General features: G+C 37.9%; 2 protein-coding genes across 2 annotated transcripts; one reads left to right on the top strand and one right to left on the bottom strand.

Annotated features, from left to right (window-relative positions):
- Positions 1 to 33,055: 33,055 nt before the first annotated feature.
- Positions 33,056 to 79,764, bottom strand: SPMIP7 (sperm microtubule inner protein 7). Its single transcript, XM_026678364.2, has 10 exons — positions 79,655 to 79,764; positions 69,263 to 69,874; positions 63,144 to 63,241; positions 54,585 to 54,658; positions 52,948 to 53,074; positions 51,475 to 51,542; positions 49,677 to 49,718; positions 48,692 to 48,799; positions 35,744 to 35,851; positions 33,056 to 34,052 (listed from the first exon to the last, which is right to left on the bottom strand). The coding sequence occupies exons 2-10, from the start codon at positions 69,762 to 69,764 to the stop codon at positions 33,923 to 33,925; spliced, it is 1,257 nt and encodes a 418-aa protein (XP_026534149.1). The 5' UTR covers positions 69,765 to 69,874; positions 79,655 to 79,764; the 3' UTR covers positions 33,056 to 33,922.
- Positions 79,667 to 132,540, top strand: ZPBP (zona pellucida binding protein). The gene is made up of 8 exons (XM_087947075.1): positions 79,667 to 79,794; positions 88,759 to 88,821; positions 92,926 to 93,051; positions 107,506 to 107,655; positions 116,053 to 116,271; positions 117,634 to 117,710; positions 125,891 to 126,068; positions 132,389 to 132,540. The coding sequence occupies exons 1-8, from the start codon at positions 79,686 to 79,688 to the stop codon at positions 132,481 to 132,483; spliced, it is 1,017 nt and encodes a 338-aa protein (XP_087803201.1). The 5' UTR covers positions 79,667 to 79,685; the 3' UTR covers positions 132,484 to 132,540.
- Positions 132,541 to 144,179: the final 11,639 nt, after the last annotated feature.

Below are 144,179 nucleotides of genomic sequence, written 5' to 3'. Positions count from 1 at the left end.
GCATACATTTTAGCAACAATTCCAATTAGGCTTATTGGTCTGTAATTATTTGGATTGCCTCTATCTCCTTTTTTATGTAAGGGAACAATAATGGCCACTTCCCAACCCACAGGTATGCGGCCAGTATTGTTTATAAGGGTAAATAGCCCTGCTAACAAAGGCGCCCACCAGTCCATATAAGTCTTAAATAATTCCGGGGGCAAAAAATCTTCACCAGGTGCCTTATTAGCTTTTAATGATCAAATAATGGATTTAATTTCTGAAACAGAAATGAGGGGCCAGATAAGGAGATTTTCTAAAGTTAATAAATCATTGCTTTGGGTATGCATAGAGTCCTGATTGGGTTTAAAAAGAAGATTAGAATAAAAATTATCCCAGGTTGAAGCAGGAATGGGGATATCAAAATAAAATTTACATTCCTTCAATATACCTGAGACAGCATTCCAAAAGAAAGCTGAATTTGACCCTTTTGCCCAAATTTCCAAGTCCGACCATAATTTAGTTCTAAAGGAAGCCTTTTTGATGCTATCAATTTCTTATAATCACGCCTAATTTTCAACATGTTGTTATAGTTTTTTGAGGTGGGACATCGCTGAACCCTACGCATTGCAGCTCTCAAATTTTTTCTACTGTGCAAACAGTCAGAATCAAACCAGCTAACTCCAACTTGTTGGCGGTTTCTTATCGGAAGTTTGACAGTAAGAAATTTCTTCAATGAATGACATAGATCGTCATAATGGGCCATAATATTATCTGAGCCTGAAGATGAATGAGAAATTAAGCTTCTCCAGATCTGAGGTTGTGCAGAATCCAAAAAAATAGATAATGCCGCAGTATCAACTTTGGCCCATTTGAGTTTTCTATCCTGTCTCACTTCCAGGTTTGCAAAAAACCTTTTGTCACAAGATGAGTTTCTCCATATATCTGAACTGCCTTGAAATAAAACTGAAATTGGTTGGTGATCACTACCTTCCCTCACGTGGACTTGTATATCTGCGAACCTCTCAAGCTTATCCCTTGAAACACATATATAATCTAGAACACTACTGGAGTTACTTGAGTGATAAGTAAAAGGGTATATAAAACCATAGTCCTTACCTCCTATAATATCGAGATTACAGTTATAAATCATAGAAACCAATTGTGTACCTGCAATATTTCTTTTGTAATCACTGGAATGCCAGGGAGGAATAGATAGTAAATAATCCTCAGGAATAACACCAGAATAAACAAAGTTATGTAAAGATGCCCCTACCCTGGCATTAAAATCTCCTGCCAAAACTATAGTAACATTAGGATATTGGACATTTAATTTTATAACTGTCTCTTCCAAATTTGCCCAGATATTAGGTGTATAATAAGGGGAGGAGATATTCAGCAATATCAATCCAAAAGAACCATAGAAGAAGTTGACAATTAAATGAGAAGCAGAGCATCACCAAAACCGAGCTTCTGGGCTTCCAGACCAATTCTGCTTTGGCTAAAATTGACAAGCCTCCAGAGGCCCTTCCTTTAGTCTTAGATTTAACTGCAGGAATAGACCACGAATCAAAGCCAGGCAGATGGGTCTGTTCTTCATCCGTGGTCAGCCAGGTCTCCTGAAGGACTATAAGATCATAGTTTATCAGGAAATCCTCCAAGTCACCATCCATGGCTCTGGCTTTCCAGCCAGCAATATTCCAGGACAATAGGTGACAATAGGTGAAAATAATCTACTTGCTTGTCATTTGTCATTATAGGGAGGGAATTAATGTGAGCATTGGGAGGGACACTAACATTTTCCAGTCATTCCACAGGAGTAATATTATCCAAGATTCCCTCAGAGTCAAAAACGATGCACTGGTTTGTTAGGTGTTTGCCTTCACTACTGCCAAATCGGTAAACAGACTCCAAATGCTTCTGAGGGCCAACAACCTGTTGCAAAGGTATCATTGTAGGTTGGCCCAGTGGGACAGTGTCCAAGACCAAAGGGAGTAGCAACGAGCAGGTGGGGACCTCCTTATGATGCAGTTCAACACCTACTCCAAGGTCATCTTCTATTTGTTGTTCTAGTTGTTGTTCCACAGTAATTGAGCAACCACTCCTTTCTTCTCGCCTCTATACCTCTTTTACAGAGTTATTATTTGCAGCATCTATATGAAGAGGAATTTCATCAGAATTCTCAAGAGCATTAATAACATCTGCAACCGGGATAGCAAATTCTATGGAAGGTTTTTCAGCTTTACGTGTGACTTCTAAAAGATCCTTCAGGTCGTCTAATCTTTTAATGATGCCCGCTTGTTCTAGCTCTGGCAAAGTACAAAAAGAATTAATCAGGCTTGACTCCAGTATCTCAGTACACTGCCGGATAGGAGGTTGATTTTTCAAGTTGCCACTTCTCAAGGGTGCGGGAGAGATAACATCCTTAGAGTTAACAGCTTTAAAATCGTTGCAATTAGGCTTGCGGAAAGCAGTGCTCTTCTTGCCAATATGAGTTATTAAAGGACTAATACCCTTCTTAGTAAACACGCGAATAGGAAAAATTCCAAATTCACTAAGGAAGGAATTCATTTTAAACAGCATACTGGCTATAGTGGGTTGTTTAATAGTCAACAAAGTACGTTTAAAAGCCCCTATGGAGGGAAGCCATTCCACCCTCTGCAAATCCATCAGCTGCCTTTCACAGCGAAGAAGCTGGCTAAGGGAAAGAATAAGCGCATTTCTAAATCCCCACTTCCCTTTATTCGTTTGGTTATTTAAAATTTGTAAGGTAATCTGATGCCGCTGTAGATAACAGTTAAAACTTGTGTGTTTTTTATCCAAGACTTCTTGGGAGAGAGAACCTTGCTTAGCATGCACCTCTAGGTGAGGGAGTAGATCACATGGCAAGTTTTTTGTACTTTTAGTGAAACCCAAGTTAGTGTCCATCTTTGGATCAGCAACTTAACAATTGACTCTTTTAATGAGTCAATTAAAAGAGATATAAAACCAAAAAAGTTTTTATTTTGTAATTCCCCATACTCTTGTTGCAACAAACCCTCAGCGGCAACCCTGACAGCTGATGTTTGAAAGCGGGAAGACTCCCCTGATAAAGAAGCAGAAATGTCTGGAAGCTGTGAGCTCTCTACCTCAGCTTGTAAGTCCCATTCCAGTGGATCGTATCTGTTAGAAAGGCTAATAAGTGAGGATGATAATTTATTACTTACGACCGTTGACTGACTATCATTTTAAAAGTCATCCATTTTAAGTTGTTTGGTAGGGTTGCATACGGACTATGTAGCTGAAAGAGGACGCTCCCTCTTCTTCCATTTCCCATTACTCATGGTAGAGAAAGATGCAAATTTATGGTTGTAGTTCGAACTGCTTTTCTCCTTGCCAAGTATCACCTCTCTGAAGGCTCTCGGCTCCTCCGGGGACTCCTCGCCATGGCGGCTCCCAATCAACCAATCCTAATTCCAGAGGAGATATCACCATTTTACAACTTTCTAGTTAGCAATTTAATCCAAATAGTGTCTTTGAAGTTAATTTCCAACAGTCAGCTTTTATTTTCTTCCTCTCGAGTTTTGGTCCTCAGCTAATCCAATGTCAAATCCATGCCAGAATCAACAATTAATCCAAGGGCAGAATCTTCCTGTTTCTTTCTTTGTTTCAATTTTTCAATTTTTCAAAGTTCTTGTTTTATTATATCAATTTTCTTTACAGTTTTTAAGAAACAGAGTCTTTTAAAAGAAGAAGTTAGATTTAAATTAGGTGGCACTCTTTGTTATAACAGATCTTCACCCCCTCTTTTTTTTCAATTATTCAGAGCTTTTTGAACCACAGTCTTCCAAACAGATCAAATCCAATTGGTATTAAAGTTTCTCTTTAACAATCTATAGTTCAGCTTTATTAGTGCCTATATAGAATCAGAATATACTTATCCAAATTGATTAGATAATTCCTTCTTCCAGCTTCTACCTTTCTCGGTTCAAAGCCCCACCGCTATCAAAAGCAATTCACACCTTTTTCTCTCTCTTTCTCTTCGCCGCTTTAAATCCTTTCTTTAAAATTATTTGAAATGTTAATCTTGGGGGTACCTTCCATTTAATTATATTGTCCTGTTCCTCTTGCTGTTCGCGTCTTTCTCTCTCCTGCGCAATCTTATTCCAGCTTAATCTTCCCCTTCAGGGTGGCCATTTTAGACCACTGCTTCAGGCATCTTCGGGAGGGAGCAATTGCCAAGCCAGGGAGGGGATTTACAACTCCCCTCTACCTGGCTGACGGTCTCCCCTTCCTCTGCCCCTACAAAGCGGCTTCTGCCCCAAATCTGATCGATCAGGGCTCTCTGACGCCAAAGCACGGACCAAGCCGCGCACAGTTGCAGTCAGTGGTCCATCTTTGGGGAAGTTCAAAACCAGAAGCCAACAGGGGTGATTGTTCAGAACCATCCCTACCACCTGGTGCAAGGTAGTCAAATTTCACCACTGCTTTGGAGGCTTCAAATGAGGGAAGAGAAGGAGGGGGGAGACTTATAATCATGGTTTTGATTATAAGTCTCCCCAATCCCCTCATTTGAATGCTGCCCCATGCCATCTGGGAACCAAATTGGAGGCCAGTGAGCCCTGCTCTCCCAGCCTTTGAAATCCTCTCCCAGCCTTCAAAAATTGGTTTCAAAGGCAGCGAGGAAGCTGCAGTGGGCCACATTTGAATGTTGCTCCTTTAACTTGGAGATTGGAGAACAAATGCTACTCACATTTGTATGGCCTTAATGAAGGGGTGGAGATAAGGGGAAAGGTTCCTCTGAATTGGTGTCACCTCCTGCCTCTTGCCTCCACACATCGAGGAGGTTGAGTGGCTGCCAGAGATGCCCTCAAGGGAAGATGTTGCAAGGGGAAGGCTCAACCTCCCCCCAGAAGCTTCTCTTCCTCCTCCTTGACAGAAGTGTTCATGCACAAAGTGCTCACCACCCCTCTGGCCCCCAACAAGCCACCTCCTTCCCACTGAGTGTGTGACCCCTTCTGGCAAGGAGGAAGAGAAGCTCCTGAGGGCAGAAGCGTGGGAGATTGCGGCATCGGAGCTCTTCCAAAGTGTTTTCTGGACTGTGAGGGGAGGGCATGATCTCCTGTGGCCCCCCCCCAGCAGCTTCTCTTCCTGCTCACCAGAAGCGCTCACATGCAAAGTGCTCACTGTCTTTCTGGCCCCCGACAAGCTGCCTCCTTCCCGCTGAGCGTGTGAGCGCTTCTGGTGAGGAGGAAGAGGGGATGGAGCCTCCCCCTTGCAACATCTTCACCTGAGGGAAGTTGTTTCCTGCAGCTTAGGAGATCTGTGCTCTTCCCGCTGCTGCTCAGCCTCCTCGATGCGCTGAGGCAGGAGGCAGCAGCCACGACAAGGGAGACTACAGGATTGCCCTGCCTCCCCACCTCAGCATGCTGTAGCCCACCAAAATTTTTGCACAGCCCACCAGTGGGCCACGGCCCACCAGTTGGCAACCACTGCACTATACGATTGAAATCTTGTCGGGGGCCAAATTACCCAAGCCAAAGATGTGTTCTATGATGCCAAGGGAGATGGAAGAACTTTGTGGTTTTATAGACAAGAACTTAGCTAGGAGATTAATCCAGCCAGCAAAGTCAAGGATGGTTGCCCTTGTACTTTTCAAAGAGAAGAAAATTGTCCTCTTAGACTATGTGTAGGTTACTGTGGACTGAATTGTATCTCTGTGGAGAATATTTACCCCCTCCCTCTCACAAGGTACATGTTGGGTTACCTATCAAAAGGGAAGGTTTTCACTAAAATGGACTTGAGGGAAGCCTATTACCAAGTAAAGTTTAAAGAGGGGGATGAATGGAAAAGTGCATTAAAGTGCCCTCTGGGTTGCTACCAATTTCGGGTAGAAGATAGAAGGCAAGTGATTTTGATCTACAATACTGAGATAGTCTATGATCAGTTATATTTTTAAAAAATGGAAGGAAGAGATGCCCCATCTTCACTCCAACAAGGTTCAACCTGAAGAGTTCTCTTGGGTTTTACCAATGTTCAAATCACCTGATGAATCTTTTTTAAAAAATTTATAATCTATATATGTGAGCTGCTTACAAGGCTAACAGAAAGCTTTTAAAATCTATCAGCATTCTAGTACTAAGGGGCAGTGTTCACTTTGCTCTAGTACTACGGTAGATAAAAAGATTCCTAATTCTATAGCAAATACTTGTAATACTTGTTCCTCCAGACAACTGGAATCTTTATCAAAGTTTATGCCTTGGATGACCCTCCTGAAACAATATTGACATTCTTTCCTAGCATTCTTTTATCAATTCCCCCACAACCCCTCCAAATAGGCAGCATTGCAAGAACTGGGGTGAAGAGATTTACCCTATGTTATTCTCTGAATCTCACCATAGAGGAACAGAACCACTGCACAATACCCCTAACACCAAACCACAGAGTCAATACAGAAGGATACTGTGATGAAATCAACAACAAAATCAACAAGATCATATCAATTTTTCTCTCTGGAAAAGTCATTTGTTACAGCAACAAAGGTTGAACCAGTCCCATAACTGAAACTGGATGATTCATGTTTCCCCAACTGCTTTTGTTTATGCTCTGAGAAGTAATCATTGGTAGCTCTAGAAAATGGAAGCATTTTTGATCTTCCTCCTGTAACTGATTGTTATTGTGCTTCTGAGGTTTCTAATATATTTACTAAATTACAATTCTTCAAAAATCAACTTCATCCTCATCTCTAGTGGAAGAGATATAATTTTGTGCGGGAGTAAATGTCACTGATTAGTAGAAGACAATTTTTCCAGTAAGCATACATGTAAATCAAGGGTCTTCAAACTTGGCAAGTTTGAGACTTGAGGACTTCAACTCCCAGAATTCCTGAGCTAACATGACTGGAGGAGGAATTCTGGGAGTTGGAGTCCACAAGTGTTAAAGCTGTCAAGTTTGAAGACCCGTGATGTAAATCCATGCACATAACCCTTAAAACATTATTTGATTCATAGCTGACAATTTCACACATTACAGTTCTTTGATGCATAATTTTTTGTTCTAGATTTAGAAAAAAGTCTTAAAATTTAAATCAGAGTCTAACTATATATGATGCGGGAGTACCTTTATCAATTTCTTATGAATTAGGAGATAGTTTATCTAAGAATAAATCACATGTTATTTTCACTTGTAGAGTGTTGGAGAACAAGGTCACATTAATGTAATATATGTTTTAAATTGTTCCTCTGCATGCTTTGCAAAAGGTTGAGGTAATCCATTGAGGTAAACCATTAATGATGGATTCTCAGAGGTTTCTCAGCAGAGACATTGATGTAGAAAGTGTTCCCTGGAGGTTGAATATTTCAGAAACATTGCTTTAAGTAAGATTCACTGGAAATGAACTAATGATGTTGCTGGGCACTTGAAGCCATCCCTAACGGATGTTTATCCTGTACTTTCATGAAACCTCCAAAGAAGGAGATTCTGCAATTTCCTTAGGCAATTTGCTATATTGCTCAACTTCTCTTACAAGTAGGAAATTTTTCCTAATCTTTCTCTTGAATCTCTGCAAATAGAATTCACTTCCTCTTGTCCTAATGCAAGAGGCAAAAGAAGAACTATGTTGTGGTCTACCTCTTTGAGAGACAATTGTTTTTATCATATCTTTCTCCCTAGCAAATTATATTCTTGTAGCTTCTTATAACAGATAACAGATAATCAGAGATGGAAGGGACCTTGTAGGTCATCTAATCAAACCCCCTGCCCAAGCAGGAGACCCTGCACCATTTCTGACAGATGGGAGTCCAATCTCTTTTTGAAAGTCTCAAGTGATGGCACTCCCACAACTTCCAAGGTTAAGCTGTTCCACTGGTTGATTGTTTTCACTGTCAGAAAGTTTCTTCTTATTTCCAGGTTAAATCTCTGCTTGTTCAGTTTCCCTCCATTATTCCTTGTCTGGCCTTTTGGGTGCTTTAGAAAATAGATTGACCCCTTCCTCTCTGTGGCAGCCCCTCAAATATTGGAGGCTGCTATCATGTCTCCCCTGGTCATTCTCTTCACTAGACTAGCCATGCCATGTTCCTGAAACTGTTCTTCATTTAGTCCCCAGTACCTTAATCATCCTGGTTGCTCTTCTTTGTACTTTTTCTAGAGTCTCAACATCTTTTTTATAGTCTGGTGACCAAAAATGGATGCAGTGCTCTAGATATGGTCTTATTAAGGCTTTATAGAGTGGTATTAGTACCTCCCTTGATCTTGATTGTACCCCTCTGTTAATGCAATTTAGGATTGCATTGGCTTTTTTGGCTGCTGCTACACACTGCTGACTCATATTTAGCTGGTTGTCCACTAAGACTTCAAGATCCCTCCCCCAGTTAGTGCTATTGAGCCTGGTTTCACCCAGTCCATATGTGTACTTTTGGTTTTTCTTGCCTAAGTGTGGGACTTTACTTTTCTCTACATTGAATTTCATTTTGTTAAATATGGCCCAGTGTTCTAGTCTGTCAAGATCCATCTGGATCTTGAGCCTATCTTCTAGCATGTTAGCTATTCCTGCCAGCTTAATATAATCGGCAAATTTGGTAAATTCCCCTTCTATTCCCCCATCTATGTTGCTAATGAAGATATTGAAGAGTACTAGGCCTAAGACCCCACTGCTTACGTACCTTCATGTAGACTTAGACCCATTAAGGACTACTCATTGGTACAGTTTGTCAGCCAGTTGTAAATCCATCTGGTGGTGGTACTATCTATCCCACTTTTTTCTAGCTTACCATAAAGTAGGTTGTGGTCTACTTTGTCAAATGCCTTTCTGAAATCTATGTATGTTATGTCCACAGTATTTCGCTGGTCAACTAATTTAGTCACTATGTTAAAGAATGAAATAAGATTGGTTTGGCATGATCTGTTTTTAACAAACCCGTGCTGACCGCTAGTTATTACTTTACTTGTATCTTGATGTTGGCAAATCTGTTTTTTTATTATCTTTTCCAGTATCTTCCCGGGTATTGATGTTAGGCTGATTGGTCTGTAGTTTCCTGGGTCTGTTTTTTTTCCTTTTTTTGAAGATGGGGAACCACATCAGCTCTTTTCCAGTCCTCTGGTCCAGGATTTTTGAAAGATATGGAGCAGTGGTTCTGAGATGACCTCTGCCAGCTCCTTTAAAACTCTGGGATGTAATCCATCAGGCCTTGGTGATTTGTGTTCATCGAGATCACACAGGTGTTCTGTTACTATTTTTTTGCTTATTTTAACTTTTATTTCTGGTCTGTCTATTACAGTTATATTTTTGGTGAGTAGATTGTTTTTGCGTAAAGACGGATGCAAAGGATGAGTTAAGCAGCACTGCTTTCTCTCTGTTGCCTGTTAATTCCTTGCCGTCTTCTCTCCTTAGTGGACCGACTGCTTCCTTGATTTTTTTTTCTTGTTATTTACATGTTGGAATAAACTTTTTTTAATTATCTTTGACTTTTGTTGCAAGTCTTTGCTCATTCTGAGCCTTTGCTTTCCTGACTTTGTCTTTGCAGATTCTGGCTATCTGCTGATATTCTGTCTTAGTTGTATGTCCCTCTTTCCATTTTTTTTACTTGTCTTTTTCCCCCCAATTTGCCAGAGAGATCTTTGTGCAGCCATGCTGATTTCTTGGATTCAGGGGTGGGATTCTACCGGTTCTGACCGGTTCTATAGAAAGAATCCCTTGTTAACTTTCTAAGCAGTTTGGACAACTGGTAGTTAAAAGAAATCTCCTTTTGTTTTTTTCTACCCTTATTACATTCTTGGCAATATGCCTAGACTTACTGTCTCCAAAGGAGGTTTTTTTCTTTCTTTCTTGATACTTTCTTAAAGGGGAAGGGTTGTTTTAAGCTTTTTACACTGCTGTTAGGAGGAAATACTCCCCTGGAAATACTTCCAGCTGGCATGCAATGATCAGCACTTTGACAAAATAATTGAATAACAAAGCAGAGCTGTGGAAAGAAGCTTTTTAATGATAAGGAATCAAGATGAGTGACATTCAGCAAGGCTTCTTAAGTAACTAGAAAAATTGACATTCAAACGTGAGTTTACATACCCTTTCTGAGTTTTGGTCTAAAACTGGTTTTTGGTGAAGGTTAAATCTGTGCTTGGTGACATTTAATCCTGTGTTTATTGATGGGATAATTTTCCCTATTCAGCTTTGTTTGGAAAGAAAAAGATTAATCTCTGTTCCTGAAAAGAAACTGGGTTGAGAAATCTGGCTCATTCCTATGTCTATTTGTTCTGGTAATTGGTTTAACAAGCAACAGCTACTGTTGTGATTTAATTATTGTATTGTGTTTGAATTTTTTCCTGCCTCATGGTTTCTTTTTCTATCTAGGGAGGGGGTCTTCCTTCACTACTTTAGTGATATCTGCTACTTCCTTTTGGGGCGTACTTCCAAGAAGCAGGATGCAAGCTTGGCACTGATTATTTTTACTGCCTTTCTGGGGGGCATGTAATCTTTCTTTAAATCTGGATGATTTTCTTAGGATATTTTATGAGGTGAGTGAGACCAGCTGGTATCTTTAAGTGGTGCAAATGGATCTAAGGATTGCTTTTCCTGGGTGTGCTCTTTCTAGAGAGCTGAAATGACTGCTAAAGGGTTTCAGTTTATAAGCAAGAGTTGGCTGCTGATAGTTATCATTGCATTTTAACTATTTTAATTCCTCAAGGTGGTCTGGCACCCTGCCTGATTTGTAACTCTGGCTTGCAGGTATTTTTAACCTAATGATTGGTATTTAGGGCAGCTTTTTGCAAGGAAAGAAGCTTTTTGTATTTTTGTACAGGTAATCCTTGACGTACAACATTTCATTTAGTGACCATTTAAAGTGACAATGGTACTGAAAAAAGTGACTTATGACCATTTTTCATACTTACAACCATTGCAGCATCCCCACTGTCATGCCAGGCCAGGCAAAGGGAAGCACCCCTTAATGTGAGTGATGTTGAGTTGGCCATGTCCACCCAGTCACATGACCACCAAGCCACACCCACCAACTAAGCCACACCCACAGAACTGGTTGTTAAAAAATTTGAATCTCACCCCTGCTTGGACTTCTTATTCTTCTTTCTCAGTGGTATTGTGCTGGTCTGGGCTTCTATGATTGTACTTTTCAGTTTCCCAAGATTCTTAAGTTGTTTTTCACTTTAGGATTTTCATCCATGGAATCTTTCCCAAGTTATCTCTGTGTTTATTAAAATCAGCTCTTTTAAGATGTTTCACTCTGGTGTCATTATGTTCCATTGCTTGTCCTTGTGTTATATTGAATTCTAGTATGACATGGTCACTCTCACCCAAGGTTCCTGCAATTTCAACTCCCTCTATCACTTCTTCTCTGTTTGTAAGAATTAAATCCAATATGGCTGTCCCTCTAGTTTTATCCTCTACATTTTGGACAACAAAGTTGTCAGCTAGGTTGGTGAGGAACTTATTTGCTTTCTCACTTGGTGCAGACTTAGTTTTCCAATTGATACCCATTACTATTGTATATTCCTGCTGATGTTTGTTAGTTGATTGGCAAAAAGGTCATCTATTTTTTTCTGCTTGGTTGGATGGCCTATAATATACACCTATGGCGATGCCATTTTTTTTTCTTTTATATTGACCAATATGCATTCTAGGAGGTTTTCATCTTTAGTTTCTTGATATACATTAAGTGCTCTTGTTTGGCTAGCAAGTTATAGCATTCCTGCTTTGTGTATATATATTACTACACCAGCTACAATAAAGTGTGGATTTATAGTACTTCATTTGGCAGTTTTATACTTTGATGAGCAGTATTAGTTATGATGCACCTGGGAATAGAGTGGAAATAAGAAAATAAATGATTGGGATAAGCTGTATCAGTCTAATTAGATGCATTTTTGCATACTATTAGAGAATAACAACAAAAACAACAATAATAAATAAAGGATGCAGGTTAAAAATATCTAGGCATATTGGAAGCAGATAACATCTTGAATGGAAAAGTCCAAGAGTCAACACAAAAGGAATACATCAAGAGGGTCCGCAAAATATTAGAACCAAAACTGAATGCTGGAAACATAATTAAAGCCATTAATACACGGGCTGTTCCAGTGATATACTACCCAGCTGGAATCATCAACTGGATTGTGGCTGAACTGGAAAACTTGGACTAGAAAACACGTAAACTATTGAATATGTATCATGCTTTACATCCACAAAGTGACATTGACAGGTTATATCTGCCAAGAAGAATAGGGGGCAGAGAGCTATTGCAAATCCATCAAACTGTAGAAGAAGAAAAATGAAGTTTGAATGATTATGTGAACCAAACTACAGAAAAATTGCTGCAGGCTGTGAAAACGGAGAACATTATGAAGCAACAGAAACAAAGGTAGAATATAAGGAAAAACAGCTGGATGACAGATTAAATAGATGGAAAACCAAAGCTTTGCATGGACAGCACTTAAAAAATATTAAAGGAAAATGTGATAACAACTTGACATGGGCATGGCTGCTGACTTTGTAGCGACAACGTTGAAACTGTTTCACATTTAATATGTGAGTGCAGCAAAATTGCACAAACTGATTACAAAGTTAGACATGACCAAGTTGCTAAATTAATCCACTGGTCATTATATATAAAAAATATGACTTATCTGTAGCCGAAAAATCATGAGAACATAAAGTAGAAAAAGTTGTCAAAAATAAGAAGGTGAAGATCTTATGGGACTTTTGAATACTGATGGATCATCATTTGGAACACAACACACCAGATATCACAGTTGTCGAAAACTGAAAAGTACAATTTATTGATATCGCTGTACCAGGAGACGCCAGAGTCAAAGAAAAAGAACTGGAAAAAAATGAAATATCACTAATGCAATGTGTGGTAAAAAGGGGGAAACGAGTTAAAAGTTTGAGATTAAAGAGAACAGCAAAAAAGAAAAATAGTCTGAAAAAAAAGCATAACAGTAAGGAGAAGTAGAAAAGAAAATTACAGAAGGGAAAATTAGAGAGAGAAGGATATTAAAAAGGGGATGAGAAAAAGGGGGGGAAGATAGAAAGGGAAAGATCTTATGAGGGACAAAAGCAGGAAATAAAGAAAAAGGGGAAACATACTAGGATTAAAGGTATTAGCTCATCGAGAAAACACAGAGGTAATGGTTAAACTAAGTTAAAAGTGAGAATTCTGCAAAGGTACAAAAGATAGTGTTGTGACAGTAGAATATAGTAACGAGTTAGAAATGAAATAAGTAAATAATCTATGAGATAAAATTGTATTGTTATGTAATGGTAAGCTTATTTATAATTAATGCAATAATAAAGAAGGGAGGGAAACATTGTAATTGTTTCTAAAGATTGATAAAATATTGAAAAGAAATGTGAAAGATTTATGAGGGAATTTATACCAGTTATTAGAATGAATTTGAATAATTATTTTGCTTATTAATAGTAAATAATTTATAAGATAAAACTGTATAATTATATAATAGTATGCTTATTAAGAAATAATGCAATAATGAAGAAGGGAGGGAAACATTTCAATTGTTTTCAAAGATTGATAAATATTGAAAAGAAATGTGAAAGATCTACAAGGTTCCAGTACTAGAATGAATTTGAATAACTATCTTGCTTATTAATTTATATATATATATATATTGTTTTGCTATTTTCTTAGAATTTTTCTTTGTGTATTTTCAAGGGGAAGTACCAAGCAGAGTCTGAATGATGAGAGTTACATGATATAAAATAGATATTAGAAATTTAAATGTTATAATTTTGGAATGCACAAATTTAATGTTTAATGAGATTTCATATGAAAATAATTATAAGATGCAAAGGTGTTGCACTCCGATTGGCAATCATAGGGGGAATTTTGCTTTTTAATAATTTTGGAAGAGAATATATGAAATTGTAAACAAGACAGATGAAAGTATAAATATAATGAATAGAAAGATATAGAAATTTAGGCAAAATAAATGCAATTGAATAAGAAGAAAATTAGATAACTATAAAAGAAAATTAAGAGAAGTAAAGGGAGAAATAGTGAGAAGAGTGATAAGGTATGAAGTTGAATACATAAAATGAATATGCATATGAAATTGTGTCCGTATGGAAATGTGATAACCCGGAATCATGCTGTATTCAAATAAGATGTTTTATTTGTCATGTTTTTGTTAAAACCCAATAAAACTTTATTTTTTAAAAAATGAAATATTGCAACTTGGCCATCAAAATTATGTGATTATGGATGAAACATGTAACAGTGATACCCCTTGTCATCAGGGCACTTGATACCATGTCCAAGAATTTTGGAAAATATATCAAGAAGTTGCAGCTTCCTGCTGTAATGCCAGCAGACCTGCAAAAGATTGCGCTACTTGGAACAACATACATTTTAAGAAGATACTTGGTTGATACCTAGGATGCTGGCAGCAACCCATACCAACCATCAGAGCCAGTCAATGATATTTGTGATACATTTTTAAATGTTCAGTTGACTAATTTTCATGTTTGATGAAGATGATTATGATAATGATGCTAATAATAATACTTAGGATGCTGGCAGCAACCCATATCAACCATTAGCACCAGTCAATTGTATTTGTGATGTATTTTTGAATGTTCACTTGACTGAGTTTCATGTTTAATGAATAACGTACATAATAATATTAATATTAAAAATGCCCTTCATCCTCACAGAGACATTGACAGACTGTACTTACCAAGGCAAATAGGTGGGCGTGGAATGTTGCAAGTAAATCAGATAGTTGAAGAAGAAAAAAGGACTTTGGAAGAATATCTGAAGGACAATGAAGAAGATGCACTGAAGTTAATATGCCAGGAAGGCTTGCTGACTACCAGAGAGACCAAAGGAAGAACAGAATGGAGGCATGGAAAGACAAAGCACTACATGGCCAGTACATTAAAAAAATAGCAGGAAAAGCAGATAATAACAAGACTTGGCAATGGCTAAGAGCAGGAAGTTAAAGAAAGAAAACAAGGAATTAATTCTGGCTGTACAAGACCAAGCCTTAAGGACAAATGTATACAAAGCCAGAATTGAGAAGACAGGAACAGTTTCTTTGCCACCTATGCAAAGAAACTGAAGAAATAGTGGACCACCTGGTAAGCTGCTGCAAGAAGATTGCACAAACAGACTACAAACAGCGGCATGACAAAGTAGCAAGAAATATTATTTTTCTGGCTGCTCAAGAACAAGCCTTAGCCACAAATTGCAGGAAGGCAAAGATTCAGCATGTCACCTCCAACAGCAAATGCCACCTCTGAAATGAGAAAGATGAAACAGTTGACCATTTAATCAGTGGATGCAGCAAAATTTCACAAACTGACTACTTAGAATGCCATAACCGAGTTGCTAAAATCATTCACTGGAAACTATGCCAAAAGTTTGGATTTGAGTATAGTAACAATTACTGGGAACATCAAGTGAAGAAGATTCTGAAAAATGAAAAAGTCAAGATCTTGTGGAACTTCAGTATTCAGATGGACAGGCATTTGGCCCACAACACGCCTGACATAACAATAGTTGAGAAGAAAAGGGTTTGGTTCATTGACATTGCAATACCTGGTGATGCACTAATTGTAGACACACAGCAAGAAAAAAATCACAAGTATTGGGACTTACAAATTGAAGTTGAGTGACTTTGGAAAAAGACATTGTGTGTTATCCCAATTGTAATTGGAGCCCTTGGAGCAATACCTAAAGGGCTGAATTTATCAGACTTGATTACCCTGATTCTGCAAAAAAACATCCTACTTGGAACAGCTTATATCCTCTGACGCTATCTGAACAGTTCCTAGGTCCTTGGTCAGGACTCAAGCTGCTGAGCTACCAACCAGCCTCAAAGGCTGTGAATCTCACTAAAGAAATAATAATAATAATAATAATAATAATAATAATAATAATAATAATAATAATAATAATAATAATAATAATGGCCCCAGGTGAGGTACTACCTTGATGTGGTTGTGGGGCTTATGTGCTCTGAAGCAGATGAGAGCAGCTATGCCAGCAGTTCAACAATATTGGACAGTCTCATCAGAGGAGTCAGACAAAGATAATGAAAGATCCAGAAAAAAGGGAAGCACCAGGCGATTTACTTGCTTATCAACAACTTTCAAATTGCTAACTGGTGTTATTGCTACCAGCTGATGTAGTCCAATAGCATCTAATTAAAAACAACCTCTTTCCACCAGGGCATAAAGGAAACCGCCCCAAAAGCAGAGGAACAAAAGATCAATTCCTAACTGACAAAATGATTTTGAAAAGCTGCAAAAGAAGGAAGATCAACCTGAATATAGCATGGATTGATTACAAAAAGGCCACATGACTCTCTGCCACATGACTGGATAATCAAGTGCCTAGAAATAAAGGATTCAGTAGAAACATCAGAAACTTTGTGCAGAGATCAATGGCACAATGAAAGACATAGTTACAGGTCAATGGTGAGAGACTGGGATAGGTTAATATCAGGAGAGGAATATTTCAAGGAGATTCACTATCACCACTACTATCTGTCATTGTACTGTTTCCACCCTCATCAATACTGAATGACTCAGGCTGTGGTCATCAAATATCAAAAACATTTGCCAGATTATCCCACCTACTTTACTTGAATGATCTGAAGCCCTATGGAAAAACACCATCTGAAATAAAATCATTGCTCAACACTGTCCATATATATAGTAAAGATATTGCAATCAAGTTTGGGTTGGACAAAATAGTGAAAACTGAAGGAATCAAAATGTCCCACCATTAAGGCAATCAACACCTGCTCAATTCCAGTCATTAAATACACAGTGGGCTGGATTCAAGCAGAGTTAAAAGCAATGGATAGATAGACCAGAAAAATAATGACAATGAATCATGCCCTTCATCCACCCACTGACATTATCAGGCTCTATGTACCAAGGCAAATAGGTGGGAATGGAATATTGTTAAGTACATCTGATGGCTGAAGAAGAAGAAATTGCTTTGGAAGAATATCTGAAGAACAATGATGAAGATGCACTGAAGTTAGTATATCAGGAAGGCTTTCTGACTACTGAAGAGATCAAAGTCTCTCACAATAAAGACTAAATGAAGAATAGAATGGAGGCGTGGGAAGACAAGGCATTACATGGCCAGTACATTAAATAAAAATAGCAGGGAAAGCAGTTAATAACAAGACCTGGCAATGGTTAAGAGCAGGAAAGTTAAAGGAAGAGACCAAGGTTCTAATTCTGGCTTCATAAGATTAAGCCTTAAGGACAAATTCATACAAAGCCAGAATTGAGAAAATAGCAACAGACAGTAAGTGCTGTCTATGCAAAGAAGCTGAAGAAACAGTAGACCACCTGGTGAGCTGCTGCAAGAAGATTGCATGGACTGACTACAAGCATGACAAAGTAGCAACAATGGTGCATTGGAAGATCTGCAAGAAATACCATTTGCCTGCAAGCAAAAACTGAAATAGAAAAAGTCACAGAAAATGAAAAAGTTAAATTGCTCTGGGACTTCAGAATCCAGACCAGCCACATAACACCCCGGACCTAACAGTTGTGAATCAGAAGGACCAAATAGTCTGGATAGTGGATGTGGCAGTGCCTGGAGACAGCAGAATAGAAGAGAAAGAACTGGAGAAGATAATAAAATACAAAGACCTACAAACAGAAATAGAACAACTGTGGCAAAGGCGAGCAAGGGTAGTATCATAGTAATAGATGCCTCAGGTGCAATCCCAAAACAACTGGAGCACTACTTGAACACTATTGGCATTGATAGTCAATTGCAAAAGACTACTTTAATGGGGACAGCTTCTATCTTGGGATGATATCTGTAACACCTTCAAACATCCAAGACCTACCCCAGGACCTTGATCAGGACTGGATAGACAAAAATGCCAAATTGAGTCTGAACATCTGGCTGATGGTGCGATGATTAGTAACAACAATAATAATATACAGTAGATACCACTAAACATTTACATTGTGCTTTATGTTTAAGGTATTAGTGCTAAAGCTGTATGATCATTTCTATATATGATCTCCAAATGAATTTATGATGACATCAGATGTAAACTATGCACTTAGTGACTCATAAATTATACTGAAGTATCAGCAACACTTTATACAACAATCAATGAAGGCATTTACTGATAAATTCTATATAGACTTCTTATCAACCTAAAACATAATTTTACAACCTATTACAATTTAGATGTGAGATAGAAAATCTCATATCCTTCCACTCTGTTGAGAGAGGGCTGTTCAATTTTGACATATATGGCCTCTTTGATCCCTTTTTCAAACCAGCCTTTCTGGCCAAACTGTGGACTTTGCTGTCTTCAAAAGAGTGGCTTTTGACTTTTAAATGCAGATGGGCTGCTGAATCTTGTCCTGATAGGTTTGTTGTGCCATACATTTATGAAGTGGTTGTTTTGTTTCCCCAAAGTACTGATCTGCACATGTCTCACTGCATTGTACATACACCACTTTGCTCAGTTTGTGTCTGGCTGTTTTATATTTGGGGTGGACAAGTTTCTCCCTTAGTGTACCCTTGGGTTTAAAGTGTGCATAAATGTTGTGTTAGCTGAAGATCCTCCTGAGTTATTCAGCCAACTCAACTGTGCTTAGCTGAATGATAGAAATGTATATAGGATTCTAAATATAAATATTGACATAATAATATGTGCATCTTTTCCCCTTCTGCCGTTCAGAAAATACATAGAGAACTGGACAAACTGGAAATGTCTTTCTAGTCTCTGGAACACTTTTATACTCTTATAAGATTACTATTATGCATAGAGTTTTTCCCTCTTCAGTTCAAAGTGGTTTTCTGTTTTTGAGAAACAGTCTGCATTTATAGGTTTTCCCAGCCCATCCAGTGCAGTTGACTTTGGAACCAAGAAATAGTAAGTGATCTATTAAAACATCAATGCAAAGAAAGAATGCATCATCACTGAACCTTTGCATGTTTCTCTAGCCACTGTGTGAAGTTCATAATGGAAAGACAGAAGAGAAAATAGAGCATCTCCATTTTTTATTTTATGCGTTTTTAACTCTTTCTTAATGAAAGCTTTGAGATTTTAGACTAAAATAAAGTTTACTTATAATTACTGAGCCAGTAATGATATCAAACAGTTAAGAAAAAGTGAGTTAATAGTGTTCAACACAAGTAATCATGTTAAATACTAAAATTATATTTTTTTTAAAAAAACTTGAATCCTCATATCTCTTGGAATGTATTGTATTGCAAGATGTTAGAGTAAATTAAATTCTCCCCTGCACTCTAAAGCATCAATTTCCTTATGGTAATTATCTGCTAGATTGGATCTGTCAGTAGCAGGGAAGCATGCCTGACATTATACCCTCTTTACAAAAATGATTACAAAAAATTAAGACGAATGAGTAAAATTAAGGTTGGGACTGGTAAGCCAATATAAAGCTCTCATGGATCACTTTACCCAAGGTAGCATTGTACTGGAGGCCTCAGCTTTTAATGACTAGCCATATAATGATGGGAAGTCCATTAAAATGCTGCAAAGGTAACTGATCAGAGAGATAAGGGCTCAACAATGAGTTTTCAGCCAACTAGAAGCAATTTATTATACACAAAAAAATGACCTCTAAGTGAAATGCCTGGATGGATGAGGATTACAGTGACAGGAAGAGTTTCCTTACTTCAGTTTAGCTCTCAATACTAACCTGCACCCAAGTTGGGCCTCAGTTACAAGTGCTGAAATAAATACACTCATTAATCAGTTAAAACCTGGTAAAGCTACACACAGTGATTTTATCATGCCTGAAATACTATGAAATAATCTGGAACAATGGACCCCCTTCTTGTTTCCTTCTTCACTTGTATTGATCATACTTCACAAAGACTTGGAGAGGCCTAGACATTATTGTGTCTATTTACAAAAAGGGCACCCAAGATCTGCCCACTAACTATTGGCCTATCAACCCCTAAGTATAATAAATAAACTCTAGATTAAATGTTTGTACAACAAGTTAGTCAATTGGAAAGCGTACAGCATATTCTGCAAGATGAACAAGCATTAGTTTTATTTATGCACTTAATTTCTTAACACCTGACCAAAAAGTACATGTCCAAATAGATTTCAGGTCTGCATTTGATTTAGTTTCCAAAGAAAGGCTCTGGTCTAAGGTTCTGCAAACAACTGTTGACAGATTTCTACTATTGCTTATGCACAATCTTGGTAAGAACTCCAAAATCAAAATCTGATGCAACATACAAGGCTACTACACTAATGAGATTCTAAGCTACAGAGGAGTAAGTTAAGGATGCATTCTAGCTGCTCTACTGTTTAATCTATATATAATTTGTGGCCTTAATTGAACTCAAACTAATTAGGACACCATCCTCCAAAATTAGACATATTGCTTCCTTGTTATATGAGATGCTATAGTACTTTTATCACTAATGCAAATTGGACTTAGGTGAGCCTTAAATGCTATGGTTGGTTACTGCTCTGATGAGGTTTTTAAAATCAATTATAGTAAAACTAAGAACATGATCTTTGCAAAAAGACCTAAATTGCACACCTGGAAGATAAATGGCCAGAACATCGAGCAAGTCAAATCTTTTAAATAGTTGGGCATGGTTTTCCATAGCTCCAGGAACACACGGTGCACATCAAAACTATGTTATGCAAAATGCCAAAAAAACAGTAGTAGCAATTCATATTTTTTTTCCAGAGAAGCACAGTATATTCCAGAAGCACTGACGTTATATTCAGCTAAGGCTGAATATAACTTCAATGTACAACTACTCTTTGAGCTCAGCTGGGACCTTATTCCACTTTTGCTCCTCTGGAAATGTGCAATCCAAATTTCTAAGATCTACATTTCAGGTAACTGTAGTAATAAGGAGGGAAACAAACTAGCCAAAGTCAGACAAGTGCATGGATTTACATTGTGCATTGTGCATGGTAAGAGCCATGGTGGCACAGTGGTTAGAAAGCAGTACTGCAGGCTACTTCTGCTGACTGCCGGCTACCAGCAGTTCAGCAGTCCTTGAGCAGTGGCTCAAGGTTGACTCAGCCTTCCATCCATCCTTCCGAGGTCAGTAAAATGAGGACCCATATTGTTGGAGGCAATATGCTGACTCTGTAAACTGCAAAATGTAATCACTGAATCAGTAGTAAGACCGGTTGAATCCCACCCCTGCCCATATCTCTTAAAATTATTGAGGTTAGGAAACACTGTTCTAGAGACAAGCTTAGCAGCTCATTGGAGTTTCCCATGGGTTTGCAAAATTCTTCCAAAACTTCTCTTTTCTCCCAATCTGCCAAGGTATGGAAACAACCTTTACTGTGAATAAATATTATTTGGAAATCTGTTTTCCAAATGAGGGGGCATCTTTGAGGACAGTTGGTTGACAATGAGGAAAAAGATAATTTGCTGCTCTTCAATGCTACAAACTCCTATAGGGATTAAACAGGGAAAGGAGCATTAAGAAAGGCTTTTTTTAAAAAAGATTTGCTTGTTGTTCATGTATATATGTATACAACGTGTTGATGCTTTAATTATGTATATTATATGTTCAGGAAGACCATCCATAAGAAGGATGGGTAGTGGTAGTTGCTTTCCTAGAATAGGAAGGTGAGAGAGCAGAAAAATTGTCCAGTAGGAGGTCTTGATAGCCTGTTTGAAATGATAACTTACTAACTCTCCCTGAAGTGTATCAGTGTAGAGAAGATTTCTTAAACTGTTTTACAGCAGTATTTCTCAATCTCAGAAATTCTAAAGTTATGGATTACTACTCCCAGAATTATTCAGCCAGTATGCTGACTGGAGAATTATGGAAGTTAAAATTTAAACATCTTAAGCTTGCTGAGATTAAGAAACCCTGACAAACCAGCATGAGTGCAGAACAGAAATTGCTTAAATGTAAGTGTGGATTTGCCCAAAATTATCTATTGTATCTTGAATGACATATGAGAATCAATACAAAATAAAAATAATATTGATATTGATAAAACCCAATACATTTTATCAAGGGCAAAGAGAGAATCAAAAGAAGCTATGTGAGCATAAAACCCATTATAGAAAAAATATAGAAGATCACTGTGTTTCTAGAAGAAGGTGTGTGAAGGAGATGAAAAGTAGCTTCAAAATGCCAAAAGAATTTTGCCAGAAGTGGCACAGGCTTATTTCAAATACTTCCTTGGTAGTCTTAGATCTTTAAGTCTTATCAAAAACTAAAGCAAGTTATTGAACTGAAATAATAATTCAGCACAAATATTTGAAATATATTATTTTAATCTACTGTTCACCAGTTAACACAACTTCATTACCACAAAATTTATCAAGAAAAGGGAACTACTGTTAATAAGAAAATGCAGCTGGATGAAAATGTTCAGGAAAGGAAAGCAAAAGATAGATGGTTACCTTACATAACATGATAGGCTGGCTATAAGAGTAGTCAAATAACAAATTAAACTGACATAACTTTTAATTAGTATGTTACAAACAGATAATAAAAGTAAAATCTACTTTGATTGTTCTCTTGGGTTGATTTGACTAGGATAATTCAATATTTTGAACATTCATCTGAACAGAATTCTAGTTAATGGAGAGGTAATTCTTTTCACTCAAATAGTGAAGGCAGGGGAAGAAAGTACACAAGGCAGGATTTTCATCAAATTCTTTAAGGCTGTATTGTCTATAATTCTCATATCTGAGAGCCTGTAACATATGGGATGATCAGTTAAGACTACAATATCATTGTCCAGGATGGAGATAACCAAGATCAAATTGGGAGACTATGTGGTGAAGGAGGGATTCCAGAAAGACGTGTACTAGTAGAGAAGCCAGAAAGACGAGTACTACCGAGAGAAGTTACAAGACAGAGGGAGACAATCTATTGGTGTCAGAGGCTTTGCTTTGTGGCACCAAATGCATTGCTGACCAGAGTGCTTGGACAAGGCCAGCCTTAGAGAGTCTGTAATGAAAAGAAGGTTGGACTTTCTCTCTGTCAGCATAAAGACTACATTAGGTTTCAAATGTGAAGTTTTCTTCTTCTTCCTTTGCTGATACTAGTGGTGAGTCTGTTTCTATAGAGTATGTCCTTGTTAGAGAAGCCACTCTTCCCATCTGTAAGCTGTAAGCCACAGGAATCTTCTCCATTCCTGCTTACCAAGCTGAATCAATTTCTTCTAGCAGTTGGTACTTCACTTACTGCTCTGAACTTATTGCAAGATGGATACTCCATCTCCTGATCTCTTTTGACTTGCTTCTGCTTCTGATAATTTCTTTTCTGGAGAAAGAACTATCCAGATTCAAGAGAAATAGATTTAAACTTACATTCATGCATTTCTGTCCCCTTTAAGCATATTATTTTCTTCCGATTCATTTTATAACACAAGAATGAGGAATACCAGCTCCTCTTTACACTATCTCATTTTAGTCATCCATTTGCTTCTGTGTATTGTTTATCCATGAGACATTTTTCTTTCAGTTGGTATATTCATTATGAAATCATTCTCTGAGAAGATACAGGCCACTGCTTTTTTGCAATTTTCATGAACACTAGTTATGTTGAAAGCTAAGCTTTTTGGTCCTCTTACATCAGAATTGCATTAATATTTGTGTGACCTTTACTGGGTAGCAGATGAGAAGCATTAAGAATAAAATGACAAACTTGCAGAGATAGCGTGCTTGAAAATGGTGGATTTCATTGGCCATTTTGAGCCAAACAGGAACAGGAAAAAAGATATAACCTATCACCAAGGTGTAAAAAAGCAGGTAAAACTTATGATAGGTCTACCATCATAAATCTGAATCAGTTGCCAAGAGTCTGATTTTGATCATGTGACCATGGAGATGCTGCAATGGTCAGAAGTGTGAAAAATGGTCATAAGTCACATTTTTCAGTGCTAAGAGTTCGTTGTAATTTCTAACAGTCACTAAATGAACTGTTATAAGTTGAGGGTTACCTGTAATTCTACTATAACTGGGATACTGTGAGCTCTAGACCCATTTTAGGTAGAAGGCCACCTGATGATCTTGTACTACTCCCTCCTTCTCAATCCTAGGAAGAGGCAATGGCAAAATATTTCCATTGATAGTTTATACTATGTTTCTTTCTTTCTTCTTTCATTACTGAATTTAGGCAACATTCAAGAGTACCGATTGCTTCGGTAAGTAAGGAACATTAAATCATACAATCAAATAATCATAGGACTGGAATGGACCTTGGAGATCTTCTAGTTCAGGGGTGTCAAACTCAAGGCCCGGGGCCTGGATCCAGCCCATGGGGTGCTTAAATCTGCATCCCCTCTCGGGGTCACACTGGAAACAGCAAAGGACCAGCTGCAGTGCCTCTGCCAGTGAAAATAAAGCTTGGAATAATAAAATAAAGCTTGGAAAGGCCACGCACAGCGCTCCCAGGCCCCATTTTCAGTTTTGATGACCTGCTGCAGCCCTCTGCCAGCAAAAATGGAGCTCGAGGTGCCCATGTGTGGCTCTCCTGGACTCCATTTTTGCTGGCAGAGGGCTATCAAAGCAAACTAAAAACAAAACAAAAGGAGAAATGTCTCCCCTTTTGCAAGGAACAGAAAAGGAGAAAGGGAAAGACAAAGAAGGAAAGATGGTAAAAGAGCAAGGAAGGAAAAATAAGGAAAGAGGGGAAGGAAGAAGAAAGGAGAAGGAAGAGAGAAGAAAAAAGAAGAAAAGGAAGGAAGGAAGGAAGGAAGGAAGGAAGGAAGGAAGGAAGGAAGGAAGGAAGGAAGGAAGATTATAATGAGAGAGCGAGGATCTGAGGGAAGTCCTGCCTTAGCACTTGGCCACAGGTGCCCCCGACACAAATGATGTCAAGCTGACCTCCATGGCCTTCCCTCCCCTCCTCCAATTAAGGTCAAATACAACCCTGATGCAGCCCTCAATGAAATAGAACTTGACAACCATGTTTTAATTCGAATCCCTGCTCAGTAGTAGTAGATCATGCATCACTACAGTAAAATGGTTGTCCAGTCTACTCTTGAAAACCTACAGCATTGGAGCATTCATAACTTTGTGAGGCAAGCTCTTCTATTGATTAATCATGCTCATAGTCAGGAAATTTCTCCTTGGTTCTAGGTCGGATCACTCTTTAGTTTCCATTTATCAATTCTTGTCCTGCCCTCAGGGACTTTGGAGAAGAATTTTACCCCTCTTCTTTATGATAGGCCATCAAATGTTAAAAGACAGCCATCATGTCACCTGTAATCCTTCTGTTTGATAGGCTAGATATATATTGTCCAGCATACGATTTAACCTGCAAACCCCTTTATCATCTTTGTTGCTGTTCTATGCACTATACATTTTCTAGGTTCTCAACATCTTTTTTTGTATCATAATAACCAGAACCAGATACAATATTACAAGTGTGACCTCACTAAAGCAGTATAAAGTAGTGATCGCCTGATCTTGATGCTATTCGGGTTTTTTTGTTTTTTTTTGGCAGCCAGGTTTCATCAGCAAATTGATAATATCCCACTCCATAACTTTGAATGACTTTCCTTAGTAATTTGAATGACTTTCTCTAGTAATGTAAGTATTAAGAAGCATGAGGGACAAGATGAACCATAGGTCAGTGATATCAATATGTTAAACATTAATATCATAGCACCATCTTCTGGACCTACTCAACAGAAAGCACCATAATTATTGTGAAACAAAGCTCCTTAAGGCCTAATGCTACCAGGCAGTTCAAAACCCTGTTGATAGAATCAAAAACTACTGAGGAAACTAGGTGAAAGCTGCACTTTACCTTTCTAATTTCCATCACATGTCATGCAACAAGTTGATAAAAAAAAAGAAATTTGAGCAATGTATATTGAAAGACCAACTGAAATAGATCCAAAAAAATCAGTATCATTAAAATATGTCTGGTGATGTGGGCTACCACTCCTTGATTGCTTTTTCCAACAATGCAACATAATGATAGAGATGTCCCAGATCAAGTGATTTTTTTTCCACCAAAAATTTTACAACTGTCACCATAAGGCTAGATCTAACCTGCCCAATTACATGTAATACTTGGATTTCAGTAAGGTATTTGACAAAGTAGACCACAACATACTTCTTGGTAAGTTAGAAAAGTGTGGGATAGACAATGGTTGACAAACTGCACTCCTTAAAGGAACTATATCTACATGGAAGGAAGGAAGCAGTGGGGAATCCCAAGAGTCTGTTTTAGGCCTAGTTCTTTTCATAAATGATTTAGATGAGGGAAAAGATTTAGAAACAATTTAGATGAGGGAATAGAAGGGAAATAATAGAAGGGAAGCAGACAATGCTGCTGTCCTTCAAAGTGACCTTGATTATGTGTCTGAATGGTCAAACAATTGGCAACTCCAAATCTCAACCAACAAATGCTATGTCCTACACATTGTTAAAAAAAATCAGTACACCAAATACAAACTAGGCGGATATGACTTCGTTGTCGAGCCTCACTCTGTCAAGGACCTTGGAGTACTCATATCAAGCAATGGTGGGATTCAAAAAATTTTTTTTACTGGTTCTGTGGGCATGGCTTGGTGGGCATGGCAGGGGAAGGATACTGTTAGATCTCCAGTCAGAGGTGGTGTTTTCTGGTTCTCCGAACTACTCAAAATTTCCACTACCGGTTCTCCAGAACTGGTCAGAACTTGCTGAATACCACGTCTGATATCAAGTGACCTAAGTGCCAGAGCTCACTGTAACAGCATTGCCAAAAAAGCATTAGGAAATGTAAATCTAATGTTATGAAGCTTCTCCTCCGGAAATATTGAATTGCTAACTAGAGCATACAAAACTTTTGCTAGACCAATACTCGAATACAGCTCATCAGTCTGGAATCTGCACTGTATATTGGACATTAGTACAATTGAGCGAGTCCAGAAGTATTTCATGAGAAGAGTAGTACACTCCTCTGCTTGCAACAGAATATCCTATATCACCAGGTTTGAAATTTTGGCCTTGGACAACCTTGAACTACGCCACCTAAGATTGGACTTAAGTGTAGCACACAAAATTATCTGCTACAATGTCCTACCAGTCAATGATTACTTCAGCTTCAACCGCAACAATACAAGAGCACACAACAGATACAAACTCAATGTAAACCGCTCCAAATGTGACCTCAGCAACAGAGTGGTTAATGCCTGGAATGCACTATCTGACTCTGTTGTTACATCCTCTAACTCTCTAACCCTTTTAACCTCAAACTATACACTATTGACCTCACCCCATTCCTAAGAGGTCTGTAAGGAGCGTGCATAAGTGCACAATTGTGCCTACCGCCCCTGTCCTATTGTCCCCAATTATACATACCTATTTCCTGTATTCTTACTCATGTTTATACTTATACCTATTATTTTGTAAGCGATTGACAAATCGAATAAATAAATAAAAAATATGGCACATAGATATTTCCCAAGACATTACGTAAGGAACGCATTGTTATCAGTGTGGGATAAAATTAAACAACAAAACTATAGGAAAATACCAGTCTTGCTCTCCACTTTAGAAGCATTGATACATCCAAATGTTATAACTGTTATAAATATTTAAAAAATTGTTTCTTATAAAGATAAATGAGAATGGTGAATTGAAAACTAGATTGGAACTAAAAAATCAAGGGGTGGAATTAGACTGGTGGTTGTATTTGCAGATAGATTCGTGTTATGTGAAAGATGTGAAAACATTGGGTTTTTATAGAGAACTAACAACATTGGATAAGATATTAGTGAGGACAGATGATAAATTGATAAAGATATTATACAATTACTTATTAAATTATAAAATAGAAGAACAAGTTAAAGAGATGATGATAGCATGCACCAAAAATTTTGAATATAATATAGATTTGGATAAATGGCAAAAGCTTTGGGATAGAAACTGGAAATTGACAATGGCCACATCATATAAGGAAAATCTCTATAAAATGTTCTACAGGTGGCATCTGCCCCTGGCAAGATTAGCTAAAATGTTTAACAATATGTCCCCAAACTGTTGGAAATGCAAACAAACACCCAGCACATATTACCACATGTGGTAGACCTGTATAAAGTCAAGGAAATTTTGGACACCAATACACACATGGTTAGAAAAAATGATCAAACAACATATAATTTTTAAGCCAGAACTGTTTTTATTAAGTATTGTATCAGATGGCTTTGCTAAAGGGACAATATATCTAATATTACATGTTTTGACCGCAGCAAGAATTGTATACACGCAGCAGTGGAAGAATGAAAACACCACGTCAGAGGATGAGTTGGTAAGGAAGATACTAGAATGTGAGGAAATGGACAGGCTAACGCTAGAAACAAAAGATAAAGGAGATACAGAATACTATTCAAAATGGAATAGGTTCTATCAATGTTTAGAAACACGAGGTAGAAGTTGGAATGCGAAAGAATCAGGTGGACATAGAAAGAGATATTATTTTTAATATCGATCTAGGAATGTAAGTATTGGAATGATAGATTAGTTGACATATTAGAATATGATGTACAACACTAGCACTTTTTTTAAAAACAAATTTTTATTAATTTTTACAAAACAATACACAAACAAACAAAGCATAATAACATAAAAGATCTTTTCTGAAAAAACCAATAGAACATCTTATTTAAAGACAGAATAATTCCAAATTATCACATTTCCATACAGGCACAATTTAATATATATATTTACGTTATCTGTTCAACTTCGTATCTTATCCCAGCTTCTCTTTATTTCTCTCTTTCATTCTATTATTCAAATTATATTTCCTGTTAATAAGAATTTTATTGATTTTCAAGGACAATACACAAACAAACAAAACATAAAACATAAAAACATAAAACATCTTTTCTGAAAGTTGCTTGGCCCCGGGTTAGAACTCTTCATACAGACACAAATTCAAAAATCATATTCATTTTATATACCATTCCATATCTTATTACCATTTTCAATTTTCTATATAGCTTCTCCCCTCTTTTAACTTTTAGTTTTATTTTATTTATCTCATCTCAGTTCAAATCATAATACTTATCATTCTTTGTCTGTTCTATTTCCAGCTATCCATTCATCTTTTCTCTTTAAACGAAACTTCTCCTGTACACTGATTGGAGTATGACACCTTTAACTCTTTCCCCTAAATTTATAATACTTAATATAACACATAACTTGTATTAGGATTCTGTTTAGTTAATTCTAAAGTTACACAATGTATTTTATATATATAAAAAATAACAACAACAAAGGAACAAATTTATAGGTATATGATGTAGTTAAGACCACTATCAATGCCAATAAAAAACTAATCATAAATATCAATACTCCATTTTTGGTTACATGTTATTTCCAATTTTCTAATATTATTTCTAAGTACACATATAAAAACACAATCTTATGTACCTTTACAGAATCCCTTTTTCAATTAAATTTACCCATTGTCTCTAAATGAATTTTGTTTCTTTACATCTTGCTTCCCAACATTGAGGCTTCTCATCCCTTCCTTTCTCCCTTGCTTATTCTTCTCCTTGCCCTTTTTACCCCTTTGTCTCTCCACCTCTCTTTTCTTCTTCTGCTTTCCCCCTTTCTGTTGTTTTCTAACCTTGTATCCACCTTTCACCTCATTTTTCTCTTTTGTGGTTGTTTTTTCAAGTCTTAAAGTCCCCCTTTTCTTTTCCTCTTTCTCCTTTCCCTCCCCAAATAGAATCACTTGTTCATCAAAGATGGCTTCTTCTTTATCCCAGTCGTCCTGCTGCTCAGTCAGTTTTTCATAGGTACATACCGCCATTTCTAAAAATTGAAAAAGAGTGCCCAAAGAATCTTGCCCTTCTTGTTCTTCTTTTTTGTATTTTTGATATTCAATTTTTAGTTCATCCACAAGCGATGCCATTGTAAAGAGAAAAAGGTTTTCCAAAACAACCACCCAAGTGCTTTTAATCAAGAATAATTCCCAAGAGTTCCAAAGTCACCAAACAATCCAAATAAGCTATTTCTTTTAGCACTTTTTTCTTTCTTCCATTTCTCTTTCTGGGGTTGCTGTTTAATCACAAAGTTCCAATTAAGATATATCTTTTAGAAGTCTTATTAATATTTAATAGCTCTTTAGAATTCTAGGCAATCTCCTCCTTATTTTCAAATTCTGCTCCAATTTTTTTCCTCTCCCTTCCCACTTACAGCAAAAAATATTTTTCTTTAAATGTTCAGAAATCCATATCCCTTTAGCATTTAATTACCTCCAATGCGGGTTTTCCGGTTTCTCTTAGAGTTCTATCGCTGTCACGTTAGGAAGGAGAGTGAAAAGAAAAGAAAAAAGCTTTTCCTTTAACTTCCATTTGCCGCTTATCACACTCTGGAAACAATGTATCTTTCGTAAGTTTTAAGTTCCAGGATACTTTCACTGTTACTTTGTCCCGGTCAGCAAAGAACACTTTCACTTCTTCACAGCTTCTCCTGCACTTTCTTTTTCTGGCTGAGCTCTTCTATGTGGCGGCCATTGCTGACCGCCGCTCAGCTACCTTCGGAAAAGGGGGTTTAGCTGGCTAGGGAAGAGAGGTGCGATATCTCTCGACCCTGCCAGACCCCCCCTGTCTTCGCCACCTTCTACGGAGGTGGCTTAGCCCCGAAGCCGGGTGGCTCAGGGCACTCGGGCAGTGAACACAGGCAGAAACCGCATACGGTCGCGGATTCCTGCCTGCCCCGAAGCGCTGCAAACCGGAAATCAACACTAGCACTTTTTAAAATAGTATATATGTTATACTGTTTCCATTTTTGTTTTATGGTAATTGGAATGCCAGGACAATTACATTGTATTCAATATGTTTAAATGTAAACAATAAAAATATATCTTAAAAAAAAAAGAAGGGAGAAACTTCAAATTTACAAATGACACCAAACGGGGAGAAATAGTTAACATTCCAGAAGATAGGCTCAAGATTTTATTAGATAGGCCCTATCTAATAAAATGAAATTTAATGTTGAGGAAAATAAGGTTTTACACTTAGGCAATGTACAGGTATGGAATAGGTGGCAGCTGGCTCAATAGCAGTAAATGCAAGAGGAATCTTGGAGTCCTACCGTGTTTCTCATATAATAAGGCCGGGTCTTTTTTTTTTTTTTTTTTTGAGCCCTGAAAAAATGGCTAGGCTGTCTTTTCAGGGGTGACTTAATTCCCCCCCCCCTTGCATCTTTGGGCGGGCGGGCAGCGACGGCTTGGATGTTGACCTCGGCGTTGGTGGGGCACTTCGTATCGGGGTCAACGCAGGCAGCACCATATCTGGGTGTGGAACAAAAGTACTTCCTAATGGCAAGCCCCCCCACCATTCCCCCCATTTGGCATGTTTTAATATAGGCCTTAATTTGGGGGGAGGGGCTTAATTTCATTTCATGCCTATAAAACATTCTGGGACTTCCTATTGGGGGAGGCCGTATTGTTGGAGAAACAGGGTAGTTGACATTTAAATATGAACCAATAGTGCCAAAGAAGCACTGCTGATTTGACAGGGGGGTAGATTTAAGATCATGTGAAGTGTTAGTATTGCTTTATAATGCCTTGGTAAGGCCACATTTGAAATATTGCATCTGATTTTTGTCACCACAATACAAAAAAAAAGGTTGAGATTCTAGAAAGACTACAGAGAAAAGCAACAAAAATGATTAGGAGGTTGGAGAATAAAACATATAACAGTTGCAGGAATTGGGTATGTGTAGGCTAGTAAAAAGAAGGACTGTGGCAACATGATAGCAATATCTGAGGTGCTGTCACACAGAAGAGGAAGTCAACCCATTTCCCAAAACACCAGAAAGCAAGACAAAAAGCAATGGATGAAAACTAATAAAGGAGGATATCAACCTAGAACTAAGGAGAAAATTGAAAAACATTTCTTTTGAAAATACATTACTGTTCCTATACACAATTTTCTTTTTATGAATCTGTAGTCTCTTTTGTCATGGTGGAGCTGGAGCTATTGAATGGGGCTGAGCATTTACTAGCGGAATGCTCTCTCTGACACCTATGTGGAGTTCACAACAGATATTTTCTCTTTGATAAAGAAAATAGAGAAACATCTGTCACTACCTAGGATTGAATTCTCAAGTTTCCGAGTGGAAGGCTAAGGCCACTGCACCATTCACATTCCTATATGCAATATGCATTCCTAATTTTTAAAAAGAAAATGGAAGACATTTTCACTGTTATGAACTAACAAAGTTGTGTAGGGGGTTTAAAGAAATAATATTCTAGATAATAGGATGAATTGAACTGGATACGATTATTTGGAGAAATTGCCATAGAGAAACTGCTTAACATCATCACTGCCCTGTGTCAAAAGATACGGTCTACATGTCAACAGCCTCAGGACTGAAAATAAACTGTGGATTTATGAAATAAATAAATAAAATAAATTGCCAATAACAAAATGTAAAAGCAGATGAAGGTTACCTAAAGCAAGGCCTGGGTACTGTCATTCTGAAAAGGTAGAAGCCACTCTGGGAATGTAGTTTAAAACAGAGACAAAGATTGTGTTTTTCCCCCAAACCTTGCAGCCCCAATCTTTTTTCCATTACTTTTCCATTTTAAAATACAACTTTTAATACTATCATTTTAGTTAAAATAGGTACAAGATATCCCATTGTCTATTTTCCACAGTCTTATTCAGTGTGTTCATAAAATGTACTAAATTCGAAACATTTATAAACCATGAAACTAAGTTTACATATACCACATTGAGCTGTAACAAACCACAGTATGACAAGACACACAACTTAATCTTTAACTATTTCAATGAGGCGTCGTGTCATTTCTTGTGAATGGTCTTAGTGAGTTGGGAGTTACAAGTTGAAATCAGGCTCACAAAAATTGTTCTGCTAAGCCAAATGCAACCCACTTACCAAGAACTTGGGTTTGAAAGTTGCTTGATATCCTTTCCCACCTTGGACAACAACATAGAACAGTTGTCAATGTTCTATTAAGTAGAACATGGAATAGTTGATAGGATGAATCTTATTTGGTAGATCGTGACAGATTATGAAAGTGTACATCAAAGTGAAAAGACTGCAAAAGGCCACAATCAAAAGAATTTGTCTTTATTTAAGTCAATTTTAAGTAGAAAAAGGATTGCAATTATTTCTAATAGATGTATATGCAGGTGACTAAGAAATCTAGTCCATTAATGGCTAGATGCTCTATTAGACAATTCTACTGATCCCACTTTGTATGTTGTATCTTACTGTTCCAGAGATGGTATAGCATTTAAAAACACTGGACTTGTTGGCCAAAGATAGTCAGCACTCTGGCAGTTCAATCCCACAGCACTGTGTGGCAGAGTGAGCTTCCGTAATTTTCCCCTAGCTCCTACCCAACCTAGAAGTTTAAAGCATATAAAAATACAAGTAGATAAATAGCTACTACTCTGGTTGGAAGGAACTAGCAGTGTTCCGTGCAGAAGAGGAGCTGGCACCGGACCTGCCCAGATGCTAGATGACATCAGCAAAAGAAAGCCCAGATGATCCAACATCCTCTAAATGCTGTTAGCCAGCTGGTACAAAGCCAGTTCACCCTCTCTCTTGTACCATGGATAGTGTGTATATGTGAACAAAATGAACTAGCAATCTTAGGCTACTACTCTGTGGTAAAAAGCAGGGTAGACTTCCCTGGCTATACACATCATATGCTTAAAAAAAGTCCTAGAGGTAATAAATGAACACTATTCTACAAGGCACTTTTCTTTGACCAGGATTAAAGAAATAATAACATTGGGAAATCAATACATTTTAATGAATGAGTTATGGGATTTTCATAAAACTATATGGAAAAATGTATATTTTATTAAAATATGCTATGTACTTGACTATATTATTATACGGAACATGACCTTTCTATGACATAAAGACAAAAACTGAAAAAGTGTTGATTTTTAAAAACAAGTCCATTTTACAATTTTTATTTCCCATTTATCTTTTGAAACTTAGAATTGTGCCACTGAGATGAATGTTTTTTCAAGTTTTCTTTTCAAGTCGTTCTTTTTCCTTCTTATTGAAAGAATTCTGTGGTTCAGTGGTTGTAACGATCTGTGACAAGGGTCCCCAATGGGGGAATTCTTTTGACTGTCCATGTTCAGCTAAGTATCTACAATAACAAAAAAAAAATTTTTTTTTCATGTGAATGTGAATTTCAAGCTCAATCATCCCCACTCATGTCAGGAGAAAGTACATAGAATTTACTGGGGTATCCTAACACTGCACATGAAAACTAAATGACTTTAGAATTTTGTTTTAAATTTAAAATTATTGTTTAAAAGCATAATGCACACTCTACAGGACATAACTGCACTAATATCTCACTACTACGATATGCATATAAATCATAATACAATATACTAATTACTATATATTCAGTGTATATGGTCAGTTGGGAAAGATAAGAAAGAGATATATAGTATAAAACATATACTGTCCACATAGTTTAAATATCATATATACACACATGTGAGATATTATATGCTAATATTCATTTGCTTGATCTAAAAACATATCTTTCTATATCATAGTACTACAAGAAAACAGTGCTCACACAAAGAATATTGCTTTTTGACAAAGGGAGTTTATGTCTAGACTGATTAAGTTCAGTAATGCCATTGTTAAAACTAATGTTATCCCCAAATGTAATTGTTCTTTTTTTTTTCTTTTAAACAATTTGATAAATCTATGACAAAAAAAATGTAGTGTTTCCTGGGAAATCTTCAATTTATAAGGAATGTTTACCATGGCAAATAAAAACATTATAAGATAGGATGTAGTTTCATTTAAATGGGAATCTGTGGGAATCAGAAAATCTTGATTAATAGACTTAAGAAAAATAAGCTAACTGAAAAAATGTGAATGCAATCTTTCAGGAAACTGAAAATGTTATTGGAGTTGAAATATGAAATAAAGTTCACAAAAGTGCTTTTTCAAAAGGCAACTTGGACTTTGTTTTTTCCTTGAGGAAGACGTTTTGCTTCTCATCCAAGAAGCTTCTTCAGTTCAGTTCAGTCCAGAATGGAAGAAACTTCTTGGATGAAAAGCAAAATGTCTTTCTCAAGGAAGAAACAAAGTCCAGTTGCCTTTTGAAAAAGCACCTGTGAAGCAATCATGACCTGGATGACTGAGAATCTCCATAGATATATAAAATAAAGGCTCAAAGTAAAAAAAAAAAAAAATTCTGAATAACAGTTGCATCTTCCAATATCTCCTTCTTTAAATTATGGGAATTTTAAAAAAATAAAGTTTGGCATCTGTATGCCAAAGGGAGAAAGAACAGCGTTTTCCTAGCATAGTACTACTTGGCATACCTGTGCTTAATATACTGTAGTTTATTCTGCTCAAACACCAAAATATTTAAGCTCTGATCAAAAGGAAATTCTGCATTGACTTATAGAAATCTATGAACAGATTAGTGAAGGGTAAAAATTACATGAATGTTATTGGATAAAAAAAAAGCTAAAGAAAAAAATAACCGATGCAACTTTCTCCAACCCCAGAAGTTGTTTATAAGAGAGACAAAGATACTGTATATACAACATTGTAGGATGCCATATGTACTTTTGTGCTCAGTATTCCTCTCCAAATTTTCAATGGAATGCAGGAATTCTGGAGCAAACTGCTTCTGTATACTCATTTACGACTGTTATGCAATTTGGCTGCCCCCCCCTCTTTTTTTTTTTTACTAAACCACAGAAATATCATCTTAATATTTAATTGTTCTTTAATGAAATAACCATAATTAGGATTTTCTTTATAATTCATATGAGCAAATTAAGTAATGTGCCTTACACTTACCCATACATTCGTGAAATTATTGATGGCAATGTTGATGGAAGATTAGAATTTACTGGTTGGGTGGCTGACCAATGAACCTTGCCGGTGTATCCAAGGGTATTTGGAGAGCTAAAGGGAAAAGTTAAAGGGAGAAGAGGAATTGATTAAACGGGCACAAGCTTGGAATAATTATTTCCTGATAGCTGTAATCAAGCCAAAAGCGCTGGCTTATGCTTGTACTTGTGAGAAAGGGATGTAGAAGAAAGTAAAATATTATCGTATGAAAATTATATTGGCTTAATACAGTACAAAAATTGGAATAGATAAAACATAGTTATAAAATAGCACTATTAAATATATTGTCTTTGGGGAGTCCTGTCTGCATTGCTAGCTAGTGAAAAAAATCTGAAAAGAGGACATTTCTACATCATCTCTCTCTCAAAGCAAATGATAGAAAGTTAATTCCAGATTCATTAAAAAATTAGTCTCCTTATAGATCAGTCAAACCATAGAATATCATCTGTAAGCTAAAGAGGCCCATATATCCACACTGAACAAACTTAATCATATGCTCTCAATATGAATATATTGCAGGAAATAGGCTATTCTTTTATGTAGCTGAAAGAGTCTTAATTTGGGAGGGGATTTCTAAAAAATAGGAAATGCATTCTATTTCCATATTTTCAAATTATACTGACTAGTATATATATATATGGCTATTCAAATAGAATCGTTCTAATAGATAATGCAATTCCATCAAGTCTTGTGGATAGAGCACTGTAGCTCAGAGAACAGAAGACCCATGAAATGTGAAAATCCATTATATCTTGCAATATATCCAGTAATATTGGAAAAATTAGCTTACCCTTAATAAATGTTTAAGATTGGGAACATATGAATCTCATTACATATTGCAAAGAATTTTATTTGTAAACTGGTCTGATATTTATAGCATGCAAAGGCAGAGTTAACATGGAACTTTTTGTTACAATTAAAGCTATTTTGTTATTAATGGTTGTTCTCTGAAAAAGTGTGTGAGAAAAAAAATTAATATATTCCTATCTGTATTTGATATAACAGCAGCAAATGCCAGAACTTTTGAAATGATTTATAAAGTAGGTATTATTTGTATAATTGCACAAATACACATGTCCCAGCGCTGTAGCAATTGGAAAGATGTAGTCCTTAGCTTCCTAAAATACTACACTTACCTCTATATTCAATGCAATCACCAAATCGCTGAAGCTCAGGGTAAGTAAAGAATACAGGTGAAACTCGAATAATTAGAATATTGTGAAAAGGTTCATTATTCTAGGCTCAAAGTGTCCCACTCTAATCAGCTAATTAAGCCAGAACACCTGCAAAGGGTTCCTGAGCCTTTACATGGTCTCTCAGTCTGGTTCAGTAGGAATCACAATCATGGGAAAGACTGCTGACCTGACAGTTGTGCAGAAAACCATCACTGACACCCTCCATAAGGAGGGAAAGCCTCAAAAGGTAATTGCAGAAGAAGTTGGATGTTCCCAAAGTGCTGTATCAAAGCACATTAATAGAAAGTTATGTGGAAGGGAAAAGTGTGGAAGAAAAAGGTGCACAAGCAGCAGGGATGACCGTAGACTGGAGAGGATTGTCAGGAAAAGGCCATTCAAAAGTGTTGGGGACTTTCACAAGGAGTGGACTGAGGCCGAAGTCAACAAATGATTAAAAATGACACTCTTCATGTTACTATCTTTGACTTCATGTTACTATCCCATTCTGTCAGCACACTGATACTGTATAACTGATATTTGTTTTCCTGGGAGAGGGGGAAAAACATTATTTACAGAATAACTGGAAGTGACCTTGGAGGTCTTCTAGTCTAACCCAGAGGTGGGCTTCAGCCAGTTAACGCCAGTTTGGTTAAACCGGATTTTAATTTTACATCTGGTTCGGTGAACCAGTAGTTCCGATGACTGGCTGGCCCCACCCACCCCTTCCCGCCCCTCCCAGGAGTCCCCATGCAGCCCATTTTGGATCACAGGTAAGTGCAGGGCCTGTGCGGAGGCTCAGGGAGGGCGAAAAATGGGCCCGTTTCCAGCCTCCAGAGAGCCTCCGGAGCCCAGGGAGGGCAAAAACAGGCCTCCTGTGGCCTGTATGTGCTCCCAGGGTAGTGCAGGAGGCCAATTAGGCCATACCCACCATGGCCACACCCACCCAGCAACTGGGCAGAGAACTGGTTGTTAAATTATATGTAGCCCACCCCTGGTCTAACTCTTATACACAATTCTGGACAAATGGCTGTCCAAATTGTTCTTAAAACCTTCCAGTATTGGAGCATCTGCAATTTCTGGAAGCAAGCTGTTCCACTGATTAATTGGTCTCACTATCAAGAAATTTCTCCTTAATTCTAGGATAGATCTCTCTTTGATAAGTTTCCTCCATTACTTGTCTTGCTTCACGTTTGAGAGAATAGATTGTCCCCGTCTTCTTCTTTGTGACAGTCTCTCAAATGTTGGAAGACTGCTATCATTTCATTCCTAGTCCTTCTCTTTGTTAAACTAGATATTATTTAGATTATTAGACTAGGTATTATCTCAGCAGCTGTGAATACATTATATGATCTTGTGCATTTTATGGGATCTAAAGTTATTCTTGTTTATTCTACTCCAGTTTTTCATGTCTGATGTCATGGTCTTTGAAAATATAATGCTTCCAGGGAGTGAGCATGGACATCAGAATTTCTATGGTATTTAAAAGGGTAAAAAGATCTTCCTATGTGTATGCCCTAAGGGAAAAAAGTGAAGATGACATATAGAAATCTGGAATTATATTCAGCAACTTTTGTGACAAAATAATCTGAGATATATTTGCAGCAAATGCAAGCTCATAGCAGTGTCTGAAGCAAAAAAAATCAACACATTGAGGAGAAAGGATGGTGATTTGTGTACTCAAACAAAAGAACTTTTACAAGAGAAACAACAGAAGCTGTTCTTCCATAGTGAGGAAGGTAGATGTACAAAAATGGAAGTGGTCTATGACAGTAAGACCCAGACAAAGACTTTGAAAATCTTAGAAGCTCAAATCTAGGGACTCCAATGTTATTTTTTAGTAAAGTTTTGAAAACATAAATGAGTAAATTATATGGACAGACAAAAAATGATTTTGCTAGTCAGTGAAATAAGATGTGCAGGAAATATACCACTCTGGTGATAGGGAACTTAAGTACCCTGACGTAAACTGGGAGACAAACTGCACGTTTCTGACAATCCTAGTTGACATTTTCCCCAAAGGTAGAGAAAGGAACTAGAGAGCCAGCTATACTGGACTTCATTCTTATAAATAGGGATGAAATGATTGAACGGATGGAAGTTGTAGTAATTTTGAGAGAGTGACCATGCCAACAGGCAATTGAACACAGTCATGGAGACATAGAAAATTGGTGGCAGAAAAAAAAACTGGTGATCCATATACAGTATGTCCTTTATTCTATTTTTTAATTTTCATCATATGATGGACATCTTTAGCCCAAGCATGTTTAAACTCACTTACTGTTGATTGACCTACCACCTCTACTGGAAGCTTGTTTCAAGCTTTCACTACACTTTCTGCGAAGTAACACCCTCTACCGTTACTTTTGAATTTTCCTCCTGTCACATATGCCTATGTTCTGGATTTCTGCTTAATATTGAAAATACTACTTTCTAGAACCTCATTCATACATTTATATATTTAAAGATTTCAATCATGTCCCCCTTTCTCTTCTAGTGGTTAAAGTGAAGTATTGCAGGCAAATTCTCACCCAGATCCAGGTTGTGGGGGCAATATGCTAATAATGCTTACATTGTAAGCTGCCAAGACAGTTCTGTAAAATTCTATGGGATGGTATATAAGCTTAAATGCTATAGCTATTCTATACATATTCAGTTCCTCCAATCTCTCTTGATATGTTTTGTCATTCTATCTTTAAAAACCCTGGAAAAGAACCTGCACTTCTAGGACAGGTATGATCCTCCTAACTGTAACTATTTCTAAGACTGAGAAGAAGTATTTGTTTAGCTATAGCCAGGCCTCCTTAATATAAGATTTACTTGCATTTTTATTTTGGTGATTGCACAATTTCCACCCTTTTATTGCTAGTGTACCTAAAAAAGATTTTACCCCCTCCCCCTTTAATAAATTTAGCTAGTTCCTCCTTTTTGTATACTTTAGCAGCATTAATAACTTGTTTGGCTTCCTTTTGTAGATTCTTATACCTCTTTCTATCAGCTACTGCATTCAAACTAGTGCTGCAACTACAAAAAACAACAAGTGCAGTCCTAGACTGCATGAATAGAAGGATAGCATCAATATCACGAGAAGTGATAATACTGCTCTATACTGCACTAGTGAGTATTCAATTCTGGTCACTGTAATAGAAAAAAAAATCAGACCCAAGAAACTGTATGATAGACAATTAAGGGAATTAGTTATGTCTATCCTAATGAAGAGAAGGATTACAGGAGACATGATAGCTGTCTTCCAGTACTTGAGGGGCTGTACTGGAGAAGAAGCAGGGGTGACATCCCCCAAAGCAGCTGAGAGCAGAATAAGAAGCAAAATGAGATCTGTTTTTGTTAAATCCTGAATCCTGGAACTAAGGAGAAATTTCCTAATAGTGACAGCAATTAACTACAACTTTCCTCCCAGAGTTGTGGGTGTTCCATCACTGGAGGGTTTTTTTGTTTTTTTAAAGATCAGACATTCAATTTTTCAGGATGGTATAAAGATTCCTGCCTTGGGAAGAGGGTTGGATTAGAAGACCTCCAAGGTCCCTTGGAGCCTTATGATTTATCTGTTCTTCCAGAAAGGAAAAGAATTCAGAAGTCGGTCTACATATACATTGTTGATGGGAAAGATAATTTTGTGATTACATTTCATATCATTTATATATTAACTTTTCTATTTGTAATTCTCGCACTATTTGCAAACTGCAAAGTTAGAAATTACATACCTATAATATCTTTTTATGTTTGTAACAAGTTCATAATCTGAAAGCCCCGTGATTCAGAGCCTGTTCAAAAGTGAATAACTGAGCTTTTCTTCTCAATTTCTAATGGGTGTAATTTGCAATATATTATTATATTTACACCTAAACACATAAATCTACATGATTCTTTTAATATATGGTTTAAAATTAGATAGGTACAAATAAATAGTGCAATTTAAATAATTATATGTTTGGTTCATTTGTTAAAAAAACCAGAGATTATTCAGCAACTTGTCACATTTACAATTACTCCACCTTAAACCTTATACTTAGCACCGACTTGTGCTGTAAAATGTTTAAGACAAATAAGAAAGTTACATGTACTTAATGATATACCTAGAACCATATGCACATTTTTTTTTATTTTTGGAGAAATTATTATTTAGGAATGACACAAATGAGGAATGACATTATCCCTAAACTCCAGCAATCTTCTTAGCTTCATTCTTCAAATAGAGGAAAGATCATAGTATTTCAAATTTGGGGGGAAAATTCCTCTAGGGAAATTGATACATAAGTACTTGCTATACTATTCAAATTATATTATTTCTCCTTTTATCAAAAACTGTCCTTTTTCAGCCATTAGCTCAATTGTAAAGAAGTAATTCACTAATACCCTACAGTATAAAGTTGAAAGACCAACAAGAACACAATTTGGGAACTTATGGAGCCCCCAGTTTTTATACTGCACATCAACATATATTATTTTGCAACATATATTGCAATATCAATGCAATATTTTTATCTGAAGAATCATTTCTAATAAAAAATGTTTATAACATATCCAACCAAAGCAACATACTGTATATGCAGCCTGTCTACAATGAGCAGGTGTCATGAACTGTATAGTTTCAGCAGTTTGTATTTCCATGATTATGCCATCTGTTTCATAGTTTTTGGTCACAGATATGACACCTGCTCCTCTTTGGGAAGTCAACAGTGCTAGTTTTACTCATTGAAAGCTTATCTCTCTTGACATATAACTTAGCTAAGTTACTATAGCATCTAGTATTTGATCAATATAGGTTTACTGCAGTGGTGGGTTCAAAAAAGTTTTTACTACTGGTTCTATGGGTGTGGCTTGGTGGGCATGAATTGGTCGGCATGGAAGGGGAAGGATACTGTAAAACCTCCATTCCCTCCCCACTCCTGGGGGAAGGATACTGCAATCTCCATTCCCTCCTCACCCCAGTAACCTGCTTTCCAGCTCCTGTGCAGGGCAACAAAAGAAGACCCAGCCGATCAGCTGGGACTTGGGAGGCAGAGAGTAGATGGGGGCAGGGCCAGTCAGAGGTGGTATTTGCCGGTTCTCCGAACTACTCAAAATTTCCGCTACTGGTTCTCTAGAACTGGTCAGAACCTGCTGAATACCACTCTAGTTTACTGTAATTTGTTAACTAACTAGCAACCAATACAAGCACATGACCATTTAATATTAATTTTAAAGCATATGTTTAGGCCCTCTGTGTTTTATTGCATAATAAAAGATTTCAGGCTTGGCATTGTTTTTTGAGACTGCTGCACTGATAAAAGAAGAATCACTCCTCATGTTTTTCTGTGCATATCTGTTATGAAGATAGTATAAATTGATACCACTCGCTTTTAGAATGGTCTGCAAAGATCCATGGTAAAGAAATCTGCAAATCAAGAATTATGACTATTAAAGTTTTTAAAAGCCATATTCAAAAATTGAGTGAAATGTTTCTTACAAAAAGATATTTTTAGAAAATATTATTTATTTCTATATTATTTTCCACCAAGAAATAGAAATGACCAATTCAGGTCAGGAAGAATAATAAGAATAATAAGAATTGGAAAGCATCATTTTACTGCTTAAAAGCAGTAACTGTGAAAGGGACCTTGGAGTTCTCATGGATGATCACTTAAACATGAGCCAGCAGTGTGTGGCAGCAGCCAAAAAAACTAATATAATTCTTGGTTGTATAAACAGAGGCATAGGATCAAAATCATTTGGCATATTAGTACCACTTTATAAAGCCTTTGTAAGGCCACACCTGGAATATTACATCCAGTTTTGGTCACCACATTATTAAAAAAACGTTAAGAGTTTGGAAAAAGTGCAAAGAAGAGCAACTAAGATGATTAAAGGCCTGGAGACAAAAACATATGAACAGCCTCAGGAATTGGGTATGGCTAGTCTAGAGAAAAAGAGGACTAGGTATGAATTGATAGCATATTCCAGAATTTGCCACAAAGAAGAGGGGGTCAATTTATTTTCTACCAGAAGGCAAGACAAGAAACAATGGATGGAAACTAATTACAGAGTACCTGGAATTAAGGAGAAACTTCCTAACAGTGAGAACTAATAACCAGTAGAACAGCTTGCTTTCAGGAGTTGTAAGTGCTTCATCACTGGAGGTTTTTAAGAAGAGACTGGACAATCACCTGTTTGAAATAGTATAGGGTCTCCTGCTTGGGCAGAGGGTTGGACAGAAGACCTCCAAGGTGCCTTCCAGCTCTATTCTGACTGATTAGATATAATTGACCTCCACCTTGAAACCAGGGATAATATATCAGTCCGAAAATATACTTGCATTTCATTAAAATGTTTTTCATATATTTTTGTGGTTGATATCTGAAGCTACTAATTTACTTTGCACAATCCTTTAAAATATTTAAGATTGGCTTTTGGTTGATATATAATTTGAAGAAAATATACTTCTGAAGGAAACAGACTACAGAGAATATACTGATATGAAACATAACAGCAGTAACCTTTTGTAAAAAAAGAACAATAATCAACCTGGGGAAGAGAATTAGATCAAGACCAAATTTTACTTGGTTGCTATTTTTTTTCATCCATCGTAATATTTATTTTTAAAAATGTGCAGCACATGGCAGAACCAGGCCTAAAAGACTGTGTGGCAAGTATTCTGAGCCTCGTTAATTTTTAGTATTTTCTTAATCAGAATTGGAGAAATACAGTGAATTAAAAGAGTTTGAAGTGTCATCTCACTGAGTATTCTATGGCCCTCTCTCTTCCTCTCGGTGAATGTTTCACAGGAAATCCCCACCTTCTGTTGCCAATCCCCCGGGATTTTTGAGCACCTGCAGAATGAAAACGTTTCTTAAGGCCTTAAACATCAGTATAGCAAAGTATTACTGGGGGAAGGGATAGTCCATGATAGTCGAGAAGAAGGTTTTAAGTTTTAACAAGAAAACCGGTAAATGATAATGAAATAGAAAGAGATCCTCAAATGAAGAACAAGAAACCAACCTTATTTTGTTAATTCCCTGTAACTTGCTTCATGTGTGTGCCATTTTTGTTGTAATAGTTGCCCTGCAGAATGGTCACTTTCCATTTATTTAAAATATATGAAACACACATGGAGATTAACAAGCTTTTTACATTTGAGACAAGCTTTAACAACATTTGTTTAGGAAATTTAAAATGTATGTTGGAGTTCTTAAATTGTCCTAGGGCAGTAGATAAAAGGTAAAATGATATACACTAGTAGTTCTTAATATTCATTATAAGTAGTTAATCAGCAAACATTTATGACTTCCATATATTAACAGCAGAAAAACAAATTGGATTTTTAAAATAAAAAGTATATAAGCTATAGTAATTTAAAACAGATTATAAGTATATGTGTAAACCAAGCCAATTAAGTATAATTTTATTTCCCTAGCTACAGTTTGCTACCTCCATCTAGTTGGTGAAATTCAGGATTTAATAATAATAATAAATATAAAATCTGATAACAGAACCCACGGACTTTGAGATACATTTTAAAATATACAACTCATGACACTTGGCTTCTTAGGAGTTATTAATAAAAGCATGCCCTAAAACAGCTGCCCCAAACCTTTGGGATGCTAGGGACCAGTTCCATGGAAAGTCATTTTTCCATGGACCGGAGAGGGGCGTGGTTTCAAGTGCTCCTTGCATCCTGCGCTTTACTTGTTTGTACAACCTGGTTTCTGGCATGCCATGGGTCTGTGCCAGTCCACAAATTGGGATTAGGGACCTCTAAAACATACCAAAGTTTTATAATATGAGCAATAGTCATTACTATCATATCTTAATCAGATGTCTCAAAGACAGAATCCAATGAATCCAGCTTCTCTGTGTGTCCACACTGTGCCCATTTCCATGCCTGGTAAGCAAAATGTTGGTTGATTGATCAAATAGTATGTCTTAGTTTACTATGAACCTGTTTTTTGAGTCCTGGGGACCTTTTTGCTACTGCTTCCTTCCTCATAGATCCGGGTTTCTTCTGTAGTGCTGCTTGCATAGAAGCTGGCACTGCAGAAGAAAAGGAAAATCTGTACCTTGCAAGTCTTTGCATCGGTGGGGAGAAAGGTGGAACTGCCCAAGAGCAGGTAATAATGAGGAAAGGATGCCTGGTACCTCTATTTTTCCTCAGGGTGCCAGCTTGTGCACCTCTTGTTTTCCCCGATCCAATTAATTTATCTGTCTGTTGATGACATGAAAAATGAAAGCTGGACTGCTTCTGGGATAGACAGCAAAGTCAGTGAGAAACAGAAAAATAAACAGTTTTTAAAGTTATATAATTTTTATTTTATTCCATCACTTCTATTGCTCAAAAGTGTTCTGGCTTGCAGAATAAATTGTATGGTCATTTGGCAAAGGGAAACAGGGCCATTTGCCACAGCAAGAACAATATATATATAGTAATATTTATTTTTATTACACTTTATGTTCTAATAAATATTTTGGTTTCAATTTGTTTTTAATTCAATTAAATGTTTACATGTACATGAAAGCAGCTCACCAATTAGCACATTTTACGTAATATGACTCTCTTTTCATTTGAGTTTGAGACTCCTGGTTTAAACCAAAGAAAGATGTGTTTGATCTAAACTTGAAAAAAGTAAAATAGAGCAAAGTATTTGTTTTTGTATTTTTAATGGAGAATATTTGTACCTCAGGGTTAAAGTCTTTGGTGCTCTCTGAGCTTGCTTATTTTTCTTGTAGACGTTTCATTATCCAAACTCAGTAACATCATCAGTGTTAATAAGGAACGTGGTTTGCTGTCAGTTTATATTCTAGTGGCTTGCCCTGTCAGTGTTGCTGGGGATAGTCTTGGACGTTCTTTGGTTGGACTGTTTACTGTTGGCTTCTTTGACAGTTTCTTGATTTAAGTATTGTTTATTTGATTGTTGGTCTCATGTTAATCTTGGAGTTAATCTATGCTGACCTGTGTGCCAATTGCTGGCGGAGAGGTATTTGGGTATTTTTCTTCCCTTTTTGGATAACTGATTGTCTCTTTTGAATAGCATATAGATGTTGTTAATATTTATTTGTTTACTGATAAGTAATTTGTCAGAGTGCCAGACTTCTAGAAATTCCCTGGCATTTTTTGGACGTAGCTTAGTCTAGGATTTTCCCCATTGAAACTATGGTTAAGCCTATCGATATGTTGTGAAATTAATGAGTTTTCATCATGTCCTCTGTTCAATGAAACATCTGCAGGAAATCAAGCAAGCCCAGAGAATACAAAGGACCCCTTGTTTTGGTAGTTTGTATTTAATTTGTTTGTTATAGTGAGCCAATTATTAAATTTCTCTGACAGTATTCATTCACAAAAAATGAACACTTTCAAGTGCCATTCAGAGGAAAGCCTTACAATATCATTAGTAAGTGCTCAGTTAAGGGTTCATTATTTTTGCAGAGCCCTGAAGATTTATGTTCAGAGGACCTCTAGTGGCAACTACTATATAAGCATGTTAACATAAAGATGCTTTGTTTAGGAAAAATACAGGTAGCCCTCCATTTACAACCATTCATTTAGTGACTATTCAAAGTTACGCAGCACTGAAAAAAGTGACTTATTACTGTTATTTACGTTTACAACCATTGCAACATCCTCATAATCACATGATCAAAATTTGGATGGTGGGAACGTTTATGACAGTTGCAATCAGGTGTGATCACCTTTTGCAATCTTGTATAAAGAGAAGACAATGAGGAAGCCAGATTCACTTAACAACTATGATCACTACAACTTAACAATTGTAGTGATTCATTTAATAACTGTGGCAAGAAAAATTGTACTATTTATTGTTAAGTAACAAATGTCTCAGTAATGGACATTTTAGGCTTAATTGTGATCATAAGTTGAGAAATATCTATGCACAGATTTCACAAATAATCATATATCTTTTACTAGCATAAAAATCACATCAATAATGCTAGTAATAAAAATATTTTAAAAGCATTAAAATGGCTGCTAATATCCTTAGGAAAAGAAAATGATTGCCTTGGTGAATCCCTAAAAGGCACAAATTATGGGAAATATAGGTAAAACTGGAAAAAAAACATTGCTTTGGGTAGCCTTCTCCCAACTATTTAGGCTGTTCTCATCATATCAGCACTTTGAATTGGGACCAGAGATATACTAATAATCAAAGCTAAAAAAAGTAGTGGAGCTTTTAAAAATCACAGTAGCATTCAAACAAACTATACAGCATATAGCTATAACTATGATGTAAGAAGCAAAGGGGGAAAAAAGAAAGAAAACATATGTATGAACCTTTAAAATCAGAGGTCTCCAAACTTGGCAACTTTAAGACTTGTGGACTTCAGCTCTCAGAATTCTCCAGCCAGCATAGCTGGGAGTTGAAGTCTACAAGTCTTAAAGTTGCCAAGTTTGGGGACCCCTGCTTTAAATGAACCAATTTAAACAGTGATATTTCACATGATTTGGAGTTGCCATTATTTGTCACTAGGCCTTGAAGATTTCAGCATCCCACTGGGGCAAATTTAGCATCCCACTGGGACAAATTCATTAAACATCTTATAATAAATTGCTTAGCATGGTGACTTAGTGTAGTTCTCAGTTTTCCAACTGACTTCAGGGGGAGCTTAGAGTTTTCACTGTCCCAGATTTGTCATATTAGTTTTAGAAATTGCTGCCTACGTTTGTCAAAGTAATGGAATTTGTGAGGAAAATCACAACTTTCTCCAGCATATCTCACATGAAAATGATTACTTAAAATTAGCTGGGGGCAGTGCTTGATTGGGGAAGTCATCACTGATATAGCTGAATGAAAAAATAATTTGTTGGGTTTTCATTAAAATATATCTGATTTGGTGTGAAAAATTGTTGTTGAACACGTGATGAACATTCTCAAAGTTCCATAGCTCTCAGTATATTTTCACAAACTGATAAGAGGAAAACCTTATGTCTGGCCAAACAAAATATCCTTTCAGCAGCGTTTCTTTCAATATCCCAAATACATGAAAAACATAAAGATATGAATAGCAATAGCAAAAGCAATTAGACTTATATGACACTTCATAGTTCTTTATAATACTCTCTAAGCAGTTTACAGAGTCAGCATATTACCCCAACAATCTGGATCTTCATTTTACCAACATTGGAAGGATGGAAGATTGAGTCAACCTTGAGCTTGTCAGGATTGAACTGCTGGCAGTCAACAGAAGTAGCCTGCAATAATGCATTCTAACCATTGTGTCAACCTTGCATCTTCTATTACTTTCTACTACTTCTACTACTTTCTGTTACTACTACAATGGATTTATTTTGTTTGAGAGATTAAGATTATATATTTAGCATTAATATCCCATGTTGCCTCTGTGTCACCATTATATTACCCTCCTCAACCATGACTTATATAAGGTCATATGTGGACATATGCATTTCTATATAGTATATAAATTGCATATCTTATATTTCTACTATAAACTGTTTTACTGGAAATGTCACAAACAGATTTATACTTAGACAAAATATCAGCATTCTAGATTGGAATTTGCTTCCATGTAAGGAAAAATTGTAAGCATAATAGTTTTTCTGTATATGAATCACATCCCAAGCCACTGAGGAATAATCCTGTATCTCCAAATAACTCAAATCCTACTTGATAATAATAACATGAAGAACCCTTCATGGTATTCAATTAAAACTTATCCATTAATTGATACATAAAGGAGAATAAACATATATACATACTGTGAAGATTTCACATAGTGTGGTATTGCAGTATGAACTCGGTTGTAGGTAATTAAGTCAACAAAGGGGTTGTCTAGATCCTCTAAATTCTCTGAACCAATACAGCCTCTGTTTGAATGAGAACATGAAAAAATAAAACATAGTTAACATAACTAAATTGTCCAAAAACAATAATTTCCAGGATGAATAGAAAGTTCAACAGTGCTTATAGCAAACCCCCACAAAATATTTTTGGAACAAATTTTAGGGAAGCTAAAAAGAATAGGAAATGGGTGAATTAATTCCCCCCACAGCCTTTATATTCAGGCTTGAGAAATTGACAGGTTGAATCAAGCCAACATAACTGGTGACCATACAGGCCATTAAGCTATTCTTGGTCACATGGATGTAGACATTTTGGCTGACCTTGATGTAGACATTTTGGCTGACCATTTTGGATGATTTTCTTCTGGATTTTATCACAAATAGAGAATTCAGAAAAAGTGCATGGTCCTATATAGAGCTCAGTAAATTCGTCAAATGTCATAATCTTTGTGGCAACTTCATAGTTTTGCAGCAATTTCATAAACTGAGTTTTAAACAAGTTGATGAGAGAAATAGCATTAGCAGCAGACACTTTACTGAATCATTCTTTGCCAATCACCTTCCTTTCTTATTCCATAGCTCCTCCATGAGTGGTCATGTCATGAGAATATTTACAATAAATAAGAATTTTCAACGTCAATAAAAAGAATATAAGAAACCAAGTCCTAGAAAACTCCAACTTCCAATCATTTACAATAGTTATTTAATACTTTCAGCAAGTTATGCTCTTTTGTAGTTTACATCTTAACAGCTGATTATTATATTGTATTTGTTATATTTCTTATCAAATATACACAATTTATATTTTATATCTTGCTGCATAGTGCCTCGTAATCTGAGATTATCAAATAGCCTTTCTATTGAAGCTCAAAATTACATATTGAAACAAATTATAACTTACGTGTATGAAGGGAGATGCTGAGTTCGGGAACTTGGGCTAACACTGTCAAAGATTAAACATAGCTTAAATTATTTAAATTTACTATTAATATGAAATTGTGTTCTGTGAAATATAACTTTTAAGGCCCAATTATATATTACACTGATTGAGCAAAGAGCAATAGCCTTCAGTCAGATTCTTCCAGCAATGCCCAAACAAATATTTTTGGAGAGCAAAGCATGAAGGATACATAGCAATGAGTTGGTGGAATTCCGCAATGCATACAGTATACAAAATAATATTTTGATGGCACAATGCTGTGTTAGTCATTATTATTAGAAATTAAGATATTAGAAGTCATTGCCTTTTACCCCCCGTGACTCTGTTGCGTCCATGTATCTAGCTTATCCTGCTGCCCACCAGTTTTTGTCAGAAATTACAGCTTTAGAACCATTTGTCAAGGCTGGTATAAGGTCTCTTGCTTTGAACAGGGGAATTGGACTTCAAAGGTCTCTTCCAGCTCTATGACTTTGTGATTCTATCTATTGCTTTCCAAGTTCTGCTGGCACAACCAGCGCTCTACATTCTGATTGTATATTTATTGGCTGTTATGCAGTATGAGGAAGAGGAGGTATCCACCCTTCCCTCCAGATACAAGTTGCTGCTCTTTACATTCACTTCATCCCTGATTACTGAGTTGCCTGTTTCCCTAGTGGAGTAGAGGAACATTGGAACTTTTGTTTAATCTATTCACTGGTAAGCTTTCTTTCTTACAAGTTCATCAGCAAAATACACAGGTAGTCAGTGACTGATCGCAATTGATCCGCAATTTTTGTTGCTGTTTGTTAAGTAAAGTTTGACCCATTTTATATTTTTTGCCACAGTTATTAAATGACATGACTGTTAAGTGAATCTGGCTCCCTCATTGACTTTGTTTGTCAGAACGTTACAAAAGGTGATCACATGACCTTGCAGCCATTATAAATATGAGTGAGTTACCAAGTGTCTGAATTTTGATCATGTGACTATGGGGATGCTGCAATAATTGTATGAAAAATGGTCATAACTCGTTTTTTCTGGTTTTCTTGTAACTTTGAATGGTCACTAAATGAACTGTTGTATAAATCAAGGACTACATGGGGTAAAAATATTGACCTTTCTCTTTTTTGTAATGAGTTGAAATAGAAATCCTCTGTCAGTTTCCCTAACTATCTAGTAGGAAGAACAGTAAAATAGTTGTTTTCCTTTATTTATTCTCATTGGTCTGTTGATATATAATCGTCCCAAACTTAGTCCAGACTAATTTACAAGACAAATTTGATATTTTTTTTGCATCAACCAGAACTGGGAGCAACAACTAATTAAATAACCTTTTTGGAAAGGGGGAAAATTGCTGCAAGGGAGTAGCTGGTTGGGAAATCTGGAGATGAAAGACTACAATTGCACTTTCTGCATTAAGCATCAACCATTCCAGTAACCAATAATCTGCAAAAATCAGGGTAATCATTGGCAGATGAACTAGTGGGCATTACGTTACATTATATGCCAAGTTCATCAATTATACATGCCAGCAGAACAGGCACTGAAGCCATTAAAATAAATAGGAGACTAATGAGCTAAGATGACTTGATTACTGACTTCCTAAAATCATTAATATATTAGGGATTTTTTTAAAAAAAAGAATGTCAACTTTCTAAACTTAAAAGATACACCTGACTGTTAAAAAGTGTAACCTTCTAATTATACAAAGCATATTACAGGAAGCAAATTCATACAATATTTTAATTAATCTCAAATTATTAAAAAAAATGGAACTTACAAATTCACTGGCCTGTGTGGTACTGTAAATATTCTCTTTTGAAATCTATCCCATAGACCTCCAACAACCTAGCATGATAATCAACATGTGTGTATGGGGGTGTTCAATGTGATTTAATATATTACAATTATCATTACAATTTATACTGCATCATTGCATTTTTCATCACAGCAAAATACTTTATCAATAACAGCTCATTTCCTACAGCTTCAAGTTACCAGGCATTTGGTAAAAAAAATCATTTGCACACAATTTGTGCAAACTTTTCCAAACAGAAAGAATCAAAATATCATAATAGGTACAATCAGTAAACCAGAAGGGCAGGATGAGAATTTTAGCCCTATAATCTTGATGGGTCACTCAGGAGGATCTGACATGTATCTTAGCAATGGCACTTAGACATATATACCACCCCATTGTGCTTTAACATGTTACAATGTTAGCATATTGCCCCCAAGAATCTGGCTTCTCATTTTACCAATCTTGGAAGGATGGAAGGCTGAGTCAACTTGAGTCAAACACCATCAGGATTGAACTCCAGGCTGTAGGCAGAGTTTGCCTGCAATACCACATTTAACCACTGTGTCACCAACAGCACAGCTCTTAATTCTAATATAAATTCTCTTCTATAGAGTAATGCTGGATCTAAAGGCAGGGAAGGAGAAATCTTTTTCTGCAAGTTGAGCAATCTCTACTTGAGAGTCTACTTCTTTTACTTGGGAGTGTTTAGAATTCACTGTGAATTTCCTATTAATTATCATCTGCATTTCAGGCTATTAGTTGAGCACAGAGAACTATAGCCAATCATCAGTTGATGGTTTTCCTTTAACAGTTAGTAAGGAATATCCCCTCCACTCAGTTTTATTCCAAAGAAATCCCTTTCCTCTCATAAATAAAAGGAAATTGTTTGCATGGGTACTATGCCAATAGACTTTGGCATTAAGCTAGCAAGACAGTATTTCTATATTAACATTATGTCTGCCCTGGTTTCTTTCTTGCAGAGTAGCTGAAGTGATATAGCAGATGACCTTGACAGGGACTGAAGCAGGCCTGTCCAACCCATATCCTATGGGCTACATGACAGCCTGGGCAGCTATTATTGTAACCCGACAAGATTGTTAACATTATTATATTACATACTTCATATGCAGCATAAAGCAATTTCACTTCATTAAATGACATTCAGAGAAGCCAAATTGTGGATACTCATAGGCTAAATAAAAACCTAAGCTTTCTATTTTGATTGAAGCTTCAGTTTAAGGAAGAGAACTCCTTTCCTAGCCTTGCCACCATACTCCAGACATCTAAAGGGGTCAGGGCTGGGCCAAGCTAGACATTGTTTCTCATCATAGCTAAAGATACAAGGGGCTCAACCTGAAGATATTTGGGATAATAAAAGATGTGATCTACCACTGCATTTTAGTCCTGTGTTTGTTTATCCCACATAATCATAATAAAATAGACTTCACAGACTTGGCTTATTTCTTCTGATGGTTCATATCGCTTGCTTGTAGAAATATCCACCATGGGTTGTAATTTTGAATGTGTAGGCCTGACTTTGGGAGATAACATATTATCCCAGGGAACTTCTTCATATCCTCTAGAACGCTCATTAAAAGAAAAAAAATGATTTTTATTATAGCTAATTTATAAAGAAATCAATGAAATTCAAATAAATAACCAGATAAAGAATTTTGTCCAGATTAAAATAGATAGATTTTATGGGAAGGGAATATGACTGGCTGAAAAGAGAAATAGAAAGCTCATATTTAAGAATGAGAGAAAGCTAAGAGTGAGTTGGGATGGGAAAACTGATTTTGAGCCAATCACTCTCTTCACAGGGTTGTTGTTAACAGGGAAAACCAAAGAAGTATTATCTATGTTTGCTACCTTGAGTTCATTTTAAAAGAGGGCTAAAAATCTAAATCATAACACCACCACCAACAACAACAACAACAACTGGTGAAATCATAAAATAGAGAAAGTAATTGAAAATGAAGAAGCTAAAATACGTTGGGACTTTAAATCCGTACCAATGTTTACCTGTCGTATAACACTCTAAACTTAATAATTGTCAAAAAGAAAGACAAAAAAAATTGGATAGTGGATGTGGCAGTGCCTAGAGACATCAGAGAAGAAGAGAAAGATATGGAGAAGATACCAAATTACAAAGACCTGAAAACAGAATGACTGGAAAAAGAACACAAAGGTAATACCAATAGTAATCACCAACAAAGATGATTAAGGGGCTAGAGATTAAGACATACAAAGAACCTTGCAGGAATTTGTGCACTAGTCTAAGTGAAAAGGAAGACTAGGGATGATATGATAGCAGTGTTCCAGTATTTGCGGGGCAATTACAAAGATGAAGGAGTCAAACTATTTACTATTTACTGAAGCACAAGAAAGCAAGGAACCCCCCCCCCCCAATGGATGGAAATTAATCACGGAGAGAAGCAACCTAGAATTAAGGAAAAAATTCCTAACAGTGAGAACAATCAACCAGTAGGGTGTCTTGCATTCAGAAGTTGTATGTGCTCCATCACTGGAAGCTTTTAAGAAGAGACTCGAAAGCCATTGTCTGAAATGGTATAGACTTTCCTGGTTTTGCTAGGAGCTGGACTAGTTGACCTCCAAGGTCCCTTCCAACTCTGTTAGTTGATGTTCTATGTTGTAATAGGTATTAGTTCTATGTTCTAATACCTTGCATATAATCCAAAAACAAGAGCACCACTTGAATACTATTGGCATTGACAAAATCACTATCAGTTAATTGCAAAAGGTAGCTTTATACTCAGAACAGCTTACATTCTGCACAATATTTTTAATAACACTAAACATCCACCTCTGCCTATCCCAGGTCTTTGGGAAGGACTCTACAGATGGATAAAACTCTAAGATCAATTCCTGTCCTATGACCTTTCTTTTACCACTTAACCAATAGCTGTATTGTTGTAATTAATAAACAGTACTTAAAGGAAATGTACTTGTATTATTAGCCTCATCAGGAAATATGATATAAAGCATTTTGCCAATGGATATGATCAGTAACAGGAGGAACACAGAAACTCAGCATTATCACATTTTTCTTAAGAGAAACAGAAACTCACCTTTGGGTTGTGGATGTATACATATACTTCCAAGCTCTCTTATCTCTGGAGGGTTCAGAAGAAGTATCACTTGACTTAATAAGAAAATACAAAATGAAGCATATAGAAAATAATGCAGTGATTAGAATTCAGTTGAATATTTCCAGACTTTTTTCAAGTATGTATGCATATGATTACTTCCAATCCTGCTTTTGTGCTTTTAAAAAGGATAGAGGAAAAATAATAAGAGAGTTAATTTGCAGTGCTCATATTGTCGTGGTATTTTAATTAACTCTTCATCAGCATATTCCTCCATTTTTTAAATATAAAGGTAGTCCTTGAACTATGACAGGTCACTTAACAGGTGTTTGAAATCATGACAGACCCCCCCCCCAAAAAAAAACCTTACCTATGATCCTGTTTCAAAGTGGCTGCAGCACCCTGCGGTCATTTACCCTTATGACCAACCATAGCGATGCTGCAGCACATTTCTCTTCTGTCCTTGTGGGACTCTACAGCACATGGCCCTGCTCACCGTTGCTCCAGAAAGCACCCTTCATTTAATGCATTTTGACAATTTCTTATGGAAGTGGCAGCTGCTTCAGAGCTTTCTGCTCTGATCCGCTGGCCGTCAAGAGCCTGCAAACTACTCCCTGCTCTTGCTAGGTTTTGGAGAAGCCAGCTGCCTAAGGCAAAGGCAGCAACTTCAGGAGGAGCTTCTCAAAACCTTTCCCTTGCTTTATACTTTCCCTATTGAAGAAATGTACCCATAAATGTACATTTCTTCAATAAAGAAAACAGAAAACAGGAGACAGACTTGTTAATCTTTCCCCTCACATTAGATGCTGACACTAAATTCTCTTCCTCTGCCTTTCAATATTGATCCCTTTTAAAGACCTCATTTGCTAAATTTACTGCATGCATGGAAAAAGAGTGACAAAATCTGTAACTTGCTTACCTTGACTGTCAGGATGAAGAGTAGAGGAAAGGAAACAAGCAAAGAAAAGAAAATATTTCTGCAGCTTGTTTGCATTAAGGAACTGAGGAAAAAGTTCAGCTCAAAAAATTCAGCCAGCTAGAGCACAACTTGTGCAGCAAATGACTAGGGCAGAAGCTGGGTGATTGGAAAACTTTTTCAAACTGCCCTTAGGACCCAATTAAGTTTGGACATTGGAGACTAGAATTGTTTTTGTTTCTGGGCAGTTTAGATGTAATCTGATTTTGGAGGACATTGCTATTAGTTTGTTGCTATGTCAGATTACTTTCTGACCACTTTTCAGTTCACTGGTATCACCCCATCTCACACTTCCTCACAGTGAGACCATCTGTTACCAGGTGATCAAACTAATACCTTGCCTGGTAAATGATAGATATGGCTGGATTCCAGAAGAAGTTTGAAGTTTTCGACAGAGTGGAATGACTTAGTTGAGGCCTTAGTTGCTGCCTGGATTTTACAAATGACAGAAGCACTAGCTAGATTGTCCCTTTTGCAGCCTCTTTTTTACATGCAGCCTGGGATGCATCTTGATTCTCCAAGAAGCTCCAAGGAGTTCTGGGAGAATGAAAAGGTAGGAAGAAATGCAAATTTCAGAATGCAGCAGCGTCGGCATTTTAAGAGCCTCTAGGATGGCACTTGTAACACCACTGTTGCACAAATTGTATGGTTGCCAATTTTTGGCAACTAACTTTCTCCAATGGGATTGGTTCACACCACTTGTCCGGTAAGCCTCTCAATGCCATTTGATAGTGAGATGGGCAGCATATAAACGTGCATAAATAAATAGTTAAATGAATAAATACATTCCATAATGAATTCTCAAAATTAATAATTCTAAAAAAATACTGGCCTAAAAAAATATTGAAAACTTGTGTTGCAATGATTTCCAGTATAGGAATAAGAAGTGTTGAAGCAATATCTATGTTAGAACACTATTTTACAGATCTGAAAGTTGCTTCAGTAGAGCTCAGGGACCAGATTCTCGTGGCTATCTTTGTTAGAACTCTAGGCTATACATTCAATATTAGCTATGAGAGAAATGGCACGATCTTTTAATTGCTCATATTCAAGTAAGAATCCTGCAGTGCATATCAAAAGAATAAAAGCCAAAGAACATAAATTAATGAATAGATGAAAATAAAAGAAGCACAATATTGTATTTGTGAAACGTAAGAGGATGGGTGCAATGAATAAATGAGAGTGGCTTGATTTTGTCAAAGTTGTGGAGCCGATTAAATCATGTAGGCATAGCAATGGGTAGTCTTAATTATTAGTGAAAAGTCTAAAATGCTTGTCAGAAAGTATTAATTCATGCAATGTAAACTATTGTTTACAGTTTACAGTTTAACCACTTTAAATGAAAATAGTAATCCATAGGATGGTGACAAATGCATGTTATATTTCAGTGGATGTGCAACATTTTAAATGAATGCAATATGGAGATAGTTTCGTAGGTGTGAATAAGATGAGAAAGTACAAAAAAATGAATGGACCTCTCAGAGTCCTAAGAATTAATAAAAATAATAACGTGAGTTTCTGCTCAGAAAAAGGTATTTGTTTCAAATATGTAGTGAAAGTTTAAATCAATTTGTGTGCATTAATACCATAGCAATGGATATAAATCTAAAAGTGTAATTGATTGATTTGCTGAAGACTAAAAGAATAAAGAGCAGTTCTGCACAGATTATTTTTGGTGATATCAAGCGGATCTTTGAAAAAGAATGGAGATCTACTTATTGGGGAAAGCATATTTTGGCAATAACAAGTGCCATATAATGAGATCCAGCAGCATGAATAGATTGAAAAACAGACACAAAGAAATTATTTGGGATGAAACTGAAATGAAGGAGAAGAATATTAGTAGAAAGAATATCTTAGAGATTTGTATGGGAATCATATTAATATAAATAGTTGTCATTTAGTAATCACAATTGGGACCAGCAATGTGGAGATTAAACAAAGCAATTGTTAAGTGAATAGTAATTTTATGCTTTACTTTACTTTCTAGAGCTGCAAAGGCCATATAAAGGCCAATGTAATATTTCCGTTTTTTCTTTTTAGTAAATTTACAGTCATTTCTAAAATGTTGCTTTCACTTTGTCATTATGGGGTACTGAGTATAGATTAATGACAAAAAATGAATTTCAACAACTGTAGAATCAAGCTGACAAAATTGACAAAAGTGAAGGGGGTCTGAATACTTTCTGTTATGTAAAGCATTTTGCTTGTGTGCCTTAACAAAGCCTAGATATATTGAAATCAATAAAACTAGGAGGTTAGCACAGAACATATGCTGTGTACCATTTAATGCAAGCCACTCACCTAAGATCTCATAGGAGCAGATATTTCCGAATGTGTTTTCTTCATAAAATTCCAAACACTAAGCAAGTCTGCATTTCCAGCAACCTTGGGATGCCTGTTTATTACTGTTCCAGAGCAAGTGCAGAGAACTGATTTTGTGTGCTTCAATGGTTAGCACAAGAAAGACTTCAAGGCAATTAAGTGAGATATAATGGGAATCATGTCTATGATGTTAAATTTCTCAATAGCTGGGTTGTCAGGATTTTATTATAGGTAACAATGTGATGAATGCTCCCATTTTTTAAAAATTGCCTTATTTTCATACTTAAATGTTTGTGCTTGTTGTCTACAATTTGTAAAGAACCCTTCCTAGGAACCTCTGTTTGAATCTTATATATTCAAACTACAGGCCAAGAGTATATAGTTCAAATATCTGCTAAAATATAATTTATAGCATAATCATATTTCAGTAATTGTATATGTATTTTATATGTATAATTTGTTCCTATTAAAATGAATCTTGCCATTTCCGTTCATTTGTCAGACTTCTCTGACATTATGTCTCACAAAGTTTAGTCATTGCTCTCATTTATTTTTGGGGGGGAATGTAAAAGGGAAGATGTCATGAATTAATCATGAATTAAATAACCCTTCCCTCCCCAGATATCTATTATATATACATACTCATTTTTAAAGTGTGTACAGATAAGTCTGTCTTTTTTCTTGATGGCCATCTTATATATAAACTTCCTCAACTATTCAAAACCTACAAGTCCTTATGTTAAAGGGAACCACATTCCAAGTGGAATATCTTATGAAAGAAGAAACATTTGTCTAAGAAACATTTCTTTCAGTTTCACACCAACTGAGAATAGTAGAGAAATTTACTGAACAGTGAGAACAATTAATTAATAGAAAAGACTCCCCTCCAGAAGTTGTGGATGCTCCGGCACTGGACGTTTTCAAGAAGACATTAGACAACTATTTGTTCAAAATAGTATAGACACTCCTGCTCAAGCAGAGGACTGCACTAAAAGACCTCCAAGGTCCCTTCCAACATTGTTATCCTATGTTCTATTGTAAATTATAAGAGGGGACAGTGTTGCCACTGCATTACATGGCTTAAGGCTAAGTTTTTATCAAATGCAGAAAAGATCTTCATATACTCCTATGATGAGAATTTGGCTATAAATATAGGCATAGATATAATTAAACTATAATTTATCTATTCTGAGACAACATCCCTCTTCAGAACTCTTTATCTTGGATGAAAACTCATTTTGTTCTTAGATATCCATTTTTTAAATTTTATATTCTTTATACATATCAATAAGTGAATGGTGTGATAACTGGGTATCATACATTTTAATACAAATAAACATAATTATTATTACTTCCAATTATTATATTTCATTTTCATTATTTCATATTGTTTACAAATACCTTATACTTCTGGCCTTCATTTTCTAAACCTCCCTCTTGTTCTTACATACATACATACATACATACATACATACATACATACATACATACATACATATCCCCTCTTATTTTTATCTCTATTTTAATTTTCCCCTATCTCATTGTAATATTCAAAGATGTGCCTTCTTAACCATATTTCCCTTACTGATATTTTCCAAACAATTTATGTTAAAATTTCACCCTTCTTTCTTCCATTAACCAATGTCTCAATATACATTTCTAGTACAATCACAATCATTTAAACATTTAAAATACATCTATTCATGTTCTTACCAATCATCCAATCCATGTTTCTACTGTTAATACATATATTTACTGGACATTAATATATATTCTTTCATTATCTAATCACCCATTGTTCAATTTTGTCATTTCACTGCTACTCATATTTTATGCATATTTAATAATACCATCATTCAATCTCTAATTTTCTAATTAGTACTTAATTCTTATTCATAATTCCCATATTTCACTCTTTCATATTTATTTATAGTAAGTTTATCCTAATGTCTATCACACTACATACAAAGTAATTATCCAACCTATATAAGTCTAATATTTATACACCTATGTTTATTAAATGTATTCGTGGAAGATCTTTTACCGTCTTTTATTATTTTATCCATCGTCTCTTGTTTGCATCAGAATTTTTATAATTATTTTTGACTTGCCTCTCATATTCTTATCTTAAATCTTTTACTTCATCTACTTCTAGCTCCATATTCTCATTCTGCAATCTAACTTTTCCACCCTTCTCTACCCTTTCCCACTGTCTAATTTTAAAGCTATCTGTTCTATCCCTGTCTCTTTCTCCCAGATATCTTCCTGTTTCTCCTATTCCCTTTTTAAATCTTTTAGAACATTTCCCTCCTGTTTTAATTCCTTAATCATTATTAATTTTGGTAACAACTCCTCTTTGTTGTCTTCTTTTTGCTGCTTTCTCAGTTCTGATTTTCCCTCCATTACTTCTGATGGCTCCTTTCTTTGCTCATTGTCCTGGTCTTTGCTCATTGTCCCTTGTATAATATTGTTCAGTTTTTGTTCTGTATGATCAAATATTTTCACTATCTCCTTGTGTTGTTCCTATATAAGGTTCTTAATACTTTGAAACATTAGTTCCATTCCATTTAAAATTCTGCCTTGCGTTATGGCTTATTTGGTTTAATAGATCTCCTTTTCAGCCAGTTGTCCAGGATTGAAAACAGAGTTTGCCAAATCACGATTTTTAATATTTCATCACTTGTCAGTCAAATAAATTTTAAATACACCAGGGTATTTTCCCTGCCTCTTCAAATCACTTTTATACATTCAGGGGTCTTTTCACTGTAATTCTTGCTTATTATTCAAATTTCTAGTGGTCTTGGGGTAGATACATGTAATCCAGTAAGTATTTTCAGTCCTTCAGATGATTATTCCCAGGCTTCCACAATTGCCCTCTCATCACCAGATGGCACTCTTGCTTCAGCCAGTTTCAACCCCTCTGCTATGTTGCTGGCAAGTCCAATTTTAATTATTTTAAACTATAAATCCAGTAAATAGACAGTATTTATAAAAAAGATTTTAAGTCTATGATTCCAGCATTTTAAAAATGCCTTCTCAATGCCACATCTTTTAACTTTGAGAGTTCAATTTTCTGTAAAAAAAATTTAAAATCTCTTCTTAAATTCTGTGGTATTTTTCCAGTGTGCCTATATGCTGCTTTAATGAATCATTCTGGATATATATTCCCCTTAGATTCCTTGTGGTCATATTTCAATAAAAAGTATTCTCTCATCCAATTCACACACCATTCACTGTCTCTTTGGTCCTGCACTGTCTTAGGTGTTCAAACTGTCCCCGGCTTCATGGCAGCCATTTTGCTGCTGCTGCACCTCATCTTCAGAGGGGGACTTTCCAAGTCAGGGAGGACAGATGCAGTTCTCCTAGACCTGCACGGCAACCACCTTTACTTCACCACCTCTCCAGGGTGGCTATGGCTCCTTTTGGAGTCCTCTGATGGTGAGAGGTTGGAGCGGAGCCATTGAGCTCACAATCCTCGCTTCCGATAGCACCAGAAGTACAGCTGGAAGTTCCCCATTTTGATTAGTGTAATTAATATGTAGAAAGCCACAACAACCTCTGGATCATCTACACAGGTGGGATTCAGCCATTCTCACAAGTTTGCCTGAACCATTAGTTAATTGCTTATGCAGTTAGGAGAACTGGTTGAAAATAAAGTGCAAGAGTGGATTTCTCTCTCTCTCTCTCTCTCTCTTCAGTTAATAGCTCTGGGCAGACAGCCAAGAACCACTTAACAGTTGCAGCTGGAATGCAGCTGATACATAAAGAATCAAGTCAATAAACAACAGAAACTGACAGCATTAGGGCAGGGAAACCATCAATCACCCATCTAGCAATGGGATTAACCTCTTCCCTTCAGGAAGAAGGACAAGATTACAAACATTTTCTTTATAAAGAGTATTAAGTAACGCTTCTGTGATCAGCTGATACTCCCTGGAGTTCCCCAAGACCTTTTATAGCTGCTGCAGTGTTGGCTACTTCTTGTTTCTTCCTTGGGGAAAGATACAGGAGGGGACAACGATGCAGCTTGATCATACAGGCCATGAATTTAATCCATATGTGGCCCAATCAGCTGTATTACTTCTGCTGTGAGGCACCCAATTTAGAACATAGAGAACATAGAATAATAGAGTTGGCAGGGTTAATGGCCTTTGGCACTACACCCACGTTTTCAATTAGCATGAGTTGCTGGTCTTAGTTTCCCTTTCAGCTGCTGCATTTGCTTTGGGGTTGATTTTTAAAAAGTGGGGGAATGGCTGTTTTAAGTTTTCTGTATTGTTTTAGTGGTTCCTGCCTCTGTCCTTTTGGGGTGTACTTCCCTCACTCTTTTTGAAAGCCTCTAGTGATGGAGCACCCACAATTTCTGAAGACAAGCTATTCCATTCGTTGATTGGTCTTACCCTGAGGAAATTTCTCCTTAGTTGCAGGTTGCTTCTCTCTTTATTTAATTTTCATCCATTGTTTCTTGTTGTGCCTTTTGGTGCTTTGGAAAATAAATTGACTCCCTCATTTTTGTAGGAGCCCCTCAAATTTCCTGACAGAACAATTAATCAGTGGAACAATTTGCCTCTGTTGTAAATGCTCCAATAGTGGAAGTTTTTAAAAAGAGATTCGAGAGACAACAATTTGTCTGAAGAGGTGTAGGGTTTCCTGCCTAAGCAGGGGGTTGGACTAATAACTCTGTTATTCTATTCTATTCTATTCTATTCTATTCTATTCTATTCTATTCTATTCTATTCTATTCTAATTCTAATTCTAATTCTAATTAATTCTAATTCTAATTCTATTCTACCCTAACTATTGGAACAGTGTTATTTTATTGTGCTATTTTATAGTGAGTTGGACTAAGGAGAAATTTCCTAAGGGTGAGACCAATCAAGTTGGCCATGCCCACTGAGTTACATGACCACCCAGCCATGCCCATCCAGTCATTAGGGCGGAGAACCGATTGTTAAATTATTTGAATCCCACTACTGATCATCTATATGAAAAATTGTGTCCTATGACGGGCAGCCACAAAGTGAGTGCTCTTTCTAGAAGGAGATGTACAATGTAGTTATCAGATTAAGCATATAAAATTGAAGCACTGGGTGAGTGATCTTTTAACAAGAACGATTTATAGCGCCATTCTGTCTAAAGATGGGATGGGGCTAGTGGCTGAATAATTTTTAGCTTGATTATTATTCTTCTGATTAGAATGTATGTTATTGATTTGAAGCAGCATTAATAAAGAAATTTACCTGAACATCTGTGTCCACATGAAATACAAATGTATGAGGTATAAAATTTTCTTTGGCTTTAGGTGGATTTGGTATGACTTTTACTGAACTTGTCCATCCTGGAAAAAAAGTTGAACATTTTTCACTAAATAGTATTCCCAACACTGAGATTACAGCTGAATACAAAAGTGGACTTTATATGACTGACAATCACAATATGCCATGTATAACATCTATGAATTATTATTTTAATAATGAAAAGTCAGAAGTAATTATAGTTGGCTGCTTCAGCAGTGGATTCATATATCGTACCAAGCTACTGACAACAGAATTAAAGCAGAGAAAGAAAAGGGAATAGCTAGAGAGCTGCTTATTCTGAAAAACTATTGATCAGTTATACAAAGAGCTGCTGAGTGCAAAGGATATATTTTGAGTACTGTGGGAAACTGATTGACAGCTTTTTACTGTATAAGGCTATGAAAAATATAAGTAAACTCAGAGCAATAGATAGTATAAGAGGAGTTTTGAGAAGGAAGGTAAGAGACATCCTTAACAAATCCCAAATCAACACATAGCTAAATTGAGAAAGAATGTGAATAAATGTAAGCATTCTGTTGATGTTACATGAACACAACAGTCAGCAGCCATCTTTTGCAGAGGTGCCAGTAGCCATGTCCATGAGTGGATGGGGACCATTCTCTTAACTTCCTTCTCAAAACTCCTGACTTAACTATTGCCATGCTTTCCCTCTCTGTCAGCCAATCAATTAGAATTGGGGAGCCTCTTGTGATTGAGGAAATAAATGATTTATGTAAGGAAGAGGGGAGGAAATATCAGTATTTGAAGCTATGTTAAAAACACATTTATATATTGGCTCAAAAACACATTTATATATTGGCTCAAAAACACATTTATATATTGGCTCAAAAACACATTTATATATTGGCTCATAACATCATTGAAATGGTTACAACTTATTATAATAGTGTATTCCTACACTGGGCCTGAGGTAGAATTACAAATTTAAATTCTTTATTTATTTTATTGGGATCACTGTATGAAAGGTAGAGAAAGGTAGGGTATTTCTTTTTGGGATTACAGGCCAGGTGTTTTAGGATGGAGAGCCACATCTAGCCTATAGGTTATAGGTTCCTGACTTTTGCATTAAGGAAGAGGTGAGGCTGAATGGATGTTATTTGCAGTTATGACCTAAAATCTTGTAGTGTTTGCATTCATACTTGAAAAAAACAAGGCATTCATTTTCAGAAAATGGATGCTTGTAGTGATACTTGAAAGAAAAAAAAGTCAAAGAATTGAAGTAGAGTGGCCATATTTTCACTATATTATAAATATAGGCCAGGGGTCCCCAACCGCCGGTCCGCGGACCGATACCGTCCGCTGGAACAACTCTTACCGGGCCGCTGGTTGCTGGCGCCGCCATCTTTTTTGATAAAAAGTGCTTCCGGTGAGCTTTTCCGGTAGAAAGCTCACCAGAAGCACTTTTTCATCAAAAAAGATGGCGGCACGCACTCGGTGAGCTTTTCCGGGTAGAAAGCCATTTCTGCCGAAAAGCTCACCGGAAGCGCTGCGCCCGCCATCTTTTTGTCAAAAAGATGGCGGCGCCCAGTTGATGCCGGTACCAGGCCGCGGCGCCCAGCTGATGCCGGTACCGGGCCGCGGCATCAAAAAGGTTGGGGATCCCTGATATAGGCCATATTTTTTGCAAATAGAAGTTGATAGAGAAGTAACTTTTTATAAAGGATAGAATCTGTCAGTATACTCATGAACTGGAATAGAGCTTGGTAACAAGGTCAGCCAATGAATAGGCATAGCAACTAAGTCAGCCAATGAGGTCTGTTTTGGAAACTGAAACTAAAAGTAGCCTAGGTATGGCTCTATATTAAGCTCTGCAACTCTGCAGCTATATTGAGCTCTGAGTCTGTCTATTGAAGATGAAATTAACTTGCTTGCTTGCTGAAGACTGGAGCTCTGCTCTGAACTTGCAACCATGTTTCTGTTTGAGTTTGTTCCATGTTGGAGAAATCTACAACTGGCTTGTAAAATCTACTTATGTTCATAAAGATGTTAAATGAAGCATCAGCCATCTGTGTTTATTTTTCTGGCGCTGAATTATCACTGCAAAACTCTCAATAGAATCCCTGAAACTAAAACTAATCTTGAACAAGAATGAAAATCTGAAATAAGAGATACTGAATATATCCTCCACTGATACAATTTGAAAATATCTTGAGGCAATCATAGAAAAAACAGGCTCTAAATATTTGAGGGGAAAGAGACAGAGAAAACACTCTTGAATATGTGTGTGGTTATTTGAAAAGCAGAGAGGACAAATTTTTGCCTGTAAAAAGACAACAACAATAACAACAAAATCAAAATATTTGCTGTTTCACTCCCATGGAAGCTAAACAAACATAAATAGACTCATTAACTTATATAATGATACTAAAGAAACCAAAGCTGGCTATAACTGAATGCCTACCTAAGGGTTAAAGAAACTTAATAACACAATGATAGAATAGAATCCACAGCAGAATGAGGCTATGATGAATGAAAGCTCTTGGAAACAGAAATAATAAAATTTCAATTGCAAACAATTGCATGGAAGAACAAATAGAACACAGCAGAAAAAAAATCTAGCAAAATAACAATGTATCATCCAACCCTCAAAGGAATATATATAAGAAAGTGAAAGTGAAAAAGGGAACATCACCAAAGAATACCAGAAAAGAGTTTAGAACTGTAAAGTTTCTATGAGCAAGAGAGTATTGGTAGAACATTAGCAGAGATAAAGGGGCAGGAATGAAGTTTGAAACTGACAGAAACATAAATGAGGAATATGTATATACAGTGCTTTGAATTAGTTTATATGCACAGGATAAATGAATTACATCATAGGCTTCTGAAGGAACTTGCTGATATATATTACATTTGAAAAATCTTGGATGGTACATGTCAGACTTTTTTTCCTACCAATCTAGACAGACTTCATTGAAAGATCAAGTCTTTCTGAACTCATTAGAGTAATACTTATTAGAAGAAAAGTTAAGAACTGGGCTTGGCTAGTCTAGAAAAGAGAAAGATCAGGGGAGACATGATAGCGGTCTTCCAATATTTGAGGGGCTGCCACAGAGAGGAAGGGGTCAAGCTATTTTCTAAAGCTCCTGTAGGCCAGACAAGGAATAATGGATGGAAACTGAACAAGGAGAGATTTAACCTGGAAATAAGGAGAAACTCTCTGAAAGTGAGAACAATCAACCAATGGAACAGCTTGCCCTCGGAAGTTGTGGGAGCACCATCACTTGAGACTTTCAAGAAGAGATTGGACTGCCATTTGTCAGAAATGGTGTAGGGTCTCCCGCTTGGGTGGGGGGTTGGACTAAATGACCTACAAGGTCCCTTCCAACTCTGACTATCTGTTATCTGTTAAGATAAAACTACAAGTATTCCAATGCGGAATGAAGCATCAATAAACAGATAATTTGTGATGGAAACACCCTCTTTCATTTTCCTGCTTTCTTTTGGTGGAGATGGATGATTGAAAGTGGGGCATGGTGCATCAGATAATTATTTTGATAATAGCTATTTGGCTTAGTATTGGAATCAGATCTCATGGCAAATTATTAGAGGAGAACAAATATTCTCCTTATTTTCAAAAAGGACAACAAAGATATTGCTGAAACTGTTAACTAGCTAATCTGGCACCAATAACTATTAAAATCCAGAGATAGATCATAAAGCAATAAATCCTTGTGTACCTGAAAAAATGATTATCAGTCAAACACAAACTTGTAAAAAAAGGTTTTACAAAAATAATTTTGGTTTATTTATTCATTGGGTAATTTCCTGGACGCTTTGTGAAAATACATATAACTTTTATTTTAGGAACTTTTATTTTAACAAGTGTAGAGTATAGTATCCTCTATACTTTATACTCATTAGTAAAGCACTTAAGTATGGGCTGAATGGCATAACAGATAAGCAGATAGACAGCTGGCTCAAAAATCATCAACTTATTAACTTCTCCTCACCAAACTGGAGGGAGCTATTGAGTGATGTGCCAAAAGTTTAAAATCAGGGCCTGTACTCTTTATATTTTTATTAGTGGCATAGCTAGGAAATAAAGGAATGCTTATCAAATCTGCAGATGATACAAATGTGAAGATATGAATAACAAATACCCTAGCACAGGGGTTGGGAAATTTTCTCTGTCAAGGGCCAGATTCTGACCCTGCTTTGCTTTCATGGGCATGGCTAAGTTTTGGTTTCATGGGCATGGTAAGTCAAGTGTGACAGCCATTGGACAGAGCCAGCCTGCTAGCAAGGAGATCATGTAAAGTCCACAACAGCGAAGTTCTCTTGGATCCACTTCTTGACTCAGCCCCCTCTTTGGGAGAGTTGCTTTTGATAGGTTGGATAAATTATCTGAATAAATTTGGCAGCAATAAATACAAAGAACTTTATGAAATGAAATGCACATGCATCCTTAAATACATGAGTATAATCAGGAGGTTATGTGGATATAATGCAATTCTGTGAAGAATGATTATTTATAGTCATTGACCGTGAGTGGGTGGCAAAAAAGCAGTGGGAGTGACTTTCGACTTTTTCCTTATTAAGTTTCCTTATGGGAAACTGGCAGGGAGTATCAGAAACCTTCCTTCCTCCCTCCCTCCCTCATCATTCTGTCATTGATTCTTTCTTTCCCTTCCTGGAATTTCTGCTAGCTTCCCCATTTACCCTGTAGTAAGCTTACAGGGGGAAAAAAATCAATGGAAAAGCCAGCAGGAGTTTGGAAGTCGAAGGCCAGTAAAAAGGTAAGTGGTTTTGTGAAGAAGGTATCAAGGGGGTGCACAGGGGTACAGATAAGGAATAGTACATGAGATTGTGTGAGAGGTGCCACATGAGCTAGAAGGGTGCGTGGGTATGTGACAGAAATGCTAAGCAGGTGAGTGAGGGGTAGTGGTGTGGGGGAGGGCAGCCTAGGTTGGGAAGGGTGCTTGGGGATGTACGAGAGATACTGTGCAGATCAGGTAGGGCATGCAGGGGAAAGGTCATCAATAATTCACAGGAGGTAAATATATATATATTTTTATGTAATAATTCACCATTCAGTAATGACACATGGGGGTTGGGGCCTGGCATAAATTGGGAAGGTACTTCCTTTCCCTTCCCTTCCCATCCTATCCCATCAGGCAGATAGATATGTCATTGCTGCTGGTTGGGGAAAGAGTGATGGATTGCAAGACTGGCTGAAAAACTGTCAAAGAATGTTGAAAATGAGTATGCGACTGTAGCAGCGGCCTTGCAGTGCAGCTGCAGCCTACTGTAACACTGAAGCAGCCACAACTCCCCCAAATTTCATTCTCTTAGGAATCATGGGTCTTAGATTTTGGATGTATTCTGTAAGTTAGACCATTTGAGGTGCCTTGTTTCAAAAATAGTCTAGTTTAAAAATTGTTGCACAAATATATATTTTGCCCAGTTAAATATCATGACAACAAGAATTTTAGCAATATATAAATAGATGCAATAAAACTCTACAATATCTGAAAGAACGTAACAAAAAGAGAGTACAGTGCCTATTGTTTTTCATCCCTGGATATAACAGAAAGGCTGATTTCAGCTAAATGTTAAGGAGAAAAATTGTAAGATTTCATAAATGAAAGCTTATGAACGTTTCTTACAAGATAACTTGTGGATTCTCTTTGCTAGATCAATTCAAGCAAAGTCTGATCAGACATTTTGAAATGCGTACTTTAATTTGGATTCCCACACAGAGCAATTGACCAAATTCTCTACATGTTCTTTCAGTTTCTGATTGCAATCTCAACTTGCTGTTTTTCATTAAACCAAATGTTGTAGGAGAATTGGCTAGAAATTGGGAGACTGTGAGTTGCTGTCCTGTCTTGGGCCCAAAGGCAGCTGGTGACCTTGGGCCAGTTACTTTCTCTCAGTCCTAGGAAGGAGGCAAATATAAATTCACTTTTGAAATACTGTGTCAAGAAAACTGCTGGGACTTGTCCAGGAAATTCTGAGAACTGACATAATTGAGCAGAAAAAATTATACTTACACACACACACAAATATTGAATGGCAGTTGTAGTGGCAATGATATTTACCTCCAAGTCTTGATCTCACAGAAATGTCAGGTACTGCTCTAGAATTCCACCGCTGATCCTGATTTATTTCTTTCAACAGTAAAGGTTTTCTATCACCAGCTTGGGTTTTTCTGCAAAATATAGGTGCCTGCTGTGAAGAATGTGCATCTTTGCCATCTCGCAGGGTTTCGTAGGCTCTGTTATCTAAAATTTGACGGTCAACTTTACCACCTGGACTCACAAATCCTGTACAAGGGTTGATTATTGGCATATCATCCCGATGTGGTGCTAAAAGGTAGCTTTTATCTTCAGGAGGAAGGAAAGGATTGGATTTAAGAAAAGCATTACTATCCTTTTCTTCGAAACAGGTAAAAAAATGCCTATCTTCAGGTCCCCGTACAAAAGGCATATACATTCTCTTCAACAGATCTTTGTGTTGGTTTAGATGCATCTTGTGAAGTGAATCAACTGGATTTAAGGATGAATAAGGATGAAAATGTCTTGCAGTGACTTGAGAAGCCATGGTTAACTTTTAACTTGATTTAATAATTTTCATTAAAAACAGAAACCATAGACTCAACGGTGAAGCTATTGTTTTTTTAAAAAGTACTGCTGTAACGCTTCTTTCTGTACCTGAAATAAATAAATAAAAAGTAAAATGGCAATCCACCAAAGGAAAGAGGCTTCATATATACAAAGATTCTCAGTTGCTTAGTGACAGTGGAACATGAACACATAATGAAAGTATATGCAGTGCTCTTTTGCTCTGTAAGTGAAGAAACTTTTCACTTCAACACAAATGAAACAGTATTTATCTATTCTACATTTATATTTGGGTAGGATAGGATAATAATAGGATAGGATAGGATAGAATTCTTTATTGACCTAGTGTGATCGGACACACAAGGAATTTGTCTCCGTGCATAAGCTCATGGTGTACAAATAAACAGCAAGGAATAGATCATAGGTCATAATAATAGTTACAATCATTAATTATAAATTACAAACAATTGATAAATCATAAGAAACCAATAGGAGAAGATAGTAGGAAATATGAGAAAATGAGAAAAGATGAGAAATGTGGGAATTAAGTGTTCAGCAAAATAATGGCATGGTGGGAAAAAACTGTATGTCTGGTTGTTTTGGCATGCAATGCTCTATAGCAGTGGTCGCCAACTGGTGGGACGCGGCCCACTGGTGGGACGCAAGAAAATTTTGGTGGGCCGCAGCATGCTGAGGCAGGGAGGCGGAGCAATCCTGCAGTCTCCCATGTCATGCCTGCTGCCTCATGCTTCAGCACATCAAGGAGGCCGAGCAGCAGCGGGAAGAGCGAGCGTGGACCTCCTGAGCCGCAGGAAACAGCTGCCCTCAGGTGAAGATGTTGCGAGAGGAAGCCTTGACCCTCTCTTCCTCCTCGCCAGAAGCACTCACATGCTCAGCAGGAAGGAGGCGGCTTGTCGGGGGACCAGAGGGGTGGTGAGTGCTTTGCGCATAAGCACTTCTGGCGAGGAGGAAGAGAAGCTTGGGGGGGGGGGGTCGAGCCTCCCCCTTGCAACATCTTCCCTTGAGGGCATCGCTGGCAGCCACTCAATCTCCTCGATGTGCGGAACCTTTCCCCTCATCCCCACCCCTTCGCTAATGCAATTGCAAATGCGAATAGCATTTGTTCTCCAATCCCCAAGTTAGAGGAGCGACATTCAAACGTGACTGGCAGCAGCCCCCTGCGGCTTCCTTGCTGCCTTTGGAACCAATTTTGAAGGCTGGGAGAGGACTTCCCCAAGACAAGAGGGGGCGGAGCTCACTGGTCTCCAAATTGGTTCCCAGCCAGCCTGGGGCAGCATTCAAACGAGGGGAGTGAAAGGCTTATAATCAAAACCATGACTATAAACCTCCTCCTCCTTCACTCCCCTCGTTTGAAGCCTCCGAAGCAGTGGTGAAATTCAACTACCTCGCACCAGGTGGTAGGGACGGTTCAGTTCGCCGAACTGAACAATCACCCCTGGTTGGCCCCGCCCACGTCCACCTGGTCGCACCCATGTGGGCAACAGGGGTGGTACCGGCAGCGGGAGAGAGAGAGAGAACAAAGCAAAAAGCCCTGCAAAGTTGACGTGCTAAAGATTGCAATCCAGGAGAGAAAAGCCTCTCACCGCCCTTTTCCCTGGCAGCCCTTCTCTAACCTGGCGATCTTCAGGATTTGGGGAGGGGGGGAGGGGTGCGTGTGAAGGACTGCAACTTTTGACGAACTTTTCTCCAAGAGTTTCTCCCTTCTGCAACTCTGCGGCATGAGTTGGCTGCTTCTGCAAATGCTGGCGGAATCAATGAAGCTCGCCCCACGGGGGCCAGTTCCTTAGGAATTTCCTCCTCTCCTCTTCACTCCCCAGACGGCTAAGGAGGCGCTCAAAACAACCTGGAGCTTTTCCCACCTTATTTTGCTCTTTCGGCTTACCTTCGCAGAAAAGTCAATATGACCAACCATGTCAGATTCCCACCACCTCCCCACCCCCCACTCCCGGGGACTGAGAGAGAGAGAGAGAGAGAGAAATGAGAGAGAGGGAACAAGGGCAAAGAAGTGGTCAGCTTGGCCACGCCCACCCACCCACATGACCACCAGGCCATTTTTATATTAAAAATTATATTATCTATCTATCTATCTATCTATCTATCTATCTATCTATCTATCTATCTATCCATATATAAAATTTAATTTTTAATATTTAATTTATATTTAATATAAAAATTAAATTTTTTATATTAAATATATTATCTTTTTTATTTATATTAGTGGTCCTCGGGATTTAAAATTATGAGTTTGGTGGTCCCTGAGGTCTAAAAGGTTGGCAACCCCTGCTCTATAGCAGAATCCTGAGGGGAAAAGTTGAAATAGATTATGTTCAGGATGTGAGGGGTTTGTAGATATTTTCTCAGCCCTCTTTCTGGTTCACAAAGAAAAAATAATCTCAATGATTCCAATCTTTGTGGGTACAGATACACCCCAACATCTGATTGATTTCCAAGGCCTTCAATCAAGATTATGTAATACATATATCTTCAACTTGCAATTGGTTGTATAGCAAATACTCCAGGTTACAACAGATCCCCCTCCAAAGCTACTTACGACCCAGTTTTGAAGTTACATCTGCTGCAGTACCTCTGTGGTCTGTGCTTTTATGATTGAATGCAGAAGCACTGCAGCTATCCCTCCATTTATTTCCCTCCATCCCACCTATTTTGTTAATTTCCAATTCATCTTCCTTCAATATACATTCACATATAGGTTTAATAGATAAAGGTAATCCTCAATCTACGACCATAATGGAGTTTGAAACAATCTAAGTGAAACCATCTTGCTTAACGACCCCCTTCCCCTGCTCTCCCTGATGCAGTATTTGAATGACCAAGCAGGTTATCAAGCACAGCACAGATTATTCCAGCGGTTGTAGAGGTCCTGGAGGGTCCACTTCCAGCTGGATCCAAAAAAGAAGCATATAAACAGTGAAAAGCTTTGCAAAGCCCAAAACAGGATAACAGGGGGAAGCGCCCAGCTCAGTTAAAGCTTAGTTCAGTGTTCAGTGTCATAGAGGCTTCAGTGTCAAAGAGGCTTCCAAAGAAGTCTAGATGCTTGACTGTGAGAAGTCCTGATACTTTGAAACAGCAGGGAGGCTTGGTGATCCATTCATTCATGGCATTTCACAAAGAGTCTGCGCTTATGGGCTGGGCCTCTGTCTAGATCAGCTGGCAGTCCAGAAATTGCAGGTCTCTCCAAGCTCACTGGTTAAGCCCACTTCCTGCATGCAAAGGCAGCAGCTCTAGGAGGAGCTTCCCAAAACCATTCCATTGCTTTACCCTCTTTCTCCCTTACAGACCCACACATTTTCAATAAAGAAAACAATTTTAAAAATGTTGAGAAGAACACACACTTGTTGAACTTTCCCTGTCCCTGCCATTAGATGTTGAAACTAAGCTCTCCTGCTTCTGCCTTCCAATCTCAATTCCCTTTAGCTATCTAATTTGTTAAATTTACTGCACGCCTAGAAAGCGGGCGACAAAATCTGTAAATTACTTATTTTGATGAATAACTGTTAGGCTAAAGAGTAAAAGAAAAAAGTGCAGAGCAAAAGAAAACTACTGATGGTTTAGTACATGTATCAAACAGCAGCAGCAAAACTGGATCATAAAACAAGTTAGACAAGGAGGGGAAAAAATTGGAAAACTTTGGACAGCTGTTGGTTGCATATCTGACATCCTTTAGGACCATGCTTCTGTCACAACTGTTTACTGCACATGTTATGTCTCGGCAGAGAGGACCAGTGGTTTGAAAGAGGGGTCAAAGAGTTAAAATTGAACAGCCCTCTCTCAACAGAGGGGAGGGATATGACACCACCTATCTCCTGTTCACAATCCTTTCAGCAGTTCCAAAGAAGGTACTTGCATTATTCAGGTGACCCTGAGGGCATAGATAAAACTTCAAGTGCCCTCAATGACTCTCAGGAAGAATGCTAACAACCAGATGACTGCAAGGGATATAGATTCTTCACAACATGATCAGAACCGAAGAAGCTTCTTGGATGAGAAATGAAATGTCTTCAAGGAAAAAACTAAATCCAGTTGCCTTTTGAAAAAGCACTTTTGGGGCAGCCATGATCTGGGTGACTGAGAATCTCCATATGTGCATATATTATATTTCCAGTATCTTTGTAGAATATTTTCTGTCTACACAAACAACCCGCATAAGGATTTTTTTAACTTCCTTCATGCTCCCCCTCTATACTGTTTTTAAAAATTAAATTATTTTACTCAATTTCCTCTACTCTTTAGCTTACAAGCCACACTCATCAATGTAAGTAACTTACAGATTTTGTCACCTTCTTTCTAGGCATGCAGTAAATTTAAGAAATTTAAAGGGTTTTTTAAGGGGATTGAGATTAGAGGGCAGGGTGGAAGAGTTTTGTTCCAGCACCTAATTGGGAATGGGGGGAGAACGATCAAAAAGTATGCCTCTACCAGCTTTTTTAAAATTTTCTTTATTGAAAAAGTTTGGGTTTCTGAGTGGATAAAGGGAGTGGATAAAGCAAGTGAACATTTTGGGGAAGGTAATCTGGGAGCTGCCTCCTTTGCATGTGTTGGAAGCTTAAAGGGCCTCCTACCTGCCCCCGCTTCTTTTGGCACCTCACTGGCTCCTTGGGAGACAGGAATTCCCTCAGGGTGGGGGAAGTCACCAGAGGTGGAGTTTGCATGTATGAGGGCAAAGGCAATATATCTTTTCTGGATTTCAAACAGGATCAATGCTCAAAGCAGGGGCATCCCAAAATGCATAGGAAGGACAAATTGAAAATAACACATACACAAACCATGACCCAAGTTCATACAAAGGACAAGTTCCCCCTATAAAGCCAAGTCCCTGCACTCATCTTCTCCGTAGCCTGCCCTTGAGATCAGAACCTTTTGGTCTTGAGAATAAAGTCTCCTTTACACAGTATGTTTGGATTTCATTTTGATTTGCTCACTCCGGTTCATGAAAACCCAAATTATTAACACATGCAAGGGGCTGGTTTCTTCAAATTTTAGCAAGAGGCAGGACAGGCCTGCCATCTCCTGACTGCCAGATGATCTGGGCAGAAAGCTTGGAAGCAGCCACCAATTTCCACAAGGAACTTTGCTCAAAATGGTGGTCACTTCTGGGAGGCAGCCAGGAATGAATGGCTTTCCCCAACATGAGGTCGAGATCTATGTGAGGGTAAGGATCGGAAGTAGGCCCAAGTCCAGTAGAGACTCAGTGTGGTGGGATAGGGAAGAGTCAGATGGAAGGGGGGCATTGCAGTGTTCCTGTGATCACTGTCAGAAGACCGCTGAAACTTTGAAAGCTTTGTGGGGGGGGTCTGTCGTAGCTTCAAATAGCTACTAAGTAACAATATATATCTCAAAGACTATTTGTAATAGGACAATATGCAGTTTTGTCTCAATCCTTTGCAAATATGTGGCTCCCTGATCTGTGTACAGGTTTCAAATAAGAACTATTAGATGTTCTAAGATTTCCATTTTCCTAAATATATAAGAATTATAAAATCATAAACTCATAGGGCTGAAAGGCACCTTGGAGATCTTCTAATCCAACACCCTGCCCAAGGCAGAAGAACTTATATCAATAGGCACAAATGACTGTCCAATCTTTTCTGGAAAATCTCCAGCGATGGAGCACCCACAATTCCAGGAGACAAGCTGTTTCACTGATTGTTAATAATGATACAATAAAAATACTTTGTATAATCAATAAAACACATGGTGGTTTTTTTTTCTATTTTTGTTACCATAATCGTTAATTGGGTGAAATTTGTATCATAGGACAATGATTTTTGAACTAACTCAAATGGGCTGTCAGAATACCTCCAAAATCCATGACTCCCATGAATTGAAACTTGGCAAATTTTATAAAACCTTTATGACATAAAATTATCATAACTGTTTATGACATAATGTAAAATGTCATTCAACGTTTCCTGTGCTGGTATGTGACTGTGATGCACAATTCAACATGGGTTATCTTCAAGGTATATATGTTTCTGAGTATATGCCAACTTTTCTGGTGAAGACAGTACATTAGAAGTTGTTTTTTTGTGGAAGGCACTGAGAACTCTGGTAAGGAAACACCCCTGAAATAATGACCCAAGCAGTCACCAATTGTCTGGTTGCCACTAAATTTATCATCCATTTTTAGCATCTTCATATATTGCTGTTGCCCAATATAGATGCCTACTTTTTATTGGGGTGGGGGGGGCTTAAGTGACTCAATTGGATTATAAATATGTCACTGGTATTCTTCAGAAAGAGCCTCTGGCCACAATAAGGCAGTATAACTGATATTGTAAGAAATAGCCTGTTCATAGTAGTCTGGGTATCTTGCTAGATTAATAGTTTTATATAAAGCAGTTAAATATTGTGCTTTATATAAAACTACTTTTGAAGATAATCTGGAAGCAATAGTTGGTATAAAAGGTAGCCAAATTGCACTAAGGAATGTTTGCAGAGACTATTCAGCACTATAGTGCATTAAATTGTCTTATATTGTCCCAATTAGTTCCATGCTTTAATAGCAACTTTTAAAATACTAATGATGCTCAAACATCGGAGAATACTTAATAACTGGAGGGTCTAGAAAAGGAAATGGAGCCAATTCAGCACGAATGTAGAGGGGCCCTAGAGCCATAAAAGAAAATTTATCTAGAAAGATATTGTCATTTGCTTATCTATTAGATGCAAATACAATTAGTTTTGCAACCAAGTTTCATCAGTCTTCAGTTAAAATACAGGTAATCTTCAATTTACAACCATAACTGAGCCTAAACTTTCTGTTGCTAAGTTGTTAGGTGAATGTTGCCCCATTTTACGACCTCTCTTGCAATAGCTGTTAAGTGAATCACTGCAGTATTAAGTTAATAACAAGGTTAAGCAAATCTAGCTTCCCCATTAATTTTGCTTGTAACAACAGGTGATCAGATGACCGAGGACATTACAACTTTCGTAAGTATGAGTCAGTTGCCAGGTGTCCGAATTTTGATCATGAGGATGCTGCAACAGTCATAAGTGTGAAAAACAGTCTGAAGTAACTTTTTCCAATACCACTGTATCTTCAAATGATCACTAAATGAACTGTTGTAACTAGAGGACTACCTGTATGTTGCTGAAAAAATGTTTCATTGTTAAGTGAGAGCAACACCACTTAAAAGAAAACTGTACTCATTTTGCAAGGAATAAACTCCACCGAGCAAAATGTATTTTGTGGGGTTGTACAGAAAAAGCTTGCCATTGAACATAGAACATCAGAGTTGGAAAGAGATTTGAGGCTTTCTAATTCAAACCCCTGCTCAAGCAGGAGATTGTATACCATTTCAAACAAGGCTCTTCTAAAAAGCTCCAGTTATGGAGCACCCACAACTTCTGAAGGCAAGTTGTTCCACTGGTTGATTGTTGTCATTGTCAGGAAATGTCTTAGTTCTAGATTGCTTCTTTCCTTGGTTAGTTTGCATTCATTGCTTCTTGTCTTGCCTTCGGATACTTTGGAAAATAAATTGACCTCTCTCTTTTGTTGTAGCCTCTCAAAAATTGGAACACTCCTATGTCATTCCTAGTCCTTTTTCTCACTAGATATACCCAATTCCTGCAACTGTTCTTCATGTTTATCCTCCAAGCCCTAATCATCTTTGTTGTTCTTCTCTGCACTATTTTCAGAGTCTTAAGATCTTTTTTATGTTGCTGTCATCAAAATGAATGCTATATTCCAAGTGTGGTCTTACCAGTCTTATAAATAAAACACTTCATGCGATCTTCGTTCTATCCATCTGTTAATGCAGCCTAGGATTGACTCTTTTTTTGGTGGCGGCTGCATACTGCTGACTTATATTTATGTCATTGTCCACTAAAATTCCAAATCCCTCTCAGTTACTGCTATTGAACGAAGTTTCACCTAATCAGCACTTGTACATTTAGTTTTTCTTGCCTTGCTTTTCTCTACATTGAGTTTCATTTTGTTAGGTAGGACACAGTGTTCCAATCTGTTGAGATCCTTCTGATCTTGAACCTATCTTCTGAGGTGTTGGCTATTCCTGCCAGGCTGGGGTCATTGGTAAATTTAATGAATTCCCTTTCGATTCCATCATCTAAATTGTTTATGAAGATGTTGAAGAGTACTGGGCCTAAAACCAAACCCTGGGATATCCACTGCTTACTTCTCTCCATGTAGATTGAGGATTACATATTGAGTGCGGTTTGTCAGCCAGTTAGAAATCCATGTGATGGCAGCTATCCCACATTTTTATAGCTTATCAAGAAGTAGGTTGTGGTCTATTTTCTCAAATGCTGTGCTAAAATCCAAGTACACTATGTTTACAACATTTTGCTGGTCCATTAATTTAGTAACTTTGTCAAAGAATGAAATATGATTTGTTTGATATGTTTTTGCAGAAACCTGTGTTGGCTTCTAGTTATAACTTTGCTTGTTTCTAGATTTTTGTAGATTTGTTGCTTATCTTTTCTAGGATCTTCTCAGGTATTGATATCAGACTAATTAATTGATGGTTTCCTGGGTGTCCCCCCCTCCTTTTTTGAAGATGGGAACCACATCTTTTCCAGTTCTCTGGTAGTTGCTTGGTTTTCCCAGAACTTTGAAAGATATGGTTCAATGGTTCTGAGATCATGGCTTCCAGCTCCTTCAGAATTCTGGGATATAATCCATCAGGACCTGATGATTTGAATTGTCTAGAGTGGATAGGTGTTCTCTTACCATTTTATTGCTTAATTTAATTAGTATTCCTAGTCTGTCATTTACAGTTCTGTTTCTGGTAGCTTGGCCTAGTTTTATTTTTGCATGAAGACAGATGCATTACAGAATTAAACAGCTCTGCTTTCTCTCTGCTGCCTGTAACTTCCTTACCATTGTCTCCCATTAGTGGACTGATTGTTCCCTTGACTTTTTCTTGTTTTTTATATGGTGAAAGAAACTTTTAAAAATTATTTTTGACATTTGTTGCAAGTCTTAGTTCATTCTTCTCTGTTAGTAAGAATTAGGTCCACTCCACCCCACAAAGGATTATGGGGTCGTTAAAAGAGGATGATGATAGCAATAGCACTTAGAGTTATACCGCTTCACAGCCTTCTCTTAAGTGGTTTACAGAGTCAATATATTGTCCCCAACAATTTGGGTCCTCATTTTACCCACCTCAGAAGGATGGATGGCTGAGTCAACTGTGAGATTTGAACTGCTAAATTGCCAGCAGTCAGCAGAAGTAGCTTGCAGTACTGCACTCTAACCACTGTGGCACTGTGGCTCATATAGTTTCCTTTCTACTGCCCCGCTTTTGGATTACAAGTTGTCAGCAACTTTGTTATTAAGGAGCCTTGTTCCATCCCTCACTTTATGCAGTTCATCTATCCAACCCAGACTTCTTCAATTCATTTAAAGACACAGCACAGCCCCCCCCGCCCCAAGATCTGCGCGGTTGTGTCCTTTCTTGCTAAAAGTGACACTGTTTCCTAGCTAAATCACAATTAGCAGAGGCAGAATTTATTAATCTGCACAATAAATCGGACAAGACGTATAGAACGTTCTAAATATACAGCAAAAAGCTATTAAGTCATGTATGCTCAAAGTGGCAGTAGTTTAAATACACGGAGAGGTTATGGCCAATATGCCAACTAGCCTTTTAGATCGCCGACTTGAGGATATAGCGAATGGTTTGCAGCTGCGTAAAAGAGCCGCAGACGAACGCTCCATGCTACGCGAGGTCGCCCGCCAATTCATCCGAACAGTTCTGCGCCTTGCTTCACCGCACTTCCTCCGCCCCGCCCCTTTCCATTGTGACGAGAGGCATTCGACGCCAGCGACTAACGTGCGAAATAGTGGAGGGGAGAGCGGGAACTCACCCAGTCCCGCAGCATTTGTTGGCATGCGGCGATGCGGCGCCGAGGATTGCGGAGAAGACGTGACTTCTCCTCTGCACACTGGAGATTCTGTGTTTCCTGGGTCGCACTGGCATTGTCTCTATTGCAGGGACTTTCCTTAGGTAAAAGAGCGCGTACTTCAATAATTAGGAGGAAGAAGGGAAGGGGAGGGCTTCCGAGCCCGACCCCCTGGAGATCATAATGCGCCTCCTGTCTTCCGTCTGGCATATTGGTAGCGTAATTCGCGAGGAAAGTCAACGAAAATACTGCATGTTTGATTGGCTTGATCATCTTTAGTTGCTGGACGAAGGAGTATAACTGGGAAGCAAATCCATAATAATGGTTCGCATAGGAAAGACAGCGTTTGTAGGTGGTCAGTTAGCACGTCTTCCAAACCATGCTTCCTGGGCTAGTAGCGTATGGTTTCCGTATGAATAATCCAATTTTTGCCAAATTTCATTATTCATTATATTATTAATTTCATTATTATCTTTTAACACATTTCAGTCCCATAATTCATTTGGATACTAGATGTAAGCATGTAGACTTTTCATCACTTCCTAGTTTTCTGCTCAACCTTATTTTGTTTCAACAGTTTTGGGAAGGTGTGTCAGTTGTTGCAATTACTACAATGGCTTAGTTCAGCCATAAATCACTCAGATCCAGGGTGGATTTGCTTTAAATCAAGTCGATTTAAATCATGATTTAAATCACTAGTAAAAAGGCTTGATTTAAATCAACTCAATTTAAATCTTAATTTTTAAAGAGCAACTGTCATCTCTCTCCCACTCCTCTGACAGCTGTTGACTCCCAGACAGTCCCATTCTGGGATGGCTGGAGATGCAGCAGTGACACAAGGTAAGGGACGTGGCAGGCAGCAGATGAGTGGATGCCCACTAACAGGCACTGCCATGATGGATCTGAAATGAGAGGTGCTCTTTAAATGTAAGGACTCATTCTTACTGGTAGTTAAAATCTTTAATATTATTATTTGCAAACAAAATGAAGGTTTCCTATTTAGCTTGCAGAGCCTGGATTCATTGAAAGAGTTGTAAATTTAGCAGAATATACAGCCTCATGCTACATAACTAAGCTCCATTTCATGCTGAATAAACTAAATTATTAATGTATTTTAAACAGAAAATAGATTTTACTCCAAAAGCTTTTTATTAAAATAAATTTGATTAAAAAATTCCAATTTAAATTTTAAAATATCTGATTTTTATCTACTCTGTTCAGATCTATTATTAGATCTATGTGCAAATTTCTATCTGCTACATTATGAACTTGCAAACTGTTTTCTGATACTTTTGTAATTTTCCAAAAGGATATGAAAGTAAAACAAAACTAAAGAATCAAGTTATTTGGAATAATGATTATTTTGTATTAGACAAATAAAAGTAACATTTATTTCAAGATTCAAGACCTTTCAAACAAAGGATCCCAAAATGCATTTGAGCAAATAAACTAGTTGAGAGAACAAAATAAATGGATTTTCATTTTTATCTGAGAAAGAATATCGTATTAGAATGTATTCATTTTCCAGATTTTATAATTGAAAACAGTTCTAGAAAAACAATAAATGTCTAGAATTACTGTAATTTATTATATTTTTATTTATTTAAATATTTATGGTTGTATGACTCCATCTTGTGGCTATACATTGTAGTTATTTTCTATTCAGAAAAGTGTACTATAGTTTAAAACTTAGAAATAAGACACATGGGATGAAATTTACCTTCAATTGAACAGCAAAATCCAAATGATGAAAAAAGGTTAGTTAGTTGTATAGAATTCTGTTTTCTGGGTTGATATTCAAAACTAAATCCAAAAACAGTACTACAAATATTGGTATTTATTTTGTTAATCTAAAAAAGGGAATATATGGTTCATAGGCAAACTGAAACAAAAGATTGGAAAGCAGAATTTATACCCTTTTTGAGCTTCAGATTGAAATAATGCTAGCTTTAGAAATGCGCAATAAAAATCCAGCACTATAGTTAAACTTTGCTTAATGAAAAACACATATTCATGGCTAGATTAGGCCACATTTTGAGCTGTCTTGCCTTTTCTCTGTGTCTGAAAATTGCATAGTTGGTCAACCTTAGGATAATACACATAATCAAGTTTGGATGACGCACAGATTTGTGAATCATAAGAAATCTATGATGAACCATAGATAAAAATGTGAAAATATTGCTTTTTTTAATCATAATTCAAGCTGTATCATGTATTTGTATATCACATTTTATACAACCATGCTCTGATTTAGCACACGTTAATTATGTATTGGTTGGACTAAAATTTTAAATAAAAGTTATGTAATAATTTTATACTTGAAAAACATGAATCTTTCTTCTGAATAGGCATTTATAGGACTGTACAAAGTAATACTTAAACTTTTCTATAATTTCATTTTCTTTATTATATGTTTCTTGTAATTATTTCAGTTGTTTCATGCTTATATAATTTGTCATTTTTGGCCTCTTTTACTATCTTCAGAATCTTCAAGCATCTTGACTTCATAAAATCTTATAATCTTCATATAATGTTCAAATGTTTAACCTTTAGATTATTAGACTCTTACACAACTGCAAATCATTTGCATTATTCTCATGTTGGTGACCTAAATTACATTATCTAATAATCTAAAGCTTAAACATTTGAAAGTATAATTATCATTTTATGAAGTAAAGAATAATCAGAGGAGATTCTGATGTTTGAAGATTCTGAAGATAGTGAAAAAGGCCAAGAGAAGACAACTGGTTATCACAAGCATGAACTTGCTACAACTGTAATAATTACCATATTTTTCACACTACAAGACTGCTCCGGACTATAAGTCGCACATTAGCTTTAGAGGAGGAAAAGAAAAAAAAAATCTGCCTCTGCCTCCCAGCGTGTCCATCCGGTATTTATCTGGCTAGCATCCTTACAGCAAACAGCCTGATCACTTCACATTATCGTAGCCCCAGCATGTGGCTCGTCAGGGCTCCACTCCATTGTGGTCAACACCAGTCAACTGAACTGAGCTGCCATGGCGTCGGAGCAACACTGGAGTCTTCGCTGCTGAGCAGCTAATTGGTGGTTGGATCAGCCTCCCAGAATACCACCTATCAGCTGTTTTAGGTGGTGGAGATCGCCACCGCTGCCGCCACCTATCCCTGCCTGTTCGCTGCTGCTGCCAATCACAGCCGCCCGTTCACTGCTGCCCATCAATGGTAAATGGGCAATGGCGAACGGTTCAGCGGTGATAGGCGGTGGTGCTGATCCCTTCCGCTTTGAACAGCTGATCGAGGTATTCTGGGAGACTGATCCAACCGCCAATCAGCTGCTCGGGAGCGAAGGATCCCCCATTCTCCAGCGGCAGCACTGCACCAAACCCCCTTTCCCACCACTGCAATATTCGCTCTATAAGATGCACAGACATTTCCACCCACTATAGTGCAAAAAATACAGTACACTGTAGAAAAGAATAAGTTATACTTTGTACAGTCCTTAGAAAAGAAAAGTGGATGCCTTTGAACTGGTTGCTGGAAAAGCCACACCTCTGGCTATAGCCATAATTAATTACTAAGTAAAGTAATATCAAACTGCTCATTGAAAATAGTCTGATTTTCTAACCCCTTGCTTAAGCAGGAGACCCTAAATCATGGCAAACCTTTTAGGGACCGCGTGCCCAAACTGCAACCCATAATAGACTTATTTATCACAAAGTGCCATTTTGATTCCTTGGTTAGGAAGGCTCAACAGAGACTTCATTTCCTTAGAGTCCTGCGGAAAAATCAGGTGGAACAATGACTGATGACTTCTTTCTATTGGTCTATGATAGAAAGTATCCTTACATACTGTATAACAGTATGGTATGCAGATTCAACAGCTGCGGACAGGAAGACACTACAGAGAGTGATAAATTCGGCACAAGTAACCATGTGTTGCTCCCTAACACCACTGGACGACATCACCAGGTCTCGTTTCCGCAGAGTAAGGAAGATACTTAGGGATGGTTCACATCCTTTTCTCACTTTTACTATCAGGCAGAAGACACAGAAGTATAGCCAGCTGGACAAACAGATTTAAAAACAGCTTTTATCCATGGACTGTCAGACTCCTAAAAACAATTACAATCACTTCAGGCATACATGGAAACATATGACTGGTTTCTCCCTAATTACTTGTATAAGGACCATTCTCTGTATTATTTATGTTGTATTATATTTTTGTTATGGATAGCACCAGCAGAAGCAAAATCAATTTCATTGTATATATGTACAATGACAATAAAGGTTATTATTATTTGACTATTTAATTTTCTTGGCAATTTTAGCATGCATATTCTTGGCAGTTTTGGCATGTATTAAATATGTGTTCAAACAGTTTTCTGTTTGACAATATCAAGTTTAATCCTGCCACTTCATAAACATTAGTGCTTCTTGTACTTGCTGTTTCTTTTTCACTAGTTCTTAGATACCTTTTCATTAGTATATTTTCTAGTGTCACACTGACATTGCCCTTATTTTAAATGTCTATTTTAATTGATTTAATTTTAATTGTTTTAGTTTTCTTGGCAGAATACTGGTGTCAGTTGCCATTTTCTTCAGTGGATTTATTTAGTTTGATTACTCAAAATACTGTGCCCATCATGAGTGATCCTTCTGGAAGGGTAGTCTTAAGTTATAACAAAATGTCTTTGAATTGTGTTCAGTGAAATAAAAAAGTAATATTTCATTTACAGAAATATGCATTAAGTGGAAGTAGGATTGTGAAAGAACATTTGATGGGACCTTATGGTTGAATATAGAAGATATTTAGAATTGGAAATGCTCTTTATAGTTTTTGGTAAAGGTTTCCCCTGTCTGGCTATTTCTGGATGCGTGGCAAGGCTCATTTCCATTTCTTAGCCAAGGGAGCCAGCATTGTCCAAAGACATTTCTGTGGTCAGCATGACTACATGCTGAGATGCATGGAATACTGTTATCTTCCCACTGAAGTGGCACGTATTTATTCCTTGCATTTGCATGCTTTTAAATTAATTGGTGGGCAGGAACCAGGGCAAGTAACGGGAGTTCATCCCATTGTGCGGGACTTGGGTCTCAAATCTGGGCCGTCAGATTTCCACCTGACAAACTCAGTGTCTTTATGTCTATAGAAATTCTCAGCCATGGACTGAGAATCTCCATAGACATTTAGTCATGCGCTCAGAGATGAACAAGCTTCTTGGATAAGAAGTGAAATGTTTTCAAAGAAAAAAACAGAAAGTCCAATTGCCTCTGGAAAAAAAAAGCAGCTTTGGATCTCTTAAATCCCCCATTCCTTAGATATTCCAGGACATTCAAATAACTTAAATGTTACAATACTCATAGACAAAGGAAGGGAGGGTTTGCATGTGTGTTACTTTTCCCCAGAGTCCAATAATCGCAAGTCCAGTATTTATTTGCATTTTATTCTATCCTTCCTCCAAAGGGAGGGCGGGGGGGGGGATGCTGCATTTTTCTTTAATTAATAATTTTCAAACAAAAAGTAAGATAGAATAGTTCATGGATCAAAGTCATTCAAGAGACTTTGTGGCCAAGCACAAAGTTGAACTACTGAGCTGTCCCTGATCTAGTGACAGGATTGCTTACCCCATATTTAGGCGTGTATATATTGCATTCCTATTGCATGCCTGGTTGGATCCTTTAAAACTCATCAATCTATATTTTCTGCTTCTCTGTTTTTTTCTACAATAACAAAAATCCATTGAAAAATAATATGTGAAATAACTGCAGTGTATTTCTGACTGGCAGCATTAGCCACTCTTTTTTTAAGTTATTTGAATGTCTTGGAATATCTAGGAATGGGGGATTTAAGAGATGTGTATCGTCTTATTCTACGGGCAAACTACAGGAACAGGGCGAGGTAGGTATCGTATTTGCGCAAACCATGCCACAGACCACAATGTCTGTGCAGAAGCCAAAACTATATTTGAGGATTACCCTCGCCCTTGTACTGTCTGAAAAAGAGACGTCAAAATACCACACCAAGCACACAAGGGAGAGCTGAAACTGGACTCCACCACCTGTCAGTGGTTGGGCTGCAAGCAAAACCTCGAGAAGAAGGTAGGAGAAAGGCAGGCTGTTTAGCTCGCAATTTTACGGACAGCAATCTCCGCGTTCCCCCTCGAAGCATACCTTCCCCCTGGAAGATGCTAGTGGATGGCAAGGGGCACAAAGATCCCCCTGACCTCCCTTTGAAACCAGTTAAGCAATTGAGTAAACTGCGAGTTCCCTTAGTTGGCAGCCTAAGCGGAGTGGCCCGGAACTGCCCATTGCAGGTGATAGGTGGAATCAGCTTCTTTAGTGACCCTCCTGTGACCCATTGCATCCAAATGGTTGCAGTGGGGAATTGGGGGCGGGGGGGGAAATAGGGATATCTGAGGGGATGAAGAAGAGCGGCTGGCTCGGGAAGCAGAAATGCAGCGGGAATCTTGAAATCGTCTGATATTTACTCTGACAATGGTATACGTACGAGATTGAGTTTGCAGTTGGGAACCCGATGCGTAGCCATGCCTCACCACGAGGCCGCGTCTATCGGCTGATAGAAGCGGCTGGTGACTGCCTTGGGGAGCTTCTATTGGCTGATAGAAGTGACCTCGTGAAGTGTGGCTGCCCACAGGGCGCTCCACAAGGCCGCTTCTATTGGCTGATAGAAGCGCCCCAAGGGCAGAGTCACCAGCCGCTTCTAGCGGCCGATAAAAGTAGCCTCGTGGAGCGCCCTGTGGGCAGCCACAGCTCGCCACAAGCCCGCTTCTATCAATAGAAGTGGTCTTGTGAGGTATGGCTGCCCGCAGGGCGGTCCACGAGGCCGCTTCTATTGGCCGATAGAAGTGGCTGGTGACTCTGCCCTTGGGGTGCTTCTGTCAGCCAATAGAAGCGGTCTTGTGGTGAGGTGAGTGTGTGACGCTCTAGGTGGGGATGTGCGTGGGGGGAAGAAATTAAGTCACCCCCGAAAAGATGGCCTAGCTCTTTTTGGGGCTCAAAAAAAAAAAAAGGCCCGGCCTTATTTTATGAGAAAGACGGTAGTTCTCAACTTACAATAGTTCATTTACTGACAGTTACAAAGGCACTGAAAAATGACTTATGACTATTTTTCAGAGTTATGACCTTCGCAGCATCCCCATGGTCAAAAGATCAAAATTCAGATGCCTGGCAACTGGTTCATATTTATGATCCTTGCTCTGTTTCAAGGTCATGTGATCACTATTTTGCAAAAATCAATGGGAAAGCCAGATTAACTTAACAATCAGGTTATTAACCTATCAACTGCAGTGATTCACTTAACTGGCAAGGAAGATCATAAAATGAGGCAAAACTAACTTAACAAATGTCTCACTTAACAGAAATTTTGGACCCAATTTTGGTTGTAAGTCAAGGACTAACTATTACTTTGGATACGCCTTAGATTGCTTCTGAAATTTAATGATGGCTTGTCACCAAAATATGGCAACAGAGCAGCTGATTGGCAATTTTTATACCAAACATAATTTTTGTTCCCTGTTTCACTCAACTTGTTACTTAGCTTTTCATTTAATTCTGATTCCATTCTTCCTGCACAATGACATTTGGAAACCATGACTGCCAATAGCAGATACTCTGATATTTAGAGGCAAAGTGCTTTTTCTCTTTGTTCTCAAAGTTAGTAGATCTCTTAAAGGAAACCTGAACTTATCAAACTGAATTAGATGTTCTTAATGGTCTTAAAATTAGTACTATTAATATTTCCAACTACCGTATTTATCGGCGTATAACACGCACAGGCGTATAACACGCATCTTCATTTTAAGAGGGAAATTTCAGGAAAGCGCCGTTTCACCCCCACTCCCACCCCCCCGCGCTTCAATCCACAGTGTCCCATTCTGCCTGCCTGCCTGCCTGCCTTAGTTTCTGGTTGTTTGGGAGCAGCTTCGGCTGAGAATAATAACTATTCGCCTCTTTTACTCAGCCGAAGCTGTTCCGATTCAACCATTAACGAAGGCAGGCAGGCAGGCAGAACGGAGCACTGCGGGCGGGCGGGGTGGGGGTGGGGGAGAAACGGGCGCTTCAGGGAAGCCCCCCCCCCGCTTCTTTGAAGCAGTTTCTTCCTGTGCTGATGGAGGAGCGAGAGAGCGACTGACAGAGCTGACCCAGAGAGAAGGACAGGCTTCGGTTGCTTCCTCCCTCCCCTTCTTTCATTTGTGTCCTTGATCCCCGATCCCAGCAGCATTCACCGAAGGCTTCTTAACATTATATCGGCGTATAACACGCATACATCATTTGCCCCCTATTTTCAGGGGGAAAAAAGTGCGTGTTATACGCCGATAAATACGGTAATTTATAAGTGAAATAAATAACATGAATTGATTAAAAATTGATCAAACGAATAGGAAATTTAAATTTAAATGAATGTGCTTCTGAAATTAATGAGAGTGCTAAGAAATCGAGTGTCAAATTAATGTATCAGTCTTATATTTTTCAGAGAGATTAATATATAAATAAATAAGTATTCTGCAAATTAATAAATTTAATAATAATAAATAATAAGAATGTTGAAAATTTGGATATGTTTTGCTCAGGTTCTATCTCTTTGTCTAGACTGGCCACAAGATGCCACACAAGATCATACATAGAAGTTTGTTCAAAAACTTCCAATTTATGTTTGATTTATGAAAATTTTGTCTTTTTCAAAAAAAGAACTATAATCAAAATAAGAAAATTATTCAGGATATTACTGCTTGATACCAAATATTAAACCAGTATTTTCTGATTTGAATATAGAATGAAATTCTTACCTTGTGCAAGTCTGGTTTTTAACACCAAATCTAGCATGATGGGAACAGCAAAGGAGAATGTAATATTTCAGCATTTATTCAAAGCATCTTGAAATATATTTTTAAATATTTTGGATTATTGCTTGAATATGGCCACTTCATTCTCTATTATTGAAATTGTGTGTGAAGAGGCTGAAGTTGCTTTGATCTGTTATTTTTTTTCTGATTACTCAGCAGTCATTTCTGTCTAGTTATTTTTCTAAGATTTGAATTTATGCTATTTTTTCCTCTCTTTTAACAGTTCATTCTTCTACCAGAATACAACATCACGCACCGAAAGTTGTAGGATCAACAAATTTACCAGGTATATAGTAAATGCTATACATTCATTCAAAGAAATTTGAAATTTCTGAGAGGTTTGCAGCATTGGCTCTATTCGTTAATAGTTTGCCTTTAGATGAAATACGCAGTTCATGCCTCAGGAATGTTAATGCCATTCCTTTACTCTTTTTCATTACTTTCTATGAGAAGTAAAACAAATCAAGAAAACACAGGTCCTATTAAACTGAAATCAACAGACTGGTTAATGGTTAAACTAAAGATGTTACCATATAAAATCCAGATTTATAGTTGGTTTCTTTTCCTGTTTTTTTGAAACTCATTTACCATAATGAATATAGTTTAGTTTATTGATTGCCATTTAGATGTACAGGTAATCCTCGACTTACAACCACAATTGAGCCCAAAATTTTTACTGCTAAGCAAGACAGTTGTTAAGTGAATTTTGCCCCATTTTATGATCTTTCTTATCACAGTTGTTAAATGAATCACTGTTATTTAATTAGTAACATGGTTATTAAGTGACTCTGGCTTCCCTATTGACTTTGCTTATCACAACATTGCAAAAAGGTGTTCACATGACCCCTGGATATTGCAACTTTCATAAATATGAGCCAGTTGCCAAGCATATGCATTTTGATCATGTGACCATAGGGATATTCAATGATTGTAAGTGTGAAAAATGATCATTAGTCACTTTTTCTCGTGTCGTAACTTTGGTCACTAAATGAATGGTTGTACATTGAGGACTACCTGTAATAAGAAACAGACTCCAAAAATAAATAAATAAAGAGGAGCAGTTGTACTGTATGTTAGAATAGATACATACAATACCAAGGATGAAAGACTTCTTGAATGTATTTGGTGAATATTAGAAGAAAAACATTGCTATAGGTAAATCAGAGGAAATAGATGAATTTTTGGTTAATCAGATAGATAGGTGTATAGGAAATACACCACTATAGTAGTGAGGGACATTAATTGGGAGATAAATTCTGCAGCAAGTGGGAGATCAAACAGTTTCCTAATGAGCCTAGCTGATAACTTCATCATCCAAATGGCAGAGGAAGAAACTGGAAGATCAGTTACACTGAACTTAATCCTTACTAATAGGGATGAAATGACAATAAAATTTGTAGGAACTTTAGGAGTAGAGTGACCATGTTATACTAGAATTCAACATAATGCAGGCATAGTTGTTGAAAAAGATCAAAGGAGTATTTTAGATTTAAAGAGAGATGACTTCAACAAGCTAAGAGATTAGAAAGGATTCCATAGATCGAAATCCTAAAGGGAAAAGCAATTCAACATTGGGAAACACAGAAAGATGAGATTAAAAAACCCAATCAAACACAGTATAAGAGACCAGATGAAACCAGCGTGGTTCAACAAGGAGCTCTCTGACAAACTTAAGTACAAAAAGAAGTATAAAAATGGAAAGAGGAGCTCATACTAAGAAAAGAATACCAATAAATAGCCTGAATCTGCAAGGGTGGAGTCAGGAAAGCTAAGACTCAGAATGAAGTAAAACTTGCAACAAATGCCAAAAACAATAACAAAAACAACAAAGTTTATTTTAATAGGTAAGGAAGAACTAAGAAGAAAGTCAAAGAAATGACCAATCCACTAATAGGAAAAGATGGCAAAATGGTGACAGACAGCAGGGGGAAAGTGGAACTGCTTAATTCCTTCTCTGCATCAGTTTTCATGCAAAAAGAAAAACTTAGCCCAATCTATCAAAAGTAGCACCATGGGAGACAGAACAGGAATGCAGATCAAAATAGGGAAAAGTTATTAAGAGAATATCTTACCTATCTACTTTAAAATGAGTTTAAAATACTAGGACTAGATGGTTTACATCCCAGGATTCTGAAAAAGCCAAATGATGTGATCTCCAAACTACTGAATTAAACCTTTTAGATGTCCTGGAGGGGAACTGCCACATATTGGAAAAGAGCTGATGTGCAATTTTCAAAAGGGGAAAAAAGGGAAACCAGGAAACTACAGACAAATCAGCTTAACATTAATACCTGGGAAAACTCTGGAAAGGATAATCAAGCAATGGATCTGCAAACACCTAGTAGTGGCGGATTTGTGAGCACCTACAAATGAAAAAGATGATTACTAGAAACCAGTCTGGGTTTGTTAAAAACAGATTGTGCTTTATTGTCTTCTTTGATAAATTAACTAAATTAGTAGATCAAGAAAATGATGTGGATATACTGTACTATACTTAGACTTCAATAAGGCATTTGACAAAGAAGAGCACAGGTTACCACTTGGCAAGATAAAAACAACGTGGGATAGATCACAGTCCACCTCTCGGTAAGATAGAACAACGTGGGGTAGACAGTACCACCACCAGATGGATTTGTGGTTGACCAACTGCATTTGGCATATAGTCTTCAGTGAAGTTGCATTGACTGTATATGGAGGGAAGTGTGTATGGGGGATACATCAGATTTTATTTTGGGGGCAGTGCTCTTCAACATCTTAATAAATGATTTAGAAGTGGGAATAGAGGAGCTCATTAAATTTGCAGATGACACCAAAGTAGGGGTAATTGCAATCACCATGGAAAAAAGACTCACAATTTAGAAGGATCTTGACAGACTTGAGCACTGGGTCCTATCCAATAGGATGCAGTTCAGTGATGGGAAAAGTAAGGTTCCGCAGGAAAAATCAAATGCACAGGTGCAGAATAGACAGTACTTGGCTCTACAGCAATAACTGTGAGAGGGCTCTAGATGTCCTCATGAACAACCACCTAAGTATGAGCCAGCGGTATGCTGCAGCTGCTAAAAAAGCTAAGGTGATCTTAGGCTGCATCAATAGAACAGTAATTAAAATCATAGTGCTGCTGTATATTGTAGTGAAGCCATGTTTAGAATACTGCATCCAGTTCTGGTCTCCATGACACGCACACTCACTCACACAAAACTGCTGAAACCCTATAAAAAGTGCAGAGTAAAGTAACAAAATGATAGGGAGTTAAACCATACAATGAACAGTTGAGGGAACTACCGTGTTTCTCATATAATAAGGCCGGGTCTTTTTTTTTTTTTTTTTTGAGCCCTGAAAAAATGGTAGGCCGTCTTTTCGAGGGTGACTTAATTCCCTTTTCGAGGGTGACTTGCATCTTCGGGCGGGCAGCGACGGCAGCTTGGATGTTGACCTCGGCGTTGGTGGGGCACTTCGTATTGGGGTCAACACAGGCAGCACCATAACCGGGTGTGCAACAAAAGTACTTCCTAATGGCAAGCCCCCCCCACCATTCCCCCCATTTCGCATGTTTTAATATAGGCCTTAATTTGGGGGAGGGGCTTAATTTCATTTCATGCCTATAAAACATGCTGGGACTTCCTATTGGGGGAGGCCGTATTGTTGGAGAAACAGGGTAGATATGTCTGGTCTAATGAAGAGAAGAATTAGGGGTGACATGATGGCTGTCTTCCAATATTTGAGGGGCAGTCGTAGAGAAGAGGGAGTTGACTTATTCTCCAAAGCACCTAAGGGCAAGACAAGAAATAATGAGCAGAAACTAATGAAAGAGAGATCCAATCTGGAACTAAGACATTTCCTGTCAGAAAAATTAATGGAACAACTTGCCTCCTGATGGTGTTTCGCTGGAGGTTTTCAAGAAAGGATTGGACAACCATTTATTTGTGATATAAGGAGTCCTGTCCTGGGCAGGGAGTTGGACTAAAAGACCCCCAAGGTCCCTTCCAGCCTGTTTCTAAGCAATCTATTACTAACAATGTGAATCCTGGCTTGTCTATCAATCTTACAAAGAATGGAATGTGAGCAAAGGACATAATCTTTATTTTTTAAGGTAACATTTAATTATTGAGATGCCATAACTAAAGATATAACTTTGTTAGTCATGACAAAAGCATCCTATATCTGAAAGTCTAAACATATATATTCTGCCATGTATGCCGATTAAATCTCTTTCATGTAATCCTGAGCTACTTACAAGCAAGTCTCCTTGAAATTAATTAGATTTTCTTCTGCGTAAATACATAAAACTTGAAGATTGCATAGCTTTACTTGGATAATTGTTTTTTTAAATGCATTTTATTTTTAATGTACTTTCTTTTAACAAATATTAATTAAATTATATTTTCAGTCAAAGTTTATGTCAGGCAGCATCATAACAGTCCGCATATTCTGTGTTTAACAAATCATCTGAGAAATTCAGAATTGATCGACCCAATATTTGAATGGCATGGACCAAGTGGTGATTTGGTTACAGGTATTTTCCTCCAGTATTGCTTAATAATGTTTTCCTGTTTTTCATCTAAAACAAGAACAGAATGTCAATTTATATGTACACTCTTGTATTAAACTAAATCTAAGGGGTTTAATTTAATTTTAGTTATAATTAAGCACAGATAAACCAAACTAATTGTTTTTAACAATCACGGGTAGTTCTTGACTTACAAGCATTCATTTAGTGACCATTCAAAGTCATGACAATGTTGAATGAATGATGGTTACAACCAATTCTTGGAATTCTGGCCATCTGGGCACTCAGGGTCTTGGGATCATGACCTGGGCACTGGGCAATTGAACTTACAATCTTAGTTGTAGTTCCCCCTCAACCATGTGATTGTCATTTGCAACCTTCCTTGTCAGTTTCCCCAGAAAGTCAGTGAGGAAGTCTTCCCCACCTGCATACCGTTCCCCAGTCTCTCTACATTTATTTATTTATTTATTTATTTATTTATTTATTTATTTATTTATTTATTTAGTTTGTTTGTTTGTTTGTTTGTTTGTTTGTTTGTCAAAGCAGGTATAAACATAAACATGAACAAAGGAAATAAATACAGATAAATGGGGACAGTAAGATAGGGACGGTAGGCACGCTGGTGCGCTTATGAATGCCCCCTTTACGGACCTCTTAGGAATGGGGTGACATCCACCGTAGACAGTTTGAGGTGGAAGTTGTGAGGGTTTGAGGCTGTAACAATGGAGCATTCAAGCCATTGACCCCTCTGTTGCTGAAGTCGTATTTTCTGCAATCGAGTTTGAAGCTGCTTATATTGAGTTTGTATCAATTGTTTGCCTGTATGTTATTGTGGTGGAAGCTGAATAAGTCATTGACAGGCAAGATGTTATAGCAGACTATTTTCTTATCTATGGTTATGTGAATCCAGATAAGATGGGGTTAACTTTGCTTAAACCAGTTGGACTGAGTCTGCTCAAATTCAAGCTCCGGCCCTTTGCTGAAGCCACTCCCCAGTATACGACTCAGTGTTAGCCAGGGCTCCATGTGTTTTACAAGGCTCCAATGTAGCTGTAATTGGATCCTGATCGTAAAAAGGAAAAAAAGTTTTAAACTGACCTTTGAGGCTTAGAATCTGCTGGAGACTGGTGAGTGAGCTAATTTTAGCTTCCAGGACTTCCAGATTGCGCGAAGGGCTCCAGGCTCAACGCGGGGAGCCAGGATCACGTGGGAGGGCTCCAGGCGATCGGCCCGATAAGGGCAGCCACCTGATAGGCGCGGTGGCACGGCATCAGCAGAAACCGCTTGCAGTTTCTCTTTCGCTTTCCTGGCTTGTTTGGATCGCCTTGGCTGCAAAATGCACAGCGCAGCAGCCTGCAGCAGCGGCTTTAGGATCTGGCAGAGAGATTTGCAAACCTTGGAGGAAGAAAAGTAGCCGCTTGATCGGGCATCGGTCCAATCCCAGCTGGCAGGGTTACCCCCAGCTGAAGGGCGCTATCGGCCATGTTGCCATTGCTGAATTACAATGGTTGGTGGAACATCTCCAGCATTGAGGAATCCCGTGGGCGCCATTCTGACCTGTTTGCAGGTCCAAAACCTGGTGGGAGACCGGCAGGGTGTGGCTGCAGCTTGCTAAGCCGGCTAACCAGGTAAGCTGATTACTTTCTTTCTGCATAAGGCTTTTTATTGCATTATTCCTTTGTGATTGGATTTATTAATACTCCTCACTCATTCCAGCAGGTCTCCTCCTTTCCCTGCTTCTTTCTTGTGAATTAATTCATTCTCAAGGTGAGATGGCTGATAAAGAACAAGAAAGGGAGCCCAACCTTTCCACTTCCAAAGGAAAATCCAGGGGCAGACAGAAGAGGAAGGCCCCTGAAGCCAGAGCTGAACCAGAGGTCTAGAAAGAACCAAAGGCTTCTGGAAAAAGGTTGGAGAAACGCCACCATGTGGCTGGGGGGAAGGACAGGAGATCTCGCCCTTCTGATGCTGGGTCAGGTCAATCTGCACAACCCTCAGTTTTACAACTGGAAGTAGGACCTTCTATCTCTACTGGGCCACCTCGCCCTGGTATTTGGTCCCCTGATAATTCTTCTGCAATTGAGGATCCAACTACTTTGGGAGACACTGAGAGGTATGATAGGGGGCCTTCAATTGTGGAGGAGCTGCTTCCGCCTCCCCGTAAAAGGGCCAGAGACCTGTTCCTGAACCTTACAATTCTGAGAAAGAGGAAGAGGCTGTTCCAGCTCATTTGGAAGCCATTATTGCCAAGGCTATCAGAAGGGGAGTGGTAGAGGTTCTTGGAGTATCTAAAGGAAATATCTCTGAAACCTCAGATCAATCAGAACCAGACAGGTCCTTTCAGGCCAGAGAAACCTACTCCTTCAGAGACAGAGGTTCCCCAGTGCCTTCGCTACCCAGCATTTCGGGCAGAGCCCTTGAAGATGAGAAAAAAGAATCTGATTTCTCAGAGGATGAGGATATGGCCTCGCAAAGACCTTCCTTTACTGGTATTTTTGATGCACAGAAGTTTAGGGCTTTATTATTCAAAGCCAAGAAAACTGCAAAGCTGGGGCCTGATGAACCAGCTGTAAGACCAGAAATGGTGCCTGTCCCTAGATTATTCCTCAATGTTATACAAAAACAGATGGAAGCCCCTGGTACTTCCTCTTCGCTGTCAGCCAACGAGAGGCGTTTCTTCACCATGGGGCCCAATCTAACCAGCTCCCTACAGGTACCTACAGTTGATACACTGGTTGCGGCTATGGTATCTGCCTCATCCAATCCGGCAGATCCTGAAGAGGCACTAAAAGCTGAGGATAAGTGGATCGAGCAGTCCCTCCAGTGCACTCACCTGGCAGCCCCTTGGGCAGTTAAAGCGGCTTTGGCTGCCTCCTTTTTCACAAGGTCCTCTCTACGGTGGCTTCACCAATTGCAGGAATGTGTCCCTCCATCTGACGTGCGAATCCATCAGGATATTCATAAGTTGGTTGCAGCCGCAGAATTTACTGCAGACGCTACTTTGAATAGTGCCAGGTTTGCCTCCAAAGCCATCGCCACATCCATAGCTGCCCGTAGAATGTTTTGGCTGAAGAGTTGGCAGGCAGACAGTCGGCGCAAGTGGAAGGTGGCCTCTTCTCCTATAAAAGGGGACAAACTGTTTGGCGAGGTCCTGGAGCTGCACCTGGTTGAAACCAGGGAAAAGAAGAAGTATCTTCCTTCTCAAAATTGACGCTCCAGTTTTAGGGCTGCTCCTTCTAACCGTAGATCCTCTTACAGAGGAGAGGGCACTTCAGGGGCTCGGGTCCCAGAGGCAACCCTACTACCATCAAGAACGCCCTCAGGACAGAGCAGCCCCTGACAGACCGCAGTATTCAGGCAAGTGGCCCTTTTGCGGGAGAGGAAGTCACTTCTTCAGACTCTCCCGATAAAGATAGCAGTAGTCCTCCCATTGAGGGCAGATTATCCCATTTGGCTGCCCAATGGGAAACTACCACATCGGGCGCTTGGGTGTTACAAACTGTTAGACAGGGTCTATCCCTCGAATTTCAATCCCCTCCTCCCAGATCTTTTGTACCTTGTTCAGTCTCCAGAATACCGTCTCATAGACAGTTGGTGGAACAAGCAATTCAATACCATACAAAAGGTCCCCATTAACCAACACGGCAAGGGATTCTATTACTGTCTGTTTGTGGCGAGCCATCTTAGATCTTAAAAGGCTCAATAAATTTGTTTTGTACAAATGTTTCAGGATGCATTCACTACAGACTATCTTGGCTGGCGTCAGGGAGGGTGACTTCCTCACCTCTATAGATCTAACTGAAGCTTATCTTCATATCAGAATTTGTCAGTCACATAGGCAATACTTATGTTTCACTTACCAAGGCAAACATTTCCAATACAGGGCCATGCCCTTTGGCTTGTCTTCTGCTCCCGGGGTTTTTACAAAAATTTTGGCAGCCCTGGTAGCCTGTTTGAGGAGTATCCCCATTAGGGTTCAGTGTTACTCAGATGACATTTTAATCCAGTCTAAGAACCATGCCCTAAGGGATCTACAGACCACTATTAACATGTTGCAAGACCATGGATTTTCCATAATACGAAGAAAAGCCATTTTTCTCCTTCCACAACTTTATTGCATTTGGGGGCTAACATAAATACACTTTCTTGCAAAGTTTTTCTTTCACAAGAGAGGATAGACAGTCTGCATTCTATGATTGGGGAGATTGTGAAGGCTTGTTCTTCCACCCTAGCTTCTCTATCCAAACTATTAGGGAAAATGATGTCTACCATCTCCATTGTGCCTTGGGCCAGGCTTCACTCCAGAAAGCTTCAATGGTTCTTTTTGCCTCAGCAACAGTCTGGCAGGAATCATTCAGCTGTCAGGGTTTCTGTCCCTACATCAATCAAGAGGTCATTGTTGTGGTGGTCTTCTCTGGCCTTACATGCTGGACAATCATTCAAAGAACCTTCCCATATAGTCATCACCACGGATGTCAGTCTCTCCGGCTGGGGAGCCCATCTAGACTCGAATTTGGCGCAGGGCCTGTGGTCTCCAATAGAAAAAGGGAAGAGTAATAATAATTAGCTAGAATTAAGAGCAGTCAGATTTGCTCTTAAACAATTTAGGTCACACATATTTCACTCCCATGTCCTTGTCTTGACGGACAATACCACCACCAAGGCTCACATTAATAGACAGGGTGGTACCAGATCCCAAGCTCTTATGTTAGAGGCTGAGTGTCGGGGACTTTGGGCAGAAAAGAATCTGCTTTCTATTAGGGCGGAACACATCTCCAGGAGGGATAATAAACAAGCTGATTGGCTAAGTAGAGCAAAAATTGACCCCCCAGAGTGGAGTATTCCCCCTCTTCTGTTTCAGGTGCTGATTCAGATATTCGGACTTCCAGTGGTGGACCTGTTCTCCTCTCCAACCAACGCCCAACTTCCCAGATTCTTCACCAGGTTCGCGCACCAAAGAGCAGAAGGGACCAATGCCCTGAGGTGCCGTTGGCCTTGGGAGCTGCTGTATGCCTTCCCTCTTCCGTTGTTACCAGAGGTGATTCGGAAGATCTTGGAGGAGGAGGAGGAGGTATTGTTACTAGCTCCATACTGGCCCCGACGTCCTTGGTTTACGGACCTGGTGAACTTCTCGTGCTCCACACCTTGGAGAATCCCTCCTCTCAAAGACACTCTTCTCCAAGGAGAAGTCTCACACCTGGACCCTCAGTGGTTCCAACTGACCGCATGGCAATTGAGCGGAGCGCGCTGAGGAAGCAAAAGATTTCTGAGAAGACCATCCAGACCATCCTAGCAGCCAGAAGGCCTTCCACTAACAGAATTTACCAAGCCACTTGGAAAGTTTTCTGCCAGTGGTGTTCGAAATCCAAGATTTCCCTCATTTCGGCTTCTGTGGCTAACATTTTAGACTTTTTGCAGGAGGGTCTCGACAAGGGACTCCGCTAATACCTTGCATAGACAGGTAGCAGCCCTTTCCTCAGTTTTGTTTTTGCATCGTAAAGGTTCCCTGTCTCTCAATCAGACCATCCATAAATTTTTAAAAGGGGCTTTCAACATAAGGCCATCAGTGATTCACAGATTTCCCACTTGGGATCTTCCCAAAGTTCTAAAAGCCTTAATGTCTCCACCTTTTGAACCACTTAAATCCATAACCTTGTATTTCCTTTCTCTCAAGATGGCATTCCTTATAGCCATTACCTCGGCTAAGCTGATTTTGGAGTTAGCCGCTCTTTCTGTCAAGGAGGGCTTGTGTGTCTTCCATGCAGACAGAGTGGATCCCTCCTTTATGCCTAAAATCAATTCCAGATTTCATAGAGCACAGGAACTTGTCCTTCCCAATTTTTGTCCTTCTCCTTCCCACTCTCTCGAGCGATCGTGGCACACTCTGGATGTACGGAGGGCTTTAAAGACTTACATCTGGAGGACCCTTCCGTTCCACAGGACGGAGGCCCTGTTCGTATCAGTTCAACCCACTTCCTTGGAGTTGAAGGTGTCAACGATGGTGGGCAGGTGGATTAGGGCCTGCATTGCTAAGGCTTATTACTTTGGCTCTTCTGATTCCTAGAGGAGTGACAGCACATTCCACCAGGAGTGCAGTGACAATGGCGTCCTGGGTTACCAAAGCCCCCATTGAGGAGATTTGCAGAGCGGCCACCTGGTCTTCTCTATCTCCTTTTATCCGCCATTATTGCATTAATGCCTTCACTGTGATGGATGCCGCTTTTGGCAGAAGAGTCCTGCAAAGTGTACATGAACACTGATGTAAGTAGGACCAGACTATTGCCCTCCCTGGAATTAGCAGGCTTGGGTATGTCCCATCCTATCTGGATTCACATAACCGTAGACAGGAAAAGGAACATTGGCTTACCTAAATGTTCATTTTCTGTCTATGTGGAGTGAATCCAGCCCCACCCTGGTTCGTCTGGTCTGGGGTGGGCTAGGGAGTGCATTAATGTGTGTCTATTTATATACACTAGTGGAATCACATCTTGTCTGCCTTGATGCTTCGTTGAAAACTGGCTTCAGCTAAGGGGCGGAGCTTGAATTTGAGCAGACTCAGTCCAACTGGTTTAAGCAGAGTTAACCCCATCCTATCTGGGCTCACTCCACATAGACAGAAAATGAACATTCAGGTAAGCCAATGTTCCTTTTGCGTACTATGCTTAGATTGGACTGCCAGTGGTGCAGTTCCAAATTGTTCACGTCCAAAATTTCAAGCCTGGTGCCATAAGGGATTCTATTGTGAGTAGAGAAGTGGAATACTCTTCTCGTGAAATGCCTCTGAATCCATTCGATCATGTTAATGTCCAATTTACTCAGGTGGATGAGCTGTATTCAAGAATTCAAGTCTGGCAAAGATTTTTTTATGCCCTAGTTCAGGGGTAGGGAAACTTGGCTCTTTTATCACTTGTGGACTTCAACTCCCAGAATTCCTGAGTGAGCCATAAAAGTTTCCCCATCCCTGGCCTACTGGTTTTTCAGTTGTGGGGGGAATCAATTTTTGACTTGAATGGGACTTTTTTATATACAAATGTAGGTATATTAAACATTCCCATTCAAGTCAAATATTGATTTTCCCTGCAACTGAAAAACCAGTAGGCCAGGGATGGGAAACCTTATGGCTCACTCAGGAATCCTGGGAGTTGAGTCCACAAGTGGATAAAAGAGCCAAGTTTCCCTACGCCTGAACTAGTTAGCAATACAATGTTACTGGAGAGGAAGCTTCGCAAAATTAGGTTAACGATTCTTAATGCCTTTTTGCCAATGCTGTGACAGTGAGCTCTGGGGCTTAGATCGTTTGAGATGAGTACTCCTAGGTCCTTAACAAAGTGAGGGTCATCTATGAGATCGTTTCTGCCCAACTTGTATTTCATGTTCTGATTTTTATTGCCAGTGTGTAGGACAGAGCATTTATTAGTTGAGATTTGGAGTTGCCAATGGCGCGGCAATTCTGACACATAGTCAAGGTCGCTTTGTAGAGCAGCAGCATTGTCAGTGTTAAATAATAATGTTAAATAATTTTATGTCATCGGCGAAAAGGGTGCAGCTGCTTTTAATATGATCGCATAGGTCGTTGATGTAAAGCAAAAAGAGTGTGGGTCCTAAAATGCTGCCTTGGCGGACACCGCTGTTAACTGATGCCAGATTTGAAAGGGCCCTCCCTATTTTGACCATTTGTTGCCTGTCTGACAGGAATGCAACTATCCACTTCTGCAGGGAAAGGGAGAGGGAATAAAACACCATCACGTCATTCCATCCCAGTTATTTTCTTTCTTGAAGAACTGTGGCATTCTGGGGGAGGGTTTAAAGCAATGAAAGGTTTTTGGAAGCTTGTCCTAAAGTTGTTGCCTTTGCATGCATGCAGAAGGATAGCCTAGAAAGAGCTAGGAGACCTTTGCAGCCTCTAGCAGCCAGCTGATTGGAGCAGAAAGCTTGGAAAGCAAGAAATTGTTGAGGTGGTAAAAATAGCAGCTACATCCAGGAGGCATGGGGAATAGGTCAAGACTATGGGGTTCCATTAGAGTGAGATGATGGAGAGGGTGCTTTAACATTGCCAATTATAAGGGCTAACGATTGTAGGAGTTCTGCATCTGTCATAACTCTGAAACAGAGTTGTGTGTAGTTTTTGAGGCGTCTGTTGTAATTTTGAATAGTCATTAAGTGGCCTGTTGTTTCTCAAAAACTACCTGTATATTTAATCTTACGGCCTTTAATCATAGCATATCAGAGTAATGTTGGTGAGATCAAGAAAATATTTTTTGAACTAAAAGCCAGAATTGGCTCTGCTGAATTTGCAATATATATACATGCACTAGTGCCCTCTAGTGCCATCTTCTTTGCAGCCTCCCCCTCCCCCCAAGTATTTGATTTCCTTGGGCATAGGTATATGATAAATGTTATGTTTGGAAGGAGAAAAAGTTTGTAGCTCTGTATTCTTTACTCTGGATGAGAATTGGATAAGACCCTTACACTTTAATACAGTAAGTAGACAGGAGGGGGGAGTACTTTAATCCTCTTTTTGTAGAAGGATTACAATTGGGGTACAACACTATAGCTGGTCGATGAGCAAAGCAGGGAAAGGACAATAGTACTTCATATTGAGTAAGTGAAAAGCGTAGAAAACTAGGACCATCTCTTGCTTGCCTGCCACTTATAATTACATCCCAGTTTCTTGGATTGAAAATGAGAATAAGAATTTAATCATAACCAGTCAGCAAATTTTAAAAAATGGGAGGGGGAAAAGTGATCTTGTCTTCAAGTAGCATCTATGCATGAATCCTGAGGAAATAGACAACTCACTTTTAAGATACATCTAGAGCAGGGGTGTCCAACCTTGGCAACTTTAAGACTTGTGGACTTCAACTCCCAGAATTCCTCAGCTGAGGAATTCTGGGAGTTAATCCACTAAGTCTTAAAGTGGTGCTGGACACCCTGCTCTAGAGAGGATGTGTTGTAAGTGCTCTATGCTACAGGGTTTCTTTCCCTAAGCACGGGGAACATCTTAATATTGTGATATTCTAGCATCTCAGATTGCAATTAATTAGTGTAATATTAAATGAACTAGTATAAAAGGTTAAAGACTATCAGGAACCACCCTTTGAGGATCTAATTTATTGAATCCATTGTTGAAAATGTCCAAGCATCACTAGTCAGTGAAGTGAAAAGAAGCAAACAATTAATTTTATAGAAAACATCCTACATTCACGGGTATTGACCCTAGTATGCAAGAAAGTTGCCGAAGTATATAATTCTTTGTTTGGTTTTTTTTTATTGAAAAATGAACATTTTGGGGGAATTTTATTTCTGGACTGAAAGCAATTTTTTAAATTTCTATTATTCTGGCACAGTCCAAAGAGCTCACTTTAAACTATAAAGAAATAAATGACTGTTCTTTTATGCTAGTTTTTTTAAACAAAGTAACCCAGAATTAAGTACTTCTCTGTATATAGAGCTTTATTACTGTGTGACCTTGCATTCAAAAATTAGGTAATGAGTGACATGGGAAGTTTGACTGTCAACACTAATGTTATAGTTTAGCTGACATTTTAGATTTTACCATCTTTAAATTAATCAGTGATGGCTACTATTTTATTTCTGCTTTACTAGTTTTATAACTTCAATTGACTTCTCTGCGGTTTATTTATTATTTTGTTGATGTTGAAAATCACTTTAAATATAATTTCACTATAAACATGCATTTAAAAATTTAAAATAAAATAAACTCTTTGCATTCCTCCATTTCTTTTGCTTATACATTTTCAGTCACTTGAAATGTTCAACTGAAATAGGATTGACTTTTTAATTATATTTTTTGATTCTCACTATTCAGAACATGGGATAAATGGCCATAAAAGAGGAAACTGTAACAACTGTAAAGGTAGCTTATGTGAGAATAAGTAATATACATGTTTTGCTGAGGTGAATGAATAGTACCATACTGCAATTGAATTCTGCAGCGTAGCACGACAAGGCAAACATCTTGATTTCATTGTCCCAGAATGAATTTTAGCATTGTATTGGCAAGTTTGGTTTTTGGATGTCAGTCAGGCAAGTACTGTAGTGTTACTTAGAAAGAGAGAGATATTTTGGAATGCTTTATTTTCGTATATTTTTTATTTAAGTAAATGTATTTTACTGGTTTGAAAAATAATCATTGTATAATATTTTTGACTAGTCTTTTTTTCATCAACATTCTTTAGCTAGTTTAAAAATAAAATTAGGTTTTAGTGTAAAAATCTAGCTTTTAAAGATAAATAGGCTCTGTTCAAAATTTGAGTTGTTTGCAGAATTGGAGTTAGGATGTTATAGTATCTGCTGTTATTTCCTATAATCACTGATGATTCTAAAACCCTGACCACACAATACTCATAAAAATCTTGTTGAGAATGTTGAATAGATAAACCTTGTACTTCATTTGTAGAAAAAGTGATGTTACTGAAATGTCTTGTTATTTAATTTTAAAAACAAATAGGAACCTGAGAATTGAATCATGGCAACTGGACTTATTTTTTGGTTGAATCTACTTATTGAAGTAGCTTCTTCAGTCTTCTGACCCATAGGATATTAAAACCAATACTCCATATCTAATCGTATAAGGAGCAAGAAATAATGTTGCTGATCCTGAAAGTTCTAGGAAAAACAAATTAGCTGGATCCTTTCCAGTCTAGATTCAGTTCATACATAGATTGGCACGGAGGTACTTTTGTTCCCTAAAGAATGTAGTAGGAGAGAAATGGAGAATACAACTTGTTGAAATTCTGGATTTCTCAATGATTTTTGATACTGCTAAGAACAATAATCTTTTGGAGACTTCGTGCTTCGAACATTGGAGATGCTACTTTGCTCTTACTTACTACTGTGAAACAATTATTATTATTTAGCATGTGATGAGAACATGACAGAAGAGAAGTAAACATACACACATAGTCCATGTAATTATAAGTAAAACTTCTATGGCAGTGGCTTCATAACTGGATGTCCAGTTCAGCTATTCAGGCGATTGCCTCTGGCATTGCTTCATGCAGATCTTCTAGGAAATCAGAGAATCACATTGTGAACAAATTTGCACACTATGTTTAATAGTTTGCATATCAGCAGCATAATCAGAACAAGGGAAATCTTTTCATTCCCTCTGATACAGGGCTAAGGCACTTCTTCCAGAATGACATCTAATTTTGTTCAATTTCAACCAGACAAAATGTGGCCAGTAAAACCAGGTGGTTTAGTAGAGGGATTATCTTGGACCATTCCTGTATCCAGGCATTCTCTGGGTTAAACTGGGTAGATGTTAAATAAATAGATGTTTTCCAAGCTGGCCTATGGGGTTTCAATGTTGTGATTGGCTGTGCATTGTCCTGGTGAATAGGCAGGACCTTGTTCAGCATCTTTGACCATAGCTGAATGAGAGCTTGTTGACGTCTAATGTGAAGTGATATGATATTGCTAAGGTCAAATAACCAGTGCATAGGAGTGTTATGCAATGTGCCAGAGATGATACACATTGTCTAGCAGAGTTGGATATCAACATTTTGGTATGGGTATTATTACTATACATGTAGACACAATTCAACTGTGTAATAAATCAAAGCCATGGAGCTTAGGAGGTTAGCATCAACACCCCATGGTGTTCCAGCCAGTCTGTTCAGTAAATAGTTGTGACTTTTCAATTTTGCTACTGTTTTTTCTAGGTGTTGCTGGACGGTTAGTGATCTCTCCAGTGTTACTCCTGTACTTAAGGGTACTTCAGGGAATTACTATATTATAAAATATAGTTCTAGACTTCACTGAAGGCTGGTAATTTATATAGCTATTGCTAAGGTAGAATGTGGCTACTTTTGTTTTTGTTAGGCTTGGTTGGAGATACCATTTTTTAAAGTAGTCATTCAGCTTTTGAGAGAAAATGTCTTCTGCATCATTGAAGTTGGTTTGTTGGACTGTGAGAATGATATTATTGGCATAAATAAATTTAATAAATAAATAAGTTTCAGGCAGACTATGGATGAAAAAAGAACAGAGGATAGCACTGGTCCTTGTGGAAGTCCAACTTATGATGTCTGCTTCTATTGAATTCGGTGAAAACTTGAAATAACTTGTTACTCAACATGCTGTCAGTCAAGGCAGTGATGTTACAACAAGGTACAACCTTTATTAATTTGAGGAGAAGTCCTCTCATCATCATCATAGGCTGCCGAGAGGTCAAGACAAACTGAGAAATTTTTCATTTTCCTTTGGAATTCATTCTCCAGATAGAAACTTAATGCAAGGACTTCATCCCTACAGTCTTGTCTTGGACAAAATCCAGCTTGTTCAACTTGGATTACAGATTCTATTGCTAAGGCTGCTCATTTAACACAAGTCTTTCTAAACATTTGTAGGTGACACAGAGAAGAGCAATTGGCCTATAACTTTGGGGAACTTTTGGATCCTTTTCTGATTTCAAAATTGCAATTATTTTGGTCTTGAAAATAGGAGACAGCCAACATGAGTATAGTATGGAACTAAAAAAGGAGGCAAGCCAGCATTTAATTGCTGGTCTACAGTTCTTCAGTAGTTCTTGATATATGCCATCAAATCCTGTAGCTTAACTTTTTTGTAAAGAATCCAGCCTCTCTGCACTTCTGGTAAAAGGTGTGAGTATAAAGCATGTGGTAAAAGATCATGCTTCAGTAATCTAAATTCAGATCTAATTTGTCTAGTGAATTTTTGGAAGGCTAAGTCAATCTTGAGCCTGGTGAGATCTGAACTGCCAAACTGCTGGCAGCTGGTGATCAGCAGAAGTAGCCTGCAGTGCTGCATTCCAACCACTGAGCCACCCCGGCTCATTATGCTGGACAACCATGTAATATCTGTGAAAGAAAACTCTTTTCTTAACTTAGATTGAGAAACAGTTATATCAGGAGAGAGACCAGGATCAGTGTCACATTATTTTTGTAATTCTATAATTATTTTTCTGAGATCCAGAAAGCAATATGGTCCTTAGATCATGAACTAAATTGATACTGTTTTCAATGGCAATTGGAACCTGGATTGTTGTTACTAAACTGTGATCATAAAGTACGATGTCATGTTTAATGACAGCATGTCAGGTTTAGTGCTGCCATAAGGCACAATGCCATCATTTAATTACTGAAGTCCTGGCATTCCCTGTTGCTGTTGTAACCAGAGGTGGGCTGCTGCTGGTTTGCACTGGTTCTGATGGACCAGTAGTTAAGATTAGGCGCAGTTCGGCGAACTGGCAAATCCCATTACTGGCTGGCCCTGCCCCTGCCTGTTCTTCGGCCTGTTTTTGGGGCCGTTTTCAGACAGTTTTCAGGGCATGGGGGGGCATTTTCAGGCCATTTTCTGGGCTATAAACGGCCCCAAAATGGCCTGAAAACAGCCCGAAAAACATGCTGAAAAATGGGAAGGGGCAGGGCCAGCCAGTGGTGGCACTTGCACCAACCGGCTGAAACTTACCTCTTCTTTCGAGGTGAGTGGCTGGGAGGTGGAGCTGGGTGTGATGAGTGACATCACCCACCCAGTCACATGACCAACCGGCCACGCCTACCGAACCAGAGAACCAGCTGTTAAAAAATTTGTAGCTCACCACTAGTTGTAACCCCATGCCTGCATGGATCATTAAGTAAGAAGAAGTGGGAGATAAAGAACATGGAAAAGCAGAGGGCTCTCTGAGTAGGTGCTGGGGAGCAATGGCAGCAGGTGGGCTCTGAAGACAGGGGATACTATATAGAGTATAGATCCCAGGAATTTATAGTGGGGTATTGTGGGGAAAAAGCTGTGGGAATGATTTATGAGAGCTAATTGTTCCCTACTGACTTCCTGATTGACTTTTCTGGGACGCTGGTAGGGAAGTTTGTAAATTGTTATTATGTGACTGCAGCTTGCAGTAATGGTTACCTGGGTCATGATGACATGTTGGTGGTGATGCTGCAGCAGCTGCAACTTGTAGACCAGTCACAAATTCCCCTTTTTCAGTTCTGTCATACTTTTGAATGAACTCTGAATGAGTGATTGTAACTCAAGGATTACCTGTAATAGTTTGGGCTGGCTTTATAGAATTAATATTGTTTTATCTTAGGATATTTTTCTCTTAGACCTTTGTGAGGGATGATACCAATGTTCAAATATCTCCCACCTGACAGATTTGTGTTTGAGAATATAATATACTGCTGAATAAATTTTTACTCTTCTGTATATAGTGATAATGGAGGCAATAAGTGAACACACATATAAAAAAATTAGAGTAATTTTATTTCTGTGCACTTCTGCAACTTATGAAGATCTCTTTAATTCTGTCTCTCATATCAGTTAGTACTGGCTGGTTCTGTTGATCTTTTACAAAATATTTTTGGGGAGTATTATAATTTGAAAAATTCACAAAAGACTAAATAATTAAACTATGTAATTACTATGGTTTGAAAGTCCTTAAAAAACAAAAGTTATTTTATTTTTTCAAAACAGGAAATGAATCTGTGACAATATCCCCAACAGGAACTCTTTTATTCCAACATTTCAAATCTTACATGAGTGGAATTTACACATGTTCCCTAGTGTTTAAGCCTACTACTGAGCAAGAAGAAAAAAGCTATTTAATTAAATATGTTATTTATGGTAAGACAGCTGTCCTTTTTTGTTTTTCAATGTTTAGTTTTTTAATCAAAGGTATATAATGAATTCACCATAGTGTTAAGCATGTTGCTGCAATTAATCTGTAACCAGCTAAATCAGAACAATTGGTATTTAAATACTTTTGGTACAGAATATAGGCATATAGATTTTCCTGTAGTTTTTTGCTTCTTTTAAAAAGGTAGCAAGAAATCTAATTAAGTAGAAAACTCTGAGAAAGTAGAAAAATAACATCTAACTAATAGCTCGAATATTAGGGATAAGCGAAATGTTCACCTTAAGGCTATGTTTAACAACTTGGATAAAACTGAATTCCAGAATTTTAACTCAAGCTTCAAGTAAGGCATCCTGTGATCCAGAGTTTTCTCTCAAGTTTGGATCAAAGTGTGCAAATGTTTCAATATCCTGTGGTTGGTTTTATTAAAACATTCCTTGAAGCTATGGCTTTAAAACATGTATGATTTCAGTTTTTGCTGCCACTGATAGTTAACCACATTTTAGATATTGAGAAATATTTTGAAGATAAAAATAATGCTTCCTCCCTGATAAAGTATTTATTAGGTAATTTGAGTTCATGCATTGTGTTCAATGTGTGTTGTGCTCCTTTTCTGAGGCTAGCCAGTAGCTGGCACTCACAGTTGCCATACCCATTTCTATGGTTGTAGAATGAAAACAAAGTTTAGTGTCAAGTTGCCATTATTCCATATGACAGAACACACAAAACAGTTTTTCATTAGGATTGAAACTGCTTAAAGCAGTCTGACAAAACAATGTTCAATTCTTTAATTGTTTAATTCCAACTTTGAAACAAAATTTGGGAATTCTATTCAGTATTGCATTGTAATATAAACATAGCGCATTCTAAAATCAAACTACCTTTCTTTAAAGTATTTTCCCTTTGGAGTATTATTTAGAAAATATTTTCATTCTATACTAGAGAATTAAGAAATCATAGCCAAAGTTTGTTCTGTGGTTAGATTCAGATAGAATGGTCTTAGGCAATAAACCATAATATGAATATGTTATTTGTTCCTCTTTAAGCTGTCCCTTTCCCAAAAGCTTGTAGCTTATTGGTGTTGAGGTATATTTCAAATAGTTTCTTATTACATCAGAACAACTAAATTAGTTTAATTCCTCTTACACTTTCAGACTTTGATAGTAAAGATGAATTTAATTATAGTTTATGTCAGCCCAATTCAGTTAATGAAATCCACAGGAATTCCACAAGAAGTCTAAAATTATTTTTATTGAGATTGGTTATGTTGTGCAAATCTGAGTGTATGGTGTTTTCTCCCCTTTCTTATACTCCAGTGAATTAAGGAGGTATCTCTGACTGGCTTCTAAACATTATGTGGACATGGTGGGCTTTCTACTTGTTGCCTTGACAGCCAAGGTTACATATCTCTGTCAAGGTCCTATATAACAGGGGTCGCCAACCTTTTGGACCTCAGGGACCACCAAACTCATAATTTTAAATCCCAGGGGCCACTAACCGGTTCTGTGGTTGTGGCCTAATTTGTGGGTGTGGTTTGGTGGTCATGTGACTGGCTGGGCATGGCTTGTATGTAAATATTATATTTATATAAATATTGATTTTTTAATTAAAAAGAAGAGCAACTTTTACCCAAAATCAGGCAAAGTAGGCAGGCAGATTGAGTTGCTCACAAAATCTCAGATTCATTCAGAGATCTATCTATCTGCCATCGGCTAGCTCAGTCTGTCACATAAAATTTGCTTGCAAGCAAACTCACAAAATTAATTCACAACACACCATGTATGTAAATATTAATTTTTTTATAAAAAAAGAGCAACTTTTACTCAAAACCAGGCAAAGCAGGCAGGCAGATTGAGTTGTTCATAGAATCATTCAGTGATCTATCTATCTGCCATCGGCTAGCTCAGTCTGTCACATAAAAAAAATTGCCGTGAGTCTGCACTGAATAATAGAACCTTCAGTCCTAAGGGAGGTTCGGCTGTGCTTAAAAGCAGAGCTGAAGATCTAAAGACTAGTTAGAAAGTAAGAAATCCAACCATTTCCTCCTTCCTAGCTAATCTAAATCTCCCGGCACAGCAGAACAGCTGATGGTTGGAAAAAGGAAAAATAGCAATTTAGCAGGCAAGTTTGCTGGGTAAGGAGTGAGTGGGCGGGGAGGGTTTCCACGGGCCATGTGGGCAGTGCAGCTTTGTGTTTCTGCGCATCCTGGATTAATTGCTTTGCGGGGTACTCTGGGGGTGACATTTCTCTGTGGTCCACCAAAATTTTCTCGGGGCCCACCAGTAGGCTGCGGCCCATCGGTTGGCAACCGCTGCCATATAATAATCTTTACAGATTCTGGATTGGGGAAAAAATGAAAATTGTAGTTTGAATAAACTATTAATCAAATGGTTATTGAAGGTAACAAAATAGGTTTGAATGAGGCCTAATTCTTAAAATATTGTATCTTGATCATGATATAATATTATTTATTTTTACTAAGATTTTTCTATATATGCATGGGTTGAATTGATCCAAGTGATAGGATATTTTCTGTGTTTTAAGTTAAATGTTATTGAGTCCTAATTATTTTAAAGTATATCAATGATTGTTAATTAATAGTTCAAAAAGTATCTTAATTTCTCAGAAATATTTAATTATTTATATATTAGGATTAGGTTAATCTCAGAGGGTAATGTTTGCTGTGATAGCACTTTCTTTTTTATTTTCCATATGCTGTAGAGCAGGCATCCCCAGGGCATCATCGGGGCTTGAGCCCTTCAGAACTAGGCTGCAGAAATGGCAGGTGAGCATGTGCAGGTGCATGCATACCCTCTTGTATGAGTGGCAGGCAAGCACACATGCACTCCAGTTGCACAATTGGTAGGTGCATGTGTCTGCCACTTGCGCAAATGGAGCTGTGCATGCTTTTGTGGCCCGCCAGCAATGCTGGGGGCAGACTTGGACAGTGAGGAGATTGGGGAGGAACATGGTCCAGTTGTCAGGGTTCCAGCATTTTGTAAACATTTTGAATACACGTTCTATAGTTGACACCAGTCCTGGAGTCTGGGGAAGGCTCTGACAAGTGCTCTGTATCAGAGGCAGAGATGGGGCAAGGCTGTCTGACAGTTATCAGCTGCCTTAGGAGTTGGAGATCAGTGGGGCTGAAGCTGTTCCCAATGTGTGCATGCGCAGAGCTGCCAGGGGAAGGGAACAGTTAAGGAACAAGGGTCAACTCTGGGGTAAAGGTACAGGTGGATGGTGAATGGCCCCTCCCATAGGGAATAAAGAGGCGCGAAAGGGGAGTGGTGTTTGCAGGAGACAATTAGTTCATTTAATTAGGGTGAAGATTTGTTTGTGACTCCTTGCCAAGTATTTTCTTGTACAGTGTTGCGCTTGGAAGCTATCAGCCTGGCAACTCTTTAAGCCTGGTAAGGTCTGTGGTTGTAAATCACTCTTGAAAGACTGTTTTCCAGGACTTTGCTGGATGTGAATGATAGGAATTCACATTAGCCTAATTAAAAGGGGTTTTGTTGGGATGAGGCATGTGCTTCATGATTTTGGTGAAGCCTATATCAAAACACATGCACACTCACCTGCCTCTCATGCAGAACCACCCCCTTCCTCTCCCAGCCCATCTTGAAAGCTGGAAAGGTGGAGGAACTCTGCTGTAGAGGCCTTCTTTTTTATGTAAAGTTGTTTCTTGTATTTGGGTCTTGCTTTGGGCAATTTGGGTCAATGCAGTAGCAGTGATTAAGATGCTGGCCTTGTTGGCTGGGAAAGCCAGCAGCCCAGGTTTGAGACAAGAGTGCCATGCAAACTGGGTGAGCTCCCTTCCTTGACCCAGTTCCTGCCAACCTGGCAGTTTGAAAACATGCAAATACAAGTAGTTAAATAGGTACCACTTTGGTGGGAAGGAACAAGTGCTCTGTGATATAATGCTGGCCACATGAATAAAAATGTTTTTGGACAGCATTGGCTCAATGATCTTGAAACGGAGATGAGCACCATTCTCTATAGTTGGCAATGACTAGTGGAGTAAAATAACTATCAGGATAACACTCAATAGAAAACGTTGGGGGAGAGAAATCAGGATCTACATTGAACTTGCAGAATATGCAGATGACTCTACTCATGATACAGGAATCAATGACAAAAAACAAGAGTTAATGGCGGTTTCGGTTTGTCGGCTTCACGGCGGTAGGGATTCGCGAAGCTGCGCGATCCCTGCCGCGCTAACCGCTTTGGGGCTCGATCCGGACGGGTGCGGAGCAAGGCTGCCCTGCAGGGGTAGCTGAAGGTAAGGGGATCCGGAGGAAGGGTCTGGGGTGTTGCAGACCCCTCCTGGCCGGCAGAACCCCCTTTTACCAGGACAGTGCAGCGGCGGTCCGTAATGGCCGCCACAAAGAAGTCGGCAGCCCGGCAAGTATGCGCAGGAGGAAGAAGAGAAAGTTATTGAAAGTGAAAGTTCTTCTTGGTTGACCCAGGGCTTTGAGATTTATCTAATTTAATTCCTGGAAAAGATGGTTTTTTGATGATTTTTCCACAAGAGAAAAAAAGCGGCAATTTTGAGGTGCTGAAAGGAAAGTTTACTCTCCTCCCGACGGAATTAAGCCGGAAGGGAGAGGACAAAAAATATATAAATCTGGATCTTGTTGGAGGAGATGCCTTGAAGATTTGAGGACAGAAACATAATTTTAATAAGGCTTTAAAATATAGATTTGGACTCTCTTTTTATTTGTTTGATACCACCCCTGGAAGAGGAAGGGGAATTTTGGCTTGCTTGGATTTATTGAGGATTGTGGATTTTGGGATTGTTTTACCTTTCTCTCGGAATATTTGGTTGGTGTAAGAAGAAAGAGGAATAAAGAAAAGAAAAGATTTATTTATAATGGCTTTTCCTTTTGAAGACCTGAGGGATGAATATGAGCAAACAAAAGCAGCCTGCAAAGATGGTATGGAAAAAGCTTTTCTATTTCTAGAAATGGCGCTGGTCAATTACCAACAGACAATGAAACAGATGGAAACAGAAGAACAACAACAAGGAAAAGACGAAGACGCCATCTTTATTGAATCCCAAAACTTATCTAAGAAAGAAGGAAGGAAGAGAGCAAGGAAAATGAAGGACTTAAGATCTAAAAAAACATTTGAGAAAGAGAAAAATATGATGCAAAGTAAATATAATGATAGCAAACAAGAGAAAAAGGGAACACAACAGAGAAGGGATCCCAGCAAGGCAGAGGTTAGAAGAAGAAGGGGGTAGGAAGATTTGGTGGGGGAAGAAAGAAAGGGGAAAGGCGGAGAAAAGCCTCAAAGTTTTAAAATTGGATGGAGAAGAGGAATTTTTTTAGGGACAAAGGATGAAATATAAACTTCTGTAAGAAAGATTCTGCTAGGTACAGAAGATGGTATTGTAACATTTATATTTGAAATAGTAAATTAGAATGGTTTAAGATTTAATAAGAAATTAAAATGTTGAAGTCTTTAATAATGATTGATTTTTAAAATGTAATAAAATATTGAAGGAAAGGAGGATACAATGTATTTAAACATTTTTGGTGGATAGAATGTACCAAGCAGAACCGAATTGGGTATTTGTTATGTTGAATGTTAATTTTACTAACTTAGGGGAGGATAGAAAGGCATCATACTCTGATTAGTGATTTCAGGAGAAATTCTTTTTATTATAAGAAGAGATAGAGGGATAATGAATGGGCAAAAGATATAAATATAATGATTTAATTAAGATGGATTAAATAAGATAGAATTGTGAAGAGTGATATGCGCTGCCCATGCAAAGAGAGGTAACTGGGGCCAAGGTACTTTACTAAAAGATTTTTTTTTATGTTTGTTTGTGTTTGTTTGTGTTCTATGAGAATATTGGGGAAATTTCTGTAGAAAGACAGGAAAAGATTTAAATATGTAATGATTTGTTTGTTGTTGAAATTTTTAATAAAACTTGTTTTAAAAAAAAAACAAAAAACAAGAGTTAATGGCGAGAAATCATGAGGAGATTAAAAATGAGATGGGAGAGGTGAAGGGAGACATCCGTTAGTCGGACGATAAAATAGGAATGATACAAGAGGCAATAGCCAAAAATGAATAGAAAATACAGGTGGTGGGGGGAAAAACCAGAATTAACAGAAAAGAAATTAAAGACAATGGAACAAAAATTAATGGCAGTAAATAGAGATTTGGAAGAAGCAATTGTCCATTTGGAAATGGAGAAATCAGCTTTCTTTCTGAGATTACAGAATGTAGTGGAAAATAAAAAGGAGGACCTTTTAAAGATTATGACAAGACTATTAGCAGACGCCTTACAAAAAAGTAGAGATATAGATGAGATTCAAGGAGATATAGATGAAATATACAGAACACACACAAATTAAACAAGGCGTCATAAACTATTAAGGGACACATTAAGTTTCCAGGAAAGCAACAAGGGATGAAATATATAAGAAGACAAGGGATGAACCCCTAAGCCACAAAGGAAAGGAGATCATAACATTAAAACAAATTCCAAGAAGAGTTAGAGAATGAAGAAGGGATTACCACTTTGTCATGCCCCTGGTGGAGACTGACTCTGAGGGAGAGGAGGAATACTTGAATTTGCTGCTGTAAAAATTGGCTATTAGAGGGAATTAATGGTTATAGTTGAAAGAGATGAACACTGTAACCCCATTACAGATTGAAGCAGAATACTGTAAGATTGGACATACTGAAAGAGGTTTTTTTCAGCAATGGATCCAGAATATTATTTTTATAGTCAGAAGAAAAGAAGGAATATAAAGTTGATTTATTTGATCAGATTTAAAATAGGTATATTGCTATCTAGAGTAATCCTAAATGGACTCCTGTTGAGATCAGGATTGAAGTGCTTTCAGGATTTGTTTATAGACGAGAAATGAGATATGGAAGAAGAGATTATTTGTTGCATTTCAAGATAAAGTGATAGGTTACTAAAAATGCCTATACTTATTATGAGAGAGGTGGGAAGTCATTTCTTAATATATTTCCCTTTTTATACTATAGTCTTATTTTTTTCTTTTCTATTTCTGTTTTTCTTTGTTTTTTGTATCTTTTACTTTTTATCCTATTTTTTTCAACATGTAATAGTTTTTGTTGTTGAAATTATATTCTAATAAAATTTTATATATGCAATATATGAATTGTGTGAATATACTGTTTGTAGTTATTTATATTTGTTTCTTTTCTCTATCTTAATTTGAAAATAATGGTCTTGTTTTAATGGGGTATACTATTATTAATGTATACTAATGTGGCAATCCTATTTCCCCTAAGCCCTTTTTGAATTGGATGAATCTTTTCCTATGAAAACAGAAGTAGCTTATTGACTAATTAATCTTGCGGTGTTATCAATAAAATAAAATACAAAGTCTAATTCCAGAATAAAGTAGATAGGAGGAAATGCAATGATAAAATACAGATGTAGTTACACAAGGAGTCAGTAATCAGATGAATCTCCATTACTGGGCACGTCAATTTGTTCAATGTACCAGGTTCTTGGGACCGTTGCCTTAATTATAAACTCAGCAGTTTTGCATATAATATTTACGTTTGAGCCCAGGAGGAAACATGACAGTCTATGGTTCAGGTCCCAATGGGCTGTTCTTTCCAATATTTAAGCCTAGTGGATGTATATAATTGATAGTTGAACAAAATATGATAAATATTTTCAGTGGCTAGGATATTGTATATATAGGTTCTCTTATAATATGGGAAGTGATGAAAACACCCAGTTTGGCCATGGAGTTCAGCAACTCAAATCTTGCTCTGGGACAGGCCATTCTTAAAATATTTTGTCAGACTTACAAACAGGTATTCTTCAGGTTGAAAAGTAGTTTTATTTTTAATCAGCCAACTTAAAAGGTCTGTTTTTACCCAGCAATCCTCCCTTTTTATCGTTACAGCATATCTTTGAAGAAGACAGTGAGTTTTAGTATCTGATCATCTTTGTATTTCCATCTCTAAATGAATTTTTCAGTCTTGATCTGCCTATTGTTAAGTCAATAACTTCACTAATATACAACCCATGTAATAAAAAATACATGAAGAAAATTAAATGTCTAGATCTCAACTTCAAAAATGCATGAGTTATTTGTAATCAAAAATTCTTCTTCTTGTGATTCTTGAACAATGAACAGTATGTTGACAATGGTTGGATAAAATGTTATCTGCTGTTCAAAAGAAAAAGATCCCATAGGAGAATTCCAACTAGTTGAGTACACTTAAAGTAGCAACTTTGTTCCTGAATGTAATATTCTAGGGGATTGTATTTCTTCTCCTTTGGTGCAATTAATTCTTGTTTAAAAAATAAATTCAGAAGTTTTAAATCTTAATCTTGGTATCTTGATTTTGTTTCAATCTAAACTTTTTTTTCCCTGCAGCTTATTCTGATCCTAACTTTTACTATGAGTTTACAGCACGGTATCATTCAGCTCCCTGCAATAGTATCTATAATGCTTCTTTTGAAAAGAAGCTGCTTCAGATATTGGCCAAGCTTGTTGTGGAGCTAGCCTGCGAGGTTTCATTAGAAAAGTCTGAATGCCATCATGTAAAAATGCAGAGAGCTGGAATGCAAAATGAATTATTCTTCACTTTTAAAGGTAAGACTAGTTTGAAGAGTTGTTCATGGATGCCCAATTTTTCATGGTATGTTGAAAAAATTTTTTTGTCCCATATATTAAAGGTGTATCTGACAGAAGTTACGTAAAAAGTAATTGAGATATTAATTAATTATGTACAATGAAATAATTTTGACAGCTTGCTGATTTAGTAAATGACCAGATCATTTTAATTATATATTAAGAAAGTCATATTATGACTGAAATAATGAGTTCAGTATAACCCTGTTATTCAGTTTTCTTTGTCCTTGTAGATATTTTCAATAATAAAACATAGTTCAGTATTAGTTAATAATGGAGCACTAGTTCTGAAAAATGTTGATGTATTTAGAAAGCAATGAACTGTTATATGCAAGATTTATTATTGACCATATTATAAACCATTAACTTATATTTATTGTGGCATAAACCTCTGTAGACTAAATTTATAGGTTGCACTGAGAAAAGTTGGTAAATTCACATTTTAAAAAATTTAAGCTTTGACATCCTGGAGTTGAAATACAAGTGATTCTCATTATTGGCAGGGGTTTCATTTAGGTCTAATAACAGCAGATAAGTCCTTGAAAAATATACTTGACCCATCTAAGAAATCCTATTTTGTGGGGTAATAAAACTGACAATAACAAAAATGACTATTCACATAAACAGTAAATATATGTTGTGATCTTTATATAACTACACATTCTCTTGTTCTTTCAGTCTAAATCTTACTCCTTTGTACCATAGCAAGTCACATCATTGCTTTGTTTGATCCAATACTGTGTGCTGCAATATATTTTGGACAACAAGAGTCTTCTTTAAAAAGAGGTCTTGATATTCAACTTAAAAATTTTGACTTCTAATTTACATATTCTATATCAGAGGTCTCACATACTCTAAAATGGATTGTTCATTGCATCATTTACATATTCACTGAGTATAAAAGTAAAAATTTGGTGATACAGCGTACTTTTCAATTATATGTGCAAGAGGATTAAATTCTTTAATTGATTATTTTAAAAAAATTACTGTTAAATAGATGCCACAGTGGCTGAGAATACCTTAGTGATCTCAGCAGATCTCTAAAATTTTAAGTGGCATGGACCACAATAGTACTTTAGATGGGCGACTTCCAGAAAATCTAGCAGTGTAGAATAAAGTGAGATGTTGAAAAATACTTCGGAAGATTGCATTGACATACTACTTATTAAATGTTGGCAAGAAAGTGACATGGATATCTAGTCAGCAGGAGTTGAAGTTGACTCAAATAAGTCTTTTGTCCTTTAAATTCATAGTTAATTTCCTTTAGAAATCAAGACTATATACATTGTATAGTTTCCCTCATATAACTGAACATTTTCACAGTTTTTTCTCTAGAAGCAGTAAAAGGCAAAAGTATGTGTCAGAAAAATGCATGTGATGTATCAAGAAGATTACGAAAGGTAATATAAATCTTTCAGAAAAGAAATGAAGTTCACAAGAATGTAATTGTTTCTTGTTTATCTTTCAAAAAGTAAAGAATAGCTTTAATATTCTTTTTGTGTAAAATAAAGGTAAAATAAAGGTTGAGTTAAAAAGAATGAGAATGTAGTTTATTATCAAAGAATATGGGATGTAATAAGAGAGGTTTGTGCAGTAAGTTCAGTTCCTTAAGTTTTGTCAAATTATATCAATTAACAATACTAAAAAATAAGCCTCATTTCAAAAACAGTGATCAGTATACAAAAGTATTAAACTTTGTTCCAACTTTGTGATGGTTATGTATATATTTTGTTGGTTTGTTTTGGAAAATTGTGGGCATCCATTAATAAAAGAATATAAAATTCTGGTTTATTAACATCATTGTTAATATAGAATACTCATCCCTGTAAGAAGGGAAAAGAAAAAAAAGGGAGAAATGTAAATATTCTTCATTTTGGCCTTAAATATAAGCCCAAAAGAGTATGTTTATTCAGCTTCCCAATTACTACTGCTTTTTTAATCTATGCTGCCTAGAATACATAGTTTGCCTTCTTTAATAAAGTAACTAAAGAAATGAATCAAGGAAATGCTATGGATATATGCTGTACATATGGTATACTTAGAATTGGGAGGGTCTAAGTATATTACAAGTATAAGGCATTTGACAAAGCAGACCACAACTTATTTCATGGTAAGATAGAACAATGTGAGATGGATAGTACCATCACCAGATGGATTCACAATTGGCTGACCAACCACACACTCCATATCTAGTCTTCAATGGAATTGCATCCATGTGGAAGGAAGCATGCAGGAGGGTTCCTCAGAGTTCTGTCTTGGGCCCAGTGTTCTTTAATATCTGCATAAATAATGTAGATGAAGGAATAGAAACAGGATTCATGAAATCTGCAGATGACACCAACCTTGGGGTGGGGAGGGGAATTGCTACTACTTTAAAAGATAGACTCAAGATTCAGAAGGACCTTGACAGATTTGAATAATAGGCCCTAAGAGGTAATTCAGTTATGAGAAAGTAAGGTTCTGAAAAAACAAATGCTCAGGTATAAAACAGACAGTACCTGGATCAACAGTAATAACTGTGAGAGATTTAGGTGTCCTAGAGCAGTGATCCCCAACCTTTTTTATGCTGTGGCCCGGTACCGGCATCAGCTGGGCGCCATGCCCGGTACCGGCATCAGCTGGGCGCCGCCATCTTTTTGATGAAAAAGTGCTTCTGGTGACCTCACGGAAGCACTTTTTCATCAAAAATAAGCGGCACTCTTCCATCGATGAGCTTTCCGGGTAGAAATGGCTTTCTGCCGGAAAAGCTCACGAAGCATAAGCGCCGCCATCTTTTTGATGAAAAAGTGCTTCCGGTGAGCTTTCTACCGGAAAAGCTCACCAAAGCACTTTTCATCAAAAAAGCGGCATACAAACTCAGCGGCCCGGTAGGACTTGTTCCACGGACCGGTGCCGGTCCGCGGACCGGTGGTTGGGGACCCCTGTCCCAGAGGACTATCATCTGAGCATGAGCCAACATTGTGCTACAGTTGCCAAAGAAGCCAATTCAGTCCTAGGCTACATCAACAGAGGGATAGTATCAAGATAATAAAAAGTGATAATACTGTTCTATATTACACTAATGAGGCCACACTTGGTATACTATGTCCAGTTCTGGTTGTCACGATTAAAAAAAGATGACGAGACCCTAAATAGAGTACAGAGAAGAGTATCAAAGAGGTCCAGCAGTACCTCTTAACTGTATGATAAATGATTAAAGGAAATAAGTATGTCTAGTCTAATGAAGAGGAGGAATGGTGTCAGACCTGCCCCAAATCTTACTCTAGGAAAGAACGACCCTAGACTCCATTTGATTGAAGTAATAGGTACTTTTACTAGTGTAGAATGGTTGCAAGGCAAACAAGAAGAATTTCCACATAAATCCTTCCTTCCTGGTACACCTCCCTTGAGCTGTCACCAGTATCCAATAGTACGTCATTTGGAAGTTTTGGGAACCGTTTGATGGTGAGCAGTCTATCCACTCATTTTCAGGCCGGTTGTCCTTGATGTCTGGAGTAAACTGGCACCTGGTTATTCTAACCCTTGTCAATTTCCTCTCTCCTGTTTCTTTTCTTCTGTTCTCACCCTGGCTCTAACCCAGATTCCATAGTCCCCCCCTCCCTCCTGTCCAGGGTGCCGGCAGACATGCAGTCTGAGGTGCTGAAGATGGTAGACCTGACATTCTTCCCTCCTGAACAGGGATGTTAGTCCTGGAAAAGAAAAAGAGACAGTAAAAAAAAAGAGAGGGAAGGGAGAGAGAGAAAGGAATATAGGCATCAGCTTGGTTTATTTGGGTATTTGGACTGGAATTTTTTCAGCAAGCGCAGGACATTGACATGGTGGGCATCTACTCATTCAGTTTCTGATGGGAGGAAATGCTTCCAGGCAATAAGATATTGGGTTTTCCCTCTATATGTGCAAGAGTCCAGAATGTCCTTAATCTCAAAAATGTTCACCTTCAATGAGGATAGGAGATGGAGGTGGTAGTTCAGTAGGATGCAATGGAGAGGTGTTCTCAGATTTATGCAGTTTTTTGGAGGCTGTGTTGATTGAAGATCCTTAGTGGATAGGTAGACTAAGTCTCCTATTTTAAATTCTTTTGGTGGAAAATTGTTTTTTGTCTGCTTGCTTTTTGTGTGTACCTGCTACCCATTTCCTAATGTTTGTCAACCACTGGCCAGGTGTTTGGAAGTTGGGTCACCCATTCTGCCAGGAAGGAAGGTTACATTAATTTTGGTAACGTAATTTGGGCATGTCTACAAAATCTTGGCCTGAAGCCACTTTGAATGGCTTAAAGCTAATGCTGCTGCGGACAGAATTATTGTAGGCTACTTCTGCAAAGGGAAGCAGATCAATCCAATTGTCTTGTTGGTAATTGACATAGGTACAAATACTACGAGGTATTTATCTAATACAGAATTTGTACATTTACAGGATCCATTAGTTTTTGGATGATGAGAGAAGCTAAGTCCCTGGGAGGTTCCCAAGAGTTTAAGAAACTCTTGCCAGAACCAAGAGGTAAATTAAACTCCCCAATCTGAGATAATGCATTCAGGGATATAATGTAAGCTGTAGATGTGCTGAATAAACAGTTTAGCCAGCATGCACACTGAAGGGATTTTGTGACAGGGCACAAAGTGCACTTGTTTAGAGAAGAGGTCAGTTATGGCCCAAATAATAGTATTGCCAGTGCTTTCAGAGAGTTCAACTATAAAGTCCATGGATACTTCTTTCCATGGGCTTGGAGTTTGACTACTCCAAGTAGTTGAAGATGGGGATGACTGTGGCTTGTGACCATAGTTTTGGCAAGGAGCTGGTCCTGAAAGATTTTTCAAAGATTATGCTTGGAGGTTCGGCTATGGCAGTGGATAGTTTTTTAAGAAGTAGGCACATATTATGTCCGGTCCAATAGATAGAGATGGTTTTAGATTGCGTAGTGTTTTTTCAACATTGTTGAAATGTTGTTGAAGTCCTTATTTTTCCCCCTGGCACCATTTTGCTGAGTCACACATGAGACAGGTGGCTACATAGTTTTCAGTGTCCTTTTTTCAAAGAGGGCCATCAGAATTGGCACTTTACAAAGTGTAAAATTTTTATGAACTCAAAATGACCAGCTGTTTTAGAATCATGGCTCTTTTCGTTTATTGGCTTTTGGGGAAATATAGCTTGGATGCAATCCATGCAATTCAATCAAGCATTGTGTATTCTGCTTTATGGTCCCTTAACCACGGGGCTGAACTTAGAGCCTCTTTTAAGGAAGGAAGTCTTTCGTCGGGAGGGGGCATGGTTTCTCTACATTTCAGGTTATTGCTGGAACTGCTAGTTGTTTTGAGGAATCGCCACTCTGTTTCTTTTTTTTTTTTTTTCCACTATTGTACTTGGGCAGCCTGGATAGGATGTCTGCAAGGAAATTTTTTCCTTCCCAAGAGGTATCATAAAGTAAAATTGAATCGATTCAAAATATTGGGCCCACCAGACATGTTTAGGTGATAGTCTCCTGAGAGTCTTTAGTGCCTCTTATTCTTATGATGTCCAGAACTCAAATGGGATTTTGCTCCCTTCTAAGAAATGCCTCCAATTGAGCAGCAACCACCAGACTGCATATGTCTCTTTCTCCCATATTGACCACCTGCGCTCGCTTTCAATAAGTTTTTTAGAGGTATAGCGTAAGGCTGGAGGATTCCTTGATCATTTTTCTATAGCAGCACAGCCCCCATTGCCATGTCGCTAATATCTGCCTAAATGATGAATGAGGAGGTAGGATTTGAGTGCTTTAGCACAGGCTCAGCCACAAACAAGTGTCTGAGGTTTTCAAAAGTGGCTTGACATTCCATTGACCATTTAAGAGATTGTCTGCTTTCGGCTTTCCCTCTCCTTTGGTCTTTAGCAAGTTTGTCATGGGTAGGCTGTTTGTGCAAATGTGGAAATGAATTGGCGGTAAAAGTTGGTGAACCCAGGAAACTCTGACATTTCTTTCTGGTGCGAGGACAGGCCCAATCAGACTGCTTGGACTTTTGCATGGTCCATTTTGATTGCCTTGTGGGAGATACAGTACTCTAGATAATCAATTTTGCTTTGATGGAGTTCACCTTTCAATAGCTTGGTATACAGTTTGGCACCTGCAGCTTTTTTAACAAGCCTCACACTAGCTTCACTTGCTCAGCCATAGTTTCTGTGTAGATCAAAATGTCACCAAGTACACTAAGACTCCCTTGAATAAGCATTTGTGAAGTACTTTGTTAATTAACTGCATATATACAGTGGATGCCCAGAATTAAAAACATCTGAGTGGGAAGTTAAAAACAGTTTCCATTTATCCACTTCTTTGATTCTGTCTCGATAGTAAGCCTCCCGCAGATCCAGTTTTGTAAAAAAAAAAAATTTAAATGCCCTTTGGCCAGATGAGCTAGCAAGTCCTGCATAAGTGGCAAGTGGTATATATCTTCCATGCATACTGCATTTAACCCTCGATAGTCGACACAGAGATGAAGGGACCTATCCTTCTTGGAAAAGTACTGACACCACTTGTAATCTAACTGGCTGAATAAAGCCTTGTTTTAAGGTTTAGTCAATAAAAGCCTGGAGCTCGTTAAGCTCCCTTGGAGTCTTTGAATATACAGTAGTTTGGTCTTAGGCAGTTTTTCTATAGAGCAATCTATGTGGTTGTGGCAGTGTTAGTTTGTCTGAGCCCTTTTCACTAAATACATCCCCTAAGTCTTGATACTCCTTCGGGATTTGGCTTTGGGTCTCCTTCATGTCTGTCCCCACATCCCCTCTGGGTTTCAGTGTAGTTTCTCTTCTTCTGAGTTTGGGCATCCTTCCCCTGGGATTCGCCTTAGTTCCCACTGCCAGATTTTTAAGAGCCGCTTCCTCCAGTTCACATAGGGATTCCACTTTTGAAGCCAAGCACAAGGGGCCTTTCTATGCCAGGTGCCACAATGAAATTTAAAGTATCTGTGTGCTCCCCCATCATTATTTCTATTGGTTTGGTGACAAATGTGGTAGGGGCTTCCCCGGCCACTGACCCATCGAGCTGGCGGAATGCCACAAGCAGTTTAAGTTGCCTCAGAGGCAAGCCCATTTCTTCCACTAAGGCAGGGCGGACCAGGCATCTGGTGCAGCCTGAGTCCAGAAGGACCACCAGCTTCCCCTTCTGCCCTGATGAGGGGACCACTAGTTCTGGTCCAGCTGGTCCAGTCACCAGTATTACAGAGCAACTTACCAAGGGGTCTTTGTCTGCTTTCGCCCAGGCTCTTTGGATCCTTGTTCGGAGTTCTTATGCTCTCGGAGGGGGTGGGGTGGAACAACTTCACAACCTGTATCCATTTCAGAACTGTCTCTCAGATTCTTGAGGCCAGTTTCCCTTGTTTCTTGGTAGGACCCATCATGAGCTTCTTGATTGGGTGTATTCTGACATGCAGCAGTCAGCAGTTTGGTGCCCCTCAACTCCACACTTGAAACATCCGCTGGGGACCAACGGGAGATTTGCTTGCTATCCCGCAGCTTCGGGGTCTCCCTTCTTTTGGTGGTATGGGGTCTTCTCCATTCACAGCTAGCACAGTTTCAAAATTTGGCCAAATCAATCTCTACCTCATGGCAAGGATATACCATGGGTGCAGAGTGCAAGGGGCCACGCAGGAAATGCAGATACATCATTCAGTCCATCCTGGAAGCACTCAATCAACATGTCCTGCAGCCACTCATTCAGCCTGCAGACTAGACTGCAAAACGTTTGTCTGTAGGCAGCCATGGATCTTCACCCTTGGTTAATGGTCTTCATGTGAATTCTGGTTGGCAAGGGGTGTGTGTCTTCAAATCTCTTACAAAGGGCCACATGAACTGATTGAAATTACGCAGCTCTGGAGTGTCTTCATTATGCAGAGCCACTATCGACTCCATTGTTGCTGTTTCTAGGCTTTACTTTTGTTTCTTTGATGGGCAGATGTTCCCCATACTCCTGCATATATATCCACACCTGGATCAGGAAGGCCAGATGTTTTGGATTATTGCCAAACTTCATTCCCAGGGCAAGGGGTTTCTGCTCCATTCTCCTTAGTGTGGGAGCCAACTGGGCTTGAGGTTGCTGAGCTGCTGGGGGTGGATTAGCTGTAGCTGAGGTGCTGGGCCTTGGGCTACAACCACCAGAGGAGATGCAGCCATTGGGGCCAGGGCCTTCTAGGTCTTGAAGTTGCCAAATGCCCTCTAAGGAAATCGAATGCCTGTTTGAATAGCATAACTTCGTGATCAAGCTCATCAAGTGCCATGATTTCTTCCTCATTGTGGTGGGGTTCTCTGCTGCAGCTTCCATGACTGTCCTTGGAAGTTGACCCCAGAAGGCTTCTCCCAATCTTCTTTCTTCCTGACACCTAGGGACAACTTGGGTTTCGGCTGCTTGTCACAGGCTTCAAGTTCCACTAGCTACTCGGGATGATCTCTTCTGCTTTGGGGTCTGGCTGCTGCTTCAGCTGAGGCTTCTCCCTCCTGTTTGCTGTTGCAAGCTGACATCGTGTGATGGTCTCCATGGTAGAGGATGTCTCCAGGTTGACTGATTTTAGAGATCCCACCTAGTGTCAGGCCTGCCCCAAATCTAACGCTAGGAAAGAATAACACTAGACTTCATTTGGTTGAAGTAATAAGTACTTTTACTAGAGTAGAATGATTGCAAAACAAGTAAGGCAGGATCTAAAGAATTCCAGCACAAAGCATGAAATTTTTGCTTCCCTCCTGATCCACCTCCCTTGAGCCAGTCACCAGTGTCAAATAGCAAGGCATTTGGCTGTTTTGGAAACCTTTTTGTGGTGGGCAGTTTAGCCATTCATTCCCAGGTTATCCTTGAAATCTTGAGTAAACTGGTATAAGCACCCGATTGTTCTCACCCCTGTCAATTTCCCCCTCCCTCCTGCTTCCTTTCTTCCATTCTCACCCTGGTTCTAATCCACATTCCATAGTCCCCCTTCCTCCTGTCCTTTGATGTCAGGATTTGAAGTGCTGAAGCTGGTAGACCTGACAATTGGGGTAACATAGCTATCTTCCAGTATTTGAGGGGCTTTACAAAGAAGAGTTGTTCAATTCATTCTTCAGAGCATCTGAGGGAAGAATGCAATGGGTGGAAGCTCATGAAATAGACGCTTAATTTTTTTTTTTGACATCCATTCATTGAAGATGGTACAAAGAATTCTGTCTTGAGTATAGTGTTGGACTAGAAGAGCTCCAAAGTCCTTTCCAGTCATATGATTCTATATAGATAAATAATATTCCAAATCTCCCTCTAGACTAGGGGTCTCCAATCCCATCCATGGACTGGTACCAGGCTGCGGCATGCCAGAAACCAGGCCACACAACCAAGTGAAGCCGCATTTCTTGAGTCTGCAATGAAGCAGTTTGATAGTGGCCCTGCGGTCCATGGTAAAACCTCTCTGCATGGAACTGGTCCCTGGTGCTCAAAAGGTTGGGGGCTTTATTCAATGTATATTGCAATAAATACATTTGCCAACGATAAACAGTTAATGTTTTTGATACTGTTTGTATTTTTATATAAGTAAGAAAAATAAGAAAAATGCTGATTTTTATCTTTATAAAGAAAGGATTTTTTTTACTTCAGGCAAAAGACCTAATAGAGAAATTCTTTAGCCAACAAGTTGAAGTTCTTGGAAAAAGAACAGCACCACTACCTGAAATATACTACATTGAAGGCACTCTGCAAATGGTGTGGATTAATCGCTGTTTTCCAGGTTATGGAATTAATTCTCTACTACACCCAGATTGCCCTAATTGTTGTGGTAGGTTGGAAGTATAACAGTTTTCAGGATTATAAATACAGACTACAAATATATTTTTAGAGGAATTATCTGCTTAGCCTTTTATTACAACAGAGTTAGTATATTTATTGCTAGTGATAAATTTGGTTATTATTTTTTATGGTTTGGTTGCATAGTTCATGGTGAATATCTTGAAAATGAAATGTCACTGCAAATGAGTTGATTACTGTGATAAACTAACTTGTGGGCATTTGTTCATTGTGACCCATAGAGATGAATTCTGACCTAGTATAAAATCAATTTTAAATCAAAATGTATTGTGACTGTCATTATGATTAGTATATTGACTTGTACCTATCTTTTTTAGAATAGATGATAATTACTCTAAAGAATTGGAGTTAAGAATTCTTAGGGCTGCATTTTGTGAAAGCAAAGTTTAAAAGACTAATTTGCTTTCTTGAGTCTGCAATGAATTTCTGCTTTTAATAAACAGACATTCTACAATCACTCTGTATTTGGGAGTGTCTCCCTTGTACCAAACTTTAAATGCTACTGAATTAAACGGGAAAAAGATTGATGCTATTGGCTGAAAACTGTATGTGCCTATTGTTTCATCTCTGAATCACAAAATATAAGGTCAGCTTGGTTATGAGTGAATTTTTCTTACCTTACCCTTTTTCTTCTTCATTGATACAAGCAATAGAATATTGAAGTTTTCCATGCCAAAACCACAATATTGCAAAGCAGCAGTTTGATATTGCTTGGCACTCTCCATTTTATGCTCCTAATCCATGGAATCCATGCTCCTAATCCATGGAAAATTCCAAGATTAGACGCTTGATTCCAATCCACAGATTTTACAATATAGAACTGAAAATATGCTGTTTGAGGGAAATGGGTACAATAGATAATGAGAAAATATTTCCAAGAACAATTTTCTGCACTCTTTTGAAGATGGGCTACCAATCCAGTTAATCCCTTTTTTGTTAATTTTGAAGATGGGCTACCAATCCAGTTAATCCCTTTTTATTAATTGCTTTTTTATTAATTGTTAATCCATTCCAGTTATTTAGATAGAAGTCTCTGTTTTATTTCTGTGGAATCAGGCAGAGTTTATTTCATGTGACATATATTACAATAGAAAGTTGGGTTTATTTTGATAATAAGGAACTCAACTATTGTTTAGAATTCATTTTCTTTAGGAGAAAGAAAGCACAATCTGGGGTGGAGTTAAAAGAAGGATCAGCTCTCCATAGCCACTAGGGAACTAAGTTATATCTCTCTTGAATTGACTCTTATCTAATAGTTAGAATCTGTTTGGGGTTAGATAAGGATCATTGGAATTCAAGGGAAATTAGACTTAGTTCACATGTAGTTGGGTAGGGATTCTTGGTTCATTCCCTTTTTTAACTCTGCCCCCAAGTTCTGCCACTCCTATATTTTCCCTTCCTATGAGAGTTGACTCCATCTCTTTTCATTCTCTTATGTGTGAGATAAAAGTATTCTGTCAAGTATGTTTGAAGTTTTGTTTTAAGTTTTTACGATGCAAAGGACAATGGCCTCCAGCTTGCATTGAACTTTCAAGATCAACATATAAGTATTTGTTTTTTAATTCTGTTTGTCTCATCTGAACCTTTAATAAGTGCTTTCTGTTTGGTCTTCATATATAAAAATGAACGATTGCTTTGAGGTAGAATCTGAAGATGTAATTGCTTTATGGCAGAATTAAGTGCTGATTTCCTGTCTTATGAAAGGTTTTTAGAAATGGATGGCAGTTATTATTCTTTAGTGCTATGAGCTGGCGAAATATTCTTGCCCTGTCCTTGTGAGATATTCAAATAGTGCCTTTGTCAGCTTTATTTTTTTGACTAATGTGCTTTTTGTACATTTGTTGGGCTGCAATCTTCAAATTTAATAAGACATTGTTACTTGAGATTGTAATGTCAGGAGGATGCAGTCTTTGTGCAATATTGTATTCAATACTCTCCTAGACTACCTACTTCACAGTAAGAGTGTGGATTCATCTATGTGACTCTTAGAGATTAAAATGAGAAAGAGATGGGTCTTCAACTGTAAACCTTCAAATGATCATCTAAATTTTGAAAACAAGTCTTTCCTCTGATTTGGATTGAAAATTAGAATCTTGGATTCTATCCACTGTAATGGTTATTGCATTGAGTAACCATTGGGCTTCTACCAAAAACTCTCAAGTTCTGTGACACTTCAAATCTGAACTGGAATGCATCCTCTATGTCAGGGGTTCCCAACCTGGGGTGCGAGACGATATTCCAGGGGTGTGAGAAAAGTCCAGGTAAATAATAGGATATTGGCTATATGTTGGCATTTTTATTTATTATTTATTTCAGGGGGTGCGAGGTTCGAGTGAAGTTTCTTTAGGGGTGCAGGGCGAAAAAAAGGTTGGGAACCACTGCTCTATGTGCATTCATAGATGAGTACTAGAAGGCTGCAGGTAAATAACTGTGCACAGCGGGGAATATGCACAATAAAATGTACAAATTGTGACCTTATATATTAGGTAAGTGTGCAATTGAGCTCCATGGCTAAACCTTATTAAAATTACCTTAAATCTCAGATTTAAGCCTTCCTAAATTAATGTTAGCTATATTTTTTGCCTGTAAATAGAGGTAGAATATTTTCTGATGCTTATTTTTGTCAGGTTGAAATAGTGTCAAGGAATGTTACTGTAAGGCTATTGAGTTGCAATCATTCATTACATAAAAAAATACTTGGTGTTTTTTTTTTAGCATAGATCTCAAAAGTACCAGTTTACCTACTCAGACATTGTTTATACCTTGTTTTTTGCCTGGGAAACTAAAATAACATGATGCAAATTTGTGGCAGTTCTAAATTTTTATGTATAAACCTACAAATACTTACCAGTTCACATTCAACAATATTAATGTAAGAAACCAAGAGTCATGAATTTCAGTATGAATACACTGCTCACACTTTCTTTTTTTTCCAAGATTAACCCATAGTTTTCTGGTATAGACATAAAAGGAAATTGTTAGCTAATAATTTCCATTTTCATAATGTAATTTCTCTGGTACATGAGAGAAAGTAGCCAGGTAATCAGTTGATAAAAAGTCTCATGTTCAACTTAATAAACCATGAATAAGCTGAAAGGGCTGTGTCTGAACAAACTTTTTTTTTAAATAGAAAAGACAGTTAAAGTATATCCAGATAAACAGGAGTGCAGATCAGTATATTGTGACTAAAAATGATCCAAAATTGTTGTTTCTATCCTTGTTTTGGTTTGGTATTTTGTTTTCACTATTTCTTATTCCTCTTTACATTTGCCATTTTTAATTTCTTTTAATAAAGGGCTTTTGGCACTGTCATGGACTCCATGCCCCAGGCATCCTTCTGGCACTGGCTCTTCTCCATCCCTTGTCCGTCCGTCCCCCACTGCCTCACATCAGGTGATTCACTGTGGGGAAAATTTCCCCGATTGCTATTCTGCACGGGAAAATTAGCCATGCAAGATAACTCATCACACATCAGTGCAGAGAGAGTGCCTGTGGCTGGGTGTTGGGTCCCCCCAGCAGGCAGGAAGCACTTAGCTTTGTGGGAGAAGGGAAGGAAGGAAGGAAGGAAGGAAGGAAGGAAGGAAGGAAGGAAGGAAGGAAGGAAGGAAGGAAGGAAGGAAGGAAGGAAGGAAGGAAGGAAGGAAGGAAGGAAGGAAGGAAGGTATTCCTCTCTGGCAGAGTTTGCATCAGTGACTTCCCCACATGTGTAACGCCTCAGAGGCTGCCATGGGGAGAGTGGGGAAGGGGTACCAGGATTGTGTGCTCCTTCATGTGCCACTTGATTCTCTTCCTTCCCTCTTGCCCTCTCCTCCAGCAAATGTGCTAGGATCTGCCCACCTCTATCCTCTGGGAGACCCCCGGAAAGTCTTCCACACAGCCCAATTTTTTCTGGATAAATATACAATTTGCTAGAAAAATGCAGCCATTTAATCTCTGGCTATATATATATATATATATATATATATATATATATATATATATATATATATATATATATATATATATATATATATATATATATATATATATTTAGCAAAATGGGGTCACAAAAATGATATATATATATATATATATATATATATATATATATATATATATATATATATATATATATATATATATATATATATATATATAGCCAGAGATTAAATGGCTGCATTTTTCTAGCAAATTATATATATTTATATATATTTAGCAAAATATATATTTATATATATTTAGCAAAATGGGGTCACAAAAATGAGTTGCAGTGTCCAGAAATCGAACCTGGGACTGTGGTATGGCAGGCGGGAATTCTACCACTGAACCACCAATGTGGTTCACAACCACTGCAGATGTTATGGGCAATTCATTCTCTGTCTGCTGTTCCAGCCTGTTGCTTTATTTATTAATTAGATGTATTTCTCAGTTTTATATAGTTGCCCATCTTACAGATGCATGACTCTTTTTCTCCCTTTTTTAAAACTAATTTTGGAAAAGGACTTAAGTTTCCTTCCACTGGTCTTTGCTAAGCTCCTGGATTCCTTGCACCTGGCTCCCCCACCGCTCCCATGGCTGACTAGGCAGCAGCAAGGTAGGCGAGGCAGAGGTTGGAACCAACAAGAAACTGGAAGTGGAGGCAAAGAAGAGTGTACTGGCTGCAGCTTTTTAGCTAGGACATTGGCCTGGTGGGAAAGTGCCACCTCTCCCTTTTCCCCCAGCTCCTCCCTCAGGTGGTGGCCCCTCCACGGGGGGGGAAAACATGGACATTGATTGTGAGATTGAGTCAATGCTGAGTATTTTAGAATCTATGAAAGCTTTGAAAGAAGGGGATGATGATGGTGATGATGATGATGATGATCATCAACATTCTTGCCCAAAAAGTAGATAAAGGCTTTGAACTTGAGCAAGATATTATCCTGATCAGAAGTAAACTAAATTCTGAACTAATTGTTTTGGAGATAGATATTTTACTTCTATTCTCTTACTTTTCTTCTTACCCTTTGAGGATATGACTAAAGAAATCTACAAATTGAATTCAGGGCTAAACCTGGGCAGGAGGGCCAATTGGTGCACCCTTCCACCAGCAGCCTCTGGCACACAGGGGGAGGGGAGGCAGCCCGCTATCCTGTCACAGAGCAAAGCAGCCTCCTGCTCTCCTTTCACTGGTGTTTAGTGAGTTATCCCATATGGCTAAGTGTCCCACATCAAATAGTGGCCGGAGAGATTTTATATGTGGTGAATCTCCCAGTGTGAGGCAACAGGAGCCGAGGGGTGTGGGAGGGCCAATGGTGGAGAGATGCACGGGGTGTGGAGCCTGTGGTAGTGCACCGGGAGCTTGGTGGCTGTGGCAGTGCGTTGGGGCAGCTGGGGAGGCTGCGGTGAAGTGGCTGCGGCAATGTGGCTATAGCTAATTGTCCCAATTCAAGCTGGGAAGGTTGCAAATGACAATCATATCTGGAATGACACAACTATAGTAAATACATTCTGATTGCCAAATGCCTGAATTTTGATCATGTGGCTCTGTGGATGCTGTGATGGTCATAAGTGCAAGAACAAGCCACTTTTTCCAATGCTGTTGTAATTTTGAATGGTCACTAAATGAATGGTTGGAAATGGAGGACTATTTGGACTGAAGAAGATTCGAATCTTGGAAGCAAATGAACAGCACAGACCCTGACCCTATCTTACTATATTTGCTAAAGTTCTTTAAAGTTCATTAAATTGCTGGAAAAAATCACTCAAGGACTCAATAGTTTCATTCATAAGAATTGTTGGAAGCACATCTACATAGCAAACCAAGCCAATCATAATGATCAATAAGTAGATCGATAACTTAACAAAATTTATATTTTATTTTGATACTAGTTGTGAAACATTTATCTGAGTTTTCATATAGTACAATACCCCAAGAAATCCAATACCAAATGTTCTGTACCTGTAGTTATTCACATTGACTCCTCTAGTGGAAGATAAATCTTAGAATATGATGGGATGGGACAGAGATGTTACCTATATACAATGTGTTTACAGATAACTGATGGAGTCTTCTCAAAGTTTTGTTCACTTATGATGGCTATCTTACGCTTTTTACATTTACTTCTGCCTCCTATATCCTTATTTTATTTTTTCTTAAAACATCTTTGTGAGTCTTAATACTGAATTTAGGAAATAAAATCCCATGTAGACAAGATTTCTTGAAGCAATTAACTGGCTTTGAATTTGGAATCTTCATTTGATTACAGAAAATTGTAATACATTTGATGACATTATTATTTTTGTCTTGTTATGTTTTGCTTTCTTTTGTTATAGTTGTGTGCAGTCCAGGATCATTCAACCCTCATGAAGGAACTCATTGTCTTCAATGCAACAGAAGTCTGACATATGGAGCCAAACATTGTTATTAGACTGTTAGCATAATCCTTTTGCTATGTTTAGTAACTTTCTTTACAAGCCAAATAAAAGGATTTTTCAAAAAAAAAAGTCTATATATTTATATTACATTATTACATTTACATGAGGCATACTATCGGGTGGGATTCAATTTTCTTAACAACCGGTTCTGTGGGCGCGGCTTAGTTGGTGGGCATTGCTTTGTGGTCATGTGACTGGCTGGGCATGGCCAACTCAAATCACTCACATTGAGGCACGCATCTCCTCGCCTGGCCCTCTCATGACTGTGGGGATGCTGCAACAGTCGTAAGTGTGAAAAAGGGTCATAAGTCACTTTTTTCAGTGCCATTGTAACTTTGAATGGGCACTCCACACAAGCAAAGTATCAGCAAAGGAGAGGGAAAAAAACTCCAGAGAAGTTCCTGAGACAGGAAGTCTAGTCCTGCCAAGAATATAATAAGGGTTAACGGAGAGGCAGTTTCTGTAAGCAACACCGGAATGTTTCCTTCCTGCCTTTCTTACAGGATTAGGCCAGTAATTTCTTCTAACAACCGGTTCTCCGAACTGCTTAGAATGTTAACAACTGGTTCTAGCGAATAGGTGCGAACCTGTAGAATCCAACCCCTGCATACTATGTGGCAGAAAAGAATAAGGAAAAATTTCCTGACAGTGAGAGCAATTAATGGAATGGTTTGCCTTCTGTAGTTGCAGGTGCTCCATCACTGGACGTTTTAAGAGAAGATTGGTCAACCATTTGTCTAAAATGGCATAGGGTCTCCTGCTTGAGCAAGGAGTTGGACTAGAAGACCGTTAATGTCCCTTCCAACTCTATGACTCTATTCTAAAAAATTGTTGCATTCCCCTGGCAATTCTATAATTCTGAAGGTGCAATTATTTAAATTTTAAGAGGAGAACCTTCCAAATATCTTTGGTTTTAGAAAATTCAACATCATAGATATGAAACATGACAACATAATATAGGAAATCGTCAGTTTCTCAGTCTTATGGGATGCAAGAGTGTTAGATCCTGACACTTGCTGATTCCACAGTTCAATCTTGTGAGGGAAAAAAGGGTTTTTTTCTTCGTTTAAGAATATTTTGCTGTTAGTAGATAACACTAAGCAAAAGTACAATACTTAGAATTAATCTGTTAAGCAAAGTTTCTATTGATTTTGTTTATGTTACAATTATAATAGATTCTAGCTTCCTTTCAATTGCAATAAATGGAAAACCTAATTGACCATTCAATACTTTTAAAAATGCCTTTCATTTTTCCTTTTGATATTTAGAGGTTCAGAATGTATCTGATAAGAAAAACCTCTGAACTCTTATGCAGATATCAGTTCTTTAGGCAAGAAAATTAAAGAGTTACAAGCAGAGTGGTGTTTTCATTGGAACTCTAACATTCAATGAGAGAACAAAGGATTGTATAAATGAACCAGTGGTTTAAGGGTTGGTGCCACCAAGAAAACTTTGGATTCTTAGACTATAGTCTGCACTGCCTTCATGAAAGAATGGACAGCATGTCACAAGAAATGGGAAGAATATATTTTGAAAATGACTGGCTCAACTTATCAGAACGGCTTTAAATGAAAAATGAGGGAGAAGGGTGACCAATCTTTAGGACAATCCTTTTGATCTTTGGGATTTAATTCCAAGCACAAACCTCAAGACAACCAATCAAACAATGAGGTAGAAAGTGATGGGAAGGAGGAACAACTGAAAGAGAAAACAGGAGATATAGGAAGCATATCCAGGTTCAGCAATAAAAGGACTCAAATGCCTATACGCAAACACTCAAAGGTTAGGATACAAACATTAAACTTGAAGAACTAGTACACGAAGGCAGGTATGATATAATTGCCATTACAGGAATTTGATGGTATTAACTGGGAGACAAATTGCATCAAGTGGGAGATTGAACAGTTTCCTGACCAACCTAGCTGACAAATCAAGTAATTGATTTGTGAACACCTAGAAATAAGTAAAATTATAACAGAAACCAACATGGGTTTGTCAAAAACAGATCAGGTCAAACAAATCTTATTTAATTCTTTTACAAAGTCACTAAATTAGTGCATCAGCAAAATGCTGTGGACACAACGTATTTGGATTTTAGTAAGGCATTTGACAAAGTAGACCACAATATACTTCTTGGTAAAAATGGGAGATAGCATCACCACTAGATGCATTTGTAATTAGCTGACAAATCATACTTAACAAGTAGCTCTTAATGGTAGTACATCTACATGGAGGGAAGTAAGCAGTGGGATACCACAACTTTCTATCTTAGGCCCAGTCCTCTTCAATGCCTTCATAAATGACATAGATGAAAGAGTAGAAGGGAATTCCATCAGATTTGCAGACAACACAAAGATGCCAATATCCCAGGTGACAAGGTCAGGATCCAATTGGATCTTGTCAGACATGAACACTTCAAAAAATGAGATTTAATGTAGAGAAAAGTAAGGTTTTACATTTAGGCAGGAAAATCAAATGTATAAGTACAGATTAGTTGAAACCTTACTCAAAAATAGTAACTGTTAAGAGGCATCTCAGAGTCCTAGTGGATAATCATTTTAGTATGAGCCAACACTGTGCCGTGGCAGCCAAAAAAGCTAATACAATCCTTGGTTGCATAAACATGGGATAGAGTCAAGATCCTGTCAAGTATTAGTATAACATAAGTATTAGTACTAATATAAATACTAATATTAGTATAAATACTAATTCTTATACAATCTTATTAAGACCACATCTGGAATACTACATCCAGTTTAGGTCATCGTTTTATAAAAATGATGTTGAGATTTTTTTAAAAGAGTACACAGAAGAGCAACTAAGATATGATTAATAGTCTGGAAAGTAAAACAGGAAATGAGTATGACTAGTCTAGAGAAAAGAAGGAGTAAGGGTGATATGATAGCAGTATTCCAATATTTGAGGAGATGCCACAAAGAAATGAAACATCTTCAAGGAAAGACCAGTTGCCTTTTGAAAAACACCTTTGGGACAATTCAAACTACTGGTTTTAAGTTTTCAAACCAGGTGTCTTTTTTTTCTAAGCTACTCAGACCCAACATTAAAATATATAAACTTTCTCTAGATCCCTTCACCAAATGCCACAAGAAACTTTAATAGAACCCAACACTACTCCTAAATGATGGTTTCCTCATTAGCATTTTTTCAGGCATTCAAGACAATTACAGCATTGGACAACTCAACCATTTACCCATATCCCTTTTTGTGAAAATTTTAGGAGAGCTTGGCAGTATAGCTGGAGAAATCCAACATGCATGTAAAAATCACTGTCAGATCCATGTATCTGTCATTTCTTCAGTGCAAGAAGAAAAGGGGGGGGGAGGCTGATGAAGAAATCCTTTCTTGATGTAACCTGAATATATTTAATCTTACCGTATTTATCGGCGTATAACACGCACTTTTTCCCCCCTGAAAATAGGGGGCAAATGATGTATGCGTGTTATACGCCGATATAATGTTAAGAAGCCTTCGGTGAATGCTGCTGGGATCGGGGATCAAGGACACAAATGAAAGAAGGGGAGGGAGGAAGCAACCAAAGCCTGTCCTTCTCTCTGGGTCAGCTCTCTCAGTCGCTCTCTCGCTCCTCCACCAGCACAGGAAGAAACTGCTTCAAGAAGAAGGGGGGCTTTTCCTGTCGCCGCAGCTTCCCTGAAGCGCCCGTTTCTCCCCACCCCACCCCGTCCGCCCGCCAGCCCGCCCGCAGTGCTCCGTTCTGCCTGCCTGCCTGCCTTCGTTAATGGTTGAATCGGAACAGCTTCGGCTGAGTAAAAGAGGCGAATAGTTATTATTCTCAGCCGAAGCTGCTCCCAAACAACCAGAAACTAAGGCAGGCAGGCAGGCAGGCAGAATGGGACACTGTGGATTGAAGCGCGCGCTGGGTGGGAGTGGGGGTGAAACGGGCGCTTCGGAATAGCTGCGGCGACAGGAAAAGCCCCCGCTTCTTTGAAGCAGTTTCTTCCTTGGATGGTGGAGCAGCGAGAGAGCGAAGCCTCCTTCTCTTCTCTCCCCCGGTCCTTGCAAAATTTTCTGCTTGAAACCGGTCCCTGGTACAAAAAAGGTTGGGGACCACTGATTTACCTTATAAGTGGTAATAATATTAATAAAAAAAAGTTCTGAGCTACCCTTATTTTGCTTCAGTTTTTATTTAGAAATTAATATTTTTTTCCTGAAATTTCCCTCTTAAAATGAAGATGCGTGTTATACGCCTGTGCGTGTTATACGCCGATAAATACGGTATATCTAATTTGTATAACCTACACGATACAATGGAGGGAGAAAAGCCAGATGGCCAGAACTATCACCTCTGAGAGGCACAACCAGGAGATGAGAAGGTCATAAAAATTCCATAGTGAGATTGTACTTTGGGAATCTCTTGAATAGTTCATTCTAACAAGAAGGGTGGGGAGGAATTAACATACTGGCTTTTGTTTCACTAAATACACATCGAGATAAGGGGAGGGGGTTCTAATCTCCCTTATGTATGCCTGAGAGACCTCAGACGCTGCTTTAAACTCCTGCAGGAATTGTCTCATCTCAATAAAGAATTCATTTGTGATACGTTTGGATACGTTTTCAGAAGTTCATTCTAGTTGAGTGAATGGGGAAAGTTCTGTAGCCTGACAATCACTGTGCATTTGGATTCCAACTGGGTATTCTGCAGGGAGCAAGAAAGATGAAAGCTGTATAACAATGCAAGCCCTGCCCCTTTTATAGTTGCACTATACACATACACAGTGATATTACATCACATGGATCAAGGAAGCCTCTACCAGCACCACTATACTGATTTACTTAACCAAATGGTATATCGTTTAAAATTCAAGGTTATAATTCAAAGATTATGGATTACTTTCTTTTGCTGCTTCAATATGACGTAGTTACACTGTCCTCTTTACAATTGTATTTCATTCACTTATATCCCACAGAAATCTAGTTAGTATTACTCACAACGGACATATATGGATATGCAGAAAATACTGCTAAGTAGATAGGTATTTCTATATGTGGTTAACTCATATTTTGAGGATGAAGGTCAGCATCCATGTTTATATATTATATAGTGTAGTTATAAATTCTTTATTCTGTAATTTTCTTGATTACAGGCTGTCCAATCTCTTCTTAAAAGCTTCCAGTGATGAAGAACCCACAACCTCTGAAGGCAAACTGCTTAATTGTTCTCACTGTTAGAAATTTTCTCCTTAGTTCGAGGTTCTTTTTCTCCTTGATTAATTTCCATTCATTATTTCTTGTTTTCCATTCTGGTGCTTTGGAAAATAGCCTCTTCTCATCAATGAAGCTTTTTCAGTTCTTAATGAAGCTTCTTGGGTGAGGAGAGAAATGTCTTCAAGGAAAAACAAAGTCCAGTTGCGTCTTGAAAAAGCACCTTTGTGACAACCATAACCTGAATTACTGAGAATTTCCATAGACAAGGAGTTTGAGTTAAATTCATAGATGCACACAACACATATATCACACTATTAAGATAAAATGAATTTATCATGCAGAGCTGATTAATGATTTAGTTGCTTTTAAAAAAAATCTTTCAAAGTTTTCAAATCAACATCAAAGGCTTTCCCAATAATTTTGTATAAGGGTGCTCTTCTATTTTTTTTTTTACTTTTAGAGGGAGTGAATATCTTTGAAGAGCAATGCTAATAGTACAACATACATGAACATTTTCAGAAGGACATGACTGGAATTGCACAAAAATACCTATGTTTGTATAAACACTTTAAAAATTCTGAAATAAATCAGTGTTGGTTTGCCAATGTGTATACATTTATTTCTGAAATTAACTGTGCATGTACAGAGACGTTTGTTTTTCATGCTAACACTTGGCATGAATAGTGTGTTTGTGTATGTATACAGTATCTGTATTAAACAGACACACTATTTGTAAACTATATATATCATTTACTTTGTTTCAGGTATAGAACTTTACCAACAGCTTTCAATAACTTTGTAAAGTAGCTAATAGAATATGAAATTGTTAAGTGGGACAGTGCAATGTAGATATCCATTTTAATCTATTTGCTCTGTTATTAATTTTCAATAGAAGTAAAAGTTATACATGTAAAACTAAATTGCAAAAGACAGGCACTTGCCTAATCTCTTCTGCCACATACTGTGTTGTCATGTGGATAAAGAGTAATATTTAGAATCTCTTATTTATTCTGTTCTTGCATTAGAATTTGATGTACATAGAAAAGAAATTGGGGTTTGAAGTTCATGAATGCCATTTTGGTTGTTTCAATCCATTCACTGCAGGTTCCCCTGATCCATACTTATATAACATTGATCTAGGCATTATTTCAACAGAAAGCTTGGCTTGATATAACTGAGACACTGGCTTATCTACATCATTCTGGATTCCTTGTCAATGAAAGGAATACCATGTTTTCAGTTCTGGAACCCATTCCTATGTTCCTGTCTCCAAAAATTAGACGATAGTGAGAAATCTGTCATCTGTTTATCAAAATACCAAATAGGCTACTGGGAAAAATTATAAACCGAAAGGGTATTAATCCACGCATTTTTAAAGTTTTCCCCCTCTAAAAATTTAAGAAATTATCTTAAACAATCTCCATTGTTCTCCATCTGTGTTTATGGATTGACTGATTTTACAAGTAAATAAAATAATCTCAAATTGATTCTGGATAATATACATCTCTAAAAATCTTTCCAAAACAAAATTTATATCCTTAAAACAATTGGATTTTTCCAACTCCCTTACATAAAAATGAAGAGAAAAACATATACCCAGCGAACACTGGACTAAGTGATCCTCTTTAAAAAATGGTCTTAAGTAGCTTCTGGAAAGCAGAAAGGAAACACGCTAAGTGCACTTGTGATATATTCCATAATATTGGGCAATTATAGAGAAAGCTTATCTTCTGGTCCATGCCCCTTTCATTTCACAAAGATAAAAACTTTCTAGGTGGTCTCACAAGACTGGCAGAAAAACTTTGGATAAGGCAATCTACAGTGCAGCCTGACACATTTTCTAAAATGGATGAAACTTTATAGTTCCATCCATAAATGACATGGCTGCCTAAAAGAGTTGGATATCTTCCATGGATGATATGTGCAGGACATAATGACTCACAAGAAAATCTCAGTTAAATATCAAGTTGCGTTAATATAGAGCCATTCCTCAGCCCTCAAATCTCGATGGAAAATTTTCATATCTTACAAGGGCAGATAATAACAAATAAATATATTTCAACAGACAGGAAGCAAATTTCAATTCATGATGAAAGAGTCCATTAATATAAAAAATTAGAACAGATGGCCATGGCAATATTAAAACTGACATTTTCAGGGAGGTAACAAAAGAACTGGACAAATGCCCAGTGATAGAAAAGTTATAAGCATAATTGATAAATGAGAGTCCAGTTCATTTATAATAAAATTAATAACTTAGATTGTAAGTTTAATTAAGAATAAACTCATTCCTGATTCTAAATGGTATTCATTTCAGATATCTTAAAGTTGAAATGGAAATTGTGAAACTAACAAAAACAGGCAACTTTTCTTTAAATTGGCATCTCCTGATTGGGAAATGCAACTCCTCCCTTTTAAAAAGGATTGAAATCAAACAGGCTGCTTAACAATATATGGATGAATTCATGGTAGAGGCTCCCAATTATTTATTTATTTATTTGATTTGCCAATTGTTTACAAGATAATAAGTATAAGTGTATACATAGTTGTGAATACATGAAATGGGTACATATAAGAAAAATAAAAGAAGAATAAGAGAAACAATAAGACAGGGACGGTAGGCACCTTCCTCAACATATCCAATGATCTTGGAACTTTAATTCCTCATCAGCCTGAAGAGGCAATCTTCTGGTTTTAATCTCCATTCATGCAGACACATCAAGAGCATTGTATGTTGTTTATGGCCCTAGATAACCTTCTTCCCAAAAGTTCAGAACTGCCACACTGCCTCTTGGTAAGACAAAGGCATCCAGTTTCAGGTACAAATGATTCTTGACTCCATACATATGTTTTCAATTGAAATCAATTGTTAGCAAGGGTTTCCCAGAACCATTTGAAAGCAAGTTCTTGGTGGTTGTCTACTCTTGTGCTTCCTGAGAAAAAGCTCTATACTTTTTAATCAGTTTTGCTTGGATCCAGTTCTGGTTTCCCAAAGAAGTCAGATAGTGAATTCATATTCTTAATTTATAATATCAATGTTTTCCAGGCATCTACCCTAAAACTAAAATATACATCCTATGGATTTTCATTCCCCAACCTGATAGCCTTTACATTAACTTGATACAATCCATGTGCTACTAGGCAGATTGCTAAATAGTGATTGAATATTTACTCTGCAATTTGCTATTTCCCTCAAATATTCTCTACACTATTGTATCCATTGATTATAATTACAGTTAATTTCTGATTTTCTTGAGCACACATAGTTTTTAATTAATGTTTGACTTCAACCAAAGTGGTGCTGTGGGAGGTCTCAGTTTATAACTCTTCTGTTATGCTACATAAAGCATAATAAAAGAGTTATAAATTTGGTGTTAATAGTGTATTTTCTAGATACTAACTAATATGAGGCTAAATACTATTTTGGATTTCAATCTTAATTTTCTCTTGGGGAGAATGTAATTATAAATGAGTGGATTAATTTCTCAGAATTAAGAAATAATATATCAATTAGGTATGTATCTGGAAACATTTGTTAGTTTTTAAAGCATATGCAAGAATGAATTCTGAGGCTAATGAAAAGACTAAAAGGAATGAAACATAGTTTAATAGAATATTTTAATTGGTGAAACAGTAGAATCAATATAATTAATATTGTACAGATTATATAAAAGCTACTGAATATGACTTCAAAATAAGGAAGGCAATACAAATAATAATGAAGAAACTCATTTTAGCATCCAACAAAAACTTGTTCATTTTATTTGTCTTGTGCTGCATAAAATCTAGAATTGTGATTAATAACAATTGCTTTATCTTTCAGCAGAGTTATTTCTTGGGGAAAGAACAGAATGGGACAATTGAACATGGCTGCCTTAACATGCCCACTTCTTCTTGGGCACTATACCACGGTGGCTTTGATATGCATGCAAGGAAGGAGACAAAAATGTATCCTCTGGGGAGAGACTAGTTAGGGGCAGGGCCTTTCCCTTCCCAGCCTCCCCCCCCCCTCCCCAGCATAATAACAAGATTAATAATAAGATGATATGGCTTCCCCACATGGCTGCAAAATACTGCAAGGCCAGTATTTCCTTCCAAATATTATTGAGAAACATTAATATTAACATTCCTTCCAACACTGGACCTTTAAAGGGAGATTCTTACAATCACAGGGAGACAAGAGGGGAGAGGCAAAAACAACTGGCTAGTTTTGAGTGAAGTAATTAGACTCTAACCTAATCCCCCTCCAAACCAGCTCTCTCAACAGCCCTCGAGGTGATTTAAACACACACATACATAATACATACGGACAGAAACACATGTGAAGACTCTAAGGCCTTCGCACTCAAAAACTGCAGCGATGGGTAAGGAAAAACGAGCATTTTTGTCTTATGGTCAAGAAGTGAGTAATTTGAATCTGGTCCTGCCACATGTTGGTTGAAAGGAAGAGGCAAGGTCATCCCCAAATTAAAAGAACACAGGGGAGCCCCACCCTTTCTGCCCCTTCTCCTGGTTTGGTTTGGCACGATCTCTTTTAAAAACCATTTTAGTGGTAATTTTATTAGTTTCTAGATGTTCGTAGATCTGTTTTTTTATTATCTTTTCCAGTATCTTTCCAGGTATTTATGTTAGGCTGATTGGTCTGTAGTTTCCTGGGTCTGTTTTTATTTTTGAAGATGGGAACCACATCAGCTCTTTTCCAATCTTCAGGCAATTTTTCTGTGTTCCAGGATTTTTGAAAGATATGGTACAATGGTTCTGAGGTAACATCTGCCAGCTCCTGCAGAACTCTGGGATGTAATCCATCAGATCAGTGATTTATATTCGCCAAGATCATTTTCTTGTTTATTTTAATTTTAATTTTTAGTCTGTTTTTAGAGTTATATTTTTGGTAGTTTGGCTATAGGTTTTTTTGGGAGGGGTGAAGACTGATTCAAAGAATGAGTTAAGCAGTTCTGCTTTCTCTCTGCTGCCTTTAGTGGGTTGACTTTTCTGGACTTTTTTCGTGTTATTTATGTGTTGAAAAAAACTTTTTAAAAAATTATCTTTGAATTTTTTTGCAAGTTTTTGTTCATTCTGAGCCTTTGCTTTCCTGACTTTCTCTTTGCAGATTCGGACTATCTACTGAAACTCAGCCATCGTTATTTTCATTTTTTGTACTTGCCTTTTTGTCTTTCAGTATCAGAGAGACTTTTCCACAACCCTGCTGATTTCTTCTTGAATTTCTTATTTTTCTTTTTCAGTGGTATTGTGTTTGGTTGATGATCATATTTTTCATATCATCCCGTACTTCTTGAATTGTTTTCCCCTTTAGGATTTTCATCCATGGGATTTTTCTTAGACTGTTAAAATGAGCTCTTTAGAAACGTAAGACACTTGCTGGATTATGTTCTATTACTTGTGTTTGCATTATACTGAATTCCAATATGATGTGGACACTCTCGCCCAATGTTCTGGCAACTTCAACTCCCTCTATCACTTCTCTGTTAGTAAGAATTAGGTTTGGTATAGCTTTTCCTCTCGTTCCTTCCTCTACTTTTTGGATGACAAAGTTGTTAGCTAGGTTGGTTAAGAATCTGATTGATCTCACACTTACTGCCGTTTATTTCCTAGTTGCTATCAGGGTAGTTAAAGGCCCCCATTACTACTGTAGTGTATTTCCTACTTACATTTTTTTTAATTTGTTAGCAAAAAGTTCGTCTATTTCTTCTGCTTGATTGGGTGGCTTGTAATATATGCTTACAGCAATGTCATTCTTTTGTTCTTTTATATTGACTCATGTGGATTCTAGGAAGTTTTCATCCTTTGTGTATTTCTGTAGAGATGAAGTGATTTTGTATATATAATGCAACTTCACCCCCTCTTTTGTTAGGTCTATTTCTTTTAAATAGTTTGTATCCTTCCATCAGTACACTCCAGACATGATGAGTTTCATTCCATCAAATTTCTGTAATAGCAATTATATCACACCTGCCTTTGTATACTAGTACTTCAAGTTTACCCTGTTTGTTCCCTAACCTTTGAGCATTTGTATATAGATATTTGAGTTCTTTATGGCTATTGGATGTGTTTCTAGTTGAAGGGGCCTATACTGTTTTAGACAAATGGCTGTCCAATCTCCTCTCAAAAACCTCCAGTTTTAGGGCATCCACACATTTGAAGTCAAGTCGTTCCACTTGTTAACGGTTTACACTGTCAGGAGTTCTGGGAGTTCTGAGTCCTCCTTTGATCCTTTCTGTGGCTGATGTTGATGTTGCCCTTTTGATATAGTTTGTAATCCACAGATTAAAAAATGACAGATGAATAAAATTTGAAGACAAAATTCCAGCAGAAAAAAAAAAAGGATAGTGTCTTAGCTGAGAGTAAAAAATAAATGTCAGCTCATTAGTGTAAAAAAGATTTGTGTGTGTGTGTGTGTGTGTGTGTTAAGGATTATATAGTCCACAAAAATCCACAAAGTCTCTGGTCATTTGTAATCCAAAAAGAGGGTAGAGTGATAATTGCA

Source organism: Notechis scutatus, chromosome Z, assembly GCF_049901735.1.
Source record: "Notechis scutatus isolate UNSWTSFEM ecotype Mainland chromosome Z, rNotScu1.2, whole genome shotgun sequence".
NCBI lineage: Eukaryota > Metazoa > Chordata > Lepidosauria > Squamata > Elapidae > Notechis > Notechis scutatus.
The sequence above is the reverse complement of the archived record's forward strand: the minus strand, read 5'-3'. Positions and strand labels throughout refer to the sequence as shown.

Coding starts and splice junctions, on each gene's coding strand:
- ZPBP (XM_087947075.1), top strand. CDS start 79,686: ATGCGGCGCCGAGGATTGCGGAGAAGACGTGACTTCTCCTCTGCACAC. Junction 88,822..92,925: donor AGGATCAACAAATTTACCAG/GTATATAGTAAA, acceptor TTATATTTTCAG/TCAAAGTTTATGTCAGGCAG. Junction 117,711..125,890: donor TATCAAGAAGATTACGAAAG/GTAATATAAATC, acceptor TTTTTACTTCAG/GCAAAAGACCTAATAGAGAA.
- SPMIP7 (XM_026678364.2), bottom strand. CDS start 69,764: ATGGCTTCTCAAGTCACTGCAAGACATTTTCATCCTTATTCATCCTTA. Junction 53,075..54,584: donor TATACATCCACAACCCAAAG/GTGAGTTTCTGT, acceptor TGAGCGTTCTAG/AGGATATGAAGAAGTTCCCT. Junction 34,053..35,743: donor ATAATTTCACGAATGTATGG/GTAAGTGTAAGG, acceptor TTGTTATTGTAG/ATACTTAGCTGAACATGGAC.